The sequence below is a fragment of the Mustela lutreola genome, chromosome 7, assembly GCF_030435805.1.
Source record: "Mustela lutreola isolate mMusLut2 chromosome 7, mMusLut2.pri, whole genome shotgun sequence".
Classification (NCBI taxonomy): domain Eukaryota; kingdom Metazoa; phylum Chordata; class Mammalia; order Carnivora; family Mustelidae; genus Mustela; species Mustela lutreola.
The window spans coordinates 147,202,118-147,346,296 of NC_081296.1; positions in this window are offsets into that span (position 1 = coordinate 147,202,118).

The window sequence follows — 144,179 nt, forward strand, 5'->3', positions numbered from 1 at the left end:
AATCCTTACACACATGTGATCAAAATGGCTCTCCCAAGCCAGGCTGATGGTTGCCCCACTCACCAGGCTCAGTTGCCAACAAGCCTCAACTCTTCTCACCATATTGGCCAGTGCCTGGGCTTTAGGTACCCTTCCTGAGCTCTCCAATTTCCCTAACTCCTTCTGATCTACCAGACCTTCATCAATTGCCTGCTCCTCCAAGAAGCTTTCCTTGCCAACAACATGAGGAAAATATTCACCATAGCAGCTTCAGGACACATCACACTTTCCAGTGTGTGTGTGTGTGTGTGTGTGTGTGTGTGTGTGTGTGTCTTCCCCACGAAACCAGAAGCTCCTTCAGGGCAGGAACAAGGTCTGATTTTATGTTCCAGGGATATGTTAGAATATTAATAGTTACAATCTTGGAACTGAAAAGGAAATCACCATCAAGTATGAGACTCCCATCTAAGCCCCCAGGAGGCAGCTGTGCAGCATGAGTCCTATTGCCTCCCATGATGGGGATCCCACATTTCCCTAGGCAGGTGATTCCATCCTTGAATGACTTTATTAAGAAGGTCTTCCTCATATGGAGCCAGGTTTACCCTTCTTCAGCTTTTGCTCCCTAGTCCTCCCTCTGTCCTTTAGAGCCTGCCATAATAAGCTTCCCTATCTCCCTCATGGCACTCCAGGTATTTGAAGGCAGTGGTCTGGTTCCTCCTAAATTTTCTCAAGGATGGTATCTCAGGTTCTTTGACTCCTTCACATACAACTTCCTTTGGAATTCTTGAACCACTATGACCCCCTTTTACTGAACCTATGTATGCTTCCTTAAAATGTTCTAATAAACATTTTAACCAACCAACCCCAACTCTCCCTTTGTGGTCTCAACAGCACAAAGTAAAATTTTCACCTCCCTCATTCTAGATACCATACTACTGTTGATCCAACCAAAGCATACACCGCTTTGGCAGATGTCTTGGATCAAGTTTCCCAGAAGTGGACCCTGAGGTGAAGATGTACATGCTATGGATTTCTTATAGTTGTTCTCCCAGGGGAAGATAATAAGAGAGTGGAGAAAGAAACCCAGCAAGGCTGTGAAGCAGATCCAGAGGAGCAGATCCAGACTGACACTGCATAGGAGCTCTTGACTCCTTCACCATCAGTCATTGCTTTGGCCAAGAAAACCCCAGGGGTTATAACCTTGCATGGCAGTTCCTTCTCTTTCTGGGATGGCAAGTCAGCCCCCTGCAGCCTGAAGGCAGTCCTCGAAGAGTCCTCGAAGTCCTCAAAGTGCAGGTGCCACAGGTGAGAAGCCAAAGCACATGGAAGCCAAGGGAAGGGGATGGCTGAGGAATGGGGGCAGAGCACACACTAGGTCCATCACAGAGGCCCCGCCCAACTCCGATTCTCCCGGCTGTGCACCCAAATCTTCACAGTCCTCTCGCTGGCTCCTCTATGCTCTACCTCTTGAGTTAGTTCTTGTGCTTTTTTCATTTTAGACACAAGTACAAGACTACATTTTCATCCATGTTTGCACAGCACAGCACTTGGCCTTTCTTTCATTTTAATGTTTTTATTTGGTATGTGTCCCTCCCACTTTCCCACCGAGTCCATGGAAGCATTGCCCTTTGTACTCGTGACCACAGTTGATCCAAAACCCAGGAGAGGAGACAATTCAGGCCCCAGAACATACCACAAAGGAATCTTGGGGAATCAGTAAAGGAGGTATTGACACAGCACTATTTATAAGATAAAGATGCTACTTACTCCATGGTCCTCAGAGGGCACGGGTAGTGGGACCTCCCTCCAAGGTGGAGCGGCCTGAGAAAAGGCATTTCAACAATGAGAAGAGAGGTAGACAAGCTGTCTGCCAACTCCCAACCACAACTTTTCCACCTACAAAGTGAGGGTAATATTAATCATGCCCACTTAGTAGGGTTATCCTGAAGATTAGGTGAGTCAGTTGTTTTAAGATGCGTTGTGTGAGCAGTGGACAATGGTAAGGACGCACCTGACACTTCCTGCGTCTACCCGTGTCACCGGCTCTCCTACTCTGATTTTAAATTCCTTTCTTGATGCCAATTTGAAAAAAATGTCCCTTAATAATTGGGTCAGAATTCAAATAAAAGAAAGGAAATAAGTGGATAAATTTAGACCAAAAAAAAAATAAAAAAAAAGATTAACTCTGGATTACAATCATCGAATTGTCAAACAAATCCCTTACCATAGACTCTGACAGACCCCACATTAATTTTTAAGGTCAATGCTGAAAACAACAACTTTCTAATGAGGTAAAAAAGCATGTAATAATTCTCCAGGCAATTAAATGAATATCATCTGCTTTACCTCACCCTGAATTTGTCGTTTTCAACATTTCTCCTAAAGGGTAGAGGAGCTCGAACGGACCCGATAATGTTTTCCCCTGATTGGATGGTATCTCGAAAGTCACAGGAACTAAAGAGTCTCAGTTCCAGTGAGGAAAGAAGGTGTCATCTAGTGTGAATCTCTCATTTCGAGGTAAAGCATCTCCAGTCGAGGCAACGAGGGGTGGGGACTGCCTGTGGCCAGTCAGTGGCAGAGCCAGGACTAGAACCCACAGACATGCCATCACAGATCTCTGACGACCGGAAAAGGCAGTGACCTAGTTAAGCACAGGGTTTAACACTCCTTCGAGACATTTCAAAAGTTCTCTGGGCAGGGCGCTCGACCCTTTTGTGGGCTTGTGAGTCAAAAGGAAGTGGGTACCAAAACAAGCTCGAGAAAGAATGAAGTGGAGGGATTCACCCTTGCCAACTTCAGAGCTCACTGATCTGCAATCAAGCAGTGTGGGGCTGGAATAAGGACCAAGCGTACATCAGTGGAATCGAACGGAGAATCCTGACATAAACTCTCACATTTATGGTCAGTTGAGCTGACTCTGGGCTAGGTAGGCTGTTAAGACAATGCACTTGAGAAAGAGCCATCTTTCCAGCGAAAAGTGCCAGGACAACAGGGCATCCACATGCAAAAGAGTGAAGCTGGATACCCCTGCTTCACACATACACAAAAATCAATTCAAAAGGGGTGCGTGGGTGGCTCAGTCGGTTAAGCATCGAATGCTTGATCTCAGCTCCTGTCTTGATCTCAGGGTTGGGAGTTGAAGCCCCACGCTGGACTCCACTCTGGGTATGGATCTTACTTAAAAAAAAAAAAAAAATCAACTCAAAATGATCAAGAACCCAAATACAAGGACTTAAATTATAAACCTCTCGGAAGAAAATGTAGGAGTCTTAAGCGCAGTGTTTTCAAAGATATGACAGCAAAAGTACAAGCAACAAAGGAAAAAAAAAAAAGATAAATTGTGCTTTGTCTAAATTTAAAATTTTTATGTTTCATAGGACATCATCAAGAAGTTGAAAAGATGGCCCACGGAATAGGAAAGAAGATTTGTCAATCATATACCCGTAAGAGATTTTTGTCCAGAATATACAACACACTACTCTATAATAAAAATATCCATAATCTAATTTAAAAATGGACACAGGAGCTGAATAGACTTTTCTCCAAAGAAAATACATGAATGACCAATAAGGACAGGAGAAGATACCCAACATCGTTAGTCACCATCAGGAAGATGCATCTCAACATCAGAGTGAGACGCCACTTTACACCCACTAGGATGGCTTGAAACACAAAGGTGGACCATCGCAAGGACGCTGAGACGCAGGGAACTCCCACCGCCCAGTGAGAATGGGCAACGGGGCCGCTGCTGTGGCAAACAGGTCAGCAGTCCCTCAAAATACTCAGCATGGTGTTACAGGATGACCCAGCAATGCCAACCCTATCTGTATGCCCAAGAGAAATAAAAACATGTTCTTACAAAGCTTGTGCACAAATGTTCAAGCAGCACTCTTCACTGTCTGCTTTCCCAAGTAAATGAAGAGTGGAGTAACCCAAATGTCTATTGCTTGGTGAATGGGCAAATAAGATGTGGCCTATCCACGAAATGGAATATTGTCTGGGAACAAAAAAGGAACGGACACAGACACAGACTACAACACAGATGAACCTTGAAAACATGATGCCAAGTGAAGGAAGCCGGGCATGAAAGACCATACATTGTATGAGTCCATTGATTTGAAATGGCCAGAACAGGCAACCACATGTAAACACAAGCAGATTAATAGTTGCATAGGGCTGGAGACAGACAGGGTATGTGGGGAGTGGAGAAAGCTGTTCAAAATGAACACAGGGTTTCTTTGTGGAGTGATGAAAATGTTCTAAAATTAGATTGCAGTGGTTGCACAACTTTGCAAATACACTAAAATCACTGAACTGTATACTTCCAATGGGTGAACTTGATACATGCAAATTACAACTCTGTAAACCTCTATTTTAAAAGGGAAGGGATAGACTTAAACATCCATTTGTTTATCCTTCAACATTCATTGAATGACTACTATGTTCTAGGTTCTGAGATACAGTAACCAGCCCATCATCTCTTTTGTAAATAAAGTTTTATTGATACACAGCTTTGCTCATCCATTTACAAATCGTCTGTGGATGTTTTCCTGCCAGGAGGGCAGGAATAAGTAGTTATACCAGAGCCCACATAGGTATTTACTCTCTGTCCCTTTATAGAAAGTTTGCTAATCCCTGTAGTAGAGGATCAGGTAATGACATGCCACGAGTCCAAGTAGAACGGGTTAAATAACACCAAGTGACAGAAACTACAATTTCAGGTACGTGAAGAGAGAAAGCCTTTCTGAGAAGGGAACATTGGAGACCGTAATGAGACGTCGGAGTGCTCATTTCACCCTCTAGGTCAAAAATGTTCTAAAAAGAGGTAACAGAAAACGAAACCCTGGGAGCCAGCAGGGCAAGACAGTGTCCTGGGCACCAAAGGGGCTGGCTGTGTCACAGCAGGAGCAGTGGTCCCCAGATGGCCAAGGCCACAACACCAATCCAAGCCAGGAGATAACACATAATTTGAGAAACTCCGGGGTGAGCAGACGCCAGAATCCATTTTACTTCGGGAGAGGAGAGATTCTTAACTGAAGGATCACCGAAAGCTGTAGATGAGAAGTCCATTAGCTAAAGCTATGCTTCACAGAAGAAGTGCCAAGGTCATCAGCACTGTTGGGCTGGTGAAGACTGTCACAGGACAGAGAAGGAGTTCTTTGGGGTGAGGGGCCACAACAGCCATGGTTGACCAAGACTGGAAATGTAGCTGGCCCCTTGTAGGGTGTGTGATGCAGCAATGGATTTATTTACATATCCTTTTTGTTTTTTTAACATATGTCCTTACAATAATGACTTATTATCTCATTCTCTCAGGTGAGACAGCTTTGCTCTTTGATATATGAATGGTGGTAGTAGCTACCTCCCCATAAATATACTGCCCACCTTGAGATAGGGCCTGCTGCTTCCTCTGGCTGCAACGTTGAAGCTGAAAGGGACTGATCGCGAGGAGTGGCCAACAGTTTACACTCTTGAAGGTCAGCTCCACATGGAGTGCCCCTAGTCTCTGAGCCCAGCTGACAAATAAACGCCCCAAGTACAGTCACGGGCACACACTCTTCTGCCTAATCCAGAATGAGAAAAACAAATATCACCACTGCACATCTGCAAGCCTCCAAAATATTAAAATAAATTAACACTCTGTAAGACACATGAAAACTGCAATTGCGTCTGTCAGCAAGGTCAGTTTGGACCTTGTCTGGACAATGTCCAGAATGTTTTGCAACTATATCAGGATCCCAGGCTTCTTCCATGCAACGACAGGAGCCCTCTTTTCTGTTCACCTATTCATCTTTCTATATATCTGTTCAATGGTACATAAACTAATGAGCATCATTGTCTTCCAAACAAATTTATTTACAAAAATAAATGATTTTTGTACCCATTTTTCATAGCCACATCATTCGCAACAGCCAAAGGTGGGAACACTTCGAGTGCTCCTAGAAGGATGATGAACAAGATGAGGTATATCCATGCAACGGAGTATTATGCAGCCTTAAAGAGGAAGGACTTTCAGACACATGTAACAGCCTGGATGAACCTTGAGGACATGATGCAGAGTGAGATAAGCTCATCACAGAAGGACGAATACTGTGGGATCCTTCTTATATGAAGTCCCTGGAGTAGTCAGATTCACAGAGACAGAAAGTAGAATTGGAGGCGGGGGACCAGATCTGCAGGTGTAGGAGAGAACCGAGAGTTAGTATTTAAAGGGCACAGAATATCAGTCTTGTGAGATGAAAAGAGTCTCGAGATGGATGGTGCTAATGGCTGAACAGCAGTGTGCCTGAGCTGTACGCCTAAACATGGTTAAAATGTAAATTTTACCTTGTGGGTTTTTTACAATTAAAAAAATAACAAAAAAAAATGGGCCATATTTGCCAATCCCTGTGACTGTTCAAGCTACTTGCCGTAGGACAGGAAGGTGATGAGACGCCAGGTAAGAGGGATCGCAGGGGTCCAGGGTGGGGGTGGCCACTGATCCCTGAAGGGACTGCCGTCCATTGAATTGAGAAGTCAGCTCTGTGTTGGGTAAAGTCAGACCGTAACATGCCATCCACTTTGAGACATGGCCACGGACATGGCCAGATTAAAACTGGCAGTTTCCACAGGGTAGCAGAGGGGTTAGGACTTGGTGTCAGACCAACAAAGGTTTCCAATGGCTGCATGTATCCGGGCAAGGATTTAAGCTCTCTGAGCCTCAGTTTCCTCATCTAGAACATGGTTTTTGTATCACACGATCTCTTCGATTAAATACTAAAACCTGTTAAGCCAGCTTATGCTAACATGTATTTTATAAAAATACCTGCAAATGGGGAAAAAAGAAATGTGAGAACCCTTAGTATGGTAAAAATGCATTCAGTCCTTTCTGTTTTCTGGACCTTACATTAGCAATAACTGAAAATCAAAGGACTCCCTGAAGGAGACAGAAAACCACTTAAAAATAAATAAAAAGGCAGGAGAATTACCAAGGAGTTGCCACAACTGCCAAGACATAGCCTTTTGTGCTCCTAAGGAGCTACGATGAGCCTTGAAGGCCATACACAGACACTGGTTGTTATCAGCAAAGGCACAGCCATGAACCTTTCTCCTTGAGGGGAAAAAAATCCAGCTCAAAGAAGAGGTCGGTCACAGGAGAGAAGTTTCAGCTTAAGAATATGCCTGCTTCCTTTTCGGTGTGGACTCAGCATTTGTGCCTCCCCCCCCCCCCCCAGCATCCTATGTTAAAGCTCGAGTCCCCGGTGTGATGGCATTTGGAGCTGGGGCTGTCAAGACTGGGTTAGTGGCCTTATAAGAAGCAGAAGAGAGAGAGAGCTCTCTCCGCTGCATAAGAGGACAGCAGGAAGTTGGCCCTCCCCAAGCCAGAAAGAGAGATCTTACCAGAACCCGACCATGCTGGCTCCCTGAACTCAGACTTCAGCCTCCAGAACTGTAAAAAAATTAATTTTTGTGATATAAGCCAGACAGCCTGTGGCATTTCCTTATATCAGCCTGAGCACAGAGTTTTTTAAAAGTGTATTTCAATGGCCAGTTCTAGGGTCTCTGAAGTGTACTTCAGTTCCCTTTAGCTCCAGAGACTCAGAGGTAAGGGATGGGCAAACATGGAATCCAGGAGGCATCAGAGCATCTCAGCCATGAGCCAGGATGCCAGAATGGGACCATCTCAGGTCGGGTTGCCCCAGGAGTCCATCTAGTAAGAGAGAGAAGTGAGACAGGGAGGCACAGATACCTGTGAAAAAGTTTGCTTGGGGTCAGTGACAGTGAAAGACAAATGATAAGCAACTCCCCTGGAGAGCTCAGACCCCCCCACCAGCTCTCTCTCCAGAACTGGGGTTTAGATGCACCAATCACGCCGGCATCGGGGAGGCCAGTAGGCTCTGGCGTCTGCCTCCATGACGTAGTGTGTCGCCTCCTCTTTCTTTTTGATACATCACAACAGAGAAGATCTTCTCCTCAAACTTAGGAGACCATACATTCCTAAGGACAAGAAAACACAAAAGGAGTGTAATGATAATGAGTGAGTCAACTATGCATTCACTTCAGTGACTATAACCCAACTATTAATCAAAGACTGGGCTCACCCTGGACCCGTCGGTCAGCTCCAGGAGTCGCGCACCTGAACTCCTTCTTTCCTTTCAGCCGTGCCCTGCTCCCTGTCCATCCTCGTGCTCTTGGCCCATCCTAACCAGTCTCCCTGCCTTCTTCCGCCCCATTTCCACTCTGGGGCCACCAGAGAGATCTTTCAGAATCACGTACATTATCAGTCATCCGTTTGCTTCCCACTTGCTGATGGGTTTGCAGGATGAAGTCCCCCGGACCGCCTCCAGGCTGCCTCTCCGGCTCCTCTCCCCAGCCCACCCAAGCCCACAGACTACGTGCGGCGCCCATCCCTGATTCTTTCACGCCTCCTACTGCTTGCTTGTGCTTTGCCTTCTGTCTGGACTTCCTTCTCTCCTCTTGTCTCCTCTCTTCACTGGTCCCAGGCATTGTCTTCTCCAGAAAGCCCCTCGGCGCTCCCATGGTCTCTGCGCCTCCACAGTGTCTGGGCCTTGTCTAGCCTTTGGGAAACCCCGCTGTGATCACTCTGGAGCGTCTCCTGCTCCTCTCCCTGTTTGCAGGAGCTGAGCCCATCTCCCTTGCCTGAATCCCAGCCTCCAGCCTGAAGTTGGACTCACAGCAGAGGCCTCGTCTCTGGGCCTTTGAAAGAGTCCCTGTCCCTTTATTCTGGCTTCATTGTTTCCCTTTCCTCGCCGAGAGCCTGTCTCTTCCGAGCAGGATCAAAGAAGAGACACATAGTCAATGGGCACCTCTCCGAGGGCTCCTCCGGGGCTTTGGAAGGAAATGACTCTGTCCTTGGCTAAATGCGAGATCAAGAAACTTCACTGACTCCCAGTGACCGTCAGAGCTGAGCTGACCCCACCAGACCCAGCGCTGAGCACATCCAGCCCAGGGCTGGTCTTGTGGGCTCACGGGCCAGCTGTGGGGGCGGCTCAAGCAGGTCTGCACACCACAGAGGCCACCACTGGCTGCAGGGCCTTTGCTGCTTTTGCCTCCCACAGCAGCAAAGCTACAGTGCTCATTCCTGCGTAGACTCGACCAGACAGCAGGCCCCGGCTGTCCACTCCCTGGGGGACGGAGGTGCCAGGGAACAGAGTCTCCCCCCACCTCCTTCTTTTCTTTCCTCCCTCCCTCCATCAATATAAATATTTAGTCAGCCCAACCCCAGTAACCCCTCGGACACCGCCAAATGGGATGATCCCATAAATAATTCCCTCTCACTGTTCCACGGATGACATGAATGAGCCAAGCCCTGTTTCAGGCTCGGGGGGTGGCAGCAAGAAGGGCTGATACTCTCAGCCCTCGTGGAATGTGGGTGACGGACCAAGCCAGACAATAGGCAAATAATGTTGCAAATCCACGGACAGGAACACCTCTGGTGAGAGCCTTAGGTTTACCCCCTTAGATTTACCCCCCCTCCTTGCTGGGGGGGTAAATCTAAGGGAAGGAACAAGAACAGTACTAGTAAGGGTCAGGTGTGCAGCCTCACTGCAGGCTGGGTGTGGTTTCAAGAGCTTTATGTGTATTCCCAAGAACTAAGCCTCATTCACATTTTAGAACAGAAGCACAGACAGAGTTTACCGTCCAGGCTCACCCAGACAAAGCAGTGAGGCAGGGATTCATCAAACCCAGAAAGGCCTACTGAGGATAGAAATTGGAGGAAAGAGCAAGAAGGAAGGGAGATTAACTGGGGAAAAACCAGGGTGGGGATAGGCACCCTGGAAAGGTGGGGGATAGGCACCAGAGGAAAGCATAGGCAAAGGCCCTGTGGCAGGTACCAATGTAGAAAGGAAGTACTATGCTGCTCTCAGAATACTGAGCCAAGTAAACAAAATGACTGGGTTCTTTCCCCTGATCCTGTACCCCCAACAACTAGGGGTCTCTGCTGGTTCTCATGTCCTTGTACCATGAAGTATCTTGAGTTTGCCCATCCATCTCCCCTGCAAAGGCTGAGCTCTTTATTTGTTTTGGGGAGGTGGAGGAGAATAGACAGGACCTTCCATTTTACTTCAGATTGTCAGAGCCGTTATAACACATGCCTGACAAATAGTGCACAAGACAGGCTTATTGGGGAAACGCACGTCTGAGTGAATGGGGCGTGCCTTCCGTCCTCCACAGTGTGGGCAGTGATCACGGGTGAACCAGTTACAGTGGAGCTATCCCCCACCTCCCTCAAGGAGCTCATGCTTGGGGAGAGGGCACAATCTATGAGAATGAAATGCCACATGGTGCCCAGGACAGGATCCCGAAACAGAAAAGGAATGTTGATGGAGAAACTAGAACATCCAGTGCAGGCTGTAGTTTAATTCATGATGCTGCTGGTTTCTTAGCTAGGACAAAGGTACCAGGATGATGCACCATGAGAATGTCACAGCGAACGGAAACGGGGTGAGTAGGTTATTAGATTTTCCATTAATTCAAAAAATAATCCAGTATAAACAGTGTATTTTGTAAAACTATGAGATTATTGGGAAAACTTGAACATGGGACGGTTGATACTATTAAAGATCCCTTGTTACTTTTGCGCCACATTTGATCATTGAATTAAAGTTCTGCTTCTCCTTCTGCTCTTATCTGTTAGGAAGACAGATGGAAGTATTTGCTGGTGAAATTATTTCCCTTCAAATAATCCCAAGGGGGTTGGGGTGGGCTACCCCAACCCAGGGGCTGGCTGTAAGGTAACAATTATTGTAACAGAAATGGGGATGGGGAGATTCATCTGCTTTTGTGTGGGCTTGAAGTTTTAATGTGCACTGTCTTGGATAAAAACCCAGAAGTGAGGTTACTGGGTCACATGGGAGGTCAGGACATCAGAATGTCAAAGAGACACGCACACTCCAATGCGCTCCGCAGTGTTACTCGTGGGATCCAAGACCTGGGAACCACCCAAGTGTCCATCCACAGACCTCAGTAAAGAAGACAGGGAAGAAGACGTGGTATATATAGAACACGGAATATTATTTGGCCCAAAAAACAAAGGCAATCCTGCCTGAGGTAACAACATGGATGAACTTGGAGGACGTGGTTCCAGTTAGACGATGGAACTAGAAGAGTCAAACTCACGCAGGGCCAGCAGAGAACGGTGGTCCCGCAGGGCTGGGCACCGGCAAGCGGGCGTCGTTCAATGGGTGTCGAGTGTCAGTTATTTAAGATGTGTAAGTTCTAGAGAGCGGCTGACAGCATCGTGCCTGCAGACGGCAAGGCCGTATTGTGCACTTGGAGATCTGTAAAGAGGGCCGATCTCATGCTAAGTGTGCTTACCAAATAAAGTAGAACAAAGTAATAAAATGTGAACTCTAGACCCATGCATCGCGGTGCAAAGTCTGATATTTAAACCTTCTGAGGCCTATTTGCCTCTGGTGCAGAACGGAGTCCCTATAATAGTGTCCCATGGGTCACAGTAAGAAGTCAGTCCCGGTCTGGCAGGCACCCAGAGTTCGACAGATATTACTCCCTGTTCCTAAAATGAGCATAGGGACAAGGGGCTGTGCTGTGCCGTGACGCTCACTAGGCTTCTTCAGGAAGCCTCTGTGGAGTTCCTACTCCGGAATAGTAGAGAGTCATGGGGAAGCCCTGGCGGAGGATACCCTCGTGGAAGTAAGTGCTAGAGCACGGTAGGGGGAGGGGGGTCAGGCACTCTGATGGAGCTGGCAGAGGAGACGTGGGGGTGAGACCCCAGGGCTGTAAGCTTGGAGGCCAGATGTCGTCCCAGGACAGAAAAGAGAATTGGAGGAAGAGAACAGAGCAGGGAAAGAGAGAGCAGCAGATAAACATGGGTGGGCTTTGGTCCCCTGCGGGGACGAGAAGAACAGAGGCCAGAGGTCCTGCCAGAGAGGAAAGGCAGAATGGAGAACACTGGACAGGACAAGCCAGCAGCGGTGGACAGGGACGGCCAGGCCTGAGATGCTCCAGAAAGGCCGTGGGGCTGGCAGGCTGAGGAAGGACCTCTGGCCAGAGGAGGTGGGCTGCAGGCTGAGCTCGGAAGGGCCCCTTCCTGGTGATCAGGGAGCCGAGGGTGGGGGACACAGGCAGTGAGCTGGAAGACAGGAACAGACCAGGTGAGCCAGGCCCAAAGAAGGCCTGAAGGTGAGAGCAAGAGGGTGGCCTGGGGCAGATGCCCCCTGGTGAGAGACGGGAGGGGGCGGCGGGAGGACAGTGTCTGTGGGATGGGAGACGCCAGGACCAGGGCCTGCCCTGCTGCACCGGAGCAGGCAAGCCGCTGCGCAAGGGCTGCCCTTTCCTCCTCTGGGCTGGAAATGTTAAAGAAAGCAATCTGCACTTTAAGAAGATGATTTGGGGGCCGCTGTCTTCAGTGTCCTGCATCATTTCAAGCACCAGCTCCTCTGTCGGCCCCTCTCCCACAGGGTCACTAGATGCAGTGGGAAGACAGAGCGACAGACGGATTGTCATCAGCCTTTGGACTTAGAAGCTGGATGGCCTGGTTTCAAATCACCGCTGTGTGACTTGAGACAAATTACTTAACCCCTCTATGCCCACCCATCTGGGTGTGATTTGGTTGCTGTTCTCATGCAGCAGAGGAGACTAACATTTGACATTAAAGATGATATCTGAGGGACAAGGAGACGGGGAAGAACATGCAAGACACAGGGAACCCCAGAGCCGCACAACCCGAGGCATGGGTAAGAACCTGTGTGGCTGGAGCGTGGTGGGTGAGGGCAGGGAATGCTCTCAGAGGATGCTTCGGTCAGCCTCTGCTGCATAACAAACCAGCCTAAAGCTTAGTGGCTTCAAACCACAATGCGCTACTATTTCTCCTGACCCTGTGGGTAGGCTGGGCCGTTCCCATGCTGATGTCACCTGTGGACACACCTGTGGTCACATTCCACTGGAGACGGGTGAGGCTGAGATGGCCAAGGCAGCATCACTCACACATCTGGCCGTCCGCACCGTATTGGCCGGGATGCCCCAGCCTTGGCACACAACCAGCCCCACTCTTCCGCCTGTCACCGGCCCTCCACTCTCCTCTGCATTTGAAGCTCTTTCTAGTGAAACAGATCCTTGAGGGCAGGTTTCAGGAACACTGGGGCAGCCCTTCAAGTGCGGCCCCTCTGACCATTTGCCCATTAGCATAAATCCGTGTGCCAGGATGCAGAGCCTCTCCGAGCTGCCACCACAGCCACGCCATGACCGACTGTGGGCAGGCAAACGGAGACCTCTCTCTGCGGGACAGGACTGGTGTCAGGCAAGAGAAGGTCCCAAAGGCACCACGACAGGCAGCCATCGAGCGTCCTGGCCCTGAGATGATCCCACTGCACAGCAGCTGGGGTGTCCGTGAGCCCAGCCTGCAGTAAGCTGCTTAGAGCAGGACAGTCCAGAGGAAGGAGCACGGGGTGGAGGTAACACTGTTTCAGAAGAAATGCTACAGTGCAAAGGACTTGATGGGCAAGAGCCACGGCACCGCTCTGACCCTCAGGCTTCTCTTCTCTAAGCCGAGAGAACAAACGAAGGAGGTGGTGTGTTTGGGACACCTCCAAGTACCATGCGTGTGTTAAGCATCCTTTGTGCTGAGCCCGTGGAGAGAGGATTATCCTCAGGACGTTGTTGGTGGGGAAGCCTTTGGTCTACCGACATTTGCTAAAGTCAGACCCGTGTCACTGCTGACGAAAGCGTAAGTCCAAGACGCACGAGAAAGAAAAACCACCAGGACCCCGAGCAGCAAGAGACTAGTATCCCATCCCAAGCCCTGGCGTTTGTTTGCGTGTTCAGGGGATGGCGTGGAAGTCTCTCCTTCCGCACGGATGTTAGAAAGCCGGCAGGAAAGTGCCCCGACGGCACCCGGCTCCGGGATTTCACGGAGCTGCTCAACGGAACACTTCAGTTGCAAAGTAACAATTTGTACTGTCCTGAGTTGGCACGACTTCTCTCTTATTGATGTCATGAAGTAGGTATTTATGAGGTGAGGTTATTAAGATCAATAGAATAAATGGAACGCCTGATTCTGCCTTTCTCAGAGCGGCACAAAGCATTCTGCTGGCACCATCCCAACGAATAAAGGGACCGGGGCGCTGTCATTTAGGCCTAATCCCAAAGCAAAGAGCTCACCCTATTAACGGTGACTCACTTTTTACATGCTTCTTTGAGTCCAAAATTCTCTTGGCCCGAGTAGCCTTTATTGAAGAAAAAAAATTTTTTTTTTAAATTAAAAGTACAGATTGGAATTCGTCGTGCGACCGGATTCACCACATTTATAACCAGGTTGGCCGCCCAGCCTTTCATTTCAGCAGGAGCAGAAAAAAAATAAATAAATAAATAACACAGAGAGGAAAGAGCCCTCTGTTTTTAAAGTCATTTGGAAACGTGCAACTGGTTTACCTAATACCCCTTTCAAAGGAAAAATATTCCAGTGCAGGGAACAGTTGGCTCCTGGACGGACACTACTGGCCGAGGGAAGCCAGGGTCTCCTGGGAGGCTGCTCGGCTCCTGAGTGAAGGCATTGTTGATCTATTTTGCACCAGAATGACTGCTTCCAGGGGCAATTATCAAATGCCAGTGTTTAGACGGACCCTGCCCATCCTGATATAACAGCACAGGCGCGTATTTGCCAAGCACGTTTTCCAAGGAAGAAAGCAATCCAGCCACCCGTGCTCAGTATCTTTGCTCAGTTTAAAGTGACCCGTAAATAGGGAGCAGAGTGACCGTGCTTTCTGTGGTGGCTTCTGGAAGCCAGTCTGGCTGTGCCCCAGCTCCCAGGAGGCAGCTCACATCAGGCAGACCTGGGGAGGAGAAGAACAGGGCACCTACCTCCCCCAGACGTGCCCTCCACAGTCTTAGGGGGACTCCACCGGGGCCAGTCCTGTCTTAGTAGCTACAGCCTGGGAGACCCCCCCCCCCATCCTGTGGTCAGGCTTCCTGTCTCAGCCTTCGCTCTTCTCCTGTTCTCCACAGGCACCACATTCAGGTGAAAGCAGTAACTCCGCATTTCTTTTACACCCCTTTGACGGCTGCCCCTGGGCCTTGATTCATAGGGACCCCCTCCAAGTCCCCCTTTCCCTTTCACGCTTGTGCCCCTGCCCCATGCCTGGATTCATCACCATCCCTCATCCGTGAAACAATCAGCATGTGACAACGTCGCGCTCCTGCACAGGTGCACTCCTGGGCATCCCGGCCACGGCAGAGAGAGGGGATGTCCTTCATGAGCCTCAGGACACCAGGTAGAATGCCAAGGGTGGCTTTGTTTTAACAACTCTGCTCACATACTATAAAATCCACTCGTGCACTCATCTCAGTGTATGATCCACTGATACCGAGTAGATTTTCAGAGTTGCGCAACCACCACCATGATCCAAGTCTAGAACATGTGTATCCTCCCCAGAAAGATCTCTTCAGCCCTTTTGTAATCCCTGTTCCCCACCCGCCACCAACAACCACGGATCCACTTCCTCCCTCTGGATTGCCCTCTTCTGCCTGTCTCACGTAAATGGAATCAAAGCATATGTGGCCTTCTTGAGTGGGTTCTCTCACTCAGCATCCTGGGCTTGGAGCTTTTGCTTTCTGTGGCACGTATCACGACTTCGTTCCTTTTTATTGCCAAGTAATAGTGCACCGATGGACATTATGTATGTCATTTGTGATGAATATTTCCCTTGTGCCCACTCTGGAGGTACGGTACTATGGACACTCTCATGCACGTCTTTGTGCAGACATATGTTTTTATTTCTCCTGGACAGATATCTAGTAGTGGAATTGCGGGCTTATATGATATATGTACGTCTCTTGAAGAACTCCACCGTATTTTCCAAAATGGCTACCCCATATTTTGTATATTCCCACCAGCAATGAATGAAGGTTCTGGTTTCTCCACACTTTGACCAACACTTCTTTGTCTGTCTTTTCTATGATAACCACATGATGTGCTTCATGAAAAACTTGTGGAACCTAACAGATACCCAGAGATGGGCTGTCATCACTCCCATTCAACAGATGGGAAAACCGAGGCTCAGGAAGAGTAAAGCAACTTGCCCAATGTCCCAAGGCTGGTCGGGGCAGTGCTAGAGTTTGACCCACGTCTGCCCCTCACTGAGACAGGTCTTCCCTCACCACGGTCCTCACCTGCCCCCTACGGCGTGAGGCACCCCACTGGCCTTTCCACGTCATCTATCTGTTAACCAGTGCCTACCACAAACCAGCACCGGTGGACCCTCAAGAGCTCACACACACATGGGCCTCACCATTAATTTTTAAAAATTTATTTTATTTAAATTCAATTAGTTCTCATATAGTGTATCATTAGTTGCAGATGCAGAGCTCAGTTATTCATTGGTATGTTCATCATACCACGTGCTCTCCTTAATGATGGACATTAGCCCATCCCTCACCCGCCTCTCCTTCACCAACCTCAGCTTCTTCCCTGTAGTTAAGAGTCTCTTATGATCTGGCTCCATCTCTGTTTTCATCTTATTTTATTTTTCCCTTCCTTCTTTTATGATCCTCTGTTTTGTTTCTTAAATTCCACATATGAGTGAAACCGTATGATAATTGTCTTTCTCTGACTGACTTCTGTCACTTAGCTTAATACCCTCTGGTTCCATCCATGTCATTGAAAGTGGTGAGCCTTCGCTCTTTTTGATGGCTGCATAGTATTCCGTTGTATACGTGCACCACACCGTCTTTATCTTTTCATCTGTCGGCGGACATCTGGGCTCTTTCCATGGTTTGGCTATTGCAGATATGGCTGCTATGAACATTGGCTCACCACTAATTTTTCACTGGGCGAACTGAGATTTGGGAGAAGTAACGGTCCACCAGGGAGAGACAAACGTTTTCTGCAAGGGGTGAGAGAGTAAATACTTTAGGCTTTGCAGGCCCAACAGCCTCTGTTCCTAATATTCAACTCTGCCTTTGCAGCGTGCAGATACATGATGCGTATGTGAGTGGGCGTGACCACGTGCCAGCCCGACCTCGTGTATTACAGCTGACAGCCCGTGATGGACCCCTCCTCGCACCACTAGCAAGCAGATGAGTCAAGATTTGAAGCTGGTCAGCCTGACATTTTGGAGTGCGTGCTCTCTCCACTACTTGCCTCCTGGCACACCCCAATCCCCCATTTTGGTTTCAGGTTACTCTTCCAGTTTGGGTGCGTGACCCTTTCCTCTCCTGCCCATCATGAGCAGGAGCCATGAAGTCATATAAAATATAGTTCAACCACTAGTAAGTTCCTCGTACCCCAGGCTCACACAGCATAACAGGAACGCAAGCTCTAGCACAAAACACCTGCTTCAGGTCCTAGCTCCACACAATGGGCCCTCTCTGAGCCTCACTGTTCTTATCTATAAAATGGGGGCAGTCATAGTACCTACTTCATGGCTTCACTGTGGTCATGAAATGAATTACTATAGGAACATTGCTTCCGAACAGGGCCCGGCACGAACCAGGCTCTCAATAACTGAAACCCCCACCCTCAAGGAAAGAGAATTAATTTCATATCTGCACATTATTCAGTATCTCACTGGGGAGAGCAAAAAATGCATTGCAGCTACAAGTTCCTGTATAATTATTGCTGGCTGCACCGGGTGGTGCCAAATAGTTTTGCAGAAAGCAGAACAGCCCTGAGGACAAAACTGTAATATGGTAGTAGTAATAATAATGATGATCATAATAATAATAATAATAATAGTTCCCATTTATTAGGCACTTAGTAAAGCAACATGCTAAGTGCTTTGCAAACACGATCTCATAATAGCTAGCATCTGGACAGCCCTTTTGAGCTGAGAAAGCATTTTCCTGACTTCTATCTCACATGTGCCTCCCATCCATCCACAAGAGGGGCCTCCACAGCCTCTCCAGTTGACAAGGACACCAAGGGGACTCCCTTGAGCAGCCTTCTAGAAAGTGGCCAGGCTGGACCCTTACTGGAACTCTGCATCCCAGAGCCGGCTCTCTTCCCTCAGCCTCAGATGGCACTTCGCCCCTGCCCGGGCCCCAGCCTGGTGCTTCTCTATGCCTCTCCTTACGGCCACGGGAAACACTTACCGGCATCGTTCATACTCACTCTAGAGAGCTTACCTCTCTCACGGAGCCACCTGCTTGAATGGCCCGTGGGGGTGAGGGGGGCAAAGCTAACCCAACGTAGGCTATCCTGTGGCAGGACCACCAGAAAGGTGCCTGCGTACTGACGGACCATCCCCAAGTCTCCGGTGTCCCTCCAGCCTGTGCCTTCAGCTCCGCAGTTCTCCATGCTGGGCAAGTGGAACCCCAGGGCGGCTCTGAAAACATGGTGACACTTGGGGAATGACTCCAGCGCTAGACTATTCTCTCAGGCTGCGTCCTCGGGAAATCCAAGGACAGGGGAGGATTCCTGCCTTCTTGAGCAGCTCCTGCTTGGATTGGAGAAGTCTGTCCTCATGAGGTCTCCTAGACTTGCCAGAATCAGCCTGCTTTCTTCAGGGCCATGACAGCCTCAGGGAGATGATCCCCCCAACCCCACTCTTCCTCTCCAGGATCTCTGCAGCCCCAATTCCCTCAGCTGGGTTTCAACCCTGGTGGCATTTCTAGCATCCTTTAAGGGTAGCCTCCATTTCCCCCAGTCACTCTTTTTGGTGGCTGCTTTTGGAGGACACTAACCAACCTTGGCCACTTGCTGTCCCTGAGGGCTGATTTCCTCACCTATGAAATGGAGATGACAGTACTCACAGTGTGGCTAGGACACTTAGAGGCAGTAGATGCAAAGTCATGTCCAGATAAGGCGTGTGACATGTAGCTTTCTTGGGAAACCTGAAACTGGACCCTGTGACCCATGGCCCTGCTCTCCCCACCACACACCTCGTAGGCACAATCTCAAACATTGGATGACATGAACTTTGATTAAATGAAATCACAGGGGTGTGTTTTTTTAAGATTTTATATATGGGGATGGGGGCAGGGAGGCAGAGGGAGAGGGAGAATCTCAAGCAGATTCCCTGCTAAGCACAGATCCCAATGCCAGACTCCATCTTACAACTGTGAGATCATGACCTGAGCCAAAAATCAAGAGTCGGGCACTTGACCAACAGAGCCACCCAGGTGCCCCCTAAAATCACAGGTTTTGATTTAAAAACACAGCAAGCAATCTTCATGGCAAATACCAGCACCCCCCAAAATTGTGTTTAATCCATCTCTCTGTCCCAGTTCCGGCCATCAGGGTGGGGCAGAAGTGGACCCAATCCCAATGGGGTCAAAGTTTGAGGGGATCCAAGGAGGGAGGTGCCTGACCCCTCCATGGCTTCATGGTTCTGGACAGAACCTTGACCTGCCTTCATGTAGAAGGCTGTCTGTCTGTCTCTCTCTCCTACCCTCATGTCCTAAGGCAGCAATGATCACTTCTTCTCTGGCATTCTCCCTGGCTCTACCAGACAGAGGGACTATCACTGCTTTCTAAGCACATGGTTCAGGGCCCCTGACAACAACGGTCACTCTGCAGTGTAATGCGTAAGTCAGTCCCTCACCATACCCCCCACTGGAATCTTACAATAATGACTGACAGCCCCTGTTAGATGAGCATTTACTGCACGCCAGGTACGGTGCTGGCTGATTGCCAGCCCTCAGCTCCCCCCGTGGCCAGAGCGACCCCTGCATCCCCAGCCGCCAACACAGTGCCTGGCGCCTCCTACAAGTGCTCGTCTGGCACTGGCTGCACCCGGGAGCGAGGGAGGGAGGACGTGACCAAGCCAATGAATGGAATTATCCAGACCTGGATGCATCCCAGCCCCAAGCCCTCCACGACAGGTGCGTGCTTCCGACCCAGAGAGCCACAGCCCTCTCGGGAGGAGAAAAAAAAAGTTATCAGCCATTGTTTGACAGTAATAGGGCCTCCCAGATCCCCCATTTATTGGGGAGACAGATGGCAGCTGGAGCCGCGGCACCTGAGAAGGTGTCCTTCGCCACCCCGGGAAATGGCCTTTCCTCACGTTGCATCACCTCCCCTTCCCCTGGGGGACGTCTTCATCCAATGACCTTGGCGACCTGGGGACTAGGGCCGAAGTCAGCCTCCAGCCTCGGCTCTCCTCTCCCCTGCACACTCGCCCACCTCTGTCCTTCTTTTCTTTTATTTTATTTTCTTCCCCCTTTCCCTCCTGCCCCTTCGCTCCCATCCCGGAAACCCTGTCTCTCTCCGTGACCGGGCTGGCCGTAACCGCCTGGTTCTGGGGTGCATCCTCGCCGCAGGAGAACTGCAACTCACCCCAGCCCTCAGGGTGCCCAGAGTCCGCGGGGTGGCACCTGCCGTGTCTCCTGGGCTGAGACGAGCTGCAGGTGCAGGGAGCAGTTGTGTATCCAGGGCGTGCGGCAGGCGTGAGGGAAGAAGGGTTGGATGGCCCCGGAACTACGGCACGGCAGGAAGGCTTCCTGGAGGAGGATGAGTCTCCAGCTCTTTGTCCCAGTGGCCTGCATTCTCAGGGCCATCCTGAGTGGTCACGGCTCCTGTTCAGAGGTGCACACACCCTTTCCCACGCCTGAATTCCCGTTGGTGGGCAGCGTTCTGTGACGTCCCGACTCAGAAGGACCCCATGCTGTCCCTCTGTGAGCTGGCAAGTACAACCCCATACTGCCTCTCACCTCCTAACATCCATCTCCTAGGACCTTGTCCTTCACGGCACAGCAGCCACTCACAGCCCCAACGCCCCCTGCCCAGCTACCGCCACCGTTCCCCGCCTGCTTCCCACTTCCCACGCCTCACCATCCTGCTGCCTGTCCTCTGTGGCCCACACTGGCTGCCACCTCCACCTTCCCAGGACACCGGGGCTCACAGCAGGCCCGCCCACAGCCTCCATGGACTCCCTTCCTTGGCAGACCTGCATGGGAGCCCCAAGAGTATATGCTGTGTCCTGCATTGAGCCCCCAGTCCCGTCTCCCACCATGTGGGAACCTTCCCTCCCATTCATGCCACCTTCCCTCAGTGAGCTTGGGTGACGGGGCGGCGGGGGGGGGTCCTCCCTTGCACCTGTTCTCCCGCCGCCCACTCCCCAAGCCTGTGCGCTCCTCCAAGGCTTCCCCTGCACAGCTCACATGCAGCCTGTCGTAGCTGTTCAGGAAATCCTATCAAATGGACAAAAAGACAGAAGCGCCCTGGGGCTGCCAGCAAGACACAGAAGCGTCTGATCCCAGGGACTCGGTGTGAGCCCCATGGAATATCCCTTCGGAGCAGAGCCTGGTGCCACAGGAGGATTTAAACAGAGCTGGGCGGAGGACAGCCAGCAGGCAGATATGCGTGCACAGTGGGAAGACCCACAGAGCGTCCCCCAAGCCATTTGGGGGTGCCATGGGAGACGGGACTCAGTCCGTCAGAGGAGGGTTGCAGGGGACCCTGAGTGTTCAAACTCTCCCCTCTTTCCCCAAACTGGAGGTCAGAAGTCAGAGACCACCATCCCACTCTGAGTCGAGCAGCACAGTGCTTCAAAGATATTTTTAAATATGCTATTGATATGTAATCACTGAAAATTATAAATTAAGATTGGGACTTCTGCCTTTTCTTAAAAAAATTTTTTTAAAGTGTGGCCCCATGGAGATCGCTCACTGTCAGCCTGACCAGAGTCAGCGGCAGCCCTGGACTGACTGCCCTTCCCCCAGCCCGCCCCCAGGGCCTGGTTCCTCCAGGTCAGTCACTGCAGTCCCTGGCACTCCCTATTGTCACCCACCAGCACACCCACATGGGGCCTGCCTTCCCCTCGCATCCCGCCTCACTGGGGGTTCCTGCCCAGCCCCAGACATTTGGGGTAATCCAATCACAAACACCACCTGGGTGGGGGCAGCCTTTATCTCCCTCTGCTGGCCTCCTTGCTGGCCCGGAGTCTTGATCTGGAATATTCTACATCTTTTTTTTTTTTATTTATTTAAATTCAATTAATCAACATATAAAGCATCATTTGTTTTCGGGGTACAGGTCTGTGATTCGTCTTCTATAACAGCCAGTGCTCGTTGCGACAAGTGGCCTCCCCAGGGGCGCTCACTCGGACATGCCATCCCAGATTCATCCCGTCCCCTCCAGCAACCCTCGGTTTGTTTCCTGAGATTCAGTCTCTGTGGTTTGCCTCCCTCTGGTTTTGCCCTGTTTCATTTTTCCCTCTCTTCCCCTATGTTCCTCTGCCTTGTTTCTTAAATTCCGCCTATCAGCAAGATCGTGTAAGTTTTCCCTGACTGCCTTATTTTGCTCAGCATGATACCGTCTAGTTCCATCCATGTCACTGCAAATGGCAGGATTTCACTTTTCTGGTGGCCGAGTAATAGTCCCTTCTCTATACACCACAGCGTCGCTCTCCACTCGGTTGTCGAAGGACACCTGGGCTCTTTCCCTAGTTTGGCAATTGTGGATATTGCTGCTATGTATTGGGGTGCAGGTTCCCCTTTGGAACCCTACATTTGTATATTTGGGCTAAGTACCCATGGAATATGGTCCATCTTTATACCTTCTCAAACCCTTTTTCCCCAAACACAACCACACTCACCTTCCCTTGGAGCCAAGGGTCCATACTTGAACCCCGACTTGGATGAAGTCTAAGGCTGCCTCCCCAGACTCTGAGCAGCACCGACCACCCCACTCCGGTGTGACTCTGCCTTGCCAGGAACAGAATGTAACAGCCCCTTCCCGACCAGGTCCCCCGGCAGGACCACAGTCCTCAAAGGACATCCTGCGTTTCCAGCCCCGACCTCTTCCCCGCCTCCGCCCCACCCCGCCGCACCATTTCACTTATTTTTCCCATGAACTCCCAGTCCCAGAAGTATTTGGTTGGGTTGAAACTTGGCATCAGAGTCCTGAGCCTTAAGGCAAACGTTTGTCCTAGAATTGCTAGAAATCTCTTGGCTTCTCTTAGCGGCACAATGGCAAAACCCAAAAGCAACTCCCTTCCCTGCTCCTTGCCACGACCACCTGTCCCCCACCGCGCAAGCAGCTGGGTGGATTAGAGGCTCCTGGGATTTCCCTGGGCAAGACACGAGAACCTCTCCAGACACACACTCCACAAAGTCCTGGAAAGCTCCAGAGTCCGTGAGTCATTGGCCAGGCTTGCAGACGCGTTCGGGCGCCCACCCTTGTCCCTCACAGCCATTGCTGGTCTGGACCTACCTGCAGAAGCCAGGGCTGGGTTTTCACTCACGGGCCATGCTTTGTTCGGCGGGGTGGGGGGGGGGCAGGCCTGGGCCTGAGGAGCTAAGTCATGACACAGGTGTCACTCGCTCACTCGCCGGTTCTCTCCTCCATCCACCGTCTTCTCTCTCCACGTACCGATGCTTCGACGACTTCGGCTCCACTCGGGCGTCGTCTCCGACTTGAACGAGCTCAGAGACAAGCGCGGATACGGGAGAAGTTGCAGGAAGGCAAAGCCCCGTGTAGACTTGCCCACTCACTAACTCCCGCAGCATCCAGACCCCCACTCATCTGTTTCTCCCTTCGTTTCCACGCTGGCCCATGTCAGGAACGTGCCCACGGACACCTTCCTCTGTCCCCTCGCGGACACTCTATCCGCTGGCTCACTCCACTCCTTCAAAATCTCACCCGCTTGCTCACGCAGGAGGAGGAAGCAAGGGATTCACCCCATGGCAGGGAAAGGAGAGGTGAGGTTCTCTGGGGTGGGGGAGGACCGAGCAGACGTCAGGGCATGCAGGGGCAACAAGAGAGCTTCCCCACAGGGGCCGTGTCCAGGGGTGTGTGTGGCGGGGGGGGGACTCACCAAGGCAGAGGTAGGGGGTGGGAGACAGTCACTCAAAGTGGAGAGAGGGCTCCTGGGCCAAGGACAGGAAGTCCCCAGCTCTGCTGGCAGCTGCCCTGTGAACACATAAAAAGGCAGGAGGCTGGGTGGGGCTGGGATGGGGGGTGTCGTCCTGGCTAAGGTCATGGTAGGTCTGGAGCCCCAGGATCCCACACGCAGTTCTGGAACAGCCTCTGAGGTGCTGCAAGGCCAGGGGGACTGACCCAGCCTGCGTGAGCCTCCCAGGCAAGCGGGGTCATGACTCTGACGCAGGGTTACTCTGAGGACTCCGTGGCGGAAATGAAGGACGTCGTGCAGAGACGGGTGTGCGCAGCCCTCGCCCGTGTCCAGGTCGGGGCCCCACTGGACCGGAAGTCCCCTGGGGGGACCAGAACCCTGGGCAGGCCCAGCTCCGGGCCGTCCGTCCGGGAGCTCGAACAGGGCTGGAACAACGCAGGTGCTCAGTAAATATTTGGTGAATGAATGAGCGAGCTGGGAAGGGAACTTAAAGATGATCAAGTCCGGTCATCTTCAAGCTTCGCTGCTGTCAAGGCCCCACCAGGTGTCCCTCAGAAGGCTCAGAGCCCTGTCCCCCTCGAGCCGAGCACCTTTAGCGCTGCCTGTTCACACATTAGGCTTTTCTTTCAAAATTTAATTCGCAAAGTGGGTTCCCCTTGCTCTAAAAAAAAGAGTTTAAGAAAGACGGTCTAATGCTCTCCTTTTAAAGATAGGAAATGGGAGGTCAGGACCAGGAGGCAAGGGCCCAGGATCTCTCACCAAGTCGTGATGGGGCCGGAAGGAGACCCCAGACTCGCGGATCCCCTCGTCCACGGAACCTGCCGTCCCTCCCACGGCCACCTTCCCACAGCCTGCCCTCCATCTCAGGACTGAGCCTGCGGGCTTCCGGGAGCCACCGGCCCTCCAGTCCATCTCCCACAGGACTCCGAGGTTCCAGACGGAAGTGTAAGTCGGCATGGAAAGGAGGTAACTGGGCCAAGTCGGGCGGGGGGGGGGGGGGCAGGTCCGCAGCATCTCCTCGGGTGCAAAACTCAGCTGGAAAGTCCACAGGGGAGCAGCTCACTCCGCGCGGCCAGGGTGCTGGGTTTTGAAACCCTATACATTTTTTTAAATCTATAATTATGTGGCACACACCTAATTAAAATGGACTATAATTGTTGAAATATTTTATTGAAGTCATTTTTTTTTCCCCAACGACAGGTTTAACAGATGATAAAACTTGTCTTGTGGTTTAACGGGAGCTGCCAAGAACCCGGGGCAGAGTACAGGGGTGGGGCTGTCCGACGGCGGACAGTCAAACCCTTCTGAATGCCAGCATTCTTTGCTAAGCACTCCTTCTGAAGGCTTCTCTCGGGCCCCATGCCAAGCGCTCGGGACGGAGACAAATAGCCTGGGTGGGTGTTTTGTGCACAAAGATGACTGAGGTTTGCTTGAGCTGCACGGAGAGCCTTTGAAATTGTGCTCCCGGGGAGTCAGGGCAGCTAAGATCAGAGGGAACTGTTTATTCAAAAGCACAGGGAGAAGAGTGTGATCTTTACCCCACTGGCAGGCAGCACCCTCCTCCAAAAGTCCCGGTGACCCACCCGTAACAGACCTCGGCGACTCAGGACAGCTGGGTCCTCCCTTCCTTCAGGGAAGGGACGGATGCTTCTCCAATAATGCCTCCAACAGCAGCTGCCATTGCTCACTGTCTCCCAGGTGCTCTGTGTTTTATATGCTTTGTTTCTAATGTTTACTGCCCACTTTATAGTCGAGGAAACTGAGTCATAGGCTAACTGTGTGGTTTCAGGGCTCCCGTAGCGTAAGCGTGGCCTGGGTCCTAACCCCAGCTCTGTCTCACCTGGAAGCCAGGGTTCTGACTCAGACCCTGACTCAAAGCAGCATCTTCATTATTAAAAAAGACTGAATCAGTCTGGGGGAGGGAAGGGCCAGAAACCACGCTCCAGGATATGGGGGTTCCTGTCTGCGATCCGCGTGGGGAGCGATTACGCTACAAGACGAGGGCCCCGTCCCCTACCCATGGGACCAGAACAAGGGCCGGGCTGGGGACCAAGGGAAGAAGACTCCCTTCCATGCTCTGGCTAAGAACCCATGCTGTCACCCGGGACCGGTCCCGGTCGGAGACTGAGCAGACGGAAACAAGGCCCACTGGTGAGCCAAACGCTGCTCTCGAGAGTGACAATCTGCTTCTTCCTGTGTTCCTGTCCCAACTCAGCGCCTGTACCCCCAGGTTACAGGTGACCAACGAGTCAAGAGGTGAGTGTGACCAATGGACGCTACTAAAACAAAGCTTCAGAATCACCAGGAGGAAAGAAAAACAAATCTTCCTGGAGTTTCTCCAGGAAAAAATATAAACTGATTCCTTCTTATTCTCCTTATTACCTTTGCTCTATGTGTCTTTGTCTGCGTTCCCTCCGCTTCATCCTTCCTCTTCTTGGAGCTCATTTTTTTGAATAGACCCCGTGCCAGGTGTCCGTCTGTCTTTCCACTCATGCACAGAGGCCAGAGAAGCTGTGGGCTTCTAGAACGTCTCCGCACTTCCTGAGGAAAAAAAAAACCCGCTTAAGGCTGTGGCGTGTACGCAGGGAACGGTGTCCGGCGGGGCCTGGCTCGGGGCCTGAGAGCCATCCATCCGGGCCACCTCGCCCACTGTCGGGGGACGGTACAGGGCTCTCTGTGCAGGCCCCACTCTGACAGCTGTTGGGGAAGGGGGTTGTTTGTACAAAGCAGAATGACTGTGTCTAAATCCCTCCCCGGGGCACTGGTTCCAAATTAAAATGTGGCAGGTTTGATCCCTGCCACCCCACCCTGCCCTGCAGGACTTCCCCTCTCCCCCAGTCCCGGCCTGGTATTACCGCCCCAGGAGCGCTTCCAGCTGCTGCTAACCCGCTGGTTACCCAACCGCCCCTCCCCCTCCTCTCTCCTCCCTCCGCCTCCCGGATTCCTGCCCCACCTGTTGGATCTGTCCATTTCCATTTGGAGCAGGGAGGAGTGGGTGCTGCCCTGCCCTCCAGCCCTCAACCCCGGGAGAGCAGCAAGGGGACCCTTACTTCATGGGATTAAGTCATCCGTCCTGCGCCCCCTGCCCGCTGTCCAGTGCCACCACCTCTTCAGCCCTGAGAGATAGGGGCCTCCTTGTGCCCATTTTAGAGATGAGGACACTGGAGGTCAAGGAGGTCACTGCTCCAGGTGACAAATGGCTCAGCTCGAGGTGGGATGGAATTCACACTTGGAGCCTCTTATCCTAGTTACAGGAAGAACGGCTGCCTCTTGGAATGTGTCTTCTGGCCTCGCTGGACACTCGGCAGGCAAGAGCAACTCCCTAGAAGGACCCACAAGGTAGGCAGCCAAGGACGCTGGGAGGTGGAAGACCTCCCACCGTGGCCTGAGGCCCTGGCAGGCACTCAGCTGTGAGCCGGGATTCCGTGGCTTTGCACCCCTCTCTCTTTGCCCGCCTTGGGACACCCAGGTAAGGAGGAAAGTCTGGTGGCCTGGCGGCAGGGGTCCTCAGCCTGGTGCCGTGGACATTTGGGGTCAGACAGTACATTGTCAGAAGAGGCTGCCCTGTGCCCTGTGGGATGTTTTAAAGCACCCCTGGCCTCCAGCCGCTGCCTCCTGACCAAAAAGTACTGACACCCAAAAATTTCTCTAGACACGGCCAAATGTTTCCCATGGAGCGCAAAATCACCACCCATGCCCCACGCCCGACTGAGAACCACTGCCTTATAGTTTTGTTTTCCTTAAAGGAGGGCTATGCTATTTCTCTCAAGGGCATTTAGAAACTCAGAATAGATAGTGCCCAAAAACTAAGTAGCCCAGAGTGTGGCCCCAGAAACACCAGCCAAGGGGTGCCTGGGTGGCTCAGTGGGTTGAGCCTCTGCCTTCGGCTCAGGTCATGATTTCATGGTCATGGGATTGATCCCCACATCGGGCCCTATGCTCGGCAGGGAGCCTGCTTCTCCCCACCCCGCCTGCCTCTCTGCCTACTTGTGATCTCTCTCTCTATCAAATAAATAAATAAAATCTTTTTTTTATTTATAAATAAACTTATTTGTAAATAAATAAAATCTTTTAAAAAAATCTTTTTAAAAAAAAACAGCCAAATGTGGTGGTGGTATTATTATTGTCACTATTATTATTATTATTATCATTATTATTATCATTCGTCTGTGATTTGTAGGTGAGAATGAATGTCCACTAGCTGGTGATGGAGCCCTGGAGGGTAGGTGACGGGACCTTATAGTCGGAATCCTGCGGCTGACACACCAGACACATAGAACAAGTCTGTTTGCCCTTTGGGAACTCTGTGTTCCCATATCTAAAATGGGAAGTCCGGAAAATATGACTTCTAATACTAAATCTAGTATTTCCAGATTTCCCAGATTCTGCCATTCTGGAACAATGTTGTCACTCAGCCCTGCGGTACAAGGGCTCCGGGCTCTGTCCACCTGGGCTCAGTCCGTGGTCTGAGCCCTTACAATGAGCCCTTACCAGCTGCGTGGCCTCAAGCAGACCACCTACTCTCTCCATGCATCTGTCTCTCAATCTGTAAGACTCAGAGATCATCTCTGCCTCACATGGTTGTCACAGCTTGAGCCGAGGTGAGGCATACACTCCAACAGCGCCTGGCACTGAGCCCCATTAAAATTAGTTATTACCATCAGTATTTAAAAACCTGGCAGTATTTTAAAAACATGACCCTCTGTCCCGAGCCCAGGCCCACTGAACCTGATCTTCACAGTGAAAGTATGTGTGCGTGTCTTCTACGTTCTCTCCCAAATGATTGGGAAGTACTGGGTCATTGGCTGGAATTTAAGAACTACTAAAAGTTGCATGAAATTCTCTGATGTTAGAAATGTTTCATCAATGTTTTGAGTGTCACTGGAGGGGAGGGGGCTGAGTGGTCCAAAGACAAGAAATACACTCTGTCCACAGGGAGCTACCACCTAATCACGCAAGACCAGCTCATACGCCAGATACACAGCTCAAGTGGGCCTCTGTACCGAGGGCCACAAAGAAGTCTGGGATATATGCTCAGACATGGTAGAGGAGAGAGTGTGACCAACAGGATTGTCCATTACAGTCGTGCTGGTTGTTGACTCTACTAAAGTACCCAAGAGAGGTGACTTTATCTAATTCAACAAAAGCTACATAGGACCAGTGGAAGGCCTGGAGGTCATCGTTCACCCAAGCCACCCTGGAGGCTCTGATTCACCCATAAGTATCTGTTTCCCTGCCCCCTTCTCTGGGGAGCTTTTTCCAGGACCCCACAAAAGGAACGGACCCCTGTGCCATGCTCCATTAGAAGCTTGCCTTTCCCACACTCAAATTGCATTTGAGTTCAGGTTAATGCCTCCCCCCAAGAGATTATGAGCCTTTTGAGGGCAGGTACTGGATCTTATTTTATTTTATTATTATTTTTATTTGTCAATTGGTTGGTCAGTGTTTCCAGCCTTGAACACAAAGCCTGATACAGAACAGATGCTAAGCAGATGCTGGTTGAATGAGTGGACGGTTGGACGAATAGATAATTAGATAAAGACATGAATTCCGACTAATTTAGAGGGCCTTAGTGAGCGCTGTGGGAAGGAACTATGGTGCAAATCAAGAGAGCCGGGTGCAATCTGAGGGGCCTTCTTGGAGGAGGGGGAAATGTGCCTTGAAGGATAGACTTGCTTGCGGTGGGCACAGACACAGTGCAGAGGAAGTGACGGGAATGTTCTTCAGCTATCTCATGCACAGAAAGTGAGATGGGAGAGGTAGAAGATGTAGGGGGTTGCTCGTGAAGGGTTCAAGAAAAGCATCGGTTGACGGTTGCCATGGCAACTTATTCTTCATTGGATATGGAAGGATAAAGTCAACACTTTCATGGAGTTTGCAGGAGCCGTGTTGCAGCATCCTGGGGGAAGTCAGTCCTTTGCACTCTGGATTCAGTGATTTCGTCCAGTCTCCCATGAGTGTTGAGCAAAGGGAGAATCATGTGCATAAGATACAGAGGAGTCATGGGTACCGGGACTGGGGGAGGGGGGGCCCAAACTCACTGCTCTGCAGGTGTGTTATGCAAGGGAGGTTCCTTCCCAACCTGACAGACCTGGGCTCTGACTCCTCTGACTGCAAGAACCTGGACAAGCTTGATTCACTTCAGCAAGTCATGGATATAAAATAATGTAATACAATGTAATAATTATAATACAATACAAATTCCCATCCCTCAGCACTCAACAGTCCATTGAAATAAATGCAAAACAACATTGACTTTGAGGGTCATTAATCCATGTTGGGTCTCTTTCCCCAGAACATTCCTTTAATGTCCACTCAGCTGAGATCAGGAACCCATCCCTCTCCAAACCTCAGAGATAACCATGAGTATTTAAACTGATGGAATCTTCTCTGAGCCAGTAATCCTGTCAGGGGAACCTGCCTTTGGATTTGTCCAAAAGGCAAAAGTGTGCCCAGCCATATCCATTGTGGTGCTGTTCTAATGGAAAATGCAAACCATGCAGGCAATTGTGGGACATGTAAGAGGAACACCCCCAATTGAGACTTCTCTGAAGAATGGAAGAGTATGAGGCAAAGGGTTTAAATAAGACTGGGAACGTTTGCTGTGGATTTCACTGGGAAGCTTTAAACAAAATTCATGATCAGTTTCATCTTTGGGTTGTTTTCTTGACTATGCAAAGTTTTGTCTTTTTTGTATCGATAGCCTCAAAGTGGAGCCCTTGGGACAACTTCCTCCCTTAACCCCAAAGCAGACCCAGTTCCCAAGTGCCCTGTACCACAGTTAAGAGCATATTCCCGGCAGGATGCCGCAGGGGTGACAAGTGTGGCCCCTGACTTTGTCACACTGGTGTACTGCATAAGGCCCAGAGCCAGTTCAGTGCCCCCGGCAACGCAAGCGGTGGCTTCACTCCCACCCTCGTGCCCTGGGCTGTGGGGAAGTGGGGACAGCAGGTGTGCCCTGGCCAGGAGCAGCTCCCCCTGCAGTGAGAGAAGAGGGAGAGATGTGGAGAAGCCACCAGATCTTGAGCTTACCCTGCCTGCATCTTGCCTCTCCCTACCTGAGTTCAAGTCCCCTTCCAGAAGCTAGGACGCCAGAGTCAGGCTGCCTAAGAGGGAAACCCCACGCTGCCAGGACCTGCTGGGTGAGCCTGGGCAAGTGCCATGACCTCTCTGTGTCTTCGTGGCCTCATCTGGGGAAGGTGGATGGTGTCGGTATCCTCTTCACAGGCAGGTGGGGTTCCTTGGTCTAGAAAGCTCTTAGAGCATGACCCCTGGCAAGTGCTATAGGAGGGCTTCCTTCTACTGTGGGTTCAGATGCAGCTGAAATAGACTGACTCCAGATCACACAGTCTTCCCCCGCAACCCCGCTGCCTGATGTCCACAAATAACTCTTAACCAAGCCCCTCAAAAGGGCTGCCAGAGAGGGTCAGATAGGACACTATCATGCCTGCCCCGGGGTCGGGGACAACAGGAATGCTGGAGTTTGGGAGCTTTGGGTTCACGTTCCGCCGCTACCTCTCATGATGGTCTAACCCTCCTGGCCAATACGCCTGCACCTCGGCCTCTGTGCCCGAAAGCTAGGGCCAGCTTCCACCCACTCACGGGGACGTTTCCATCAGCAATAAGCATGCATCATGTGAAGTCCAAGAACTGGGTTATTAAACCCACCCCAGACGCCACGGGTGTTGTGGGGACAATAGGGTGAGACATGTGGCAAGTTCATGCCCGTGTGAGGCATCACCCAAAAGACTCAAAGGGGAAAGAACCAAAACAGTTCCCTGGAGAAGCAGGGGTTCTAGCCACATTGCAAGAAAACAAGACGTGGGGCCCCCAGAGACGAGGGGCAGCATCCTTCTGAGCAGAAAGGCAGCTTGGGCAATGAGCAGCCCCACAGGGGATCTTCCAGTGGTCCTGTCACTGACAGAGTATCCCGGCATGTCCAGACAGAGCAGGTGGTGGGAGAGAAGACTGAGGCAGGGAAGAAGGGAGAGGGGCAGAGGGAGAAAGAGGGATGGAGGGAGGGGGCGGGAGGGAGAGGGGAGTCTGGGAAAGGTTTGCATCCAGCCCTTTTCCCAAAGCCCCATCTGTGGCCAGCGCGACGCTGACACGGCCCCCCACCGCCTGACCCCACACAGAAGGCCCCTTGTTCCGCAGCCTGCTACGCGTGCTCTCTGGGGAACATGATTACAAACCTCGACACTCCCGTTTCACCCTTTCAAAGGGCGCTGTTCCCACTCAGGCGTCTGCTTCCCTCCCCTTTGGGACATAATGCATCCCGCTCGCCACTGAGAGATTTAGTGTCCCCCCAGACCCACCCTGGAAAAAAAATGTAGCTTGAGATTTTAATTCCTATTCATGTCATGTCATTTTACAATAGCTTCATTCATTCCTACTGGCTGTATGATTTTTTTTTTCTTTTTAATTTATGGAGTACATTTGTAATGTATGAATTAGGGAAAGGAAATGTTCTTAGAAAGGTCCCAGAGAGTAAGCTGTCTCACGTCTGAGGACTGAAACGTGAGTGTCAAGGAAAGAAGAGTGACATGAGTGCAAGGGAGATGTGTTCTGGCCCAAAGTGGCTTCCAAAGTGCTGTGTGACTTTGAGCAAGGGACTTAACCTCTCTGAGCTATGTGACTGTCTAAGGAGTGGCTTCCCAGTTTCTTTCTTTTTTCTTTCTTTCTTTTTTTCTTTCTTTCTTTCTTTCTTTCTTTCTTTCTTTCTTTCTTTTTTAAGATTTTATTTATTTATTTGACCCACTTTCATTAAATAGTGTCTCTGTCAACCATTACCGCAGCCCTGTGGTTTAGGTGATCACTGGGTCACTGTTGTAATTGATATGGAGAAGCTCCCTTTGGGGAACTGACCCCAGACCCCAGGCCCTCAAGGCTCTCTGAAAAGAGAGCGAGGCAGGGCAGCCCCACCCCGCCCCACCCCACTGTCCAGCTTCAGCTGCCAGCGCTCCTCATGGGCAGAAGCATAAATGAAGAAACCCAGTAAGCCTGGGGAGACCAACATTTTGGCCTCATAAAGCCCTTTTCCTAAACAGCTGGCCACAGCTGTCCAGAGCTAAGACTTACAAAATTGGCCCGCAGCCCTGAAAATTGAGGGGCTGGGGTATGGGGACCCGAGTGGGGAGAGGGAACAAAGGCGTCCCTGGGAGAATGAAGAGAAGCTGCTGAATGAGCCTCCTGCCGCTCATTGGTTGCGAAGCCTTTTCTCTCAAGCCTCGGTTTCTCCAACTATAAAGGACAGATAACCCTTCTCCCGCCATGACACAGTGATAGCGAGGAGGAGAAGGTGGACGTCAGACCTCCCAGGTCAAGGTCTGGCCAGGAGTGTATCCTCAGCGGGCTCCCCTCAAATACCCAGCACAGGCTGGCCCCCCCACTATTGTAAAAATCATCTGCACCCTCCCCACCCAGACCCCAAGGACATGCACACCTGTGTCCCTTCCATTTCCGTCCTCAGAGACACAGTATCGGCTAGTGGTTAGTGGCAGCTCTGTCGATGGCCACCCAGAGTGACCACTTAGATAGGTGGTGCTTTTCCTGCTTTGCTGTAGTGGGTTTTAGCTTGACGTCACTTCCTTAAGTTCCCACCACAGTTCACAGCAGAAGAACAAGAACAGTGTGGCTGGTCTAAACGTGCCCACAGGCAAGTCTTGGGGTGCAGAAGGAACGGATTCAGTCATTCCTGCTGGTGGTAGAAACCCATCCATCTGTAATGACTCAGTGTCCTCTAAATTAAACAGGCACCTTTCGGGAAAAGCCCAGTCTAATCAGGGTTTTCCTGATTCCTTCTGTCCAGGAAAGTTCTGAGGGACTAAGAGGGAGAGGCCACTCTGGCTTCAGAGGAGCCTAGGACCTCGGGGTCCCCATCGGCGTCGGTGAGCTTTTGCGGTTCTCATAGCCAGTTTCTGAAGCCCATGGCTGCCTTGCTCACTTGTTCTTCATCACAAGGTCCTCTTGTCCTGGGTCTGGGCTCCCCTGGGTCCCGCAGCCCTCTGACAGCTGCCCCCCACACCTCAGGGGGCTTGGGTCCTACCGGAAGCTCCCCAGGCAGGTGCCACATGGAGGTGTGTGGGACTGAGGCCAAGAGATCCCTCGCACAGCCTCCCCAAGCTCTGCGCCTGGTGGGGCCTTCTCCTGTCTAGATCATGAGCAGAGAAGCAAGTCATGGGTTCTCTTGGCCGGCCCCGTCCATTTATCTGGAGTTGCTCCCGCAGTTCCTACCCGCAGTTGATTCATCCCCAAAGAGGTGCAGTGTCCTCTGGGTGGACCTGCACCCAAGTGGAAGTCAGGGTCTATAACACTATGAGAGGAGAAAATGTCTACCTATCACAGTGGCCCTATAAAGGAGACATTCTCTTGTAAAGAAGACATCCTCAAGCTGGGCAGCCTCTCTGGAAAACAGCATGGAGTTTCCTCAAAAAGTTGAAAATAGAACTACCCTATGACCCAGCAATTGCACTACTGGGTATTTACCCTAAAGATACAAACGTAGTGATCCGAAGGGGCTCGTGCACCCGAATGTTTGTAGCAGCAACGTCCACAATAGCCAAACTATGGAAAGAACCTAGATGTCCATCAACAGATGAATGGATAAAGAAGATGTGGTGTATATACACAATGGAATACTATGCAGCCACCAAAAGAAATGATATCTTGCCATTTGCGACGACGTGGATGGAACTAGAGGGTATTATGCTGAGTGAAAATGTCAATCAGAGAAAGACAATTTTCATATGATCTCCCTGATATGAGGAATTTGAGAGTCAGGGCAGGGATTGTGGGGGGTGTGGAAGGAAAAAATAAAACAAGACGGGATCAGGAAGGAGAAAAACCCTAAGAGACTCTAAATCTCAGGAAACAAACTGAAGGTTATTGGGGGTTGGGGCTGAGGGACAGGGTGGCTGGGGGTTGGACACTGGGGAGGGCATGTGCTATGGTGAGTGCTGTGAATTGTATACCTGGTGATTCACAGACCTGAACCCCTGGGGCAAATAATACAAATAATACAAAAAAAATTATACAAATACAAAAAAAAACAAATAATACAAAGAAGAAGAAGAAGACATCCTTCTTCACCCAGAAAACATGATAAAGCCCTGCAAGGTGCAACGATTTGTCCTCGTTCACACAGTCAGCAAGTGGGACGGCCAGGACTGGCCTCAAATCCTGTTACTTCCTGTTCCTACCTTACTTCAGTGCGCAGCCACGCCGGTGTCCCCAACACCGCAGTGACACGGCCGCAAACTTCCCTGAGCCCCCCGCCTCCACGGACACAGCCCCCTCCTTCTCCCACACTGCAAACCCCCTGTTAGGTCAAACTTAGCAGAAAGTGACCCGAATGGAACCACACACACCCTATGGGCAGAAAATAAGATGTAAAATTCTATCAGTCCCTCTGACAGTCCAAGTAAAATTTTATGTGAGCAATATCCTCTCGCTCTGATTGCCATGCAGTATCATTTTATTCTGGTTTTTCTGGGCCCACTGAACCCCTGCTCTTTTAAGTGTCCAAATGCTCTGCTTGCCAAGATAAATGATTATAATTGACAGGGCATTGTCAATCTATAGCGAAGCCGATTTCATTAAGCATGCCAAGGGCCGGCTCTGGGGGCAGGTAGCTGAGCGGAGAGGGGTTTTGATCTCACCCTCTCCCTGTAGTACAGTCCACACTGCACCAAAGGCTGGAGGGCAAGAGAACAAAGGGAACGTCATGTCTCTGAATTCAAATCTTTCCCTTTGAAATGAAGCGTCCGGAATGGCCAATAAAACTGTGGAAATGGATTTCTGGCTGCATTTGATGTTAAGCCTTTAGTGTCAAGCGCCAGGTCTATTGGTTGCCTTTCTATTCCCCCTTCCCTTCTCACCTCCTTTGGCTCCTCCTGCATCGCCCCCATCTCTGGATGGCCTTGTGGGGACTTTGTCTTTTCATAAATAGTGTCTTGGAGTTGGTAGAGAGGCAGTGGCATCTCATTTCTGCTTTGACATGAGAAGAGTAAATTAAGTCTTAACAGAATAAAGACCTGCTCTCGTGTCTGTAATAGAATCCATCTCGTCTCGGTTGATGAAGACCCAGACTTCTCCCACTTCAGTCTTAAATATCAAGACATGCCCATGTACAGAGCACCCTCCTTTGCGCCGGAGTCATCAAGTCATCATTTTCCTGCATTCCACCCAACCCTTTCTACCTGAAGAAGGTTGGAGAGAAAATCCAAGGTTCAGAGCCTCCTCCCCAATCACGTGTGACCAGATATCCAGGATAGGGGGATGTGCTTTCCTCTCGAGCAATTCACCTAGTCTGTGATTGGGAGAGAAGGACACGGCCTACCCGTGGCAATGTTCTGGCTGTCATCCCACGTTGTTCTTGAGCTGAGGGGCAGTGTGAAACAGGGCTCTGAGTATCCAGACCTACAAACAGTTTGAGAAACCCGGTGAGGCTAGTGTGCAGCCCCACCCAACCTGGTTATATCCTTGAGCTGGATCAAACAAATCGACGCCATTTACATAGTGCCTTGTGGTTCCTGGTAAAAGAAAGGACCTATGAAGTGAACAGCATATAGGACACGGAATCCAAAAACCAATTTCCAGTCCTGACGCTGTCCCAGCCAGGGGACCTTGGGTTACTTTCTTCACCCTGTAGTTCAGACATCTGTCAATGAAATCAGGGCAATAATTCCTCCCCTGTCCTGAGTTCCAAATGAGACTAACTGTAAGAGCCTTGCTTAAACTCCAAACCATGAAGTTAGCATCACTGCAAGAATATCATATATGTTAGAGTCAACCCACGGGGAAAGGATTTTTTCCTTCTATTCTTGGAGCAAGGAAACTGAGGCAGAGGAGCCCCTTTTAGTAGCCATAGAACCAGGCAACAGCAGAGTTCTGTTTGCAGGAATAGAGCCAGCCATGCAGGCTGAAAACCATGAAAAACTCCAGATACAACATATAAGACATCTTAAATGCTTTAACAGCTGGTAAGACAGTGGGAAGTTAGGTCGAAGTCAAAGTGGGGATGGGAGGAAGAGAAGGATCTCTGCCACCACTTTTGCCCAGAGGACATCTGGTCTACCCACAGAGCTGGATCTTGCATTTTTAGACACTTGGAGGGGACAAGGGACATAAAGCAAAACTCAAAGTTTACTCAAGGTGGGGAGTCCAAGAGAAGACCTTCCTTATGAAAAATCAGAGTTTCAAAGTGGGTTAGGACAAAGTAGATGGAAATACACACATACATAGACACACACACACACACACACACACACACAGAGAGAGAGAGAGAGAGAGAGAAAGAGAGAGAGAGAACAAAGTCCTAATGCTGAACAGAGAAGTCCTTAGATTGTCAACCAGGGACCTGTAATACAGCCCAGCCTCCCTCTCTAACCTCATACCTCTCTACTGTCTGATTCATCATCAGCACCTGAGCTGTTCTGATACACTGCCCCAGCTCAGCCGTCCATTTCATACCTCTCTCCTGCTGCACCTTCCACTGGCTGAACACTCACTGGCTAACAGATACTCCTCTCCACACCCAACCCTCCTTAGCCACACACCCCAGCTTCATTGTACATCAGCCCCTCCCCACATCAGTTCAATTTCTCCTAATCAGACCCTTGAAGGGAAATCAACCTTGCCTGCTTAGGCGTTAGGCTGTCTATCAATAAACCAATCAATCATAGGCATGTCTTTAAGAAATAGTTTGTTCAAGAACTCTAACCATGTCTGGGAGATAGGACAGGTCTTAGGTGTCAGTGGGGAGACATCCTCACCTGGGGACACCAGCCCTTGGCGCCAGCTTCTGTCTGTGCTGGCCCTGGCATGGTGATGGTCCTTTTCTCAGACCCTCTGGTGACTCTTCTCCTTTCAAAGGGAGCTGAGCCCCAGAGGCTGAGAAAGTAAGGGTGGTTGCACCCCCGGATGTTCAGCCTGGCCCAGAGCAGCGGAAGCCAGGCCCTGTGGGGTCTCAGTCTCCCAACATGCAGCCAACACCCCCAACCACGGCACACTCGTCCAGTGAGAGGGCCTGTCCCACTCTGTGTGCTTGTTCGCATGCAGTAGCTTTGTGCTCTAGTGGCAACCCTGGAAGGTAGCAGGGCAACCTTTATTCTGTCCATTTACAGATGAGGAAACAGCCTGACAGGGAAGTCACCCCACCAGTGCAGGAGAGAGCTGGTAAGAGAGCCAAGGCAGATATGACAAGGTATGCTCAGACTCCAGAGAAGGGCAGGTCCCAATAAGTTGGCCTCTATCGGACTTCTGCCAGTGGAGCTCTCCTTCCCACACTTAAGTCCACTCAGTGTCTGTACCAGGTAGACCACAGCTTCTGTAAAGTGAGGTGAGTTGGGTGTCCTCTTCCTGTCGCTGGATGGATGGGGCACTCAATAGGGACAGGAGAGGGATGGAGGCCAGGAGGGAAGAAGTGCCTTATGCTTCAGCCTGGATGAAAAGTTGTTCCTGGAATCTTTAAAATGTCACCTGGAGTTGGGGAGGGGAGAGGGTGTCTGATCTGTTGTTTGTTCTCTAGAAGATTTGAATTTACCCTTGTAGGAAGAAGGTCATACTTTCATAAGATTAAATTAAATTAAAGTAAAGTAAAATAAAATAAAGTAAAAATACCAGATAGGTTCCTCTGGGTCTAACAGAGGCCTGCAGCTGGTATTTGTGAACCACACTATTTTATATTCAATTCAACATGCATTTATTGAGTACCTATTGTGTACCAGACACTATTCCAGGCTCTGGGGTGCAGTATTGGATAAAACACACACAAATCCTTGCCCTCATGGAGAACACAGGTGATAAGTATAGGTAAGTAGGATGTGTGGTACCAACTGGGTATAAAATGGTATGGAGAGAAACAAAACAAGAAAGGAGGTGAGGGAGAGTGAGGAGAGGTGTGAATGCACGTGTGGTGATCAGAGAAGGTCTGTTGACAAGGCACATTTGAATACAGACTTAAAGAAGACAAAGCAGGAGCCCTTCAAATAAGGGGCATTCCAGATATACAGAATGGCAAGTGCAAAGGTCCTGTGGAACAGAGGGCAAGAGAGAACTGGGAGATGAGGTTAAGAAGTGGGGCCTTGAAGAGGTAAGATAACTTCAGAGGAAGGAATCTACATAGTGACGTTCTAGGATGAGGCTCTAATTCCAAGAAAATAAAGTGTGTGCAAACCCGACTACCTCAAGAGGACCTGGCAAGGCAGATTGAGAGTAGATGTTCCATGAGCCTGGCGTTAGCCAAGAATAAATGGTGAAAATACTCCCAGACAAGGACGTATTGATGGGTTTGCCCTCAAAAAGCAGGGAGGCCATTCTGAAGAAGGGTGGAATTTGGGCACCTGGGTGGCTCAGTTGGTTAAGCATCCAACTCTTGGTTTCAGCTAAGGTCATGATCTCAGGGTCATGGGATTGAGCCCCCTACAGGGCTCCACACTCAGTAGGGAGTCTGCTTGAGATTCTGTTTCTGTCTCTTCCTCTGTCTCTACCCTCAGTTGTGCATGCTCAATGTCTCTTAACTCTTCCTAAAATAAATAAATAAATAAATAAATAAATAACTCCTTTGGGGGGAAAAGGATTTTTCTGGAGAGAGTCGACATTTCTACCATCATTTACTTTGACAAGAAGTCTGTTCTAGAAGAAAAAAGGACAGGACAGCCAGACTTGGCCTGGAGAGGAGAGAATGGATTCTTCTCTCTGGGCCCTAAGGAGGTGGAGAGGGGGCATTGGCTGATACCCTGCAGAAACAGAGGAGGACCCTCCCACTGTGGGATCCAAGCTGACCTCAGGACACAGCAGCAGGAGGGAGACTTGTAAGAACCCAAGGATTGTGTCAGCCTACAGATGCCTGTACATTATTCCATAGTTCATCCTTCCCTCTCACCATCCCTGAATTTGAATTAAAGCTTAACCAGCCTCTGTTCTGCCTCTGCTTGCTCAAAGGGATCTGTTCCTGGACAGGACCAGAGGGAGGCTTGCACATACCAACAGATAGATGGAGGGCAGAAGTCTGTGCCACTCTGGCTGAGATGCCCAGAGATCACTGGGACAGATCCATGAAGTATAGAAACCCTTTGAAGAACTTTCAGGGATACTGATAAAAGATAGGAGTCCTTTGGTCAAGCTGAAGAAAGGCAGGTATCACTGTAACCTGAAAAGTAAAAGCATGGCCAGATAAATGCACTATCTCTCCATTCTGAGACTGCTAAAATGAAGGCAAAACACTTTAAAAAAAATACTAAATACTTTAAAAAAAAAAAAAAACAGAGAATTCAACAAATCTCTACAAGATGGAGAGAAAGAGAGAAAGATGTGATGGAAGAAACAGAGCCAAGAAGCCCCATCCAGAACATTCAGAGAGACAGTGGGCCTAGAAAGCCCTGACAGTCTCAGAAAAAGGAATATCAAATACAAGAAGGCAGGAGTGGGATGTAGGGTTGAAAATAACCCTTGGATCCAGACACTTACTTGCCAATCCCACACACACAGAAAAAAGGGGGCCAATATCTACTTCCCTTTAAAAAAAAAAAAGTGGATTGGGGCACCTGGGTGGCTCAGTTAGGTGTCTGACTCTTGATTTCAGCTCAGGTCATGATTTTAGGGTCATGGGATCAAGCCCTGCCTTGGACTCCACCCTCAGTGGGGAATCTGCTTAAGATTCTCTCTCTCTCCCTCCCTCTCCCTCTGCTCCTCTCTGCTTCCCCCAACTCTCATGTGGATAACCTTTCTTTAAAAAAATGAAAGGGGGAAAAACTAGGAACGTTACTATAGCCAACCACATGCCTTTGTACATAGTTGAAGGAATACAAAATGTATAGATATGTGATTGAAATTCATAAAGGCAACTAATAGAGCAACTAAAAGTTCGAGCATGTGCATGTGTGTGTGTGTTTATACCTAAAATGAGGCAGAGGGAGAAGGTGTGGTTGCTGGTCCAGATGAAGAGATTATCTTTTCCAGAAGAGGGCTGATACACGACATCCTAACTTGATCAATCAAAAATAACAGGATCGATGCATTTAGCGTGTGTAGACAGGGAAGTTGTCACCAAGACAAAAGCAATCAAAAAGGGTTAGCAGAATTAAAAAGTGTTTGACTTAGGATTGATGTGAAGGGGTAATGTGACCAAAGACTATTACTTTTCATTAGAAACATGTCTCTAGGGCGCCTGGGTGGCTCGGTGGGTTGAGCCTCTGCCTTCGGCTCAGGTCATGATCTCAGGGTTCTGGGATCGAACCCCGCATTGGGCTCTCAGCTCAGCGGGGAGCCTGCTTCCTCCTCTCTCTCTCTCTGCCTGCCTCTGCCTACTTGTGATCTCTCTCTGTGTCAAATAAATAAATAAAATCTTTAAAAAAAAAAAAACATGTCTCTGCTCTTTAGTTTCATTAATCACACACACGGGTATTTAATACGTACCTTTACATAACATTTTTAAGTAGGTTTGACTTTGTCTTGCAGTCACAGGTGATTTGAGACTGGGATGCGCCAATCATACTTGTGGTTGTTGAGATATTATCAGCTCGTTGCTGCTGCTGGCTTTGTCACTTTTGTGTAGAAAAGATTTTACACCAAAATCTAGATTTCTTTGTCTCACTCTCCTCCCAGATCGCACCCAGAAAGCAATATTTACAAAGAAAAATAACCCAAAAGCAGTTTAAAAACACATTTTGTCGTATGAATACCCCCATAAAAATCCTACCACTTAAGGATTCATTCATCTACCCGTCAGTCTTGGGTTGCCTACGAAGAACAATGATATTTTCGATACAGAATCCATCTCAGTGACACATGGGTTTTTTTCCCAAAGGAAGGACACAAAGGAGAGATGCAAGTCTAGAAACCCTTCCACAGCACACCCTCACTCACACCTTGGTTTTAATCCACTGTCTACAAAGAGAACCGAAACCAAGGTGTTGGGAATTTTAGACCCAGCCGTGTTTCATTTTTGCTAGCAGTTTCCCCTAAGAAAGTCACACCTCTGATCTGGACTTCAGTTCTTTCAAATTCTATTTGAATAACAGGGCTTGGGACAGGAGAGTATACAATATGAGCCCTTGTTACCTTGAGCTAACTGGTCAACCCAGTGTAGGGAAGGGAGAGCTATCTAGCTCTGAAGGCAGAAGAGGCAAACAATGTTATCACAGAGGACACTTGAAGCCTCAAAGGACAACCTACAGGATGCACCAGAGGAGGCAGGCGGCTGCCTGTGAGGCAATCCCATGTGGTGGAAAGATCGCAGGCCTGGGGGTCTAGAGACCCAGAGTTTAGTTCCAGCTCTGCCAAAGCTTCACCGGATGATCCTGAACAAGTCAGTACAGCTCCATGGGCCTCGATGTCCTCACTGGGAGGATTCCAAGGTTCAACTAGACAATGCCCGAAGTCCCTTCCAGCTCTAACATGCTCTCATTCCATGATTGCGTGACCACCAAATAAAATCAAAATCAGAGCTTTTGCATCACCCCGCGTGTTGGCGAAGACAGGGAACACGCCCATGTGTACATGAAAAAGCCTCCGACACTGGGTGGTTCAGCTTCTTGTTGTTGTTGGGTTGCTGGTTTTTTCATCCTTTCCTGAGCTTATCTGCCTGGGATCAAGGGCTCCCTCTCCAATGCAGGTGCTTATCTGCCTGCGGAGGCCAAGGGCGCACCTTAGTAACCCAAAGTTTGTGAGGCAATGCCCGTGCCTCTGCCACTGCTAAGCCACCACCTCTGGCTACAACAAGGCGTCGCCTGATAAACAGATCTGCTGTATACACGTCTGCCTGGGAAGAAATGACACTGCCTGCCAATCTGCTCCTGCCAAGGTCTGCACACAGCCCTCTGCAGGGTGGGTCTGAGTACAGGGAGACACTGGGCCATCCAAGATGCTGCCAGACTTGGGGACAGAATGGGTGGGAGATACAGGTCCTGTGGACAGGGGTTCCTAGGCACTTGGACTGGAGGGCAGGACAGAGACCCACAAGCTGTGAGAGGAGGGGGCCTCCTGGAACACCAAAATTAGGTTTGGTGTCAGTGCATCAGGGGGAAATGGCCTACATATCTGGATATTTCTAAATCCCGGGATGCCTCATTCTTTGGAGGAAATTTTCTTGAGATCTGATAGTCACTAAGCATCGAGGAAACAGGTGAATCCCAATATCTAGGTCCTTCCCATCAAAGAGTCCTCAATATGTATCCTTTGAATAAATATCCAGTAATGCAATTGCTGGGTCATAGGGTGGTTCTATTTTTAACTTTTTGAGGAACTTCCATGCTATTTTTCACAGTGGCTGCACCGGGTTGCATTCCCACATTGTTCATGGGAAAAGGCTGCTCCCCAATGTTCATAATATTGTCCACAACAGCCAAACTATGGAAAGAGCCCAGATGTCCATCAAACAGATGAATGGATAAAGAAGATGTGCTAGATATAGACAATGGAATATTACTCGGACATCAAAAAGAATGACATCTTGCGTTTTGCAACGACGTAGCTGGTACTACAGGGTATTATGCTAAGCAAAATAAGTCAGTCAGGGAAAGACAAATACCATATGATTTCACTCATATGCAGAATTTGAGAAACAAAACGGGATCATAGGGGAAGGAAGGGAAAATTAAAATAAGAAGATGAAATAAGAGGAGACAAACCATAAAAGACTCTTAACTCTAGGAAACAAACAGGGTTGCTGGAGGGGAGGTGGGTGGGGGATGAGCCTTAAGGAGGGCACATGATGGAATGAGCACTGGGTGTTGTATGCAACTGATGCATCACTGAACTATACTTCTGAAATTAATATGTTAATTAACTGAATTTAAATTTTAAAAATGATAATGAAGTTCAGAATAAAACCTTTCTTTTTTAAAGCAAAAAAAAAAAAGAAGAGTCTGCAGTCTACTCATGAGGGGGAATGGACACATAAAGCAAATAATCACAGTCCATTTTATTCTTTCCCTTCTCTGGTAAATATAACATGAATGTCTAGGGAGTGCTGGCACCATTCTCAGTACTAGAGGAATTCAAGGAAATAAGAAAGGAAAGATGTCTGACCTCTCAAGCTCATATGCCTACCTATATTCTGCCCATCTTCCGAGGATAATGACCACAGTTGGTGGCGTGCTTCCTGCGGACGGGGCACTTTGCTGGAATTCTGCGTTTGTTAGCACCGGTCACCCCAGCGGTAGTGATCGCCAGGCAAGATCACAGCTCTTCCTATTTCACGTCCCAGGAAACTGAGGTTTGAAGGGCAGGGGCTTTGCCTGAAATGACTCTGACAGTAGGTGACACCGGACCCAGGTCTGCTGATCTCCACAGCCTGGCTTCCTTTTATCACATTGTTCTGCTACATCTCAGTCTTCCCAGATCCAGAAATGTCCTTCTCCGTGCCTTGTTCTCAGCCTGTTCTTCCCCTCTCACCTCCTGTCCAGGGAATGGCATCACCTTTGGTCAGTATAGCACAGGTTGTGGTGCAGTAACAAATAATCCTAAACACCCATGGCTGAAGGTGACACATATTTACTTCCCACTGACACTCTGATGACATGGTTCACTGGCCACCATTACTTAGGTGTCCAGGTTGATGAAATTTGCATTTCAGTGTGTATCCCTGGTCACCAGAATTTGCATCTCAGTGTGTATCCCTGGACACCATTACTCAGGTGTCCAGGTTGATGAAATTTGAATCTCAGTGTATATCCCTGGTCACTCAGTGTGTATCCCCGGTCACCCCGGAGCTGTGTGGGGCTGGAGGACCTTTCATCAACCGTGAGCTGTAATGTAGGTCAGCTCCACTCCCAGCCCAATGGCCAGAACCAGCCACGTGGACACACCAAAACTCATGCAAGGAGACTGGATGCTGGGAAACAGTAGGGAAGGCCACCAACATCATTATTGATGATCACAGGTTCCCTGAGGGGGAAGCATTAGTCTTCTGGGATTGCTGAATGCTTTTCCTCCCTTAGCCAGGAAGTAAGGGAACATTCCTGACTCTGGAATTCCCTCAGACTTGCAGGACTTGGGGGAGGGGGGTGGTTTACTTAACTTCTGTGAGTCTCTGTCATCTGATCTGAAAAATGGTGGCAGTAATGCCTATCACAAAGTTAAGATGACAATTTACAAGCTGATGTGTATAGACTATGTTTGGTAACTATTTGGGTTCACTGTTTACCTGCCTTACCACTCCTACCACCATCTCCCTCAGAGGTCCCCCATCCTCTGCTCTTGACCCCACGCCTGGCTTCTCTCACTGGAACTCCTGCAACATCCGCTGATCCCTCTGCCTTGAACTGAATTCTGTCCCCCACGCAATGGCTGATCTCCCTGAGCCACAAATCTTGTCTCATTGCTTCCCTGCCCTTAATTCTCTTATGGTCCCTTGCAGCATTCATGATATCGTCATACCGCAATCGATCCTTCCAGGTTTCCAATTTTCCCACATCCTTTCCATCTTTCATACACTGAACCATTCTCATTCTCCAATTCTTCCCTGACTTTTTGTACCTGCCCATCTGTTCAGAGTGACCTTTCCCTACCTCATCTGGAAAACTCCTATTCATACTTCAAAACTCAGCTCACGTGTCACCTCTCATAGGAAGTCTTTCCCAGCTACCTCAGTAGAGTTCATAACCTTTCACCCACTGTTGGTCTCTTACTGTTGCCTGAAATTGCATTATCAGCAGTCCACTCCCTTAAGCTAAAGTTTCTCCACTCAGTTCTCTTTCATAATGGCAGAGAGCAAAGAGCCCAGAAAGATCAGACCAAGGCTTGAGTCTGACCTCAGGGCTCTTCCGAACCCTACTTTGTAATCTTAGAAACGTCATCTCCTGCTTGCTGCTCTCCCAGAGTGCAGTGGCTATGGAAATACCTCGCCCTCTGCGTAACCACCACCTGCCTGGAGCTCTTCCCATCCGAGAATCCATCTGTTCCCAAGGTGACAGACATTAGCAATGACTCCACCCTGCAGGAGAGCGTCCTCCTTACCCACTCCTTGGGATGACCCCCTATTGCAGAGCTAGGATATCCTGAGGTGTTGCAGTGTGCGGAATTCCCACGGCAAAACTTAACACATGTTAATGGAGCAACACAAAGTTGGAAGGGGATGGTTATTTCCTCCCAAACAAGCCCCATGGTGGGAACAGGAGCTTTTGTCCTTATACCCTTAGTTGTAGAGGCAGCCAGAGCTATGGCAGGACTTCCCATCTGTCCACGTAATTCTTTGGCAAGTTGTCTTCACCGAGATAGGGAAACAGAAGCACAGATGTGATGTGGCTCACTCGGGGTCCTCCTGTCATTTCAGGTATGGGCAGAAACAAGCCACAAGAGTCCTTCTGGCTTTCAGGCTTGTTACTGAGAAACCCATGGACAGGCAAGCCAGGCAGCTTGATGATAACCCACAGGGATGCAGGTAGCTAAGAAGTGGCAGGATCGTACAGAGGAATCTGCTCAGACATGGAGGGAAATGAACCGGATCTCGATCCGTCCACACAAAGGGATCTCCAGAAGTAGATCAGTGGGGAAAATAGAGGTCAGTCGCTAACAGTTCTGCACGGTAGGTTGTATTTAATATTGCTTATATAAATACGTAAATGTTTAATCACAAACACATTAATACATATTTTGGGGGAGATGTGCATAGCTTTAAATGGCTTGGAAGGAAGAACATCAAACTCTTAATAATGGCTACTTCTGCGGCAGAGGAAATGGACCAGGATGGGAATAAAGGGGAGGGGGCGCAGCTGTAGATTTATCTGTACGGTCCTTGCAGTCGTTAAAGCATCTGGCGTCCTCATCGATGACTTGCAGAATACTGTTACCATACACACAGAAAAATAACTGAAACGAGTATGGAAAAGGGCAAATTTTTAATTCTGGGTGGTAGAAATATGAGGTGATTTTAATTGTTTTTCTTTTTTTTTTAATTTCAAAAAAAAAAAATACTATGTAAAAAAGCCTGGCTTCAGATCCCATCTGCTAACAAGCTCTGAGACTCTTGGCGACCCGCTATCCCTCTATGCCTCAGTTTCTCCATTGGTGACTGTAGGCATGGGGTCAGGCATACACTCAGGGAGCTCCTTGTTCTCAGCTCTATGAGCTCCGCACATAGGCGGGCCAGATCCCTCTCTAACCAGGTGATGTTTCCAAGTTGGATTGAAAATCAATCAGATGTTTCATGCAGAAAAGGCATGGATTGTGCACAGACCAGCTGCCGAAGGCAAGAAAGACAGGAAGAAGAGAAGGAAGAACAATGTACCTAGTTAAGGTCCATGCTGAGAAGCAGCCATTGAGTCTAGCCAACACAGGACTCAACTCTACCTCTTTTCTGCCTGCATGTGGGCGTGCACATGCACACACTCACACACACTCACACAACCCACAGCAGGGCTGTGGAAGTGATAACTCAGACATCAAACCTATCTCTGATCAATGGACTCCAACGAGTTCCACGATGTCTCGATCCAAGAACCAGGTCAGTCTATCAGGAAATACTGTCCTCTAGGTTCACCCCACCATCTCTAGCTGCTCTTCCCCAGGGCACACATGCAGAGCAGGTCATGTTTCCCCATCTAGTAGAGTCAAGAAAATGGAAGCCATTCCTAGGTCCCTGTCCCCACACCACTACACGATCCTCACACATGCCATCTGGCCATGTAAAATGCTCCAGGACAGTCAGAGTCTGACTTGATCCCAGGGACCATGAGCCAGGGAGGAAGGAAAGAATGTGGCCCCCCTCGTCCCCAGAATAATGGATGTCAGCTCCCTGCCCTGCCTGGCTAGCACTGGGCTGAGCACACCATGTGCTCTTGCTCACTGGTCTTCCCAACACCAGATGTCACACACAGAAATCCAGAGCTCAGGAGCGCTCTGTCCAATCCTATACTCTGCCCAGCCCAGGCTGGAAACCTGACCCCAGTTCCTGGGTTTGCCCTGGACAAAGTAGCCACCTTCAGGCCATTTCCATCCATATCCCATTCTCAACATCCTGAGACAAGAAGCAGCCATCCTTCAACCATGCCCATATTTGCAGGAGAAGAAAGTGCGCTTTGGAGTCATCGAGCCAGCGTTTGCAATGCCCTGCCTTCCAGGTCTGAGAAATGGCATGAGGATCCTCTCACTCAGGCAATGCTCTGGAGGGAAGCAGGCAAGAGAGGGGGTGTGAGCGCTCCCTAGAACGAGAAGATGCTCAGCCAATTCCTCCTGTGTGCGGCAGGCCGAACACGGTCACAGCTGCCCCTGGCCCCTTCTCTCCCAGAGGCTCAGACAGACCTGTAGGTTCCAACGAGAAGCAAACTTAATGTTCTGCCACTGGCTGCCTTGGGTCTGCGGAGTTGCAGGATGTGGTCAGCTAGAACAGCAAGGCACATATAAACGAGCTTCCCAGAGGCCTTTGCAGCAAAGCCACAAGTTGGGGAGATAATTTGTTGCCTTTGCTCTCTTTTCATAATGCACTCTACGGCTACCAAAAGGGGAAAAAAAAAAGGCATTTTCTTCCAAAATACTCTTCCTTCTCATGAAAGGGTAAGCATGGAAATTATTAGGCCTGAGAGGCGATCTGCTGTGCCAGCTTTGAAATCTCACCAGGACATCGGACCGTCTGCATTTAGAAAAGAATCTGAACTCCTTTATGAGAGCACGAGGCAGTCCGCTGGTATTCGTGGAGCGTAAATCATTCAGGCATGGAGAAAAAACAGAAGAGTTTACAGCGGCTGCTCGGACAAAATAGCACTTTGATGAGCTTCACATAAATGAATCCAAACCATTTTTTTCAAAGTCCCTCAAAACATAGGAGGCTTGGAAATTAACACAGGGCTGTCCTTTAAAAAAAGAAAAAAATGTACTTGGGGCTTTCTAAAAACGCCAATGTTTGAAGAACATTTTTAACTCTGGCCTGACAGCCCAGCCATTAACTCTCCAGCTAAAAGTGGACTCTGGGGGCCTGTAGGAGAAGCTCATAAACCCCAGGGATGAAGCCCTCCTGGAGGGGTCCATCCATCTACAGAGACAGCGCTAGGAGGGGACGTGGCTCGGACCCCACCGCTCACACGCATCCTTCCTCCGTGTCAAGCAGGTGGCTCGGGGGAGCAAGCAATTCCTTTGTGGCACAAGGGCAGTTTCCTGCACGTGAACATTAGGGAACCTCTTGCCGGCGGCTCTCCTTCAGCAAGTGCATGCCTCCTCTCCTTCCCCGTTCGTCCAGCAAGACCAGGACTCATCTTGTCGCTGGACCACTGGACAGGAGAGGATGGAGCCCAAGGCTCTTGAAAAGTAGCAGAAGTGAGTGACAGGAGCAGGCCTAGGGAAGGAGGTGACAGGAGGCAGGCACAGAATTCAGCACCCTCCCTCACCCCCCCACAGGGAGTCGGGCAAGTGAAGGGGGGCCCCCGTCAGGGAGCAGAGACCCTGTATTCAAAGACTAATCCAAGAGGAAAGAGAAGGGGATGGGAGCCCCAAACCTGAGAGTGAGCACAGGCCCAGTCCCCTGGGCAGTCGACAGACAGTAAGAGCCTGAGGGTTGTGCATAGACTTGGAGAGGAGTGCTCGGGGAGCACCTGTCAGGAGGGTGGCAGAGGAGTTGAGGAAAGCTGAGCTGTGATCCAGTTGCAAGAGAAGGGGCAGCTGATGCCACCGGAAGCCCCGGGTCTGGGCTGGACCATCGGGAATGTCACATTTGCAGGCGAAGGGGCTGGGCTTCCGTACCTGGCATTCACCAGATGTCTCCCTGGATGAGGACCTGTCACTCTGGGCAAGGAAGCTCTTTTGGGCTGAGATGATGTCCAGCGGTGATCTGACCATCATGCCAGGCACCTGAGCACAGGAGTGTCCCTGCCCTGAAGTGGGCGCTGGAACAGCTCACCGCCCTATCAGCTACGCTTCCCCTCTTGTGCTGCCTGGACCATCTGCTTCAGATGCGCAGCTTGCTTTCCCTGGAATCAGCTATCCCAGGGTCCTGGCTGGTCTCTGTTTCCTGAGAAACTTGTAAGAGGAAGGTTAGTAGGACAAACTATAGCCACCATGGCTGCCCCGGCTTCCTGGCCGCGTGCTGGGTTCATCAGTCTCCCCTCAGCTCCCCATTCTGTACTGCTGTTACTCTTGGCCAGCTCGCTACCAGTCCGGGCGGCTGCCCTGCAATGAAACGCCCCATTTCACCAAGAAAAAAATGTAGCTTAAGGAAGCAAGGGAAGCAAGGTTGGGCAGAGGGAGATACTGAGCTATGATGAGCTCTGCTCCTTCCTAATTAGGGATCAGACCCTGGCATCGCTGACCTGCACACTTTCAGAATTCAATGTCTTCTGTAATATCCTGCTGGTCTTATAATTAAGACTTGGGCCTGGTCCTCAACTTCTGCGCCCTCCAGGAGGATGCATCTCCTTCTATGCTGCCCTCTGGCCCTCACATTTACCCTTTAATTGGTGCTTAATCACCCTTAGCATTGCACTGTTTCTGTAATGCATGGGTTGCCCCCAGCAACAAGCATCCAGTTCCATAATACTTCTAATGACTTCTCCCTCCCTCCTCACCTGAGAAATTCCACCTGCCAGTGCGTCTCCTCCAACATCCCACCCCACATCCCCACCAGGAAGAGATTTAACAGTTATATCGTTACAGCCTTCCAGTGTCCATCCATATGGCACCGACTACCAGTGATGGGGTTTTCATGGCCAGTCGGTCAGCAGGCGATCTGGCTCCCAAATCCTACTGTAGAGCTTGTGTCCTAGGACCTCTCCATCAACACTGGTTGCTTGAAGGATTCCCAGGTAATAGCCTATGGAACGAAATGTACACGTGAGAGGTTTGTTGAGGTGAGCTCGTGGGATCTACACCTGTAAGAGAGCAAGGGGAGAAGGCCTGAGCAGAGGCCAGCCACAAGACTGGCATGGCATCGGCCAATCCCCTGGGGAGCTCCAAATCTGGGATACCTGCTCAGATGCCCTAAGGAGACATGGGGGTGCCAGGCCTTCATATCCTTGTATGCTAGAGTCGCTACATATGGGATACCTCTGGGGAGAAGGAGTTTTCAGATAAGTTGGTTTCCTTCAGCCAAGAGATTCCCAGAAAGAGACACAGCTCTGAACCAGCCCTGGCCAATCGCCCCGGAGCCAGGAAATAAGTTCCTTAGTCCTAAAAGTGTTTATGTGTCATAAACCACAGTGTCCCCTACACCGTCTGTCCTCCCCAGCAGATAAGACAAAGTCCATCACATAGCCACACAAGGAAATGTGTAATTATAAACCCTTTGTGGTGTTATGGTGGCGCTCTGAGGTGCGGATAGGTTCACAGAGCCACAAACCCCCAACAGTGAGTGACTCTTACTTCATCTGGAGGGTCAGAGAAAGTTTCCAACAAACAGAATTCGAGCTGGCCCATCCCCGAGGAATGAGTAGGCAAGACACCAGTGACTAGAGGAGGGGCGGGCCAGGCAGACATGAGCCAAAGTCAAGGCACAGGAAGGAGCACGACATCCTTGAAGAAGAACAAGGAGGCCCCGGTAGCTGGACAGGGAGCAAGGGAAACCCTGGTCTCAGGTGAGGCCGGGCAAAAACGATAGAGAACCACGTCATGCAGACCCAGGGGCATGGTGGTGGGGGTTTCTATCTTTACCTTAAGAGCCACCAGGGATCCGTTTAAGAGGATCACCAGCCTATGGACTTGGCACACGGGTCATTTACTTGGGCTCTCCAGAGGACCTGCCGCTGCTGACTTCAGCACTTGGAAAGGTGGATCGTGCGGTGGTCACCACTCTCTGCTCTAGAAGTGAGCTAAAGTGACCTCAGACAGCCCAGGACATGGTTGGGGGGAGAAGTCAGCAGGAACCCCGTCAAACAGGCACCCTGGAGGAAGACCCACCCGAGTCCTAGAGGAACAGGAGAAGGACAGAGGAGCAATCACCAAGATCAGGCTTGGGTGTGGCTGCTTGTGGGGGGATGAGACCTCAGGGAAAGACACACTGAGGCTCGGGGACCACCATGGCCACGGAGAAATGCACCGGATGACCCGAGGGTGCCGCGGGGACCGCCAAGTCCCAGCAAGCAAGTGGATTCTGTAGAGGAAGAACAAGGCTGGTGGGGACCAGATCCCAGAGCATGCCGCGTGCCGGGCTGAGAAACCTGCCCCTTATCACGTGGGAGATGAGAGCTAAAAGCCCTGCTCATCCTGATGTGGCATGAAAGATGGTAGCCACAGGCATCCCACTGGAGTCCTGCGGTTAGCAGAACAAAGGCCCCTGAAGAGGCCACGCCCTCATCCCAGCACCGGCAAACCTGACACTGTAGATGGCAAAAAGGACTTTACCGATAGCGGTAAGGCCCTTGAGATGCGGAGATCATCCTGGTTTATCCGAGTGGCCCAGGGCAGGGGTCAGATTCCGAAAGAGATTTGAAGATGCTGCCTGTGCTGCTGAGTTTGAAGACAGGAAAGGACACTGGTGGCTTCTAGAGCAGAGAAGTCAAGAAAGGGGACCAAAGCCCACGCCAGAGGCCCAGCAGGACTCTCGGATCCTTCGGGGCGGCATTCACACGGAGAGGAGCAAGAGGCCTCAGAAGGGCCCTCACAGGCGCTCTTCCCCATCTCCTTCGGGACCTCTGAGGGCTGCGGACACAACTAACCTCTGTGGCTCATTCAACACTCTCAGTGTTTCCCTCTACCAGAGCCAGGTGAACGCAGGAGCAAAGAAAGAAAATCACAAGTCCTAACACAAAACTTTACCCACACGATAGAAGAGTACCCTGGCTGAAAAGTCTCGGCCCTTCGGGATGTCAGCAACCTCGTGCCCAGAGCCCAGACTGTCCCATCGGTGAGGGACGGAGGGCGGGCGGGGGGGCCAGCCATAGAGCTCCGTTGCACCTTACAAAGCTTCCCACCATGGCCAGGCTGAGAAGCAAGGAGGCTAAGTGTAGGCCGGTGACCTCACCTCTCAGTGCGGGGTGACCACAGGATGAGGGCCTCTTGCTTCTGCACCTTCTCTGCTCAGGTTGGGTCTCCCTCAGACAAGAGCCGGCGGAGTCGGCTCAGCTGGTGTCGTAGCTCCCTCTTAGCCTGTGCCAAAGTCAGCTTCCCTGGTGATGGGCCTCCCGCTCGCCCTCCTGACTTGGCAGCCCCCAAGCAACACAGGCATCACCATACTACAAAATTCCTTGGTGAGACGTTCCCCCACCTTCCTTCCGTCCTGCCCACCCATGTGGGTGACCAGAGGTCTACCTCTCCGCAACTCTGCTAATTGCCTTCCCATAGCTGTCCTCCATTTTCTCTGGTTTTTGGTGCTCTGGCTCCCCAGTGTGAAGTAGCACAATGCCTCGGGTGTGGGGAAAAGTGCCGAACAGAGCATGCTTCCCTCCCCCTCGATCCAAGGGCTAAACCCCCTGCAACGCAGCCTCAGATCCTATTAGCTTCTCACGAATTGCCATATCATCCTGTTCACCTACATGGAGGAAGACCCCCCGACCGCTGTCCCCCACCACTACGAAGGTGACCTGCCCCACCCTGACCTTGCACGCTGGTTACGTGAAGCGCACTGTACCTACCCAGCCTCTGCAGCATGTAGGGCGCTGTGGGCACAGGTTGTTGCTCTGCTTCCTTGGTAGGCCTGGGTTCCTCCATAGCAGCAGCCCTGTCTGAAATGACAGACTTGCCATTAAAAAAAAAAAATTAGGAGCTTCTTGCTTTCAGCTCAGGTCATGATCTCAGGGTCATGGGATCGAGCCCCTTATTGGGATCTGAACTCAGCACAGTGTCCTGGAGATCTGGAAATTCTCTCCCTCTGCCCTCCACCCCCACCCTCAAATAAATAAATAAAATAAAAAAGCAGATAAATAAATAATCCTTTTTTAAAAAATTAGGGGCTTGATTATAGCCAACGAGGAAGAGGAGAGATGAGAAAGAGGGGACAGGAGGAAGGGCTGCCAGGAAGGGCTGCCAAGGCCGGAGGAGATGGAAAGTTGTGGAAAGAATAGAGGAGGGGCCCAGGGAAGGTGTCACACCTGCACAGGTTCATGATGGGAGGAAGCCCGAGTGACAGGGGACCTGCAGAGACAGGCATGGCTGAGGGCATCAGGTGGGCTCAGGACCATGGGAGTCCAGGCCTGGGTCCGGCGGAAGTGTCCTTTGGAGGGTCTAGACAGCAGAGCGAGAAAGGGGAGAGAGGTACAAAGACCACATGACACAAAGGGGAGCAGTGCTCTGGGCAGCACTTTGGCTCAAGGCAGTGCTGTCTGGTCTGGCCAGTCTCCTGGGAAGACGCCAGGGCTCCTCTCTGATGCAGTGGACATTGGGTCTCTGGGCTGCAAAAGCATAGGTTCGGCCCCAGGAGCCTGGGCTGCTTGCCCTCTCTGCAGGGTCCATGCAAAGAGAAGCTGTAGGGAACCCAGGACCTGAGAAAATGGAGGACAGGGTGTGGCGAAGAGGGGAAGGACCGAGACTAGAGAATCAAGTGAGATGATCTGTGTAAAGCTATCAACATGGCGCCCACCTCTCAGTAAATACTAAATGGTAACAATGGCAGTGGCAGGTAGAAGGAGGGAAATCAGGAAAAAAAGGCAGAAAGAGGGGGCGCCAGGGTGGCTCAGTGGGTTAAAGCCTCTGCCTCCGGCTCAGGTCATGATCTCAGGGTCCTGGGATCGAGTCCCCGAATCCAGCTGTCTGCTCAGCAGGGAGCATGCCTCCCCTTCTCTCTCTGCCTGCCTCTCTGCCTACTTGTGATCTCTGTCTGTCAAATAAATAAATGAAATATTTTTTTTAAAAAGAGGCAGACAGAAATAACTAGGTATCTGCTGAAAGTCTGCCATGCGCCCTGGGCACCTTCCACCTGCCTTCACCTTCTGTATTTACATGAACCCTGCTCAGTGACTTATGGGATGGACAGACTTAACCTCATTTTACTGATGTGGAAACCAAGGCACAAAGGATGAAGACATTGCCCAGCCAAAAATGCGCAGGGCAGAAGCCAAGGTCTCTGATTCTAAAGCTCCTGCCTTCCAGCGAGGAGGAGAGATGCACAAAGTATGGGATGAACAGCTCCGGGGTCCACCAGGCTAGACACAGAAAACCCAAACTTATATTCTGGCCCTGGGGAGCTTCCAAAGTTCCAAGGGGGAGGCAAGAGGTGGTCAGAACAAGAATCCCATCTAATGCGGACCATGTCCCAATAGAGGGTACACGACATCCTGGGACCCCAGAGGGGATGAGGAGGGAGGACTTCCTGGAGGAGGTAACATTTGAACTGAGCCATATGATGAGAGTCCATTTTCCCAGAAGGTGGAGGCTAATTTGGTTTAAGGCAGTATTTGAAAACTGGCAGCTCTCTGACCATGTTTGCTATCCTCCACCCTGCCACTAATTCACCCGCCTCCCACAGCAGAGTCCAAACCAACAGTGGACCCCAGAGGGAGTCCAAAAGTACCCACCTTCCTCGGTCTTTGTTCTTCCTTCTATCCAAGAAACTTTCAGACTCCATTATCTCTACCCGAGGACATTCAGTCTCTGGCTGGAAAAGGAACTGTTTTCGCCAAGCCGTCTACTGGCAAAGGGCCTCCCCCAGAGGACGGAGGGCTTCCTGGGTTTGAGCAAGGGCATGCATCGATCCACAGAGCACAAGAGGAAAAGAATAGTATCTCACCCAAATCAGTTACGTAATTCTTAAAAGGCAGCTCTCAAATAGGAAGAGCATTTATCTATTATGACCATTTTCCATTTTTAGTGGTAATTGAAGTTTTTCATTGGCAGCTCATGCTAAAAGCACCAACACATTGTGATCTTCCCCGCCCGTTCGAATGCAATTAGAGAGTTTAATCAAACTCCACAGCAAATGCAGTGCCAGCCAGGCTATTTTTGAATTTTTCAATCTAGAATCATTTGAGGACTTTTTAATTGTTAGTTGGGTTTATTTATTGAACTCAGGCTTAAAAGAAAAATAAACAGCAAGGAGGCAAGAAGTGGCTGGAAATGCAAGAAAAACCCAATCCGTGCAATTTAATAAAGTCTGTCCTTGTTAGCTCCAGTGGCTGCTAAACTCCAATGAATTCAAATTCTAACCGGGTCTCTAACCATCACATTATTTACATCTTTCATCTATTATGATATTTCAAATAAGATTGTTGTAAAATTGCCCCAACTTTGGGCAACTCTAGATCATAAAATAGGAACATTATTGCATTAAAGGAGAGGAACTGTATCTCATTTAAAACACATAAGCACATAATTTCATGGATGTATATCTGTAGCTGGATATATATCTATGAACAATGAAATTGCCCCAAAATTAAAAGCCTTCTGGCTATATATTTGTAAACACAATCAGATCACAATCCAATAAAGGGGCCCTTTTGAATTAATGTGCATCACATGGTCTTCCCAACATTACATTTATAACTTTCCTTTCGAACAGCTCACTGCCTTCTCTTTGTCTCTATAAAAATGCAGGGGCTTGTGTGTGTGTTTTCTTGTTTTCTTTGGCTAATGCTTTATGTAACCATTCTTGTTTTTAAGGCAAGAAAATCGGATCACAATTATGAAAAATACTGAAAGAAAGAAAGTCACCCTTTTATACCTGCATAGAAGGAGAATCTCCATCTAATTTCTCATAACTTCTGGCATAAAACACTTTGCATTTTAAAAAGAAACTGTCATTTCACTCATTTTTATGATTCTGATAATGAGAATGGGACTTATATTGTTAAGCAGGAAAGTGCAGTGATTTTATATGCACATTAAAAGAGAAAGACCGTTCCCTTAATTTAGATCATTTAAAACAAAACTTTCCGAGTGACAACCTTTTAGCTCTAACTCATTCATCTATTACAGTGCAGTACTCGTGGGAAAGTCATTCCTGAGACACAGGGTTCAAAGTGAACACGTCTTCCTCTTTCACAAACAAAGTCACATCCAGGGGGACTGAAATGCTGTGTGAGTTTATTACAAGGCATCCCAGAGTCTGATGGAAGGAGTCTACACTGAGAGCCAAAAGATCTAGTTACCACCTCTGCTCTGCCTTGTGTGGTGTTTCCAAATACATAAGGGCCACTTCACTTCAAGTGCCCAAAAGCCAACTCAATAAAACAAAAAGAGGACTCATTGTCTCATGTATCGCCAAAGTCTATAGTGAAAAGATTCAGGCATGGCAGGATCCAGGAGCTTCAGCAATGCAATGGAAACCTAGTCCATTTCCAGTTTTCTACTCTTTTTCCCCTGTGTTGGCTTTATTCTTGGGACTCCTGTAGTGGTCCTTAGCAGGTAGAGGCTTCCATCACCCTTGCTGCTCTTATGTTCACAGATAATAGAACCCCTCTTTACTTGTCACACTAGAAAAAGGCCCAGTGTTCACTCCCATGGACCATCAAGAGTCACCACCCATCCCTGAACTAATAATCATGGTGTCCAGGGCAGTGGAATGCACTATGAGCCCATGTCCAGGTCACATGCACAATCTTAGACTAGTGGTATAAAGTAGACACCATCTAAAGGACATGGATGGAGAGAGAGGCTACAACATATCCTCAGATGTGTCAGGTCCTCATAAAATAAAAAACCACTAACTTAGGAAACAAATTCTAAAGTCCATTCCTAATGTCCTGGTTCCCACACATTCATCTACAAATTAGGATCTTGGTTCAGATTTCTGGCTTGAAGGTTAAACTCCTTTGTAAGTCTTTTGAACCTCTGTTTCTTCATCTGTAAAATAGGTGTGACACTACTGCTCCCACAGATTGTTATTGAGATCATGCATGTGAAGATATGAGTTTCAATAAACAATATTCTACCAGACTAAACTTAAACTACACATTATTATTATGGGATACTTTGGGAAATGAATCTGCAGATGACACTGAATCGATGTCTAAATGAGTCACAACAGATGCACTTATTTTAATCGTACCTGCCTCCATGTCTGACAGTTAACCAAGGAAAGGGACATCAGGGTCCATATGGTCATCTCACCACGATTCAATAAATGCATCTTTCATTGTTAAATTACATGGTGTGAGCGTGTCCTTTACTCCTCGGTATGGCTCCATTTCCTTTAGACTTAACCTGAATTGTAAAGCAATTCAAATATTCCTGGGAAAAGATGCTGGGGATAGGTAGAATCAATTAACAGCCGTGATTAGGATCTGAGTCCAGAGAATGGCAGCTGGATAGGCAACTCCCTCTTGGAAAGACAATAAAATAAAATTAGCTTTGCTTTTACTTCCATTATCATAGCTTCATTTTCTTTTTTGGAATATTGACTTTACTTTACTTGTCAATTTATTCACTTAATAAATTTAACATAGGATCATTGTGAAAATACCCAGCATTGCAAAAAAAAAAAAAAAAAAAGAAAGAAAAAGAAAAAGAAAAAAGAAAAAAAAAGAAAAGGTACAAAGAGGCAGTGGGGAAAAATTATTCAAAATTCCACTACTCAGAAACAATGGTCGTCAATATTTGGTAAATATCAACCTAGTCATTATTCTATGTGTAATGATAGATAAAAGGAAAGGGAGATAGAAAAATAAAAGAAAGATAAGGGGATAAGTGGCGGGGGGTGGGAGGTCGGGGTACCAGGTGGTGGGTATTATAGAGGGCACGGATTGCATGGAGCACTGGGTGTGGTGAAAAAATAATGAATACTGTCTTTCTGAAAATAAATAAATTAATTAAAAAAAAAAGAAACGGGAAAAAATAAAAAATAAAAACATAAAAAAAGAAAGATGAGGGGATAAAAATAGGAACATATTATGCTTACTATTTTTAATATTTTTAATTACTAAATTCTCTTTTATTTGAATTTAACGGAAGAAAAAAGAAACTAAAGTAGAATGGGAAGACTTCTTCCAGATCCATTTTCTTCCCTACATAGCCTATGATCCTTCCTAAAAGATCCCTCTAAATTAAGAAAAGAGATTATAGCACCCATTGAGCTAGAGTCATCTTTAAATTACATTTTAATTTTAGACTATTAACTCCCTGCTATGAAGGAGGAGGAAATTAACATCATACACTTCCCCTCTCCCTACCACTCAACTTCCGTTAGCAGTGTACCTGCTGTCTAGCTTCCTGATATTTACATTTTGTTCAGTGAACAAGATTTTAGATGGTCAGCCCCGGTCCTGTATTTAATGACAATGTTCCCCGTGTAAGCACAACATCATCATCATTCCTGAATTCCTTATTTTAGTTCATCTTTATGTCATCTCAATTTAAAGTACAAAATAAATGGGGGGGGGGGGGTTCTACTGGGGAACTGAACTGTGTTTAGTTTCCCCAAAAGATTTGTAAGTATTGCAGTCTGCAAGTTTGTGTGTACTTGTCAATATTTCCAAAACCTTTATATCTGAAAGACAGTATAACTTGGCTTAAAATTCATGGAGTGCACCTTTTATTCCTATCTTCACCACTTTATAGGTATTCAGTTCTGGCACTGACTATAGCTTTGGAACCTTCTAAGGTAACCCTGCCTGTTTTTGTCCTTTATGCCTTAAGATTTGCATTTTCTCCTAGAAGCCAACAGAGATCTTTCCTTACTTATGATATTCAGTATTTTCACAAAGGTATATATTAGTGTTGCTATTCTGTGACACGTTTCCTTGGGACATGATGTACTTTCTAAGCAGCCCATTACTTATTTCAGTAAAGTTTTCTTCAATTGTATCACTTAACATTTTTCTGTGTCACTTGTTCTGTGACTTTGTCATATGTATTTTGTCTGCCTATCTATTATAAAGATATACCATTTTTATAATCATTTAATAACTTTATGCTTTGAAAATGGGGGGGCATTTTAGTTGACACAATAATTGGTGGGTTGTATAACTGGCATTTGGGGGAATGAGTGTTAAAAATCCTAAACATCCTTCAACACACAAAGTCTTCCCCCATGATGACTATCCTGCTCAAAATCCCAATAGGGTCTCTTAGCATTAGTGTCCTTGATGATGTTTCCCATGATGTTCATTCTAATCTTTAAAGATTCTAAGAAGACCTTAATTTGTGTTAGGTTTTTCTTCTGCATATCATTTTTTTCCTTGAGCTCTGCTCACTTTTCATCCTTTTATTGTTTTATAATTTCTCTTTTGTGCTCTACCTTAAAAAAATCATACTTTCTATATATTGTTAATAGTTATATTTATTGATGAGTTGTTATTTTTATTATTAACTTTTACTATTAATTAGTATGTGTCTACATTTTCCCACTACTTTCTTGGGACAATTTATGCTATAGATTCCTTTTATCTGACTATTGATGAGGGATTTCTATTCATCCATTTTATGGTTATTTTATTTTTATAGTATGATAAGGTCAAAGGCTGGTTCATCTATGTACCTTTTTGGATTGAATGGAGCTAGTCGTGTGCTGACCTGGGCAGAGGGGAGAAGGTAATGAACTGGTCATTTCAGAAGCAGACACAGACTGCTGTGTGGAACCCCTCTGTTCTGACATGTGATTTCCTTTACCCTCAAGTATGTCTCTACCCTGTTTGGCTTTCAAAAAGGGCTTAACTTTACTACGGGAGGTCTCTGCATTTGACCTTGTGTTTCCTGCCTTTTTGTTCTCATCCATGTTACTCTATATCCAGCACCTTTTCTTTTTTTTAATTTATTTTTTATTTTCAGCATAACAGTATTCATTATTTTTGCACCACACCCAGTGCTCCATGCTATTCAGCACTTTCCTAACCAAAGAGCTTTGGCCCAGGGCATTAAAAATGCAGGTTGGTTCCTCCTGTATCTCTACCACCCATCACTGCAAGATGTCCACTGAGTCTCCAGCGGGACTTCACCTGCCCATGTCCTAGGTGGTGCTCTTATAACTGTGGGTCATTGACTGACTATCTCTTTGAACACAGGGTCTGGTACTCAGGAAAATGTGTGTCCTACTCAAGGTCCAAGGAGGTGGGTGCCAGCTCTGGACACACTCCTGGTATTCTGTATTTTACAGGTTTTGGAAGCTATGCATTATGTCCTATGGTTTGGGACTGTGACTTCCCCTTGTTTTTAAAAAAGTGGTTTCATTCCACCCTTTGATGTGTGGGATACATTTTGAGGGATAGTCATAGAGAAAAATGTCCTATACCAACTTCATTAAAAGCCTGGTTTGAGTCTTGTGTAGAAAATTTAAAAAATGGTTTCCAGTTACAAAGTGTCTTCATGATCTTAGATGCATTTTCCTAGTTGCATGACCTCAATCCTCAGTTTCTTAACTTTATCTCAGATTTATCTGTAAAATACGGATAATAATCCTTCTGAAACCTCACCAAGTTGTTCTGAGAAGGAAGTAGATGAATTCATGGAAAGAGCTCCGCATAGCCCGTGACAGCCAGCAAGCTCTCAATAATGTCTCCTAATATCATTACTATTATCCTCCCAAGTCCACGAGATTGTTGTCATCGTCCTTCTGTTGCAGATGTAAACGCTGAGACTCAGGTTAAGTGACTGTCCCAAAGTTCCACAGTAAATCAGTGGCAAACTAGTTTTGAAAACCCACACCCATCCTCTACCATGTTGCCAGAGTTGAAAAAATGACCTGGAGAAGACTCTTCACCCAACACTTTCAGATTCGCTAGAACTTTGAATTAAAATGTATCCATTTTGTGGACGAGAGAAACCAAAACTGAGTCATCTAAGTGAGTCACAGAGTCAGGACTGGAACATGGACCTTCAGCAATCCAGTGCACACCACATGGGAAAATGCAAAGGCACTAGTTGACATATGCCCAGAATAGGACCTGCACCTGGACAGAGAGGGAGAGGAGAAAGGAGGTGACAGGAAGGGAAGTGGGTCCTACTCACCGGTGTGACCATAGATGAGTCATTTCACCTCTCCGAGCTCAAATGCCTCAATGCAAAATGGGAATAAGAACTTTGTTGTAAATGTTATATGAAAAATTTTATAAAACAGAATCTACTCTTAGGTACCTGGGCAGCTCAGTCAGTTAAGCATCTGTCTTCAGCTCAGGTCATGATCCCAGGGTACTGGGCTCTGTGCTCAGCGGGGAGCCTGCTTCTCCCTCTCCCTCTGCCTGCAACTCCCCCTGCTTGTTCTCTCTCTCTCTGTCAAATAAATAAATAAATTATTTCCAAAAGAAAACAAAAAAACAAAAAATACCCAGAACCTACTCTCTTATCTCAGTTTTATTTCAAAAAATGTGTATCCAGGGGGGAGGAGTCAAGATGGCGGAGAAGTAGCAAGCTGAGACTGCTTCAGCTAGCCGTAGATCAGCTAGATAGCTTATCTAAAGATTGCAAACACCTGAAAATCCATCGGCAGATCGAAGAGAAGAAGAACAGCAATTCTGGAAACAGAAAAACAACCACTTTCTGAAAGGTAGGACCGGCGGAGAAGTGAATCCAAAGCGACGGGAAGATAGACCCCGGGGGGAGGGGCCGGCTCCCGGCAAGCAGCGGAGCAACCGTGCACAAAATCAGGACTTTTAAAAGTCTGTTCCGCTGAGGGACATCGCTCCAGAGGCTAAACCGGGGCGAAGCCCACGCGGGGTCAGCGTGGCCTCAGGTCCTGCAGGGTCATAGAAGGATCGGGGGTGTCTGAGTGTCGCAGAGCTTGCGGGTATTGGAACGGGAAAGCCGGCTACAGAGACAGAGCCGACAGTAAGCTCGCAGCTCCGTGTTACCTTGAACCGGTCGCAGGCTCGGTGAGCTCGGAGCGCGGCCGGAGGTCAGGCAGACGGGAGTAACTGGGCGCTGTTCTCTGAGGGCGCACTGAGGAGTGGGGCCCTGGGCTCTCGGCTCCTCCGGGCCGGAGACCAGGAGGCCGCCATTTGTATTCCCGTCCTCCGGAACTCTACGGAAAGCGCTCAGGTAACAAAAGCTCCTGAAAGCAAACCCGAGCGGATTACTCACCCCGGCCCCGGGTAAGGGCGGTGTAATTCCGCCTGGGGCAAAGACACTTGAGAATCACTACACCAGGCCCCTCCCCCAGAAGATCAACAAGAAATCCAGCCGAGACCAAGTTCACCTACCAAGGAGTGCAGTTTCAATACCAAGGAAAGCAGCAGAATTCCAGAGGAGGAGAAAGCCAAACACGGAACTCATGGCTTTTTTCCTGGGATTTTTCTTAGTCTTGCAGTTAATTTGACTTTTTCTTTTTCATTTTTTTTTTTTCTCGCCTTCGGGTAAAATTTTTTTTTAACTGTTACCTTTTTCTTTTTTAATGATTTTTTACTAGTTTATCTAATATATATATTTTTTTCTTTTTTACATTTTTCTTAGGTGTTTTCTTTTTTTAAAAATTCTTTTCTTTTCTTTTCTTTTCTTTTTTTCTTTTCTTTTCTTTTTTTTTTTTTCTTTCTTCCTTTTTGAACCTCTTTTTATCCCCTTTCTCCCCACTCACGATTTTGGATCTCTTCTAATTTGGTTAAAGCATATTTTCCTGGGGTTGTTGCCACCCTTTTAGTATTTTACTTGCCCCTTCATTTACTCTTATCTGGACAAAATGACAAGACATAAAAATTCAACACAAAAAAAAGAACAAGAGGCAGTACCGAAGGCTAGGGACCTAATCAATACAGACATCGGTAATATGTCAGATCTAGAGTTCAGAATGACAATTCTCAAGGTTCTAGCCGGGCTCGAAAAAGGCATGGAAGATATTAGAGAAACCCTCTCGAGAGATATAAAAGCCCTTTCTGGAGAAATAAAAGAACTAAAATCTAACCAAGGTGAAATCAAAAAAGCTATTAATGAGGTGCAATCAAAAATGGAGGCTCTAACTGCTAGGATAAATGAGGCAGAAGAAAGAATTAGTGATATAGAAGACCAAATGACAGAGAATAAAGAAGCTGATCAAAAGAGGGACAAACAGCTACTGGACCACGAGGGGAGAATTCGAGAGATAAGTGACACCATAAGACGAAACAACATTAGAATAATTGGGATTCCAGAAGAAGAAGAAAATGAGAGGGGAGCAGAAGGTATACTGGAGAGAATTATTGGGGAGAATTTCCCCAATATGGCAAAGGGAACGAGCATCAAAATTCAGGAGGTTCAGAGAACGCCCCTCAAAATCAATAAGAATAGGCCCACACCCCGTCACCTAATAGTAAAATTTACAAGTCTCAATGACAAAGAGAAAATCCTGAAAGCAGCCCGGGAAAAGAAGTCTGTAACATACAATGGTAAAAATATTAGATTGGCAGCTGACTTATCCACAGAGACCTGGCAGGCCAGAAAGAGCTGGCATGATATTTTCAGAGCACTAAACGAGAAAAACATGCAGCCAAGAATACTATATCCAGCTAGGCTATCATTGAAAATAGAAGGAGAGATTAAAAGCTTCCAGGACAAACAACAACTGAAAGAATTTGCAAATACCAAACCAGCTCTACAGGAAATATTGAAAGGGGTCCTCTAAGCAAAGAGAGAGCCTACAAGTGGTAGATCAGAAAGGAACAGAGACCATATACAGTAACAGTCACCTTACAGGCAATACAATGGCACTAAATTCATATCTCTCAATACTTACCCTGAATGTGAATGGGCTAAATGACCCTGTCAAAAGACACAGGGTATCAGAATGGATAAAAAAACAAAACCCATCTATATGTTGCCTCCAAGAAACACATTTTAAGCCCGAAGACACCTCCAGATTTAAAGTGAGGGGGTGGAAAAGAATTTACCATGCTAATGGACATCAGAAGAAAGCAGGAGTGGCAATCCTTATATCAGATCAATTAGATTTTAAGCCAAAGACTATAATAAGAGATGAGGAAGGACACTATATCATACTCAAAGGGTCTGTCCAACAAGAAGATTTAACAATTTTAAATATCTATGCCCCTAATGTGGGAGCAGCCAACTATATAAACCAATTAATAACAAAATCAAAGAAACACATCAACAATAATACAATAATAGTAGGGGACTTTAACACTCCCCTCACTGAAATAGACAGGTCATCCAAGCAAAAGATCAGCAAGGAAATAAAGGCCTTAAACGACACACTGGACCAGATGGACATCACAGATATATTCAGAACATTTCATCCCAAAGCAACAGAATACACATTCTTCTCTAGTGCACATGGAACATTCTCCAGAATAGATCACATCCTCGGTCCTAAATCAGGACTCAACCGGTATCAAAAGATTGGGATCATTCCCTGCATATTTTCAGACCACAATGCTCTAAAGCTAGAACTCAACCACAAAAGGAAGTTTGGAAAGAACCCAAATACATGGAGACTAAACAGCATCCTTCTAAAGAATGAATGGGTCAACCGGGAAATTAAAGAAGAATTGAAAAAAATCATGGAAACAAATGATAATGAAAATACAACGGTTCAAAATCTGTGGGACACAACAAAGGCAGTCCTGAGAGGAAAATATATAGCGGTACAAGCCTTTCTCAAGAAACAAGAAAGGTCTCAGGTACACAACCTATCCCTACACCTAAAGGAGCTGGAGAAAGAACAAGAAAGAAACCCTAAGCCCAGCAGGAGAAGAGAAATCATAAAGATCAGAGCAGAAATCAATGAAATAGAAACCAAAAAAATAATAGAACAAATCAACGAAACTAGGAGCTGGTTCTTTGAAAGAATTAATAAAATTGATAAACCCCTGGCCCGACTTATCAAAAAGAAAAGAGAAAGGACCCAAATAAATAAAATCATGAATGAAAGAGGAGAGATCACAACTAACACCAAAGAAATACAAACTATTATAAGAACATACTATGAGCAACTCTATGGCAATAAATTTGACAATCTGGAAGAAATGGATGCATTCCTAGAAACATATAAACTACCACAACTGAACCAGGAAGAAATAGAAAGCCTGAACAGACCCATAACCAGTAAGGAGATTGAAACAGTCATTAAAAATCTCCAAACAAACAAAAGCCCAGGGCCAGACGGCTTCCCGGGGGAATTCTACCAAACATTTAAAGAAGAACTAATTCCTATTCTCCTGAAACTGTTCCAAAAAATAGAAATGGAAGGAAAACTTCCAAACTCATTTTATGAAGCCAGCATCACCTTGATCCCAAAACCAGACAAGGATCCCACCAAAAAAGAGAGCTATAGACCGATATCCTTGATGAACACAGATGCGAAAATACTCCACAAAATACTAGCCAATAGGATTCAACAGTACATTAAAAAGATTATTCACCACGACCAAGTGGGATTTATTCCAGGGCTGCAAGGTTGGTTCAACATCCGCAAATCAGTCAATGTGATACAACACATCAATAAAAGAAAGAACAAGAACCATATGATACTCTCAATAGATGCTGAAAAAGCATTTGACAAAGTACAACATCCCTTCCTGATCAAAACTCTTCAAAGTGTAGGGATAGAGGGCACATACCTCAATATCATCAAAGCCATCTATGAAAAACCCACCGCAAATATCATTCTCAATGGAGAAAAACTGAAAGCTTTTCCGCTAAGGTCAGGAACACGGCAGGGATGTCCATTATCACCACTGCTATTCAACATCGTACTAGAGGTCCTAGCCTCAGCAATCAGACAACAAAAGGAAATTAAAGGCATCCAAATCGGCAAAGAAGAAGTCAAATTATCACTTTTCGCAGATGATATGATACTATATGTGGAAAACCCAAAAGACTCCACTCCAAAACTGCTAGAACTTATACAGGAATTCAGTAAAGTGTCAGGATATAAAATCAATGCACAGAAATCAGTTGCATTTCTCTACACCAACAGCAAGACAGAAGAAAGAGATATTAAGGAGTCAATCCCATTTACAATTGCATCCAAAACCATAAGATACCTAGGAATAAACCTAACCAAAGAGACACAGAATCTATACTCAGAAAACTATAAAGTACTCATGAAAGAAATTGAGGAAGACACAAAGAAATGGAAAAATGTTCCATGTTCCTGGATTGGAAGAATAAATATTGTGAAAATGTCTATGCTACCTAAAGCAATCTACACATTTAATGCAATTCCTATCAAAGTACCATCCATCTTTTTCAAAGAAATGGAACAAATAATGCTAAAATTTATATGGAACCAGAAAAGACCTCGAATAGCCAAAGGGATATTGAAAAAGAAAGCCAACGTTGGTGGCATCACAATTCCGGACTTCAAGCTCTATTACAAAGCTGTCATCATCAAGACAGCATGGTACTGGCACAAAAACAGACACATAGATCAATGGAACAGAATAGAGAGCCCAGAAATAGACCCTCAACTCTATGGTCAACTAATCTTCGACAAAGCAGGAAAGAATGTCCAATGGAAAAAAGACAGCCTTTTCAATAAATGGTGCTGGGAAAATTGGACAGCCACATGCAGAAAAATGAAATTGGACCATTTCCTTACACCACACACAAAAATAGACTCAAAATGGATGAAGGACCTCAATGTACGAAAGGAATCCATCAAAATCCTTGAGGAGAACACGGGCAGCAACCTCTTCGACCTCTGCCGCAGCAACATCTTCCTAGGAACAACGCAAAAGGCAAGGGAAGCAAGGGAAAAAATGAACTACTGGGATTTCATCAAGATCAAAAGCTTTTGCACAGCAAAGGAAACAGTTAACAAAATCAAAAGACAACTGACAGAATGGGAGAAGATATTTGCAAACGACATATCAGATAAAGGACTAGTGTCCAGAATCTATAAAGAACTTAGCAAACTCAACACCCAAAGAACAAATAATCCAATCAAGAAATGGGCAGAGGACATGAACAGACATTTCTGCAAAGAAGACATCCAGATGGCCAACAGACACATGAAAAAGTGCTCCATATCACTCGGCATCAGGGAAATACAAATCAAAACCACAATGAGATATCACCTCACACCAGTCAGAATGGCTAAAATCAACAAGTCAGGAAATGACAGATGCTGGCGAGGATGCGGAGAAAGGGGAACCCTCCTACACTGTTGGTGGGAATGCAAGCTGGTGCAGCCACTCTGGAAAACAGCATGGAGGTTCCTCAAAATGTTGAAAATAGAACTGCCCTATGACCCAGCAATTGCACTATTGGGTATTTACCCTAAAGATACAAATGTAGTGATCCAAAGGGGCACGTGCACCCGAATGTTTATAGCAGCAATGTCCACAATAGCCAAACTATGGAAAGAACCTAGATGTCCATCAACAGATGAATGGATCAAGAAGATGTGGTATATATACACAATGGAATACTATGCAGCCATCAAAAGAAATGAAATCTTGCCATTTGCAACAACATGGATGGAACTAGAGCGTATCATGCTTAGCGAAATAAGTCAAGCAGAGAAAGACAACTATCATATGATCTCCCTGATATGAGGAAGTGGTGATACAACATGGAGGCTTAAGTGGGTAGAAGAAGAATAAATGAAACAAGATGGGATTGGGAGGGAGACAAACCATAAGTGACTCTTAATCTCACAAAACAAACTGAGGGTTGCCGGGGGGAGGGGGTTTGGGAGAAGGGGTTGGGATTATGGACATTGGGGAGGGCATGTGATTTGGTGAGTGCTGTGAAGTTTGTAAACCTGGTGATTCACAGACCTGTACCCCTGGGGATAAAAATATATGTTTATAAAAAATTTTAAAAAAAAAAAATTAAAAAATTAAAAAAAAAAAAATGTGTATCCATCAGGATGTGCATCTGTAAGGTCATGTCTCCTTCTCAGATCTATCTACTTACCTGTCTAAACATTGGGAGAACATAAACAAAACATACTTATGTGTGTGTTTCTGGGTGGCAAGGATACAGGTGATTTTAATTTTCTCTACACACTTCAAACTTCCCTGTAAAGAAAAGAACATGTGTTATTTATATTACCAAGGAAAACACAAGTCTTACAAAAATATTGATCTTGCAGGGTTGTTGTAAGATGACTGAGACAATGAGGGGATGGGAAGGTGCCAGGGTCCTGCGCTCTGGCCGGCAAGAATCCATCCCCCTGTCGCCGGCCTGTGACCCGGGCACACACCTGCTATCCATCCGTGAGCTCCGCGTCTCTAGCAAGCTGAGTGGGATGAAGTGGATTCCTGCTCAGCATGAGGACTGAGTGGGATTCCTCGCTTAAACGCCTCACAGGAGGCCAGGCACACAGTAGTCGCTCCCCAAATGTCCGTTCCTTTGCCTTCGCCGAAAATTCCAGCTGGATCGTCTGCAAGCCTTCGAGACGTACGGGCCAAAACTGCAGCCAAGAACTCCTGAACAATACTGTTTATTTATACAGTAGGAAGATTGAAATCGTTATGCTTTGACTGGCAGGAGCTATTTATAGGCCTTGTTCCCAGCGAGCTGTTGGGATCAGGGCACTCCTCAACAAATTTACCAACTCCCCGGCTTGGCCATAAAACTGCGTGGATATCTGTGTGGGCCTCTGCTTCCCAACCGCATGAAAGCAGAATTCCTTCCCTGTTCCATTAAGTGAAGATCGTTGCCTGCAGTAAACAAGGCACGAGAGGGAAGGGGCCGGAGCAAACCCTCCAAAAATGAGGGGTGGGGCTGAGCAGTGGGAGCAAACGCCGACCTCCTCCTGCTCAGCCCCACAGGCGGAGTCCGAAGGGGGGGCCACTGCGGATTTCATCAGAGTCCTGGACGAGCCCAACCTCTCTGTGAGTCCGTCGGCATCTCTCGCAGGTGTTGACGGAGCCCAGATCCGGGCAAAGCCCTGGAGTGAACACTGTGGGTGTGAATGGATAAGACCGGACAGTCAGAGACTGAGAAAGGGCATGCCAGGTAGAGGAGTCCGAGTGGGCACAGCTGCAGAGGCTGCAACAGTGAGCGGGAATAGGATGGACAGACACCTGGACCTTCACGGAAGCCACCAGCAATCCTGGCACAGCACAGACGCTCTGGAGATGTTGGCTGGACGGACGCTGATGTACTTGGGGCCAAATTAGGGCAGAAGGAGGTTTCTGGAGGGGAGGAAGGCCAAGCTTTACTTCTGTCCTCAAACCTTTGGCCTCTCCCGTGTGTTGAGCTGCGCAAAACCACACTAGGTTCAGTCCTCGGGACATCTGGGACCCACAAAGTCCTCCCTGCTTCCAGGACAACTGAAGACATTTTTAGAGAGCCCGGAGGACCCATTTGGAGCTTGTATGCTGCAAATGCCTAAGGCCTATTTTTCGAAGTCAGGGCATTGAAGAAAACCCAAACTGTATCTCTAACACTTTTCTTTCTTTCTTTCTTTCTTTCTTTCTTTCTTTCTTTCTTTCTTTCTTTCTCTTTCTTTCTTTTTCCTTCTTTCTTTTTTTCTTCCTTCTTTTCTTTCTTTCTTTCTTTTTTTCTTTCTTTCTTTCTAACTTTCCTTTAAGTTCAATGTGTGCTTCCATTCAGGGGAAACGCAGACCACATGTTTTTAATCCATCGACCCTTAAATCATCAAAATGTAGGCTGATGGTGTGGAGGCCAACAGGAACAGCAGAGCCTTTTAAAAATGGGGGGAGGGGATTTGGGAGAAGGGGGTGGGATTATGGACATTGGGGAGGGTATGTGCTTTGGCGAGTGCTGTGAAGTGTGTAAACCTGGTGATTCACAGACCTGTACCCCTGGGGATAAAAATATATGTTTATAAAAAATAAAAAATTATAAAAATTTAAAAAAAAGTCCTCTTTCTTGAGCAATCAGGAAGTAGCCTTTTTCCGAGACAAACCAAATTTCAACTCCAAAGGGGCCTCAGACTTCAGCCCCAAGCTCAGTACCCTCCAAAGCCAAGCAGACTCAGAACTTGGCACAAGTGTGATTGTGATTGTGGAGGAGAAGGTGTTTGCATGTGAGGGGCCATGTCTCTTCTCCCGCCCATTCCTCCGAAGATCTGAAGGAGAAAGGGAGGAAAAGGGAGGAGAAGAGCCACTCGTTTGAGGAGACAGGACAAGTGAGTGAGGAACTAGAGAGGGAAAAGCAGATTCTGATTTCCCCTGTGTGACCTGGGGTGGGTCACTCAGTCTCCATGTCATCCTTGGGCAAGTGGAAATTAATACCAGGTCCATGAGGCGGTGGGAAGGAGGAACTGGAGGGGGAGGGGAGGGAATAAAATGAAATAAGATGAAACAAAGCAAACTGCATGTAAATATACATCAGGAAACACACCTGGCCAGACAGAACGTCATTCACTTTCTCCCACACTCAGGACCAAAACTCTGCCTGTGCCCTCCTAGTCACAGGACCTCTAGTCCACGTACCCACCCACCATCTCTCTGTCGCTGTCTGGGACAACATCAGCAGGGATTCCACAGCCAGGCCACAACTGGGCGAACAGATAGAGATCAAAGGCTACTGTGGCCCGAGGACAAGAGTTTACTGTGTAATGAACATAACTACATACACCCGATCCTGGCACCTTACACCAGGGCTCCTCACTAGGTAGTAACAACAGCAACAACAACCGATGATAGTCTGTCCCAACCTCCTCAGGTTTATTTGTGGACCTGGTCCCATGTGCCTCATTCTGTCACTTTCCCAAGGCAGAGTTCTGCGTATGTGCCGTGATGTCAAGTGCGCCCCCTCCCCCACTCCCTGGCCAGAAACAGACGAAACCCAGCTCATGATCTCACTCATGGGCACGTGCTGGAGAGAACCGTGTTCGGTTAGAGGGAGGTCTGGATGGGCAGCATCCCCACGTGCCCTCCAGTCAGCATCCCCCTCTCCCCAGCAGCTACAAAAGTCTGGGAGAGCCTATCCCTATTAAGTAATTTGCAGTCTGAAAAGTAAAACTGGATAATAGCACAGACCCTGGAGTCAGACTATTTAGGTTTGATTCCCGGCTTTCATCTGAGCTGTGTGGACTTGGTCAGGTTATTTGACACCCGTGGGCCTCCAAACTTTCCTCGGAAAAACTGGACACCAAGAGTCCCCACTCGATGACCGCCACGACACTACATTAGTTGGTCCACGCTGTGCACTGAAAGCAATCCTCAGCACATGGTGTTCCCCAAGTGGGTTTGCCAGCAGCAGCAGCAGCAGCATTGGCCCAGAGTGACAAAAATCTGTGGGCACAAAACAAGGGCACGACCAGGAGAGGAAGTTCTCAACAAACACCATTGTCTCCTCCTCCCCACCAGCAGCAACACCAATGGTCCCACGAAGCCTGAGATCATGGACTGTGAATGCTAGGAGCGGGTGAGGTCAGATGTCCAAATACTGCCTTTGGGACATCTCACCTCTTTTTTCCCTTTAGTTCCCATCAACAGTTGAGTCTCCAATGCTTTGAAATCTCCTAAGAAGATTTTCCCACGTATGTCAGCGGCCCATCTCCCCAGAGCTGGAGATGCAGAAAGAACATGTTCTCAACAACCTGGACCACCCACAGCAGCGTCCTTGACCAAGCGGCCCCTCCCATCTGCTAATTGGGGCTTGGAGAGGAGGCCAGAGGAAGGTGGGCGGGGTAGGTGCTCGAGAAAGGGAAGGAGATGGGGAGATAAAAGGGGCGTCGGGCCAGGAGGCGCTGCAAGTCTTCATGTTTTAGTTCTGCTGTCCTGTCCAGAAATGAATCATCACTATCTGGTTAAAAAACGTTTTGAGATCCTAGAAGAAATTTTAAAAAATTAAAAAAAAAAAAACCAGGTCTTACAGCCAGAAGAAAGGATGAGCAACCCCATATCCTGTCCCCTCACATCAGAGTCAGCCAAAGGGCTCTCACAGGAGCCTGCATTTAAAATCTTTTAAAAATTTTTGGAAAGTGTTGCAATGTGCACTGTGTTGGGAGCCGTATGTCACCCTGACAGTCAGTCGGGAACAGCTCTGACCAGAGAAAGAGAAGTGAGGGCAATTAGCACGGATCTCGTCTTTCTTGTTGCGGTGGTGGAGGTGAGCGCAAGTGCCGACGGGCCGGCTAATTTGTATAGAGATGAACAATCGCCTCCTCCTATTGCCTTGTCCTCGTGCAACAGGGCAGGTCTCAACATCAGGGTGAGCCGGGCAGGCCAGGGCTAACCGGGCTGCCCAGGTGATCAGCCAGAAATAGAAGGAACCACCCAAGCAACCCCGATGTCCAAGCTCACACACGCACAGTGTTCCTGGTCCCCTGGAGGAACCAGGACGACATGGGGCACCGGGCACACACTAAGACCAGCAGCAGTCAGAGACGTGTGGGCATCACTGGGTGCTCTGGGTGTCCCGTGGGGGAATGAGGCAGTGTCACATGGGACAGAGTCTACCCCAACCCCAGGCCCAGACCCAAGGCAGGAACCGAAACAAGCCCGCGTCCAGCTGAGTCTGAGCCGTCCCCTCCTCAGCGTCTTGAGCCCTGTTCCCCCGAGTCTGTGCTCTCTGGCGCCTTGGAAGAGCAAGAGGGAAGGGGAGAGAGACCAGCAGAGACAGAGAGATGGGGAGGTGGGGAAGGAAAGAGAAGAGAGGGGACGGGAAAGATGGGGACGGCACAACAAGGGACGGAAGAGGAAGAGGAAGAGGAGGAAAGGGGAGAAGTGGGCAGGGAAGGGCGAAAGGAGGGCATGAGAAGGCTGGCAGAGGGAACAGGAGGGGAAGGGAAAATCGAAGGAAGGTCGGCTCTGTGTGCTCAGACAAGTCGGGAAGCTGGAGGGTCAGACAAAACTCCCTGTACTGTTACGCTGCAGACCTTCTCTGTGCCCTGAGATGCTGGCTGTCCTCATAAATCTCCAAAAGTAGACAGCATCTGCCACGCTCAGCAGAGTACTCCTCCACACGCGTCCTTCCAGGCACACACGGAAAGGCACTGTCACGGCCCCAGGTGCCCCGGTGGACCCCTGCCCACCGACTGGGTAAACCTCAGCGGCAGAGGGACAGGAGAAATCCTCTTCCTATGGCCTGGCAGACCTGACATGCCATCCTGGCTAGGCCACTTTGAGCCAGGTCACCTTGAACATCTGGGCTGGGTCACTGTGGCCAAGACGCCTCGCTTCTCTCTGGGGCCCAGGTTACTCATCAGAAGAGATGGAGTAATAAAATCCTGCCCCACATGAGGCCTAGGAGGGGAAGAACTGAGCTAGTGGACATGAATACAAGTGAGGATCTTGCCCCCTTACGCACAATCATTGCCTCTTAGAGCCTCCCTACCTATATCAGTGGTCTGTGGAAGGGTGCCAGCCCGTGATAAGGAGGAGGACTTCATCAGGACTTTACCTCCTGCTTTCTAGAAAGACCAAGGCACATCTGGACCCGGGAAATCAAAACTGGTCTCTCATGTCCGCTGGAACCTAGCTTTCTCCATCTGTCAAATGGGTCTACAGAGTCCTCCTCCCAAGGCCGTGGAGACGAAGAGGACAGGAAGTGAGAACGCAGTATGTCAGCCACAGATTGTCGCAGTGGCCAGGAAGGAAATGGGCATTTTCTGAGGGGCGGTTCTGGGAAACTTGCAGGACCTTTGTTCAGGGTACCCATGGACCATCAGTGTGGTCATCCTGAGGCCAGGCAGAGGGGACAATTCAAGGACAAAGACCATCACACATGAGGAGACAAATGAGAGGGGAAGGTGGTCTTACAAACACAAACAGGTGACTAATCAACCAACCCAGAAATGAGGCCAGGATTTATGGCAAAATCCTTTCCCCCCTCCCAGAAAATCTTCCATGTTTTATAATCCAGCATGTCCTCAGATTCCTCCAGATGGAACCAGAAACAGATTTGGTTCTGAGCCGCACAGCCCCACAGCTTACACACAGCAGGACACACCTTCTGCTGGGATAGCCATTCTGAGCCCCGCAGGTGATCCAAGGAGGCCCCCAAGGGCAATGGGAAAAGAATTACAACAATAAGTTCAGATCCAAGCTCCACAACTTAGAAGCTAAAGCCTCACTTTGGTCACCATCAAGAAGGTGTTGTCAGCTTGACAGGCGATAAGAACAAGAGTACCCAGCATGGTCGCCTCCCCCAGCTTGGAAGCCAAGGGCTCAAATCCCAGGGCTGAGCCTCCTGGGGAAGCTCGATGGGCCCCATCAAAGGTCTTGGCAAACCACTTAGGCGTTTCCAGGAAAAAAGGGAGCCCAGCTTGAGGCCATGGAAAGCACGGTCCCCAATGTTGAGTCAGCCTTGAGTCATGAGCTAAAAACAAGCTTTTGCCAATTACAGCTCTCGGCAGCCATAATTAATCCAGCGCTGATGAAAACTGTGTTTTTCACTCAACAGAGGAGGGTATTTCAGGTAATTAGGCATCACCTCATGTATTCATAATTTGCTTTTCACATGAGCTCTGGCCGCCATGTCCAGGCACTACCTTCAAAGAAAACTTACACCAACATTAACTGACAAGATGTGTCTGATTTCAAAAGATTATCCTTCGCCCTCAAGTGTGTTGAGTGCAAAATACTAAATACACAAACTTTTAACTGGTTTTTTCCAACCCACCTACGGGAGCCTCTCTCTAAAAGAACCTCCGCACACAGGGTATGAAGTCACCTTGCATTTGCTGATAATTCTGCTCTGATCTGGCCCTGGAGCAACACATCCTGTGGGCTGGAAAATGGCAGAGACGTTGTGTTTTGATCCATCATTCATTCGTTCATTCATTCATATGTTCACCACACTGTTAGAGCGAACCCACTACGCTCTGGGCTCTGGGCTGAATGAGAGACTGGGAAGACAGCTTAAGAAATTGCAACTGGAGTTGGTGGCAGAGATCAAGAGCAATCACTTCCTTTTACAGGTGGGAGCCCTGAGTCCTAGATGTGCCCAAGTTCACCAGGAAGTTGATGGCACAGCGGAAGGAAAGCTAGGTCCATGCCTCCCAGTGAGCTCAGGAGGTCACAGAAGTCCTGGCCATGCCTTCCCCTCTTATGGGAGGCAAAGGCAGCCCCTCCAGCTTCCCCAGGCACACAGAGATCTCCAGGTGTTTCTCAAGGTAGACCAGGTGGCTACTTGCAGAACACGGTCTTCCCTGCCAGGCCCTGCCCAACTGCAGGACACTCCCAAGAGAGGTTCCCCTGGTTCCCATGACTCAGGTGGCTCTCCCAGGACAGCTCCGTTCTTCGCACTCTGCTGATGTTGCAATGCCCAGCCAGATGAGGCAAGAGGGACCTTTAGTGTCTGCTCAACATTTCCTGAGAGCCCAGGGGAAAGTGCCAACAGCCAGAATTCCTAACAGCTGACTCCAAGGTCCCCCAGGTCCCTACCCCTTTCTCCAATATCAACCCCCCCTTCCTGTTATTTTAATTTATTGACCTCTACAGAGAAACACAAATAAACATAACATCTGTGCTGGCTGAGCAACAGCATCTGGGGAATGAGGGATTGGAGACCTTAAGGGATTTCCCAAGTTCACCTGAGGAGTGAGGGCACCCCTGGGTCTGGGCCCAAAGGACGCCCCAGTAATAACAGTAATACTACCACTGACTAACAATGGGCATGTATGTGTGCTGACGCCGTGCTCAGCCCCAATGGGAAAAACTCACTAGATCCTCCCAGACCACACAGAGAGGGGAGTGGTGCTCAAACCCGGGCTCTGACGTACTAGGATGCCTCACTGCTGGGAGGTACCACTGTGTCCAGTCCCAAGCCCGCGTGCAGGGTTGCATGCTGGGTGGGTCACTTCTCCTCTGGGAACTTCACATTTCCACCTGCGAAATGGAGCCAGGATAGCTCCCTCAGGCTACGGGAACTGAAAGCTCCCTGTCAGCATTCTGATGCTTCTCTTTCCATCTCTACCTCCAAAGCCATGGCTTGCTAGTCACACACGTTCCCAGAGCCTGGATTTGTACATCAGTCCCACAGACACAATGAAGAACAGCTCCTCTGTAAAGGCAATCACCATTCTGTGAGCCTGAAGGCAGGTGGGTGAGCCGATGAGCCCCTTCACTGTGCTGGGCCCTTGGCTCTCTCCTGTGATCGAGGACCCTGGGTAAGAGCGATCACTCACATCCCTTCCACTTTAGAACCATAACCACGTTATGGTTCTAAAATTCAAAAGTTTTTTTTTTTTTTTTAAGTTACTTATTTCCTGATTTAATAGGCCAGAGGTAAAAATGTATTCATTTCCCCCTCTCAAAAAAAGACAACAAGAAATCTTTTACTGAGCACCTATGTATGCCTAAAAAAATACTGAGTACATCTTAGATAAATCTATTCATTCACTTCTCTGATTTGTACATTCCCTCACAAATAAGTGAATCTATGGGTGGGTGGATGGAGAGATGGATGGATGGATGGATGGATGGACAGACAGAAGGAAGGAAGGAAGGAAGGAAGGAAGGACAGATGAAGGGACGGATGGATTGGTAGATGGAGGACAAGTGGATGGATACATGGATGGATGGACGGATGGACAGATGGATGGATGGATGGACGAATGGATGGATGGATGGACAGATGGATGGACAGACAAATGGATGGACGGATGGACAGATGGATGGACAGATAGAAGGATGGATGGACGGATGGATGGATGGATGGATGGACAGATGGACGGATGGATGGATGGATGGATGGACAGACAAATGGATGGACGGATGGATGGACGGATGGACAGATGGATGGATGGATGGACGGATGGATGGATGGATGGATGGACGGATGGACAGATGGATGGATGGACAGACAACTGGATGGACGGATGGACGGATGGATGGACGGATGGACAGATGGATGGATGGGTGGACAGATGGACGGATGGACAGATGGATGGATGGATGGACGGATGGATGGACAGATGGAAGGATGGGTGGACAGATGGACGGACAATGGACAGATGGATGGATGGACGGATGGATGGATGGATGGACGGATGGATGGACAGATAGATGGATGGGTGGACAGATGGATGGATGGACAGACAAATGGATGGATGGATGGACAGATGGATGGACGACGGATGAACAGATGGATGGACGAACGGATGGATGGACAGCTGCATGTCCTATATCCATAGCATGGTGTTCTGATGGATGTGCCCCCGGCATTAGGCACTCGCATCCCCAGGTGGCACTTTCACGACCACAAGACACCACCTCGGGCTCTCACCATTGAGCAAGTCCATGAAGGTCTCTGAACCTTCATTCCCTTCTTTATACAATGGAGCCACCGCTGCCTAACCACCCAACCCAGCTGGTTGTGCAGATCCAGAAGGCATGCCTGGCATAGGAACTACCACCGTTATTGCTGATTTTATCATAAATAGCCTTAATTCACAGCAGAGAGTGAGCACGTGTCAAAGGTTAGACAAAGCATGGCAGTGCCCAAAGGAAATGATGTCCACCCCTTCATTTTTGGGAAGTGGGTAGCATTTGAGCACAGTCTGTTTCAGAGGGGACTCGTAGGTATAGATGCAGGAGTAGGGGTCTTTCAGGATGGGGGGAGCAGCAGAAAGGACGAATGGAGGAGGGAAATTGGGAACATGGGCAGCACAGGCAGCCGCGTGTTTGCCTGCATGGCTGAGGGGAGCAGCTGAAGTAGAAGGCGTTTACCCTTTGGTAGAAAGTAGACACCCCAATCATGCAGAGATGTGAATCCCAAGGTAAGAAGCTGGCATTACCTTGTCAGCCGGGGCAGCCATGAAGGATTTTGGCCAGAGAAGTGTACTAGTGAAAACAGGCTTTACAAAGAAACATTTCGTGGTGGTGTGAGCCAAAGATTTGATCCAGGAGGGACCTGGAGAGCAGGAGGGTTTAGGATTACCCTGGTAAGAGAAGAAAAGGGCCCAGACATCATTGGTTGTAGAAGGAACATAGGGATGAAAAAGAGATTGTGGGTGGGAACCCAACAGGCCCACTGGGGGGCGGCGGGCAGACCACCAGGCACTGGCCGAGGCCAGGTCTCAGGCCTGAAAAGGAGCAGCTGGGTGGGAAGGCAGACGCCGAGCTTGGGGTGGGGGCACCTGCTGTGCGCTGCAGGGGGGAACCGCAGGTGCCACATTCTCACCAAGAGTGGAAATGTGGGGCAATGGCCTCAGATGGAGGTCAAGGCTAGAGATGTGGGATGCTTCCCTGTGCCTGCCCAGAGCTGGGAGCTGGCGCCATGAGCATCCCTGGGGCAGGAGTCAAGGCAGCCCAGGCCTGGGAGGAGATGGGCCTCAGGCAAGCAACCAGGCCATGGTCGGTGACACCAGCCTTGACTTGTACACCAATCAGCCTTTCCTTCAACCTCCAAAATAACAATATTTTATTTTACAATAAAAATGTGGTGTGTGCGCACACATGTGTGTGTTATGTACTACTTTTGAGACCCTCTGGATACCTTGTGGTCTGGTTGCAAAAAAAAAAAAAAAGGGACATCAATGCATCCTTCATATCGGGGTTTCTTGGCCTCGGCAATGCTGCCAGTTTGAACCAGATCATTCTTGGGCCGGGGTGGGGGGACATCATCTGCGCTGCAGGGAATTCAACTGCCCCCTACCTCTCTACTGGATGCCAGAGCCCACCCCTTCCCCAAGTGTGACAACTAAGAAAGTCTCTGGACATTGCCAAAGGTTCCTAAGCGGGACAAAATCACCTCCAGTTGAAAACCACTGTCCTCGAGTAAGAGACACTTTCAAATTCAGACCCTCAAGCATCGCATCTAACAGACAATAAGATTTTTAAGAATTAAGAATAACAGGGGCACCTGGGTGGTGCCACGGGTTAAGCTTGGATGCTTGGCTTCGTCTCGGGTCGTGATCTCAAGGTCATGAGATTGAGCCCCACATCCAGGTCTGCATTCAGTGCGGAGTCTGTTTAAGAGTCTCTCTGCCCCTCCTCCCCCCATCCCCGGTGGGCATTCACTCTTTCTCTCAAAATAAATAAATTGAAAGAAAGAGAGGAAGGAAGGAAGGAAGGAAGGAAGGAAGGAAGGAAGGAAGGAAGGAAGGAGGAGGGTGGGAGAGCGGAAGACCGCGACCACAGTGAGGGCTTTGCCTTGATCCCCGGGACAGAGCTGCTCTGTGCTCCCCAGCTGGGAGGCCTCTGGCAGGTGGCGGCAACTTTCCCCTGCCTCGGGGTGTTCATCTGCAGAATGGGAAGGAGGAGAACAGAATGTCCCAGGGGAGGGACTCCCACCCACACAGCCAGTCAGAAAGATACAAGGCCTTCCCCAGGGAGGGTCTGGGTCACGGAGCTGCTACCGTATTCTGGCTGGGGCGCCGGGCGACGAGCTGGCAGGGAGGCCACTGCACACAAAAGCGGGTGGGTCTGGGTGAAGCAAAGCTGAGACCCAAAGGAAACGCAGGTGGTCTGCACCTTGGACTGACAGAGGAGCCTCACTTTCCAGAAATCTGCCTTCCCCGCACAGCTGTTCCTCGTGCGGTAAGGGGGCTCAGGGGCTTCCGTATGCCTGGGTTTCGCGTGTCTGGAGGCAGCCGGCATGGAAGGGCAGGGGGCCAGTGACCTTCTGGGCTACTCCGTGGAGCTCGGCCAGGCCCTGTGAGGCCTCGGGCAGGCGGCAATCCCGGGCCGTCACAGCCCTTCTTAGGAAATTGCTTGGCCAAGTGCACATTGTCCAAGACAGGTATTTTCAGGCGGATGGGAGTGCAGGTTGGCAGGAAGTTGCTGGCCGGCAGGAGAATCACAGCGTTGCAAAACGAGGAGACGCCTGAGCAATCATCCACTTTGCTAGTGGCCAAATCCGGGCCCGGAGACCGTGCGGAATCCTGGTAGCACCCAGAGAGCTCCTGGCATTCTCACTTCTCCTAGGAGGAAGCAGAGACCAGAGAGGCAGAGTCACTCTCCTGAGACCGCAGCTGGCAGGGATGCACTTGGAACGTGCGCCGTGTCTTCCTGACTTCCGAGCTGGTACCAACCGCCTGGCATCTCTTTCCACCCGGCTTTAGGGAGGGATTTGGCTGGAGACATCCCCTGAGCTCTCAGAGTCCCGGGTCAAAGCTTTTTTGACTCAAAGCCCAATCATGTAATCCCAGCTGGCATCTGACCCCCTTCTACTGGGCAATGCGCAAGGGAAAGAGGTACTGGGTAGCGTGGCCAGTGGGTCCCGTCGAGATGCAAGGCACATTAGAGTCATTAAAAATCATTAGGATGGTTGGGCTCTGAGGTCAGAAAAGCAGGATAAACACACTCTGGAGGAACAAGTTCTGCTCTTCCCTGCAGCTGCTCCCACTCGTCCAAGCCCGGCACCCAGACAGCCAGGCTCCCGGGAACCTGCCCCTGGGCTGCGGCTCCGTGCTGCCGCCTCTCCCGGCAACAGCTTCAAAAGCACATTAGAGATCTGTTTGGTTCTTCGTTGTGTTTTTCAAATGGACCACCCATAGGGCCACCCAAAGAAGCGTCCTTGGGTCAGCTTCCTGGGAGGAGCCCCCGGGGCCCACTTCCCATCTCTCGTGCCTGGGTGCAGGAGGGGAGATGCACTGTTCCTCTGGTCTGTGTCAGCTCTTGTCTTGTCACCAGAACACACGGTCAGTCACTCAAGCACGAGAACCACATCTCAGTAGCAGTGGCTGCTCCTGTTCTTTCCGTGCGTCAGTCACCTTAGCATCTTACATGCGGGATCTTTAATGCCCACCCACATTCCCGCAAGGGAAATATGATCCTGATTATGCAAATGGCCTGCCTGGGGACTGCAGGGTGGTGGTGACTTGCCCCAGATGACTGTTAGTCAACCGCAGGGACCCGTGCACCTGAGTTTGCCCCTCTGGCATCTCCAAGCCCCCGCCCTACACCGGCCCTCACACAGAGTCGCCGTTCACTCCTTGGTTGCAAGAGGTAAAGGAGTGAGTAAATGCATCAAATAAATTTGAAAACTTAAATTGCTTTATTTGCATTGGTGGGGCTGTGCGGAAGCAAACAGACTGTTGATGAAATAGTCTCCTGGATTTCTGAACTCCATGAAAACAATCTCGAAATAATTTTGTGACTTTTGGCCCATTCTTAACACAACAAAAACATTTTAATTAAAGTGGATTCCTAAGCCAACTTTTCTGAGAGCTGGGAAGTCGTGTTCACTGAGCATCTACTATGGGGACACACGACACTCTGTACACCAGCACACTGGATCTTCACCGCTACCCCGGCAAATGGGCACTTAGCAGTTTCCAGAGGAGGAGACTGAGGGTCAGAGTGGTTACGTGACTCAAAACTGAGGGTACACAGCAAGGTGAAGCCAGGAAGGTCAAAGGCCAAGACTGTGTGTGAGTCCACACCTGACCCTCAATCCTGCCCACGAGTACCCTCTCATTCCCACGGAGCTTTGTCTCCTAACTTGGCCGTTTGTAAACAGCAGGTTTCCAGCACCGCCCCCCAGCCCGTGGGCCTTCTGCATGTGTGCTCAGGACACCAGAGAAGCAAGGACGCCTGGAATAAATAGAAAGAACCCAAAAGTCTAGAAAGAAGCTATTTAGTTTTCAGCCTTCAGGAACGTTTAGTGTTATAAAAAAGGAAGGAAGGAAGGAGAGAGGAAGAAAGAAAGGGAAAAAACAGTCTGTTGTGGTTTCAGTATTGACTGAACACAGGCGGAGGGCGCGGAGCGCACATCTAAAGCTCTGTGGTATTTAGGGCTGCTAGAGCCAGCCTTGCCCCTCCCAAAGAAGGGGTCTTCCCCCCACAGAGAAGTTTCCAGTGGAGGAAGGGAGCCCCCAACACTCGGCTCTTGTAGGACGGTCTGTCTGTCTGTCCGTCTTGGCTCCAAACACCCAAGCACAACTGCTCCCGTGAACCCAATCCAGGCGACCCCGACCCTGTGCCGCCTGCATTCCTGCACCAGGACCCGCAAAGGCAGGCTTCGGAGCCCGGACGCCGGCCCCGGAGACCAGCCCTGTGGCGTGTCAGGGGAGTCCTCAGCAAGCCGCCGTCCCAGCGACTGCTGGGACCTGGCTACTCCCTCCAGTGCACTTGGAGTCACTGCGCGAGTTCTGGCCCCCGGAGCCGGGCAGACAATCCCCTGTATCTTGCTACAGGCCACTTGTTGTGAGGTCAAAGGGCCACCTGTGGGAAGCGCCCCTCTGCCTGGAGCAGGCCGAGGCCTCGTCCTGCCTCAGTACCTGCCTTCCTGGCTGCCAGACCCCAGGCTTTCCCGCTGGGCCCGGGCCTCCCCACGCCCCCACCTCCTGCTCACATTTCCCTTTCTAACAACGCCTGCCCGCCTTCCGCAGACGCCGTGTTCTCACAGGTCGCCACGCTTCCCCGTCTGCTGTTCCTGTGCGGCGTGCCCTTCCTTGCCTTCTGTGCCCACGTAAGGCTCAGGCAGCATCTCAGGCAGGATTCCACCCCAGTTCCTCAGGGTGGCTCAGGGCTCCGGGAGTGCAAGGCACCTTCCATCTCCACTGCCCTGTGCCCCCGGCCTCACTGGCCAAGGCAGTCCCGGAGGGCAACCCCCCGGCCTGTGCGTAGCTCCCAAGCCCTGGGTAGGCCACCATGCGGTTGACAGCAGGAGACAGAGAGTAGCGCCAGCACGTTCTCCTCCAGACAGACCATGAGTAAAGAGACAGAGAATAGGCACCGCTTGAAAACATCTGGAAACAAATTTGGTTAACCGTGGGCCACCTGGGCGGCTGGGTCATCGAGCAGCTGACTCCTGATTTCGTCTGGGGTCATGATCTTGGGGTCACAGGATCCATCAAGCCCCAGGTGAGGCCCCGCACTCAGAAGGGAGCCTGCCTGTCCCCCTCCCCCTCCCCCACCCGCCCCAGCTCCTGGGGGTCTCAGCCTCTCTCTCTCTTTCTGTTTCTCAGATAAATTTACTTTTTTTTTTTAATTCAGGTGCAACGTTTAAACTGGAACTTCCACCTTGACCCAGACTTGCTCCCGCTCAGTCCAGCCACAGTCTTCCAGGCGAGGACTACGGCCCACCAGGCTGACAGCTGGTGCCCCTCCAGTCCACGCAGAAGACGCGTCATTTGGCAGAACGCCTCTCCGGTCACGTCGCCCACCCCCAGGGAAGACGTGCCAGAACCCCTTCCCCACAGCTTTTGAGGAACACAGAATCTCTACCTTGGCCCCAAAACCTGAAATCCAGCAAGCCTGATCCCCATCTTCTTGGCATCGAAGCATATGGCTTTTCCTGCTGTTCTAGCTTCTTTCTCACTTTCTCTCCTGAGTCACCGATGCCTTCCCATGATCCCGCCCAGCCTCTGGCAGTCACAACAAGCCTGGTCTCAGCCTTTCATAAGTGTCAGGTGGGGAGACAGAGTGGACAGGTGGTGAGAGCGCATTTGGCCTGGGATGACTGGTGGCTGGATAATTTCCTCAGCCCGTCTCACACCAGTCTGGCCCCCACAAACTCTACACCAGCCACGAAGCCCTCCTTCAGTCTCTCCAGCCACAGGCCCTTGGCACGTGCTGTGCTCTCCTCTACGGCTATTCCCACTCAATTTTGTCTTCTTACCTTCAAAGCTTTGCCTCTGTGGCTTTCACAAACAGAAAAGACCTCACAATTACCGGCATCCCCAGCTCTTACGTGCTCTGATAAATGGCTGGTTCTGTCACTGGAATGGAGACTCCATGGGGACAGCACTTGAACTCTGGTGTTAGGCACACAGAGCTGCTTCATGTTTCCACGTGCACGAATTGCTACCCACCTTGCAGACCATCTCTGCGGAGTCAACACTCAGAGATTCTAGATGGCTTTAATGCATTGACCATCCCCATCTTGTCCGTCTCTTTCACTTGTGATCTCCCAGGGATGATCTCCCAGGGGTCGGGAGCGTGACTTGTCCACCTGCTTCCCCGCAGCCTAGAGCACAATGCTTCACCCACTGGAGATGCTCCTTGAGGTTGCTCTTGAACTACTGGAAAAGCAGCGGCTTCTGTGCCAACGGAGTCCTCATGGTCCTGACGCTCCATCCTTGTGTGTTACCCGGAGTCCCCACTCCCCCCTGTCCCCAGCAGACCTGGCCCTGTTGCCTCCTTTCATTTACCGGTTTGGCCCTACCCATGCTCCCCCATCCCAGCCTTTCCTGCCCCAGCTTTTCTGAAAGTGCAAAATCTCAGCTGAGTCGGCAGTGAATTGCAGTAAGTCAGGCCCCGGAGGGATGGAGACCCTCTCTTCTCCTTGGAAAATGTGTGTTTGTCTCTTAGCAGAGATGCAACCCTCCTCAGATTAGTCACCTCCCTTCACCCCGCCCCCCACTGACCCCTGCAAGATGGAGAACGTGGTTTTAAGAATGAAACATCAAACCCCATGTCAAAGGCCGCTTGCTCACAGAAGGGCTTTGGGATCCCCGGAGGAAAGAGCAGATTTCTCTGGGCCCCCCTCCCCTCCGTGTATCATCACCTACTCCTGCCCTATTGTGTTGGACACTGTGCTCTGTCATAGGCCAATGGCCCTGCACCCACACTTGCTCCTTCGGGCAGGGAGTGTGATCTCTTTCTCTTTATGTCCATCTGTTCATTTAACAAAGCCAGCCTCTATTCTGTGCCATGTCCTGGGCTGGAACTGCTGCAGACACAGAGGTGAATAAGACTGGTGTCCTCCAGTAGCTGATGATGAATGAGAAGTGAAGCAACCCCCCTTTTCCACACAGCATGAAACTAGAGAAGCTACTGAGCCAGCCCAGGAGGGACACACAGGTTGGGAAACAATTTTTAGAGGAAGTAACACCTGAGTGGGGTTTTGAAGGATGTGTAGGAGTCTGTGGAGCCATTAAAAAGGGAAAGTGCAACCAAGGTTAGGAAAAGATGCCGAAGAGTTCAGTCTAGCTGACTCTAAGCAGCCTGGGGCCGTCCCACCACATGAGGAGCCCCATAAAGCATGTTAGAAAATTGTTTTTTTTCTTATTTACATTCCCAAGACTCCAAAGTAGATCCGGGCCAATGCCCAAGACACAGAGTGTGTTGAGAAAGTAGACATGTGCTATCCATCTCAGTTGACTCTTCTCCCTACTGTCCCTGTCCCCTACTAGAGCATAAGCTTCTGCTTCCCCAGGTCCATATATGTGTGTATATTTTTACATGTCCCTACAGCAATTTACAGCATGTTTGACACTTAATAGACGCTCGCTCAATATATGCCTTAACCAAGAATTGCATGACACTGGGTTTGGCAATGAACTTGTGATAACGGTGGTAATGGGCAGCTTTCACCTGCCTGGAGTTTAGTAACCTAGCAACATGCCGAGCACACTCCAGATGCTCCTCGCCTGACGCCATCTGATGTAACCACAGGTGACCTGGGCATTGCCATCTCTATTTTGCAGATGAAGAACCCAGGGGTCAGGACAACTTGCATGTCTCTCGGACATGTGACATTACCTTTCTACATCGGTTCCCATATCACGGTTTGGGCAAGCTGAGGTCACGTGCCACCCCCAGTAGAGAGCAATTAATTCAGAAAAATCCCCAAGGCATGAAGACCGGATTTACTTGGCAGTGTTTCCAGCTGAAGAGGGCCATCTCAAAGGTTATGCCCTCTAGGAACTGCCCCTTGGTCACTTATGAGCACTTTTTATTTTTTTAAGGCTTATATTTATTTATTTGACACATAGGGAGAGAGAGAGAGACCACAGGCAGGGGGAGTGGCAGACAGAGGGAGAGGGAGCCTGATGCAGGATTTGAACCCAAGACCCTGAGATCATGACCTGAGCTGAAGGCAGCCCCTTAACTGGCTGAGCCACGCAGGCACCCACTTAGGAGCACTTGGTACAAGTAAGAGCCGGTCCCGTTGTCAGTCTCAGAGAGTCACACTGTGTCGCTGTGGCTCGCCTTCCATCTGCCCCTCCCAATCCACCTCAGGCTGCTCCCGTGAGTGAGGGAGGCTGATCTGCGGTGAAGGACAGGCCCCTGGCCCCCCAGATCCCTCCCTGGGATTCACTGCACCCCTCCCCTCCCCCACGCTCAGATCTCCTCCTCCCCTCCTGCCTCGGCACACAGCTGGGTGCTGTGCTTTGCCTTTGACTTTCCCTCTGCCCTGTTCACCCCTTTGCAAGATGCTACATCGGTTAAATCCCCTCCAATGACCCAGTTTGAGGGTGCCCTCTTTCCTTCCAGGGCCTAACCAATACACATCCTGTAGCAAAACAACCGTGTTAAAAAGGCCTTGTCAAATAGGCCATCTAAAATGTCCTACCTCTCTCGGGTGGCTGGTGCCATTTCTCCATCCACCTCCTGGGGCACCACCTCCCTAGAGAAATAAGTTCCTAGCCCCCCCGAGAAATCCAGGTGTGACCTCAGCTTCTGGGGAAGCCAGAAGCCTCCCCTTGTCTGGAAGCAGGAAAGCAAGGTCGACCACATACTCCCGGGGACATGAGCTGGTACCCAAGGAAGGACAGGGACGTGTGAGGGTCCCTAACGCAATGCCAACCCCTGAGAGACACTTCTGCAGCCCCCTCGAATGGTGAAGAAGGAGACCACAGGGGAGGTAGACGAGTAAAAGGGCAGAGGTAAGAATGTCCCTGACATGTCCGCAGGCCCCTGTGGGCAGACAGACAGCGGAGGGCCCCGACCGGCCCCCAGCCGCCTCCTCACCCAGCGCCTCAAGGAGCCGCGGGAAATGTGAATGTTTCCTAACTCCCCAAGCGGTTCCAATAAGCATCCAGGCTGAGTGAGCAAGTGACTTGAGATTCCTATCAACTCAGAGCACGCAGGCCTATGATCTAACAATAATCAGGTTCAAAGAGGACTCCAAGTTCGGATTCCACGCTGGTCCTTGGAACAGCCCAGAGGAATTCGACAGGAGCATGTCATAACCACCTAAAACCTTCTCCTTGGGTTTCCCAGCCACTCTGCGCTCAGAAGATGTTTGCCCCAAACTCAGACTTCATAAAGATCAAAAGATCCCTGCGTTCAGGTTCCAAAGAGGCACAGACCTCATTGCAACACCTGACCCATCTGGGACATAAATTCTATTTAAGTTCCACGAAGCAATAAATACATGTTTGAATTTATACCAATATTTATTGGGGTTTAGCAAGAATCTACACTGGTGTATATCTCTGAGTACTATCTACATGTCCCTTACAGAGTTATTAAAACACCAAAATACAGTTTTAATAATCAGTGTGATTTTAATTAACGCACAATAATGATTCCCATTCAATTGGACTCCTTACATTCAGAAAGTAATTACTCATTCACAACACTTAATTTGAAGTGTTACCACAGATTTGTATCTCCTGAAGCCACAAGAAGTTAGATCATAACATTTCTTGTTAGAACTTATAGAGCAAGTTCACTTCAGAGAGAGAATGAAGACCAGGTTCCAAGGAGGAAGGAAAAATTGGAAAGAGCCGGGAACCCGTTGGGTGGCCTCAGAAGACGAGTGTGGTCTCGGGAGTGAGAACAGCGCCCAGCTTTCACCAGCACATCGGATCTCGGCAGCGTGGCCCAGCTCGCTCCCCTGCACCAGGCCCGGGGTCCCTAGTGTTGAACACTTTCAGTGATGGAGAGCTCATTGCCATAGAAAGAAAGGTATCCTGTATGACCTTGGAAAATCCCTTCTCCTCTCCAAACCTCCCACCTGCCAGATGGAAGGAAGAGAGTCTGGTCAGCCTGCTTGCTTGTTGCCACAAGTCCCAGTGAGCAGCTGGCTGGAACCATGTCTCCACAGACACAGGTCTCTTCAGACACCTGAGGTGTTGAAAATTCACCTCGGAAACATCCTAGTGCCACAATTCCCAAGGACAATGGTAGAGGATCCCCCCGGGGCACGAGATCCATGGAAAGAGGCAGACACTCCGAGGACTGGGGCACCTTTGGAGGTCAGGCCATGGGCAAGATTGTCTCCAGGATCCCTGGGCTTCCTCCACCCTGCCGACCACCTCCCGCTGTCTCTGTACAGCGCGCCTCCCAACCACAGCCCAGTGTCAGGAAATGTGGTGGCTCCAGGTGCAGAAGGAACAGACGCTGAGTCTCTGGCCTTTTCAAGGTGAAGTCACACCAGAGCTAAAGGAGAAAGTCCACTTCCCAGGAAGCCCTTAGAAACGTGAGCATGTGTGCAAAGGAGAGCTGGACAGGGGATGGCCACTTCAGGAGGGCTCGGGACAGAGAGCAGACACTCAGGTCAACCACACCTCCGGTAGTCAGCGAATAGCCTCACTTTATTTTTTTTTTAATTTTTTATTTTTTATAAACATATATTTTTATCCCCAGGGGTACAGGTCTGTGAATCACCAGGTTTACACACTTCAAAGCACATACCCTCCGCAATGTCCATAATCCCACCCCTTTCTCCCAAACCCCCTCCCCCCAGCAACCCTCAGTTTGTTTTGTGAGATTAAGAGTCACTTATGGTTTGTCTCCCTCCCAATCCCATCTTGTTTCATTGATTCTTCTCGTACCCACTTAAGCCCCCATGTTGCATCACCACTTCCTCATATCAGGGAGATCATATGATAGTTGTCTTTCTCTGCTTGACTTATTTCGCTAAGCATGATACGCTCTAGTTCCATCCATGTTGTCGCAAATGGCAAGATTTCATTTCTTTTGATGGCTGCATAGTATTCCATTGTGTATATATACCACATCTTCTTGATCCATTCATCTGTTGATGGACATCTAGGTTCTTTCCATAGTTTGGCTATTGTGGACATTGCTGCTATAAACATTCGGGTGCATGTGCCCCTTTGGATCACTACGTTTGTATCTTTAGGGTAAATACCCAATAGTGCAATTGCTGGGTCATAGGGCAGTTCTATTTTCAACATTTTGAGGAACCTCCATGCTGTTTTCCAGAGTGGCTGCACCAGCTTGCATTCCCACCAACAGTGTAGGAGGGTTCCCCTTTCTCCGCATCCTCGCCAGCATCTGTCATTTCCTGACTTGTTTATTTTAGCCATTCTGACTGGTGTGAGGTGGTATCTCATTGTGGTTTTGATTTGTATTTCCCTGATGCCGAGTGATATGGAGCACTTTTTCATGTGTCTGTTGGTCATCTGGATGTCTTCTTTGCAGAAATGTCTGTTCATGTCCTCTGCCCATTTCTTGATTGGATTATTTGTTCTTTGGGTGTTGAGTTTGCTAAGTTCTTTATAGATTCTGGACACTAGTCCTTTATCTGATATGTCGTTTGCAAATATCTTCTCCCATTCTGTCAGTTGTCTTTTGATTTTGTTAACTGTTTCCTTTGCTGTGCAAAAGCTTTTGATCTTGATAGCCTCACTTTAAATATGCGACCTCCATCTTCAGGGAAGACAAATATTTTATTTTTTTAAGATTTACTTTTTTATTTGAGAGGACAGGGTGGAGGGCAGAAGGAGAAAGAAAGGGAGACTCCCAAGTAGATTCCCCAGTGAGTATGGAACCCAGTGCAGAGCTTGATCCCAGGACCACGAGATCATGACCTGAGCTGAGATCAAGAGTCGGCCGCTTAACCGGCTGAGCCACCCAGGCACCCCAGAAGATGAATATTTTAAATAAGGTATAGATCTCTCCACTATATCTTTTTCACTTATACAAAAAGTATCCCCACAGTGACCACTTGGGGCCAAGGTCGAGAAGGGCGCCTTACTTGTTTCTGAGCAGTGGGTCTCAACCTGGGAATGATTTTGATCCCCAAGACACATTTGGCTCATGTCGGGACATTTTGCGGAACCCCTCAGGGGTGCCCCTGGCATCTACTGGCAAAGGCAGAAACACTGCTAAATGCTGCACAGAACAGCTTCTCGTCCCCAACAAATACTTGGCCCACTAAAACATCAGGGGTGTTGAGATAAAGAAGCCCTGGTCTGGACCCATACCTGGCCCCCATTTCATTAGTGAATAGAACAGGGATGGCAGACATTGTTTGTCTGGGGTCTAATTTGATTTTATCCCATTAGTATCCTTATAGTTGACAAGGCTGAGGCCCCGACAGTTAATTATTTGTGGGCAGTTGCACAGATAGAGGCAGAGCTAGACCCTGCTCTGGTTGCCTCCTGAGACGTTCAGAAGACACAATGCACTCCCCAGGCCTGGATGCAGAAAGCGTCAGGAACTCCAGGGTTGTCCCTCAGAGCTAGAATCTCTAACCCAGCGTGTACTTTAAGCCAAGCAAATCCAGGCAATTTCTTGGATGACTTCAGGTTTCACCATAAACACAAACCTCAGCCCACTGTGGGGTGAGCATTTTCTTGAGATTTGCCCTGCTGAACCCATTTGCAATGGAACCTGGTTTCCCCTAGTTGTGACCCCCTCAGAGAGGACAAATCCTGTACATTCAGCCAACTGTCCTCGTTGAGAAATTCACACGGAACACACATGAGAAGTCCAGCTCCTACGAGGCTCTCAGGAACTGGGCAATCCTTGTGGATTCCAGCAGGTGGATATGGCTACGAGGCACGAGAAGATTCCATACTGTTTACTTTCAAGGGCCAGTCCAATACAGGTCTCGGGGCATATGTTTTTCTTATATTCTTCACAGTTCTGAAGAGCCCAAGGAAAGAAAGTAAACATACTCATTAAGAACTGATTATCATTTCACTGACTGAAGGAGTTGTCCTCCAACACACCGTTGGGTCCCATGGAAGGGGTGGAGCTTTAGAGTATTGTTGGTGAGAAGACTGAGGCACAGAGAGAAAGGATTGGCTCCAGGGGCTCAGTGGGCCACAGCAGACTCCCGATTCCAAGGACATTCTGGAGCAAGGCTACTCTGATACAAGGTGCAGCCTAACATTCTCCTACAGGAATTTTTTCTAGGCCAAAGCACTAAATAATATCATGACCGGTAGTGCCTCCACCTGAGGAGAGTGAAGGAAGTGGAGACAAGTATGGACAAGTATTCCATTTTCGCAGCTAATTCAAGGATACTTTCCAGACTAATGGTACTAAAATGGCCTCAAAGGGTATCCACTCCAATTCCCATCCAACTCTGCACACCTTGCAGCTGGGAAGAAGGCAGATCAAGAACTAACGTTTGGGGGTGCCTAAGTGGCTCAGTCTGTTAAGCACCCAAACCATGATTTCAACTCACATCAAGATCTCAGGGCCCCGGGATCGAGCCCCACGTCAGGCTCTGTGCTCAGCAGGGAGTCTACTTGAGATTTTCTCTCTCCCTCTCCCTCTGCCTCTGCCCCTACCTTCTCTCACTTTCTCTCTCTCAAAAATAAATAATTAAAAAAAAAAAAGAGTAGTCAAGTTTTTTGAGCAAATATATGGTCATGCTCAAATGCCAGGTGCCCCCAAAAGGAAATATTCACGTAGGTAAACACAAGAGAAGTGATAGAGAAAGGGAAGAACAGAACTGATAGAACAGAAAACCACATCAGTGAAATAGAGTCTTGGCTGGGGGACATCCCCCCATCGCCCAGTAAAAGGATCCATAGACAAATATGATGAGCCAGATGATAGAAACCAAGAAAACTGTCGTGGTGACTCAGTATCTGTGCAACAGGAATCCCAGACAGCCCAGGTCAGACAGAAGGCCAGCACTGACTTGAGGACTAAGAGAAAAACATTTTTCCTAAGATGAATATCTCTCTTTGTGTTGAGTTTTTGTATTGTAAGTACTAGACAAAGTTAAAGAGCCCAATGCCTTTGTGATTTCTTCTCTAATCTAAAAGATGAAAACAAACCAAAAAATTTAGTAGCATCCTCACTAAGGAAACAATGATTTGGCACCAGAACTTTCCTCCGCATTCCCAAATAACAGAACATGTGAGAGCATTCTCCATAAACTGAGAAAAACAGTCAGTGACCCAAGAATCTATCCTGCCAAGAAACTGCTCATTGATGAAGTGAGGAAAAGGGATTTCCAAAAAAGCAAGGAAGTTGAAGGTTTATCCTTCACGTGCCTTTGGTGAAGGAAAAAATGACCCTGAGAGAAATTCTGTAGATAGCTAAAAACTCTATCAGAATGAACAAAAGCCATGAATACCAGTGATGTTAAAGACATATATATTTAATCTCACTGATAAACAGTGAAGTGCAAATTAAAATAAATGGGCATCATGTTTGCCTAGCAAGTTGCTGTAAACAGTTTACTATGGATTCAAAGTTACTGATCAGACACCTCTGAGAAGATATGTTTCCAAATTTAGAAATGTTCAGATCCTAGAAAGGAACTTTGTTACATGTGGGACACATCAGCAACCTTCTTGCTACAGTGTGTTAAGTTTGTACCCACAAAGCTACAAGGCCCTTTTACCCTGTGAGGGTACCATGAGAAGTCTGCATCCCAGAACCTCATCTAACCATGCAGGGACCCTGACCTCAGACTTCTGTCCCCCGCTGCTGGGAAAAATAAAGGTTTATCGCTTATACATCAGCCAGTCTGTGGTATTTGTTACAGAAGCCTGAATGGACTGAGACACTCAAACCACCCCCCTACAACACACACACACACACACACACACACACACACACACACGTCTAGAGCAACACTTCAAAATCCAATACCATCTCTAGGGGGAGAAAGGAGGAGCAACGTGGCTCAGAGGAGGTGCCTGGGACTGAACCGTGAGCCAACCTGACTTCAAAGACTCTTCCCATGGCCCAGGCTTTGACTGTGTGTGTTCTTTGTGGGTTCTGCCTGTGAAGTTCTACCTTTGAGAAATCAGGTGGGCTGAAATGTGAATGCCAGGACTGCTCAAATAAGTAAAATCACCATCAGAGGGGGAATGACCAGAAAGAATAAGGCCCATTTGCCTCACTTCATTCTGCTGACCAGATGACATATGTAAGGCCTTGGGACTTCAGCTGAGCTGAGGGGATGCTGCCGTCCCCCGCTGGAGGACAAGAGAAAGGTCAACTGTGAGGAAACCAACCCCGGCACCGAGTGCTAAGAGGACAGAAAGTTCTATCCCATTGTCTGCAAATCTCCTTCTCTCTATAGAATACGAAAATGGACTTGGCTTTGATGCTACATAGAAACCCCAAAGTTTCCACTGAGGCATGAAAGATATTAATTTTCTGGTCGCAGAAGTATTTATTCATCACCACTGGGTCAATGAGGGGCTGTGTTCTCAAGGTAAAAGAAAAATCTTCTCTCCTCCTTGATCAAGTGAATCTTGCTAGCAATAAATCACCATTCCTCACACACTGTCTTTCGGTTTACTCCTCAGTCCGGCTTCCAGGACGGGACATCAGCACATTGGCTCCTGTCTCAGTGGACTGCTGAGTACTGGACAGATTCCTCTATGCTCTTGTAAATATTCCACATAAAAGAAATAATTTTAAATCCTGCCCCCTACATACACACCCATTCCCTTAGAGCCTTGGGGAGCAGTGGAAAGGGAATTGTTTGCAGATTTGTGGAGACTGTCCTTCAAGGAGTGAAGGCGAAATAATGCCTTTCAGACGCACAAAAGCTCAAAGAATTCAGTACCAGCAGACCTGCACTCTAAGAACTGTTCAAAGAAGTTGTTCGTGCACAAGGAAAATGATACTAAATGAATATTGAGATCCGCACAAAGGAATGAAGAGGGCCAGAAATGGTAACTCCATGGATAAATATAAAGATGCCTTTCTTATTCAAAACTCTTTCAAAGATAATCGACTGCTTAAAGGAAAAATAAAAACGTATTGTGGGATTTATAGCATAAGTAGAGGTACCCTGTGTGACAATAATAGCACAAAGGGAGGAGAGAGGAAATAGAAGTACACGGTTGTGAGTTCCGTACACCATTACATGAAGGGGAGTAATGTCACTTCAAGGGCATGATAAATTAAAAATGCATATTAAAAACCCTAAAGCAACTACTAAAACAATTCAACAAAAAGTTAAGGCTAATACACCAATAGAGGAGACAAAATAGAATCATAATCAAAATATTCTGTCCAAAGGAGGCCAGAAAAGAAGGGGTTGGGGGGGTGACAAAGAACGAATGAGACCAACAGAAAACCAGTAGCAAGATGGTAGATTTAAACCTCACCATATCAAGAGTGGCATTAAAATTAATGATCTAACACAACAATTAAAAGTCAGAATTTGTCAGATTGAATTAAAAACAAGACAAAACAGAACAACTCTGAAATCTCTTGCTGGCTAAAAAAAACAAAACAAAACAAAACAAAACTTTAAATATGAAGGCAAACGCTAAAAGTAAAACCATGGGGGAAAATATACCATATTAGCACTAAACACAAGAAAGTGGGTGTGGCTATATTAACAGCAGGCAAAGCAGATTTCAGAACAAGAATAACAAAGGGAAAACAAAAGTAATCTTATAATGAAAGGGGTTAATTCATCAAAAGTACATTGTAATCCTAAATGATTATGCATTTAGCAACAAAATTTCAAAGTACAGGGAACACACTGTTAAAACTGCTTGGAGAAATGGACAAATCCACAATTTTATTTGAAGATCTCAATATCCCCTTTTCAATAATTGACAGACCAAGTAGACAGAAAATCATTAATCATACTTGAACACTACCAACCAACTTGACCAAATTGATGCTTGCAGAGCACTTAACCCTTCAGTACCCAGCAGGATGCACATTCTAGGGCAAATCAAACAGACCCCCAGATAGAACATATTCTGAGCCATTGAACAAGTCTCAATAACTCGGGTCTGACAAAGTATGAACACTGACCACAACAGAATCAAACTAAAAATCAATAGCACAAAGATAGGCAGAGAATCTACAAGAATTTAGAAACTAAACAACACTCGTCTAGTAACTCCTGGCTCAAAGGAGAAACCAGAAGGAAAATTAGAAAGTAGTATACTACATCAAAAACTAACGAAGTAGAGTGTGGTGACTAATATAACATAATAAAAAAAAAAAAGAAAGAAAGAAAGAAAGAGAAATATAGGGGCACCTGTGTGGCTCAGTGGGTTAAGCCTCTGCCTTTGGCTCAGGTCATAATCTCAGGGTCCTGGGATCAAGCCCCGCATCGGGCTCTCTGCTCAGCAGGGGAGCCTGTCTCCCCCTCTCTCTCTGCCTGCCTCTCTGCCTACTTGTGATCTCTCTCTGTCAAATAAATTAAAAAATATATTTTTTAAAAAAAGAAATATATTTTTCCTAAAAAAAAAAATAGTACAAACTGAATGAAAATGAAAGCAATCAAAATTTGTAGGACACTGCTACAAGGCAGTCAGTGTGAAATGCACAGCTTTAAGTGCCTACATTTGAAAAGAAGAAAGAAACTTCTCAACTCAATAATCTCAGCTTCTGCCTTTAAAAAAAAAAAAAAAAAAAGAAATACCTGAAGAAGAACATATAAACCTAAATTAAGCAGACAAAAATGAAATAAAAACAATCAGAGAAGAAATTAAAGGAATAGCAAAACAACAAGAAAAAATTGATAAAACCAAAAACTGGTTCTTTGGAAACATCAACAAAATTGATGAAACTCTAGCCAGACCGACTAGGAAACATAAAAGAAGCAAATCACCAATACCAGAAATAAGAGTGGTAACATCACTACAAATTCTACAGATATTAAAAGGATAATTAGGAAACATTATTAAAAATGTTATTGATGTGATAAAGATATTCTGGTGTGCACATAACTATTTTGTTTTTCAAAATTTGTATAGAACTATACACCTATGAAAGGTAAAATTTAGTGCATGTGCCTCATGACTTAAAAAAAATAAAAAGCATTGTACTGAGTAAAAAGGCTAGATACAAAAGACTGAATATTATATGATTCCATTATGTGATATTCTAGAAAAGTCAAACCACAGGTGCAGACAGATCAGTGGTTGTCAGAAGTCTGGTGTAAGAAGAAGATTAGCTGCAAAGAACCTTGAAAGAACTTTTGTGGTTATGAATTTACCTTTATTTTGTTTGTATATTTTGGTTCTGTATTTTGGTAGAGGTTACACGATTTTACACACTTTTTAAGACACATTAACTGGACACTTAATAAAGCTGAATTTTCATTATGCAAATTATACCTCTAAATGAATGAAAGAAATGAGAAAAATTTTATGCTAATAGAATCAACAACCTAGATGAAATGGGCAAACTGCCAACTTACTCAAGAAGAAATAAGTTACCCAAAAACACTTTAACTTTTAAGGATATTGAAATTCTACTCAAAACCTTTATCAATAGAAATTGCCAGGCCCAGATGTCTTGACTGGTGAATCCTACTTGAACATTACAGAAAGTGGCGATACCAAAGTCTTTTGGAAAATAGAACAATTAAAAAATATAAGAGGAAGGAACATTGCTCAGTTCATTCTATGAATCCCTGATACCAAAACAAGATTAAGAAATTACAAGAGAAGAAAACTAGAGGCACTCACGGGGACTCAGGCTCTAGGTTCTTGAGTTTCCTATGCCTCAAAGTGTATGTGAGATTCTCCGTTCACCATCTTCCTGGTTCCATTTTTGTCTGACATCATTTCACGCTAGAAATATTGTATCTGCATCGTGGCTTCATAGTGCAGAGCTTTTAACTCTCACTAACAGGGCCAGGGCAAGAGAGTAGTCAGCTGTGGGCCTTTTTCCACTTTGTGAGGGAGATGAGCGGTTCCGCACCCGAGGGAAGGCTCGTCGGCGTCCCCTCGTCCCGTGGGAGCTGCACGGGAAGGAATTTAGCATCTATCCTCACCACTTGGGCCTAAAACTAAACCACATTTTCCAGCCTCCTCTGAAGTTGGTTGAAGCCATATGTCTGAGTTATGGCCAGTAGAATGTGAGAAGAAATGAGATTCTCTGCCATTTGAACTCCCATTGCTCCTTCAAGACCAATCTCAAGAATACCATTTCCTGGAGGGAGGAGTCAAGATGGCGGAGAAGTAGCAAGCTGAGACTGCTTCAGCTAGCCGGAGATCAGCTAGATAGCTTATCTAAAGATTGCAAACACCTGAAAATCCATCGGCAGATCGAAGAGAAGAAGAACAGCAATTCTGGAAACAGAAAAACAACCACTTTCTGAAAGGTAGGACCGGCGGAGAAGTGAATCCAAAGCGACGGGAAGATAGACCCCGGGGGGAGGGGCCGGCTCCCGGCAAGCGGCGGAGCAACCGCGCACAAAATCAGGACTTTTAAAAGTCTGTTCCGCTGAGGGACATCGCTCCAGAGGCTAAACCGGGGCGAAGCCCACGCGGGGTCAGCGTGGCCTCAGGTCCCGCAGGGTCACAGAAGGATCGGGGGTGTCTGAGTGTCGCAGAGCTTGCGGGTATTGGAACGGGAAAGCCGGCTACAGAGACAGAGCCGACAGTAAGCTCGCAGCTCCGTGTTACCTTGAACCGGTCGCAGGCTCGGTGAGCTCGGAGCGCGGCCGGAGGTCAGGCAGACGGGAGTAACTGGGCGCTGTTCTCTGAGGGCGCACTGAGGAGTGGGGCCCTGGGCTCTCGGCTCCTCCGGGCCGGAGACCAGGAGGCCGCCATTTGTATTCCCGTCCTCTGGAACTCTACGGAAAGCGCTCAGGGAACAAAAGCTCCTGAAAGCAAACCCGAGCGGATTACTCACCCCGGCCCCGGGTAAGGGCGGTGTAATTCCGCCTGGGGCAAAGACACTTGAGAATCACTACAACAGGCCCCTCCCCCAGAAGATCAACAAGAAATCCAGCCGAGACCAAGTTCACCTACCAAGGAGTGCGGTTTCAATACCAAGGAGAGCAGCAGAATTCCAGAGGAGGAGAAAGCCAAGCACGGAACTCATGGCTTTTTTCCTGTGATTTTTTTTTAGTCTTGCAGTTAATTTAATTTTTTCTTTTTCATTTTTTTTTTTTCTCGCCTTCGGGTAAAATTTTTTTTTTTTTAACTGTTACCTTTTTCTTTTTTAACGATTTTTTACTAGTTTATCTAATATATATATATATTTTTTTACATTTTTCTTAGGTGTTTTCTTTTTAAAAAAAAAAATTCTTTTCTTTTCTTTTCTTTTTTCTTTTTTTTTTTTTTTTCTTTTTTCTTTCTTCCTTTTTGAACCTCTTTTTATCCCCTTTCTCCCCACTCACGATTTTGGATCTCTTCTAATTTGGCTAAAGCATATTTTCCTGGGGTTGTTGCCACCCTTTTAGTATTTTACTTGCCCCTTCATTTACTCTTATCTGGACAAAATGACAAGACGTAAAAATTCACCACAAAAAAAAGAACAAGAGGCAGTACCGAAGGCTAGGGACCTAATCAATACAGACATCGGTAATATGTCAGATCTAGAGTTCAGAATGACAATTCTCAAGGTTCTAGCCGGGCTCGAAAAAGGCATGGAAGATATTAGAGAAACCCTCTCGAGAGATATAAAAGCCCTTTCTGGAGAAATAAAAGAACTAAAATCTAACCAAGTTGAAATCAAAAAAGCTATTAATGAGGTGCAATCAAAAATGGAGGCTCTCACTGCTAGGATAAATGAGGCAGAAGAAAGAATTAGTGATATAGAAGACCAAATGACAGAGAATAAAGAAGCTGATCAAAAGAGGGACAAACAGCTACTGGACCACGAGGGGAGAATTCGAGAAATAAGTGACACCATAAGACGAAACAACATTAGAATAATTGGGATTCCAGAAGAAGAAGAAAGTGAGAGGGGAGCAGAAGGTATACTGGAGAGAATTATTGGGGAGAATTTCCCCAATATGGCAAAGGGAACAAGCATCAAAATTCAGGAGGTTCAGAGAATGCCCCTCAAAATCAATAAGAATAGGCCCACACCCCGTCACATAATAGTAAAATTTACAAGTCTCAATGACAAAGAGAAAATCCTGAAAGCAGCCCGGGAAAAGAAGTCTGTAACATACAATGGTAAAAATATTAGATTGGCAGCTGACTTATCCACAGAGACCTGGCAGGCCAGAAAGAGCTGGCATGATATTTTCAGAGCACTAAACGAGAAAAACATGCAGCCAAGAATACTATATCCAGCTAGGCTATCATTGAAAATAGAAGGAGAGATTAAAAGCTTCCAGGACAAACAACAACTGAAAGAATTTGCAAATACCAAACCAGCTCTACAGGAAATATTGAAAGGGGTCCTCTAAGCAAAGAGAGAGCCTACAAGTGGTAGATCAGAAAGGAACAGAGACCATATACAGTAACAGTTACCTTACAGGCAATACAATGGCACTAAATTCATATCTCTCAATAGTTACCCTGAATGTGAATGGGCTAAATGCCCCTGTCAAAAGACACAGGGTATCAGAATGGATAAAAAAACAAAACCCATCTATATGTTGCCTCCAAGAAACACATTTTAAGCCCGAAGACACCTCCAGATTTAAAGTGAGGGGGTGGAAAAGAATTTACCATGCTAATGGACATCAGAAGAAAGCAGGAGTGGCAATCCTTATATCAGATCAATTAGATTTTAAGCCAAAGACTGTAATAAGAGATGAGGAAGGACACTATATCATACTCAAAGGGTCTGTCCAACAAGAAGATTTAACAATTTTAAATATCTATGCCCCCAACGTGGGAGCAGCCAACTATATAAACCAATTAATAACAAAATCAAAGAAACACATAAACAACAATACAATAATAGTAGGGGACTTTAACATTCCCCTCACTGAAATGGACAGGTCATCCAAGCAAAAGATCAGCAAGGAAATAAAGGCCTTAAATGACACACTGGACCAGATGGACATCACAGATATATTCAGAATATTTCATCCCAAAGCAACAGAATACACATTCTTCTCTAGTGCACATGGAACATTCTCCAGAATAGATCACATCCTCGGTCCTAAATCAGGATTCAACAGGTATCAAAAGATTGGGATCATTCCCTGCATATTTTCAGACCACAATGCTCTAAAGCTAGAACTCAACCACAAAAGGAAGTTTGGAAAGAACCCAAATACATGGAGACTAAACAGTATTCTTCTAAAGAATGAATGGGTCAACCGGGAAATTAAAGAAGAATTTAAAAAAAATCATGGAAACAAATGATAATGAAAATACAACGGTTCAAAATCTGTGGGACACAACAAAGGCAGTCCTGAGAGGAAAATATATAGCGGTACAAGCCTTTCTCAAGAAACAAGAAAGGTCTCAGGTACACAACCTAACCCTACACCTAAAGGAGCTGGAGAAAGAACAAGAAAGAAACCCTAAGCCCAGCAGGAGAAGAGAAATCATAAAGATCAGAGCAGAAATCAATGAAATAGAAACCAAAAAAACAATAGAACAAATCAACGAAACTAGGAGCTGGTTCTTTGAAAGAATTAATAAAATTGATAAACCCCTGGCCCGACTTATCAAAAAGAAAAGAGAAAAGACCCAAATAAATAAAATCATGAATGAAAGAGGAGAGATCACAACTAACACCAAGGAAATACAAACTATTATAAGAACATACTATGAGCAACTCTACGGCAATAAATTTGACAATCTGGAAGAAATGGATGCATTCCTAGAAACATATAAACTACCACAACTGAACCATGAAGAAATAGAAAGCCTGAACAGACCCATAACCAGTAAGGAGATTGAAACAGTCATTAAAAATCTCCAAACAAACAAAAGCCCAGGGCCAGACGGCTTCCCGGGGGAATTCTACCAAACATTTAAAGAAGAACTAATTCCTATTCTCCTGAAACTGTTCCAAAAAATAGAAATGGAAGGAAAACTTCCAAACTCATTTTATGAGGCCAGCATCACCTTGATCCCAAAACCAGACAAGGATCCCACCAAAAAAGAGAGCTATAGACCGATATCCTTGATGAACACAGATGCGAAAATACTCCACAAAATACTAGCCAATAGGATTCAACAGTACATTAAAAAGATTATTCACCACGACCAAGTGGGATTTATTCCAGGGCTGCAAGGTTGGTTCAACATCCGCAAATCAGTCAATGTGATACAACACATCAATAAAAGAAAGAACAAGAACCATATGATACTCTCAATAGATGCTGAAAAAGCATTTGACAAAGTACAACATCCCTTCCTGATCAAAACTCTTCAAAGTGTAGGGATAGAGGGCACATACCTCAATATCATCAAAGCCATCTATGAAAAACCCACCGCAAATATCATTCTCAATGGAGAAAAACTGAAAGCTTTTCCGCTAAGGTCAGGAACACGGCAGGGATGTCCATTATCACCACTGCTATTCAACATCGTACTAGAGGTCCTAGCCTCAGCAATCAGACAACAAAAGGAAATTAAAGGCATCCAAATCGGCAAAGAAGAAGTCAAATTATCACTCTTCGCAGATGATATGATACTATATGTGGAAAACCCAAAAGACTCCACTCCAAAACTGCTAGAACTTATACAGGAATTCAGTAAAGTGTCAGGATATAAAATCAATGCACAGAAATCAGTTGCATTTCTCTACACCAACAGCAAGACAGAAGAAAGAGATATTAAGGAGTCAATCCCATTTACAATTGCATCCAAAACCATAAGATACCTAGGAATAAACCTAACCAAAGAGACACAGAATCTATACTCAGAAAACTATAAAGTACTCATGAAAGAAATTGAGGAAGACACAAAGAAATGGAAAAATGTTCCATGCTCCTGGATTGGAAGAATAAATATTGTGAAAATGTCTATGCTACCTAAAGCAATCTACACATTTAATGCAATTCCTATCAAAGTACCATCCATCTTTTTCAAAGAAATGGAACAAATAATTCTAAAATTTATATGGAACCAGAAAAGACCTCGAATAGCCAAAGGGATATTGAAAAAGAAAGCCAACGTTGGTGGCATCACAATTCCGGACTTCAAGCTCTATTACAAAGCTGTCATCATCAAGACAGCATGGTACTGGCACAAAAACAGACACATAGATCAATGGAACAGAATAGAGAGCCCAGAAATAGACCCTCAACTCTATGGTCAACTAATCTTCGACAAAGCAGGAAAGAATGTCCAATGGAAAAAAGACAGCCTTTTCAATAAATGGTGCTGGGAAAATTGGACAGCCACATGCAGAAAAATGAAATTGGACCATTTCCTTACACCACACACAAAAATAGACTCAAAATGGATGAAGGACCTCAATGTACGAAAGGAATCCATCAAAATCCTTGAGGAGAACACAGGCAGCAACCTCTTTGACCTCAGCCGCAGCAACATCTTCCTAGGAACAACGCAAAAGGCAAGGGAAGCAAGGGAAAAAATGAACTACTGGGATTTCATCAAGATCAAAAGCTTTTGCACAGCAAAGGAAACAGTTAACAAAATCAAAAGACAACTGACAGAATGGGAGAAGATATTTGCAAACGACATATCAGATAAAGGACTAGTGTCCAGAATCTATAAAGAACTTAGCAAACTCAACACCCAAAGAACAAATAATCCAATCAAGAAATGGGCAGAAGACATGAACAGACATTTCTGCAAAGAAGACATCCAGATGGCGAACAGACACATGAAAAAGTGCTCCATATCACTCGGCATCAGGGAAATACAAATCAAAACCACAATGAGATATCACCTCACACCAGTCAGAATGGCTAAAATCAACAAGTCAGGAAATGACAGATGCTGGCGAGGATGCGGAGAAAGGGGAACCCTCCTACACTGTTGGTGGGAATGCAAGCTGGTGCAGCCACTCTGGAAAACAGCATGGAGGTTCCTCAAAATGTTGAAAATAGAACTGCCCTATGACCCAGCAATTGCACTATTGGGTATTTACCCTAAAGATACAATTGTAGTGATCCAAAGGGACACATGCACCCGAATGTTTATAGCAGCAATGTCCACAATAGCCAAACTATGGAAAGAACCTAGATGTCCATCAACAGATGAATGGATCAAGAAGATGTGGTATATATACACAATGGAATACTATGCAGCCATCAAAAGAAATGAAATCTTGCCATTTGCAACAACATGGATGGAACTAGAGCGTATCATGCTTAGCGAAATAAGTCAAGCAGAGAAAGACAACTATCATATGATCTCCCTGATATGAGGAAGTGGTGATGCAACATGGAGGCTTAAGTGGGTAGAAGAAGAATAAATGAAACAAGATGGGATTGGGAGGGAGACAAACCATAAGTGACTCTTAATCTCACAAAACAATCTGAGGGTTGCCGGGGGGAGGGGGCTTGGGAGAAGGGGGTGGGATTATGGACATTGGGGAGGGTATGTGATTTGGTGAGTGCTGTGAAGTGTGTAAACCTGGTGATTCACAGACCTGGGGATAAAAATATATGTATATAAAAAATATATGTTTATAAAAAATAAAAAATTAAAAAAAAAAAAAGAGAGAAGAAAACTATATAGTACAATATCCCATATGAAAACAAATGCAAAACGTCTTTTTAAAAATGTAGCAAACTGAATCCAATAACATCACGGCCAAGTGGGTTTTCTCCTGGGAAATAAAGGACTGGTTTAATTTCTGAAAATTAATCAATATCATCATCAGAGTAACAGACCAAAAAATGGAAAAATAATAGGATCATCATCATAGATACATTTAAAAAGCATTTGACCAAAGCAAGCATTTATTTCTATTTTTTTTTTCAAATTCTCCACAAACTAGAAATAGAAGGGAAGTTCCTCAGTCTAATAAAGGGCACATTTCAAAAACATGCGCTAGCATAATATTGAATGGTGAAAGACTGAATTCTTTCAGCCCAAGATCAGGAACATGTTTGCTCTCACTTCTATTCACTATTAGTGAATAGTGAATTCACGAGAAGTTCTGAGGTGTGTAATAAGGCAAGAAAAAGAAAAACAAGGAATCCAAATGAAAAAGAAGATGTAAGACTGTTTTTATTCACAGACATGCTAGTCTATAAAGAAAATCCTATGCGATATACCATAAAAGGTGACTATAACTATTAAGCGAGTGTAGTAAGGTTTCTAGATAGAAGATTAACATTAAAAATCAAATATATTTCTATATGCTGTCAACAATCAGAAATGGAGATTTAAAAAAATCATTTTTAATAGCATTAAGAAATAAGAACCACTGAAGGAAAAGTACAGCAAAAGATGTATAAGGCCCAAGCACAGGAAGCTACTAAACACTGCTGATAAAAAATTCTAAATAAACGAAGTAATTTATTATATTCTTGAACCAAAAAATTCACTCCAGCTAAGATATCAATTCCCCCTTAATTGATCCATAGATTCAATAGAATCCCAACCAAAATCCAGCAAAGCTTTCTTACAGAAATTGGCAGACTGACTCTAAGACTTACAGAAATGCAAAGGCCCCAGAATGGGGAAAAAAAAAAATTTTTAATTTTGTTTTTTTTTTTTTTTAGAGAGAGAGAGGAGGGGTGGGAGCAGGAGCAGAGGGAGAGAGAAAATGTCAAGCAGACTCCCTGCTGAGTGCAGAGCCCGACACGGGGGTCAGTCTCAGAACCCTGAGATCAGGACCTGAGCTGAAATCAAGAGTCCGATGCTCAACCCACTGAGCCACCCAGGTGCTCCCCCCAAAAAAACAAGGACATAACTGAAATATCAACACTAGCTGACTTCAAGACTTACGAAGCTACTGTAACTGATAAGAGTGTGGCACTGGTCTCAAGACAGACAAGCAGATTAGACTCCAAAAATAAATCCTCATAAATATGGTCAGTTGGTTTTCAATGAAGATGTAAAAGTAATTCAGTGGGAAAAAAGACAGTCTTTTCAACAAGTGCTATTAGTCATGTACAAAAAAAATTTAATTAATTAATTAATTAATTTTTAAAACCCACCTTAATCCATTCCTCACCTCACATAGAAAAATTGATTCAAAATAAATGTTAAACCTAAAAATAAAGGCTCAAACTGAGAAACTTCTGGAAGACAACATATAAGAAAATCTTTGCAACCTTTGATCAAACAATGATCTTAGATACAACAGCAAAAGCACAATTCTCTAAAGGTTAAAAACAAAAAGATAATTAACCTCAGCAAAATTAGGAACTTCTGCTCTTCAAAATACAGGTAAGAAATTGAAAAGACAAGCCAACCGAATGGGAGAAAATATTTGCACACCATATATCTGATAAAGAACGATCACCCAAATATATAAAGAACTGTTGAAACTAAGTAGTAGTAATAAAGACCCTAATTTAAAAATGGGCAAAAGTCATCAAGGAAACACAAATCAAAACCACAGTGAGATACCATTTTACACCAGTTAACTGGCAAAAATTAACAAAACAGGAAATACAAATGTTGGCGAGGATGTGGAGAAAGGGGAACCCTCTTGCACTGTTGGTGGGAATGCAAGCTGGTGCAGCCACTCTGGAAAACAGTATGGAGGTTCCTCAAGGAGATGAGATGCCCTTCAACAGATGAATGGATAAAGATGTGGTATATATACAAAATGGAATATTACTCAGCCATCAGAAAGGATACCAACTATTTTGCATTAACATGGATGGGACCGGAGGGGATTATGTTAAGTGAAGAAAGTCAAACAGATAAAGATAATTATCATATGGATCTCACTCAGATGTGGAACACAAGCAATAGCACGGAGGACCATAGAGGAGGGGAGGGAAATCCAAAGGGGGAGAAATCAGAGAGGGAGATGAACCATGAGAGACTATGAACCCGGAGAAACAATCTGGGGGCTTCAGAGAGAAGGAGAGTGGGGGGAGGGGTGACAGGATGATGGGTATTGAGGAGGGCACGTGCTGTGATTGAGCACTGGGTGTCATACTTAACTAACGAATCATGAAGACTGCATCAAGGACTAATTCTGTTCCATACAGTGGCTAACTGAACAAATTTTTAAAAATGGGCAAAAGATTTAATAGACTCTTTACTAAAGCAAATAAAAGGATGGCAAATAGATATATAAAAAGATACTCAACATCATTTGATATTAAGACAGTGTAAGCTGAAAACTGCAAAGAGCTATGGAGCTATTGGATACAATGTTGAAAAGTAAAAAGACGTATCATACTAAATGTTGGTGAGGATATGGAGCCTTAGAACTCTCACACATCGCTGGTAGGAATGTAAAATGGTCTGGCAGTTTGGAAAATGGTCTGGCAGGTTCCAAAATGTTAAACATACCCTCCCATGTGATCCAGCCATTCCACTCCCAAGTATTTACCCAAAAGAGAAGAAAATATCTGTCCACACAAAGACTCGTACATAAACCATCACAACAACTGGATTTGTTAGAAGCCATAACTGGAAACAATCCTAATGTCCATACCAGGTGACCTGATTAACAAATTGTAACAAAGTCATCTGATGGGCGATAGGAGCTGTTCCTGCTAGAAACTGCATCAGTGAATCTCAAAGTAATTATGCTGAGTGAAAGAAGCCAGACGTAGAAGACTACAGATGGTACCAATGCATTTAAATAAAACTCTGGAAAATGCGACCCAATCTCTGCAGCAGAGCAGTGGTTGCCTGAGGATGGAGGGGCAGGGGTGCAGTGAGCAAGAAGGAAGAGATTGCAGAGGGGCGTGAAGAAATGTTTGGGGGTGATGGATATGTTAGCTGCCTGGTTTGTGGTGATGGTTTTCACTCGTATGTCAAGACAGCCAAATGTGCACTCTAAACCTATGTGGTTTATTGCTTGTCAATTAAACCTCAATAAAGCTGCCAAGGATTATGATGCACATGAGCTTTCTGGACCCACAGCCCCTGCCCTTTCACCTGAATTACTAACCTGGGTCTTGCACCAGTGGGAAGTTTCTAATGAATGAACCTCTCCGTGTTTCTGCCAGTCACTCTGCAGCAGTAGTTGAAAAGAGACCCTCCTAACAGTCAGGGATCCTTGTAGCTGTCTCTGACATTTCCCCTACGGTCCTGGGTTTATATCTGGACTGTCTGCCCAAACAGCTCTAGAATCTCCCTCAGAACCTGGGACTCAGACACAATTGCAGCCCCAGGCTTGCACGCAGCATGTGCACTGAGGTTTGGTAAGCTCACAAAGAACAGTGCCCCTTCCTCGACCCAAGGTCAGATTTCCAGCCCTGTCAATGGACAGGATCTGTGCAAAGCTGGTGCCAAAATGCAGGCATGAACACTCATACATTTGTCCCCATAAGAGCCCTCCATTTCTTTCTTCAAGTCTTGGTTCAGGCTCTGTCTAAATAATCTTGCTGACTTAACTTGTGGTTCATGCATTAGACCTAAGGCAATGTCTTATATATGTTTGGGTTTTTTTTCCAACCCACAGTAGATTCTGTGGTGGGGGAGAGTTCCTGAGAGAAATACCAGTCAGCTAGGAGGGTTGTAGCATCACTGAGCTACAGGGGATCTAGAAATGATGATTGGGGCCAGTCCACACATTTTCTAGGTGAGGCGCCCAGAACCAGGTGCACCATCTCCCCAGATCACACAGTAAATTAGTGGCCAAGATGGGACTTGAATTCCAAATCTTGCAAGTCTCCCATCAGGCTCATACAGGTATGCTACAGTTTGAGAAATAGAATAACTGCAAAAAGCAAAGAGAAAACATGTTAAAGAACAGAAATCTGGGGCCATTTAGTTGTCAACAAAGAACAGTAGTCCATTTCAAAACCACAGCAAAGCCAGCCAGACGGAGAGAGATGAAGAAGTTTCTGTTGTTTTTTGAGGTATTCAGAATCTTCAAGATAACAAGTCGGTTTTCATAGCACACACAGAGGAGGTGTGATATCAAAGTTTGAGTTGAGTATAGTGCTCAGCAATGCTGACAAACTGCCTGCTAGCAGGGACATGAAGTTGTATTTGTGAATCAGCATCAACAGGAAGGAAGGACGGACGGAAGGAAGGAAGGAAGGAAGGAAGGAAAGAGGGAAACAGATACTGCAAAAAGCCATCAGCATTTTGACAAATTAACAGGAGAGGTGTGACTTTTTACCCTTGTCCACCTTGAAGACCAAATGGAAAGGACTATGGTGATACCAAATAAGATAAATATGGATTCTGAGAACATGGTGGCTTCACTGTGTGGGTGCAAAACAGCACAATGTCTTCAGAGTCAGGCAGATCCAGATTGAGTGACAACCTGGCTCTGAGGCTCACTGGGCTGAGGGATTAGGGCAGAACCTCTGGGTTCCAGCTCTGGGTTGGTCCACTCAGGCTGCCCCTTGGCACCACCTGCTATCCCCCCCCCCCAACAGAGTTCACCACCATTGGTGGCTTATGGGTTTGATTATTCGTTAAACTCAATCTCCTTTCCTAGTCCAGAAGCTAAAGGAGGGGCAGGGCTGGTTACAGCTATATCCCCAGAGCCTGGCACATGGTTACAGGGCTCAAGAAAGATCTGGACCAGATGACTCTCTAAGCAGAGGCTGCAGTCATCCAGGATAATGGATGAGGAGGAGGTGGAGGAGGAGGAGGACGATGATGACAATGAAGGTATTTTATTGCATCTACTCTACATCAAATACTCTTGTAGATACTTCAGCTGCTGTGTTTCAAAGTAAGGATTGATTGCCCCACTCTATAGGAGGAAGAGGAAGCCCAGAGTGGTGGAGTGACTTTCCCATGGTCTTACAGAAAACTAATAACAGAGCCAGGGCTGAAACCCAGTTCACTCCCCTGTCCCCGGCTGTCTTGAATGGGTCCTGTGCAGACCAGGTGATCAGGGACACAGCCACCGAGGAGGGTGCATTCTTGCAGACTCAGCACTTCACTACCCAAGTCAGCGGGTTCCCCGGACCTGGTGTAGCCACAGCTGCAGATACCACCACCCCCCCAACCAGCCAATCAGCCTGCAGCAGGAAGCTCCTTCTGCTACTTCTCTGCCCTTATCTTCTGGCAGGGCTGCTCTGCAAGGTCATGATGGGAGCGCTTTATCATAGCATCTTCACCTCCTGGGGACACAGCCCAGCCAGTTCAGAATAGCAATTTCCTTTAGCCCTTCCCCCAGAAGCCCCCATCACAGGCATCACAAATCAAAAACAGAAAGCCCAAACTGAAACTTGAGGGAGCTTTCCCATCTAGGGCCTGGCCTGGAGCAGAGACCATAGAGAAATATCTGTAGTGGAACTTTTCTTTCTCCCCCATCTGGTGGGCTCTTGACCACCCTACAGAACCCCGGCTCAAATAGCCTTCCCCCTGGAAGATTTACAAATACCTCCCAGCCCCCAGCTATCGGAGTCAGTGCTCAGACAGTACCATGCCCACTTGTCTCCCTGGATTGTAATTATTTGTTTTGCGTCTGTCTTGCCCACCAGACTACAACCTGGAGGGTATAAACTTCCTCCTGATGCAAATATAGGTTAACCACTCAGAATGAATGTAAGATTTAATCACAGTTGATCAAGTTACTAGCTCTGTGACCTTGGTCAAGGTTGCCTTTCTGAACCAGTTAGTTCATCTGTACAATGGCGATAAAGTAGGTTTCTCTGTCACTGTGGGAATTAATAATTTCAAGGGCTAGATATACAGCAGCCAATTAACAAACATTACCACTGCCCTGCCCCTTCCCAATTTCCCATGCCAGCACAATACCTAGCACATTGAGATTCTCACTAAGGTCTGTTAAAAGAAATCTCTACAAGGATAGAATTAAATGAAATGCTGAGGTTTTACATAATACACAATCCTTAGAAGAACAAGAAGTCCAACTCAAAGGAAGAGCCTCCAGTGCCCTGCCAAAGAAATGTGTTTCCTACCACTCCTGTTTCCTCTTCTTGGACTCACAGAAAGACTACATGTCCCAGCATCCCTTGCAATTATGATAGGGTAGGGCCATGTGACTAGGTTCTGGGCAATGGATGTGGGACAGCTCAATGGGCACCTTTCTATGCTCTAAATCACTCCACATGGTCCTCCATGGTGGCTCTCCATCCCTTTCACCTCTATGCTTATGGCTGGAGGTAAAGGATTCTGAAATAGTGGAGCCACAAAAAGGAAGGAGCCCAGTTTCATGAGCCCATGCTAGATGGAGCCAGCAACCCTCAGTGGAGGCTACAAGCAAAAAATAAACGTTTATGATGTCAGCCATTGAAATGCCCAGTTGTTTGTTATAGCAACCAGCGTTACCTATCCTGACTGTTAGAGACATAGAGGACAAATGGGGTTGAAGGTCTTTAAAAATTCTAAAAAAGATGGCATCCGCTCATCGGTCACAAATGAAGAAACAAATATATCAGAATGGTTAGATGGACATCTATGTTATTCAGGGCAAGTATTTTCTAAGACTGTTGTCTGTGATGATTTGGAGGGCAGAGCCTGAACTTATAGCTCTAGGGAAGAAGCCTGAAAACAGAACGCTAATAATCTGCGTGTATCAGATTACAGTTGGGTACAACTGGGAAAATATTATAAAGGGGTAAAGTCAGAAAAGAATGGTCCATTGACAAGCTGACTAGAAGAGGAATGGAAAGTCCAGAAATGTGGGGCTCTACCAAGTTGAAAAAAGAAAAAAAAAGAAAGAAAAAAGAGCCAATGGAATTTTAAAATCAGAGGGACAACGGCCCAGCAAATCCTCTGCACTAGATAAAGTGACTTAAAGCAAAGATCGGATTGAGGGTGTGGTGTTCTGCTCGAGCTGGGGAGGGACCTTGGGTGTGGTTACAGGTACACAGAACTTGAGCAAAGCAAGTTGTGCGGAAGCTTCTAGCTTCTTGAGGGCCAGGCATTGCCAAAGAAACCAAAAGTGAATGTTAAAAGCCTTTCACTCCTCAAGACTTACAAAACATTTTGTCTTAGAAAAAAAAAAAAAAAGAAGAAGAAAGAAAGAAAACAAACATAGGGGAAAGTCTTCGTGACCTTGGGCTAGGTAATGATGTCTTAGAAGCAGTACCAAAAGTGCAATCCTAAAAGAAAAACTTCACAGACTTCCTCAAAACCATAAACTCTGCTTTTCAAGACACTGGTAAGAAACTTAACCCACAAGCTAAGGACCAGGAAAAACATATCTGCAAATTATACCATCTGATAAAGAATGCCTACAACTTGAAATAAGGAAACAACTCAACAACCCAATGGACCAAAGATCTCAAGCGCATCACGGGAGAAGAGACGTGGATGGCCAAGAGACACATGGAAAGATGTTCAACATCATCCATTGTTAGGGAGATGTGAACTATACTCCTGATTGGAATGGCTAAAATCAAAAAGAGTAAACACTTAAGTGCTGACCCCCCCAAAAAAAAGAAGAAGAAGAAGACCCCTGATACCCCTGCACATTGCTGGTGGGGTACAAAATAGCATGGCTGCTTTGCAAAACAGTTTGTCAGCCCTTAGCATCTGACACAGTAATTCCACTCCTATGTATTTACCCAAATGGATAAATTCTTAGGTTCACATAAAAACCTACATGCAAATGATTATAGTAGCTTTATTCCTCTTTCCAGCCCAAAACCAGAATCAATGTGAAATCCTTCAGTGTGACATCCATACAATGGAATACTACTTGGCAATAAAAAAAGAAAGAACTCTTGATCACACAACAACGTGGAAGCATCTCAGGGCATTGTGCTGGGCACATGATGCTTGACTCAAAAGCTACATACTGTGTGACTCCAAAGCAGATCACGGGTTTCCTGGGGGTTAGCCAGAGAGGCTGACTACAGAGAATGAGGGGAGTTTGGGGGTGATGGAGCTATTCTAAATCTCAATGGTGAGAGTTGTTACATGAATATATGTTTACCAAAACTAATAGAATAGCTGTCCGCTAAGAGGTGAATTGTACCATACTTAAATTTTACTTTAATTTTAAAAATACTTTTTAAAAAGCTCATGATGGGTAATGGATAAATTGTTTAGCATTAAACACACCCATACGCACGCACACGCACACACATTTAAGCCCCCAACATTTCCTTGAGCAGAAGGTGGGTTTTAAGGCTGCACAGTCCCGAATGAGGGCATTATCACCCAATAGCCACTTCAGATGTGGCCAAGGAGAGGGATGGACAAGGGAGGGCCCCTAGAACAGGGAGCCAGGAGCCACAGAGATCCCCAGTCTTGGAAGTCAACCCTGAAGACCAGCATTGAGCCCTCAGCAAGGACAGTCTGCAGTCTCCAGTGTAAGGAACATTCACACTGTCCACAAGACATGAAGATTTCAGACTTGCTCCAAGTCAGGAATGCTACTATCTCTCCATCACCCATTTTCCTACAGAAATGTTTGCAAACATGAAATCCCTGTCCCAGCACTGTATGTTGGACACAAGGAGGAGACGTAGCCTGTCTTTTTAGTTCATAGCTCACACCTGGAGAGGACCTGTCCAGGAGAAGCTTCCCACTCTCATCAGATGATGACATGAGCAAGAGATCAATTTTCATTTTCTTAAACTCCTGGGGGCTGCTGTAGGGGTTGTCCCAGCAACCAGTGCTGCTATTTCTACTGACTGATACACATGGTCATATTTAAGGAAGTATGTGGTGAGCTGGGGTGAGTGCATCCAACATCTGAGCCAAATCAGAAGGCTGGATGACATCCAAGGAGCTTGTGTAACTTCTGCAGGAGCACAGGTGGTGTGGAAATGGCCAGAGCTCAACATGAGTGTGGTCAATCAGAACTCCTGTGTGCAGAGGTCACCTTGCTCCAGCAGTGACAGTCGGAACAGATAGGTGGATCCCAGAACAACCCATTCCATAAAATACTGGTCCCACTGCAGAAGAGCAGGCATGTGGGAGCCCAGGGACCAGGGTCCAGGAACAGGTGGGCAACTTCTGGCTGGATTGTTATTTATTGATTGATCAGAGCCAAGATCCAATTTCTGGGGGAAGTTGCTACCAGTACAAGGCAGGGCACAGCCTAAAGGGACTGGAATGACCTGAGTCTCCAGGAAGCACTTGTGCTAGAGAAACCTGATTCACCAACCTTGGAGTCACTGAGGAAACCAGAACCTAGGACAAGGCCAAAACCCAGAGTCCAAATGACTCACAAGGCCAGGAGTGGATTGACCCCACAGAGAGGCAATGCTGAGCGAAAAAGTGGAATGCGTCTTGCTCCCTGCCCCCACCAGCCAGGTGACACTGATTCTAGAGGCCAGCATTGGGATCAAGTAGGAGAATAGGGGTGAAGTGATCTCAGCTGGAAGGAGAGGAGCTCAGGAGACACAGAAGTCCAGCAGGACCTGCTATTTAAAGTTTTTTTTGTCAAAGCTCTACCCTGCAAAGTAAAGCTCCCTAATTCGTAGCAAGGGGTGTGAGTGCCTTGGTGGGAGCTCTTTGGTGAGCAGGAAATCTAAAAATGAAAACAGGTCAAGGGAAATACTGCTTTCAAGAAGAGCCTACCGTCTAGACTGAGCTGTAAATAGTTACCTATGACAGGATCGGAACTAGATGATGAGTGCCGTGAAAATGAGGCCACGAGTCTTTCTGTCCATCCGTCTTGCTCACTGCTTAGCTCCTGGGGTGCATGCACAGGCAAGTGTTTACTGTGGAAGCAGAAGTTACAGAGAACACATTTTATTCTTTGAATGATTGAATAACTCTTCATGTCCCTACAGAAAGGTAAATTTTCTAAGGTGCATTCATGACTACTGCCTCATAGGGTCCTCCCAAAGCCCTTAGAAGAGGCCCCCTCTGTCTGGGTGGTTGACGCAGAGAGGGAGGCTCAGCGTGCTGGGCTGAGCAGAAAGCGAGCATCTTGGGGCAGGGTTTCTCCGCTCCTCACTGCTGACATCTGGGACCAGGTAATTCCCCGCCACGGAGGATGGCCCCTGTGTTATAGGATGTTTAGCAGGATCTCTGGCCTCCCCCTCATAGATGCCATGATGACCCTCTACAAGTTGTGATTATCCAGAATGTCTCCTTAGATTGGCAGATATGTCCTGAAGGGAGGGGTGGGGTTCAAACCCTCTGATGGAGGTGTATTAACTCACATCCTTGAGGAAGGTGCTCGGCCACAGTCCATCTCAAACCCCTGGGGCCTGACACAGTTTAAAATCCAGAAGAGTCTGGATTTTAGAAAGATAAAGACATACTATCCCAGTGGATACTGGGGCAGCCTCCCAACATCCCAGACGTTACTATTTCTACAGCAAAATGAATGAATATCCACATTAAATAGGATAAATGAAGATTACAAAGTCTCACATCCATTCGGGTCAGGTTTTGCCACCAAAACGAGTTTGCTATAAACCTGTGAAAGAACTGAATATCGGAGCTGTTTGGATTTCAGAACTGGAGTACAGTCCAGGAGCAGCGGCCACTCAGGGGTCAAGTGAGCGGCGGGGGTCCCATGACTGTTACCATGGACAGCGATTTTCTCCTGACTGGGGTTTGCCCCACCGCCACCGCGGCTCTGCCGGTAAGCACACAGGCTCCACACTGGTGCAAGCAGGTCCTTGGCCCTTGGTTATGTCCCACCTGCTCCCTTCACATCCAACATTCTTGAGGACCCTGCCTTGATTTCACTGGCCATGGTCTTATTCTAGTTCAGGTGGCCTCGGCCTTCGATCAAGCTTTCCACAAGATGTAAGATTACAGAACCAAAGATTGAGGAAATTGGGGGGGGGGGGGGAGCAAAAAAGGCAAAGAGGGAGACGTCTTGTAGCCAGAGTCCAGCTGGAAACGAGCTTTGGGAGCTTTCCACACAGGTCTGACGCTGCTCTTGGACAGGGAGCTATGTGATGGCCCCTGCACCAGCCCATGCTACCCTCACTCTGTCCTGCTGGTGAGACCCTCTTCTAAAACAAGGCTTACAAGGTCAGGTCTGTTTACTCAAATATTTGTCCCCCAAAACCGAGCTGTGAAAACCGTCAACCTCACCCAAGGCTAGGGACACGGACTTGCCTCCAGCTGGAGAAGGGAGTCCTCTGCCTTTGCCACAGGGACCAATCAGAGGACGAGCTGGTCCATGGGGTGCGGGCATCCATAGTATCTGGCCATCTGGGGGCCCCCGCTTCACTCGGCCGGCTGTGGAGGCAAGGGGGATTTTTTTTCCAGAGCTTGGTGGAGCTCCATATGGTCGAGATCAAAGGTGTTGCTTAGTGCATGGTTCTGCTTTATTTCCAAGCACTGCTGTTAATTAGAAAACAAGATCAGAGGCAGTATTAAAATCCAATTAAATTGATATGAACAGATTGCCAAGTGATGTTCACTAATGTATAATTGAGCACCATGCAAATTTCGGTGGCTGGCTTTTGTGTTTTTCCCCCACACTCTGGAATGAATGATGAGGCTATGAAGTTTCCCTTCATTGTAAAAAACAAACAAGTTAATGCATTGATCTAGGGGGTATTGCCCTGGTGATTGATGGAAATGAGAGAAGAATAGTAAAGTGTGACTTTTTGAAGGGAGGGGCAGGCTTTCTTTGATTCTCTCTCTTTTTCCTGCCTTTGGTGCCACATCCATTTCCTATGCTGGGGGTCAGGCCTGCTTTCCACTGGCATCCCATCTTCAACAACCCAGAGAAAGTTCCTCTGGATTTCAAAGATGAATGGGAAACAAATTTTGGAAGTTTGAAGGCCCGACACCACAGATTTTAAAAACGATCTGTGTGCAGATTTTCTCTTAGTATGAACTGTTTGTTGGTGCCTTTGTGTATTAAAAAGAGGGAAGTTGTCCTGATTTGGGCTCATGAGCAAAAAAAATATAAAATCCCAGAATATAAAATCCGGGAGATATAGAGGCAAGACCAGTTTTACCAACAGAGGGGAGAGGACTACCTTCTGAAAAGAAGCCCTTAGCAGAACATGCATCAGGAATTGCCTGTTACTGTTGCAAATTGTTTGCTCACTGTGGATACAGCAGGTTTGCGAGCATGCTGTCAGTGCTAATGTTAAAAAAAAAAAAAAAAAAAAAAAAAAAAAAAAAAAAAAAAGTACCACCAAGGAATGGAAAAAACACAACTGTGGATGGCAGTGTCTACATATTCATGATATGCTTGTAGCATTTGGGGTTTTGTTTTAACTCCCTAAAAAGAAAGGAAAATCTAAACAGCTCATTCCCAGAATGGCAGCTGATGAGTGAGGCAAAGAGGAAAGCTCGAAGATAAGCAAGAGCCTGGCCTTGACCAACTTCAGGCATCCAGAAGGGGGCAGGAAGCATGAGACAGAGAGAGAAGGTGAGGCCATTTCTTGGCGCCCTTCCCCCGAGACCTGAGCTTGTTCAGGGACCACCTGGCCACCCTACTGGTGAGCCGAGTATAGACATTTCATTGTTCCCAAACAGTGGAAACACTGCAGAAGACCAGCTCAGCATGTCTCGGTTTCACTTCTCAAAGCTTGCACGCTCTACCGAAGCAGCCGGCAGCTTGCACAGCACACTTACCTTAGACTCGCTTCAACAACTCCCTGAACTTCCAAGCGTGGATCTGACATTCTGTGCTCATGGGGCACTGTGGGGCACCATGAAGGATAGCTGTGAATACAGCAGGGGATGGACAGGTGTGTAGATCTCTGCTCACAGACCTGCTTCATTGTCTCACTGGATGCCCCTTACAAGTTCAAAGATAAAGTTATTGTCAGTTTCAGAACAGCCAGAGCAGAGCATTAAACCAAGTGTTGGGCTCCCTTAAGCATGAGCCCTACGTACCTGCCTGTGTCACATGCCCGTGAAGCTGGCCCTGGACTTGGTGCTCCTGTCTCAGCCGCTTCTCTCCTCCAAGCCATCCAACCTAAAGCCTGGAACCCCAGACACCCCAAACAGGTCCATCTCTCCAATGCCAGCAAAGCCCCATGGCTCAAGCTGCTCTCTAGTCAATGCCAAACAACTTTATTTTAAAGATCCATATTTCTTCCAGATGTTTGATCATTTCAAACACTAGGGCTAAACTATTTTGCACCCAACCTTATTCCAAACATGTTCTAAACTGACTCACCAAAATATGTTTAGGAAGATAAAAATAGATTAAAAAATTAACTGAGGAGACATGAAAGGACTTGACCATTATCAATACCATGGCCTTTATCTGCTACCAGATAAGATGTTGTCTGAAGCAATTTTATTTTCAACAGAACAGATAGCACTGCATTGAAAACAGCTGGTGCCTAATAATTGTAGAATGACTAAATGAACTGTGCATTTGACTAAAGAACGCATCTTTCAATGGACAACTCGTTTTGGATAAATGACGGGTTCTTGAGAAAATTTATGTTTCTTTCAAGCTACAAGGCTTTTTCATGTGCTTATCTCATGTGAGGCTCAAAGTAAGTTTTCAGTGTAAGTTATTTGAGCCCCCTTAGCCTAGGCAAGCCTGGAAAGAGGAACGACTTGCCCCTCATACTGTGTAAGAGACACAACAGGTTTCAAACCCAGTTCTTTTTAGCTCCAGGATTTTCCATGACATCAGCCCTTGAGGTTATGAAGTAATCAATAACTTCAGGCCAGTGGAATTTTTAAAAAGGAAGAAAACTATCTGTGATTCCTCAGAGTATAAATCAGTGAGTCCTTCTGGCCAGAGCTCCATGAAGAACTGGAGGGTCTGACGGGCCAGCAGGGAACAGTATTGTCAGGCAGCCCCACCCAGATCCTGAATCAGGACAACAGTGCTGCCCCATAAAGTGGACCCATATTTTAATTACAGTGAGGTGCACTTGCCACATGCAGAAAGGAAAACATATTTGCAATAAACCAGGCTTCCAGACAAACCATTTAAAAAACGCAAGCTTCCTGCTTTCTCAATGCCAGGCAACAAAGATGGAGGGGAAATCTGACCTGGGTTGCTTTGCTGGAATTGGCATCCACCAAGGCCTGGAGATGCCATTGGAGCTGGTGGCCTTTGCCATCCGGGGTCATGTGTGTTGAATGACAAAAGCCTGGGCAGTTCAGACAAGGAGAGTCATGGCTGGGCTCTCCTAGACCCTTCCCTGCAGGTCACAGAGACTCAGACTTCAGAAGGAGGCCAGTGGCTTCTTCCCACTGGAGAGGCCCCAAGTTAAATTTTTGGAGCCGGGTTGCACCCATAGAATATCTCCTTACCTTCCACTGATAGTCACCGGTCATGACAGGTGAGCCCTTGGTGTCCTTGTCTACAGAGGTCTTACCACGTGTCCCAATGGGACTCTCATGGGAGTGACACATGCTCAAAGGCAAGAATGGGGTCAAGCCAGAGAGCTCAAGGTTCTCCTCCCAACCACCATCCTGGGAAACCTGGTATCTGCTTTCTTTTCTCCTCCAGCTCTTCCTTCTTTCCACAAACATCCATTAATTAATAACATACAAAGTATTTGGCCAAGTTCTGGGGCACAAAACTGTCTCCAGGAGCTCAGGGCCCCATGGGTTCAATCAGGAGAAGAAGATCACATGGGGCAAACATGTATGTAGACAGAGGGTTAGCAGATGCTTCAGATCTCAGGGCTCAGTGCATTCCTGAAGGACTGTGGGTCTCTGCCCTACCTTCATCAGCCCTGCGCACACCGTGTCCCGCACTCCTGTCTCTCAGGGAGGCCTGGGTCTTGTAAAGAGTGTGCAGGGCACTTGAGAGGAGCCTAGAACAACCTCAAAGGGCTGGGGGCAAATCCCAAGGTCTCCTTCTGATGAATCATGAAGTCCTTGGGCTCCTTGCTCAAACCTGAGATCAGCATGGAACCCATACATCCAACATTCAATTTGTGATACCCAAACACCCCTCCTGAGTCTAGGGTGCGGCCAGCTGAAACCTGTGGAGAAAATGGTCTTAGCTCATCAGCTTGTCCTCTCCTAGTGGGGATAGGAGAAGCTGTTGTCCATTTGTCCCTCTCTGTGGAACTCTGGCTGTCATGCTTCTGGAGTGAGCAACATCTTTGTATCAGAAGCTGCCCACAGAAAGTGCACGTGTCGGACCTAAGACTCACTGGGCCATTTGTGTGGCTCCCTCTGAGCCTCAGTTCTTAAAGCCATAAATTGGGAATGCCAACTTGGCTATTCCGGGGTATGATGGCTACAAGGAACAGATCCCTACTGGACTAACTCCAACCAACAGGGGCAAAGGGGTGAAGGCATGATTGGAGGAAGGGGTTACCATGAAGCTACAAAAGGAGATTTTAGGACAGAAAGAAAACAAATTGTAGTTGAAAATCTCGGGGTCTGTTCTCTGTCTCCCTAGCTTTGGCTCCCCCTTCCCAACACACACCCACAGGCTCCTTCCCCTCCTTCCCCGGGGCCTTCTGGTGTCCCATCTCTCTTCTTCCCGCCCCCTTCCCTCTAGAGATTGGCTTTATCTGCTGGTCCATGAGCCACCAAGGCACCTCTCAATGCCTCACAGGCCAAATTCATGGAAATACCAAATTCAGCCGCTTTGTGTTTTGAATTCAAAAGTAATTTCTAAGAAGAAAACCAAAACAAATCCTGCAGTCAGATGAGGTGTCCACCCAGGCCTGGCAGCTGTGGCCAGAGGAGAACGGCCACGTGCCCAGAGGCCGCTCCTTTGGCTCTACGAGCAAGTTGACAGGGACACAAGTTTGGTGCACAACAGGTCCTTCATCCACCATTACCACAATTCCCATGGCAACAGAGATCTGTTATTGGGAACCCTTCTGAGCTGGCTCCTGCGGACATCAGTTCTCTCCTCCTCATTCTGGACCTGCTTGTATGCAGGCTTTCGCCTCAAAATCTGCCACCACTTGCCTGGCGCTGCTCTCTGGTTTCCTGGCTTGGGTTCTGGCTCCCTCATGGGATGGCTGACTCCTCCACTTGTGGCTCCGGGCTCCAATTCTTGTTTTGCCCTCTACATGGGCAGCGGTCCTGCATACAGATGTGAGCCGAGGGCAAGAATAAGGAGAGCAACAGGGCCTCACACTGCGGAGGCTGCCCCCCCCCCACCGCCTGGCCCTTGAGCTCCCTCCTCCCCCCTTCACAGCTGAGGAAACTGAGGCCAGAGCAGCCAGCTGACCCGCCCGAGGTCCCCGAGCTTAGAACATTTCCCAGCACATCACCATCTCCTCTGAGCTATGACATGACACATTTTATAGCCCTTTCTTATTAGCAGACAGAGCACCTTTCATATCCACTACGTCGCTGGAGGCCCATGACCTTGTGAGTCAGCATGCAGCAGCGCCAGCTCACAGATGAGCAGACCGTGCCCCGGTGAGGCACATTGGCTTGCCCAAGCTCACACGGCGAGGAAGAGGTAGCACCAGGCTTCAGACCATGACTGTCTGGCTCCAAAGGCCCTGTTTTCCGTCGACACCACACCACCTCCACCAAGACACCGTGGAACCACGAAGCTGCGGAGTCTTTCCGTGGGCTGGGAAATGAATGACCGACCTTCCAAGGATCCATTTAACACCACACACCTGAAGACCCTAGCGGTATTTAAGGTAAGATTAATTGCTCATGTGCATGGTGCTTTGCAGGTTGTAGAGTGCCGGTCTGTCAGACCACACCCACTCGTTCCAGCGACTTGATATGCAATGATATGCAAGTGCCCCCGATTCGTGGGGGGAGGCGCTCTCATGGTTGTTAGAAGAGTGCGGGGATTCCCTCCCCAGCCCTGCGCCAGGCACTGTTCCTGTAGAGCCGCAGCTCATCCTCCCCAAACCCCTGAGGTCTGTGCCCTTAGCTTCATTGCACGGTTGAAGCACTGAGGATCAGGACGGGGCTCAGGGCCCCTGGGAGAGGCCACTGATGCAAAAGGCTGCGGGGAGGGCGGGGAGGATGCTCAGAGCGCCTGGAAACTTCTCAGTTACTGTCTGCTGACATGGGTCAACGTGTGTTCACCTGCCTCCCCTTTTTTGGCAAGCTGAAAATGTCCCTGGGAGCCAGGACGAAAAGGTCCCCAACACCCCCCCAAAAATCATACACTACCACATTGAAAAGGCTGCGCTTGCCCCTGGGGTGGAGGTTTTGCCCTTTATTTACTCCAGATCTGGAGACGGTAGCATAAGGGCTGGGGAGTAAGATAAAGCAGGGAAGGTGGCCCCCAGCTGGGATCCTGACTGCACCGCAGGCTCAAGTAGCTGAAGCTTCAGGGAAGACATAAGCTGAAAGGAGAGAGCCATGCGGCTGGCGGCTCAGCTCCAACACCAGTACACTAGAGGGACAGGCCACCACGTTGTCATCACCCTTCTCCACCCCCGCTCCTCTTCCCAGCCCTGTGCCCACTATGGGACTAACGGCAGAGTTCAGCTTTCAGATGTTGCCAGTTTGGTGGCATTTGGCTCCATCCTTACAAATGCAACGTTATTGGATCCTTAGAACATTTCAGCACGCACTGGCAAGACAGGGGAAAGCAGAGGGCAAGCGGGTCTATACAGGCAGGGCCCAGCAGGGAAGGGCTCAGGACGGGGAGAGGGGTGCTGGGCATGAAGCTCGGGGCCTGAAGCCCGGGTCCCCCCACCCCCGGAGTTCCAGCAAGTCAGAAATAAAATCAAGACGCGTGGCATGGTTCTGGCTTGAAAGAAGGGGGCAGGGAAAGTGTGATTCCTCTGGAAGGAGAGTCCCCAGCTCTCAGGGAGGGCCGTTTACCCCAGACAGGCTGCAGGGCATCTGCAAGCACCAAGGTGGCACAAGCATTTTGTTTGGAGGGTGAGGAGCAGCACAAACAAATCTGCACTGCCAAGTGGAATTCGGGACTACAATTACCTAAAACAATACATGGTCTGCTCCAGGGTCCACATCACAGACCAAGGTGTCACCCGGTGTGATCCTCATAACGAGAGAGGTAAGCAGCGGGTTGCACAAAGTAAGACATGTTTCTCTGCTGCAGGACTTCTCAGGGAATTTCTATTGTGACTCTCCATTGTGAATTTCCATTGTGACTTTCCAAGGAAAGACACAAAATACAGGGAGTCCCAGATTTATTCTTCTCTCCTGTTCTCCTTTGGGAAAGACCATGAGTGAAGGGTGTAGAGGCCTGAGCTCCCACAAGATGGATGGCATGGCGGCCTCAGCAGGGCACCCGGGGACTTCTACTTCCAAGACAGCTCCTGCTCAGGTGTGGCTAAGACATCTTGTCCTTGGTGGGTGTTGGGAGAAAGCATGGCCCAAAGGCCCCACGGTCTGATGCAGGCACACACTCTGCAGCCTCAGACCCTCACACCCCTGCAGCCGTCATGCAGATGGAGCATGCGCCAACCCACACACACTCGGACAACATTTGGGGAAGAAAAACAGTTGCAGGATATGAATGAGCAACTACCTAAGAGGAAAAAATAAGCAAATTCTAAGGTTATACAGAACTGTCTAGCTTCTTCATCAGCCAAATAAATACAAAGTAGAACAATGTTGGCTGGTTTGTTTTTCTTATCAACTTAGTGAAGCTTTTTGTTTTTGTTTTGTTTTAAGATGACTGCTTTGGTCATGGAGCAGCAAAACAAGGTTCTCAAAAACTGTTCCTGAAAGCCCAATTTGATCTGTGCCTTCTGGAAGCCTATTTAACAACATGATCAGCAGGCCACACAGGTACATGCCCCTCTCAAGAAATGTATGCTAGGGAACTGGCAAAATGGGAAAAGATCCATCTGTAAGAATGTTCATTGCAATATTATTAATTATAGCAACACACTAAAATCATCAAAAGATCAAATAACTGGAAATTAGATGTAAGTAGTATGTACTATATTCATAAAAAAGGACATTCTGGAAAAGGTGTGAAAGACTCATGATCTGAAGCATATTTGCAATTTGTTCATTAGAGGGGTGGGCAAATAAACAGTTGTTACAGAGGGACCCACTTAAAAAAAAAAAAAAGCAAATACCACATCGCTTCACTGAAAACCTGTGCTGCAGTCTGCGAGCTGTGTCCCACCAAGAGGGACCCAGTGTGGGATTTTCTGTTATTGCTCCCATCCCATCTCCCTCCAGCATTGAAGAGGATTCAAGTTCACAACACAAGTTAGAATCTGATGTCTGCCTCTGTTCTCCCCATCTGTAACCCCTGGGACCCTACCAAAAGGCTCTCTGTCATGCCATCTGGACCCATCCCCCCTCCTCTCTCATCTGCTCCAAGCCCAGCCCTGCATGAAGTGTTCCCAGCATGCCACACCATTCTTACCAAGGGTACAGGTCTCCTGCTCAGACTTCCCTCCTCCCTGAGGCCTCCACAAAAGCACCAGTTCAGGGGTCTCCCTCCAAGATCCAAGGATGACCTTCACCACTAAATCTGACATGCAATACTTAGTTTCACTTTCTATTCACCAGCTAGCTCATCTGCAAAACGAGAACAACACAATCTGCCCCATGGGAGACTTTCTGAGACCTGTGACAGCACCTGGATCATGGTCATCACCGATGTGTATTTGTTCCCTCCCTCTGGTCCCCTCTTGGTCAGTGTCCACACCTTTAGAATGAAGACTCAAACTAAACCACTCAGAAAGCATAAACAATGGATGGAGTATCCTCTGAATTAGATGCTTTGAGGATCCAGAGGAGGTTACGCATCACAGCTGGAGCTCCAGGTCAGTCACATTCCTAGATGGTCTCAGACCGGGTTGTGGGGGGCGGGGGGACTCAGAATGACATGGTTCACCTCCCCCACACCTGATGGCCTAACATCCAACAATGGCCTCACCCCCGTGCAAGTGACTTACCTGCTCTGTGATGTTGTCCTGGTCCACAAAGCAGGGATGGAAAGAGCACACACAGGACTGTGGCCTTGAGGACCCAACTGAACTATATCAGTAAGGATTTAAAGTCACCCCAAGATACCACCACACAGCCTTAAAATTGGTTAAGACTAATAATGTCAAAGGTTGGCATGGCTGCAGAAGGAAGACATCTTTCAGGTATGGCTGGTGGGGATGCCAAATGGTACAACTACTTGGGAAAATAGTTTAGCATTTTCTTATTAAGATAAATATACACTATCATATGACCCAACAATTCCGCTCCTTGGTATTTACCCAAAAGATTTGTACACATGTTTATAAGAGTAATTTATATATAAATACATGTTTATAATAGCAATTTATGTATATAGTTTATACATAGTTATCTATTTTTATAGTTATATCTATTTTATAGTTATATATTTTTATTTTTGTTTTATTTTATTGTTTACTATTATTTAGTAAATATATATTATTTGTATATATATAAACAATTCAAATATTCATCAATGTGAGAATAAATAAAGAAGAGGGGGATTCAGTCACTCACAGGATGGATTAATTCACACGATGGAACACTGTCCAACCATACAAAGGAATGGATCATAGATGCATATAACAATGTGGTGAAACTCCCAGGCACGTACTAAGTGAAAGAAATTAAATGCACAAGAAGGCAGACCGTATGAGTCTGTCTATTGGAAGTTCTAGAAGAAAAACTAATCTATGATGAAAGAAAACAGAATAGGGGTTGCCTGTGGCTCTAGGCAGGAGGGCGGGGAGAGATCAATAAGAAACCAGCAGAGACTTTGTGGGGCGTGGCAACGCTCTCTATCTTTATGGGATTGTTTCAGGAACATACACATTTGTCAAAACTCACCACCTGTGCTCTTAAGATCTTAAGGATCTTAAATGCCCAATTATACCTCAATAAAAAAATAACAGCGGCCCTGGTACACAGCAAGGAGTCCATAACTACATTATTGTCATTAACGACTACTGCTCTAACTCCACCAACTCACAGGACATCAGCATTTGCAGGACCCTAGGAAATCCCTAGCCAGGTGTCGTGCCATGGGCCTTCGGACAGGTGCATGATGCCAAGAGCCCTTTCTCAGCATAGAGTTTTGCCTGCATGAAATAAAAATACATATAATGACAAAGGAAACCAATTATTTTGAAAGTTATCAAATATTAAAAACGGATTTGTGATCTAGAAGTGCCTGTGCCTCTTTTATTAATGCATTAAATAACAAGACCTACCAGAGGGTCTAATAACTACCATAATTTCAAAGTAGCGAGGAGTGTAAAACGGCACTTTGAAATTTCCTCCGACTGCAATGGAAAATGAAAGTATCTGGGATTCCTTTCAGTAACAAAGTCACAGGCACTGTGACTCCTGGGCCTCTGCTACTGAGAAACGGACTCCATTTCAGTTAGAGGCAGTGAGAACAGAGGCGCAATGCTATTTTCTCAGCTGGGTTCAGAGACCTGGCCACACACCCTTGCCTCCCAGGTGAGACCCTGCCCTAGTCCCTCGTTCTGTGCCCAGGGGATGAGGGCCATATGGGGCGTCATTGTCCCCACACGACACAAGGTCTGCTCTCAGAATCGGGAGTCCTGCTTCCTGATTTCCAGGACAGCCCTCCGTCCTACAGACATAAACTGTATAAAGATACACCCCAGAAGTCGCAATGTCTCCGCATTAAAGACAAGGATGGTATGATTGGTTGATGCCGGGCCGGCAGGGGCAGAGGCGTGCAAACATTCACACGCAAGCAAACACACAGACACTTGTTCTCCCTCAGTGCTTTCTGGCCCTGCCGGATTCAGCAGTGCAGGGCTCAGTCCAGGGAGCTCCCCCGGACCACAGTCCCTGCCAGGCCCTGGCCCAGAACACGGGCGACCCCCACTGCAGCAGCGGCCAGCAGGCCCCCTCCACCCCAGACTGGCAGGCTGGCAGTCAGCAGGCGCCCACCGAGCGTGGGGCCTCTGCCCGCATTAACTCCCTGCTGGGATAATTCTTCTCCAGCCTTTTTTTTCCCTGGCCACCAAGTGGGCCTGCCACCGCACGGCTGTTTTTCATCTTGTTAATTGAGTCATTTATTTCGTTAAAAGGTGAAACTTTATCAGGGTTTATGTGCCAAGTGTGAGAAGGTGTATTTAATGATACATCAAATGGCCGCAGCCTCAGGTGCCTCTGTATTTAGAGACGGTACAGCAAGGGGGCGGGGGCGGGGAGGGCAGAGACAGTGCAGCAAGGGGGGAGGGGTGGGGGAGGGCAGAGATGGTGCAGCAAGGGGGGAGGGGTGGCGGAACCAGGATGCAGCTGGTCCTCTACAATTCTGTTATGCTGATTTTCATAACAGCCACAAGTTGGACAGGCAACCCTGGCTTCAACGCGCTCTCAGAAATGCACACAATAGCCAGGAGCTTGAGAGTTGCCCCCAAAGCATCCCTGTGGCTCTGTCCTTCTCTCCTGGGCACTGTGGCCTGAGCCTAGGACACCTCCCTTTGCACCTGACTCCCCGCACCACAGCGCCCGGTGTCCAGCACCACACTGGTGAGAGATCAGGGGTCCTCCCCTGTCCCGCTGCACTCTGGTCCTGACACCGTCCCCTCCCCAGCCGCCCACCACCCTCACCTCTCCTAACAGCCAGCACCCACCGTGCACCAGAGGCCCCACGGAAGAGCTCAGCTGGCCCTTCCCCCGCCAAGAGCTTTGGTGTCCTTCTTCCCCCAACACCTTTGGGTAGAGGTAGAGCCCCCAGAGCCAGTGTCCTAAGCCTTCTTGATCCAGCCATGACTATCCAGCCCCAACCTCCACCAGCCCCACCCCCTCCGCCTGCAGCCCAGCCAGGCTCTGCGCTGCCCGCTGCCCGAGAACTCCCGCCTCCCCAACCTCCTCATCTTAAGGTAGTGCTTCTCAACCCTCTAGAGTCACCCAGGAAATTTTTCAAAATACAAATGCCTCAGTCCCACCCAAGCCCAACTGAATCAGGCTCTCAGGGCTCTGGGTCCCCAGATGACGCTATGTGCACCCGGGAGTAAGAACCATCACTTCCATTTTCCAACAATGATGGGCCACCGAGGACAGCTCCTATCAAAGACGCCAGGTCAGGGAGACCAGACTTCCGACCTCCCCTGGCAACTCTAGCCAGTCTGCTGGACGGGAGGAGGGGACAGGATGAACAACAGTAGGAGGGCTAGGAGCAGCCAGCCAGCCCCGGGAACGGGGAAGTATCTTGTAAATTGACAGGAAAGTGCAAGATGAGGTTGAAAGAGCCAAGACCCAAGGGTTTCACCCAGCCCTGCCGCATCCCAGAGGGATGAACTTGACTGGCTCATTCAACTTCTCTGGGCCTATGCCTCACCTGTAGAGTGGGAATAGTAGTAGGTCCCTAGCCCCAGAGGACGGGCACAAGACTCTGCAGCAGGATCTATGTGACATGCAGGCACAAAGCTGGGCAGCTTGCAGCTTTATAGATGATAATGTCTCTGTGATCCCAGCCTTGCTCTCACAGGCCCTGCTCCTTCTTTCTTCTTTAGGTCACCTTACAGAGGCTCAGGCCGCCAGCGGGCTGCAGGGGGGCAGCAGCCCACAAGAGACATCGGCCACTTTGTTGTTATGAATGTCCAAATGATTGATAAGCTTCCTTGTCCTTTGGCCCTGAAGTTTTTCTCTAGAAAGCACAATGCAACTCCTGGGCTGTAGGCCATCCCTTCTGATCCACAGTTTCTCCATAACTCCATTCCAACACACATTGATTAAGCACCAGCTGTGTGCCAGAGCCCACGCGAAGGGGCCAGGAGGCTACGAGGAGTGCATACCTTTTCGGGCTGGTTGTTGGCAGTCTGTCTCCTGAATGGGAAGCCTGGGCAGGCCCGCATTCTCTCTGGACCCAGAGCACCTGCACACAGTGAACACCCAGTCACCAGGCTCACAACACAGCAGAGGAGCATGTAGGCCAAATGTACAAACCACATCGTCCACAGGCAAAGTCTTCCCTCCGCATGAAAACCTGAAAGCCAAACACACGCTGGCAGTGACTTTGATGAGAGCTCTACCTTCTCCACACGCCAGCCATCTGGATCGTGGGAGTCTGCAAAGGACATGTCCACACTCCCCTGTATCCTGTGTGTGTGTCTTGCCGATTTCCGAAATGTCCACCAACAGTGTGGGCTTTACTTCCAAAGGGACCCCTGGAATGACTCCCAGTGAAGGCTTCAGTGCAGGACTGCCATTGGGAGACGTTAGCTGGAGGGTCCCCTTTACCCTCACATCTCCTCCCTACCCCTGCTTCCCCTTCAGAGCCATCAGCAGGATTTCATTGTCCTGCTGATCTTACCCTGGAGGCACTTGTAGAAGAACAGAGGCAAGAGGGCCGCAAGGCGGGTACCTCTTCCTCCCACAACTGCCCTGCAGGGTCGCCACCAGTACGCTGCACCCTCTCCAGGAATGGCCACGGATTCTCCTCCCACCGCTCCTCTGCCAGGCTGAGGGGTGGCCCCCTGTGACCTTCAGACCCTGGGGCTAATGGCTTCCTGATGATGCTAGCTCCGGGACACTGGCCCATCCTTGCAAACAGTTCAGGAGCCCTTTGTCAAACTCTGTGGCCACCAGCTCCAATGAGCTACTTGCTTCCTGCCACAGGATTCGGCTACCCACCTTCCCGGCCATCCTCCCATGGGCAAGAGTCCCTGCTGGGTACCAGGACTGACCTCTGTCGGCCCGCAATCCTACTCTCTGCGCCATCAGAGAGATTAAGAAAATCATCACCAGGTTTTTCCCCACTCCTTGCCCGCACAACACACACACACACACACACACACACACACACATGCTCGCTCGCTCACTCGCACTTGTACACCCAGCAGAAGTCTGCCAATGGAGCCCCATCTCTCTGCACACCCAGCCCTGTCTTCCCCACACAGCCTTGTCTCCCAGATGGTGAGACCCTCTGTAGGGAGGGACACATCTGGCAGAGGGGGCGGTGAGTCCTGCCCTTACCCACTATGGACTTGATGGTTAATTTTCTGGGTTGACTTGGTTGGGCCACAGGATACCCAGATTGCTGGTAAAACATTGTTTCTAGGTGTGTCTGTGAGGTTGTTTCTGGAGGAGATCAGCACTGGAATCCCTAGAGAGTAAGGAAGATGGACCTCCTCAATGCAGGGGTGCATCATCTAATCTGCTGAGGCCTGCATAGAACAAAAAGGTGGAGGAAGGACAAATTTGTTCTCTCTGCTTGAGCTGGGACATCATCGTCTCCTGCCATTGGACCCCTACACTCCTGGTTCTCGGGCCATCAGACTCAAACGGACACGCAGCACTGACTTTCCTGGTCCTACAGCTTGCAGACAGCACATCGCCGGACCTCTCGGCCTCCATAACCGATGGACCAATTCCTACAATAAATTTCCTCTCATCTATATATCTGTATTTAGATAAAAAATATATGCTATTGGTTCTGCTTCTCTGGGGAAGCCTGGCTGATACATTCACCGTGTGACCCAGGGCAAACCTTATTCACACTGACCTCTCTTTGCCTCAATCTCTGCATGCAAACACGGGATTTCCGGTTCACCGAGATATGCTGAGGATCAACACCAGTAACAGACATACAACCCATGATATGAGGCCTGGTATATGGTGCACAGTTACGATGTGAGCCGCTTAAATGTTCCTAGCTCTTTCTCATCCTTCTGACACTTGGAGTTTGCTGAGCACCAAATGGGCCCATTCAGAAAAGGCCTCTCAATTATCAGACAAGTTCTCTATCTGCTTAAAATATCTTTCCTCTTTCTTTCCCTCACAACACCTATGCAGTCTCTTCTTGGGGTCCCCTCCTCCAAGAAGCCTTCCCAGGATGCCACGTGGCTGAGGCTGTGGCGTCTGAGCTTACGTCAGCCTGGCACTGTGATGGGCTCCTGGCTGGCTGTCTTCTAAACCAGACTTGGATTACTTAAGAGCAGGAATGGTCTCCTCTCTCTCTCCCTGTCTCCTCCATACCTGGTCCAGTACTTGGGCAAACAGACCCTCGACACACATCTGCTAAAGAAAGAGGGGAGGGAGGAAGGAACCCATCACCCTTTGAACCAGGCACCTCATGCTCCCAAAATGTCAAACTACTTCGTGAACGGAGCCCTTCCCAGCTATCCGTCGCACTTGCTGATGCCCTCTGGACACATGACAGGTTCTCTCCTCCCTCTTGATGTAACCTGCAACCCCAGAACACTCGGGGATTCGCATCAGCCTGGAGGAGCCCATCCAGGATCACTTAGGTGGTTTTTGTACTCCCTTCTAGAACTCAAGTAAAGGTCAGTAGGCAGCATCAGCCCCGGAAGGGATGCCAAGGCCAGACATGTGGTAAGGTCCAGCCACGGGGGGACCTCAGGCTCCCTGGCCAACACTTCCCAGGCAGAGAGGTTGGGCTCCCTGATGTTCTGGGTCTCAGGGTGTGGGTCGAGGAGTCCTGCAAGGCTGGACCTGCACACGACAGCACTGCAACACCTGAACCCAAGCGTCTCTGTTCTCAGGAGTAGTATCAGTGATCACAACTCCTTGTGATCACAGCAGGAGCTCTCATCCTAATACCTGACCACGGGGATCCTCGTTACCCCCATGTCTCAGAGAAGGAAACCCAGATGACAAAAGGGAATCTGGTGGGTTTTCAGCCACCATGTCTTAGTGCTTCCTGCCCAGCACAGAAGTGACACACACCCGACCTGCAATGCCTTCTCTAATCCCCACGCTGGTTCTGCCAGGGAAGGATGTTAACCACCCCACAGATGAGGAAGGGATCATCCTGTCTCACACAGCCATAAAGGGACAGCCTTGAAACTCAAACCCAGGTCTGCTGAACTCTCCAGAAAGCCCTCACCACTGGTGCTCACATGGGACACCTGCTTGTGGATAGCGAGGGAAGGGAGGCAGATGGAAGGAGTGCGTGTCTTTATCCCAGGCTCAGACCACCGCTCACTGCCCCACTGCCTTTCTCGGGCAGAGCCTCCCTCCGGTCCTAGCTTTGAGCTTCAGGTTCCTTCGAGCCTGGACTGCTTGTGAACACCATTCACGGCACTCTTGCATTCCCCATGACCACATGGAGGCGAGACACAAACCTCACGACCATCATGACGACTGTATGAGTTTCCTGTCGCTGTGTGGCAAATGACAAATGCCGTGATGAGCTTGATGGCTTCAAACAATAGAAATGTATTATCCTGGAGTCAAGAAGTGAAACATCAAGGTGTCAGCTGGGCTGTGCTCCAGCCAAGGGATCCAGGGCGGAATCTTTCCTGGCCTCTTCCAGCTTCTGGCGGCCCCTGGCACTGACTGGCCTCTGGATGCTTTGCTCCAATCTCTGCCTCTGGGTCCACCTTTTCTATGTCTGTCTGTCTTCTGTTTTCTGTCTCTTTTAAGAAAGCCCAGCATTGAATTTAGGATGTACCTTAATCCAGGATGATCCCATCTTGAAATCCTTATCTTAATTACATCTGTCTGGGCCAATATTGCAAATATGCTCACATTCTAAGTTTCCAAGCAGGCATATCTTTTGAACAGTGTTGGCCGCTTGACTTGCTACAATGATCTTAATTCATCTTCTCCCCTTTCCCAGCTGGGAAGCTCCACAGGGCTCCTCACCACCCACCCTCCCATGTAGGAGGGGGGTTGTTAGTGGGAAAAGCATGGGTTCTGTGTCCACTCAAACTCACTTTGAATCTTGGCTCTGCCACTGGCCAGCTGCAGGACCCAGCGGCCACCTGACCTCTCCACACACCCCTATCTTCACCTCTCAAATGAGCAAACTCTACCTCCTCAATTTAGGGGAATTATACAGTCCAGTAAATGTAACCTGGTTGGTTCTTAACAGAGGACACCCCTCATGCCCCTTACTTTTGTAAATACTCAGGAGATCAGACTGGCCTGGGGATTCTCTGAGAGGGTCACACAGCCAGCCAAGATCTATGAGGACTGGGATTTCATAAGCAGCTGCAATATTCATCTTCCGAAGACTCTGTTGACCACCACTAACTAGTATGAGAACAAAGATTACACCAATATATGAACTCATTCACATGTTGGAAACCTACATGCCTGGAGGGAAACTGAGGTGAGGTGACTTGCCCAATATTACAGTGGGATTTGAAGCCATGACTTTAGAAAATATCTCTTCCAGTGTTTCCCAACACACCTTAGACCTTGATGGTGATACAAAAAGCCTATCTGTCCACAACATTCCATCCACCTAGGTCTGGCAGATCTTCAGAATGCCCTTTCTCACCTGACACTCATATTTATCCTTAAAGATCAATGCAGAGTTCCCCTCCATTGGCCTTCTATGGGCTCCCACACCATCCAGCCTACTTGCCCCACTAGGCCTTATTCTTCAAGTTGAGTGTAGCTGCCTGTATGTTTGCTCTGCTCAGAACACTGTGGGTTTTTTGTGGGTGTGGACCCATGAGTGATCCACCCCTGCATCTCTGTCATCTAACTCGAGCATGACACCTAGTAGGACCTTGTTATACCCTAAGGCCACAACAACAAACGCAAGACCTAAGTTTCTTTGTCATTTGCAACATGATAGTTGTTCATAGGAGAAGGAAAAATAAAAGGGGACATTTGTGGTCAAATTGGTGGGAACCACTGAATTACTTGAAACCCTTCATTTTCCATAGAAGAAACCAGAGGCCCTGATGGGAAGTATCTTGCCCAAGTTCATAAAAGAAGGTGGTGACATTATGAGAAATGTGATCCAGAAATATGATTCATAGTCCCCACTCCACTCCCTTGCTTGAGAGTAGGGAGAGTAGGGAGAAGAGGGAAGGTAGATACAAAAAGGGCAGATGACTCTTTCTGGGAACATATGTTCTTTAATTCGCTGGGGGTCCTGGGACCAAACTTCATGCTGGCTTCAATCCCATATTTAAATTTTCCACCAGTTTTTAAGTAAAAGAACTTTCTCAGAAGTACCTGGGCCAGCTTCTGCTGAGAACTGAGTTGCCTATACCTGCATGGACATAAAAGCTTTCACTACATACTGGCTGTTTGGTAGGCTGCACCTGCATAAAGGCCTAGGAGAATTCAAGAGTCGTTGAGGGGTTACCTGTAGAAGGGAGGTACCAATTAGGCCAAGAGGGTTGAATTTAAAGTCAGTTGAGTTCATTAAAAATAAGTAAGGAAGGGAAGATTATGAAGGAAGTGGAAAAAGAAAGCAAGGGGTAGGAATGGCAGATAGCAAGATGAGGGAGGCAGGCTCTGGGTCACAGTCTTACAGAGTTTGCTCTTAACTCCATCACTAAGTCACCAAAGAGTCAACGGGGAAAGAGCATATCGAGTTTCTTTTTTTTTTTTTTTTTTCCTTTTTTCAAGGTCAAGCAGGTTGCACTGAAAAGCATTTCAGAGCTAGAGGGAAGAGTCCACAGGACTGCTCTCACTTCCAGTTAAGTTTATGACCTCCAAGCCCATCAATAATATACTAAAAAGATTCACAGGACCTGATGGAAACTATGAAACTCATGGTTATGGTTTATTACAGCTAATGGATGAAGATTAAAGTCAGCCAAAAGAAGTGTGGAGGCTAGAATCCCGAAATGTTCCAAATGCAGAGATTCTAGTTGTCCTCTCCCTGAGTCATGAACAGCAAAGCTTTCCCAGTGTCAGCCCACACAAGCCTTGATAGTCAGTCTTTACTCAAGCTCATTCTCAAAAAACTGGTTGACTGCCAACATGATTGACCTGTCCCTGTTCCCTCTAGAGGTCAGGCTGATGCCTTGTGACCCAACTTTCCCACCTCAAATCACATTGTTGGTGCAACCCAAGGCCCCCAGGGAAACAAAGAAGGAGTAACATTCCAAGAGCTAAAACATTTCCTCCAAAGAACTAAGGACAAAGGCCAGGCCTCTTTTTGAGCAAGGCCAAATGCTCTACTACATAGGAATGGATTGGAGAGAGGTTGAGGTAGAGATCGAAAGACCCTGTAGAAATGATTGCAGAGTCCAAGTAAACTATGGTGGTGGAAGGGTAATGGTGGAGAAGAAGACATACACAAGTGAGCTCTGATCAGTTTCATTAGAGACTTAAGAAATTCTGAGACTTTCCACTCCAACAAAGATGAGAGAGCAGGAACTGGATTTACTATGCTGAGTGAAACAACAAAAATAACTTGGGGGGAGGGGTGTGGGTTGGATATATTTTATATATTTTAAAGAGGGAGAAAGGGGTGGGAGGTGCAGAGGGAGAGGGAGACAGAATTCCAAGCAGGCTCCATGCCCAGCATGAAGCCCAACACAGGGCTCAGTCTCCCAACTGTGAGATCATGACCTGAGCCAAAATCAAGAGTTAGACACTGACTGACTGATCCACCCAAGTGCCCCTATGTACATATTAAAATAAGACATGTCTTGATAGATAGATATATACATATACATATACATATACATATACATATACATATACATATACATCAAGAGTTTACAGGACCATGGAGACAATGCACAGCAATGATCCCACTGAGAAAAGGAACAAATTGAGTGAGGTGTCACAATGGTCCCAGTATATTGCCTTGAGAGTTTTCAGGAAAAGCTGAAGATGTGGAGCTGAGAACAAGAGATAATAAAGTGGACAGAGTTTGTAGAATAAAGCACTAAAAAGAAGACAGCTGCAGAGAGGGAGAGAGAGAGAGAGAGAGAGAGAGAGAGAGAACTCCAGAGATCTGTGGAGTGTTCCCAGAGCATCCAGCTGAGTTCAGACCATAGTATATGTGTGAAGAAGCTATGCAAGGCTAGTGAAGGAACCGTCCAATGGTCCCACCCAAAAAAACAGTGCTGGGGCTCACATAGAACCAGGAGGAGTCCCTGTTGCTACCCACCAAACTGGAGACCCTCATGATTCATGGAGTATTGGGTAGAGCAGTCAGAATAGTTTGAGTTTAATAAAGGAAAATAATAAGGCTTAGACTGAATACTTCTTTTATTCTGCCTAATAAAATTTAAAAGCAAATCTGAAAAGAGGCACTTATTTTCAAGTATATTAATTACCCCACATAAAAAAAATCTCAAAAATATAAAAACACAAAAATATTCAATATCTAACAAGGTAAAACTCACAATGTGTGGCATTCAACTAAAAATTAATAGGCATTCAGAAAAGCAGAAAAAAGTATGATCAATAAAAAGACCAAAATAAAACTTCTAGAGATGAAAACTATAATGCCAGAGATAGGAAACTCACTACATGGGACTAATAGCAGATTAGACCTTGAAGAAGAAAAATATTAACAGTTTGAAGACATAAAATAGAAACTATCTAAAATGAAACAGAAACAGAAAAAAAAAAGCCATTTAATGAACAGAACATTAAATGCACCAATGAACTGTGTGACAACTTCAAGTGACCTAAAATACATGAAATTATGTCTCAGAAGATGAGGAGAGGTTAAGACCAAAAACTTTTTAAAAATAATGGCTAAAATGTTTTTCCAGATTGAATGAACATTTTATTTTACAGATCCAAGGGGCTCGATGAACCCCAGGAACAAGAAACATGAGTAAAACTATACCAAAGCAGGTCTTTAAATTGTTGAAAACCAGTAGTAAAGAGAAAATCTTAAAAAAGGTAAGAGGAAGAAGAGTCACAACACACAAAGGAATAAATGTAAGAATTACAACACATTTCTTTTCAGAATGATGGGCTGGAAAATGATGGGGCAGCTTCCTTAAATGACTGGACAGAAAAACAAACCGCCAACCTCAAGTTCTATAACCATCAAAAATTTCTCCCAAGACAAAGGGGAAACCAAGACTTGGGAAAACATGCAAGCCAGAAGAATTATCTTTATTAGACAGAAGGAAAAATATTCCAGATGGAAATATTTCAAACAAAGAAGAAAGAGCTCCTGAATGGCAAACATATGGGCAAACACATTAGATGTTTTTCTGACTATGCAAATCTCTTTAAAATAATAACAATGTAGCGTGGGGTTTATAAGATGCAGAAAGTAAAATACAGGGCAACAATAACACAAAGGGCAGGAAGGAAGAAATGAGAGTATACTATTACAAAGTTCTTATGCTGTGCTTGAAGGAAGAAAACATCACTTCAAGTTAAACTGGTAAGTTAAAGCAACCACTAGAGTTATGAAACCAACGGTTATGGCTAATAATCCAATGAAAGAGATACACTGTAGTCATAAAAATACTCAAATGATGAGCATTATGGAGGCACTTGTAAAGAGCATTGGGCGTTATATGGAATTGATGAATCACTAAATTCTACACCTGAAATTAATAATATGCCATATGTTAACTAACTTGAATTTAAATAAAACTAAAAAAAAAAAAAACCCAAATACTTCAAAATTAGGAAGAACAAAAGGAAAAGAAGGACAACAGATTGGACAAATAGAAAAATAAAATGTCAAGACAATAGATTTAAATCTAATTACATCAATAATCATATTAAATATAAATGATCTAAACATCACCAACTGGGTGATTTTCTTAAAAGCACAATACAATAAATGATGCTAGAATAATTGGATATCTACATGGGAAAAAAACGACTTCAATCCATACCCTACACCATATACAAAAACTAACTCAAAATGGATTATGGATCTAAATTGTAAAATCTAAAACTACAAATCTTCTGGAAGAAAACATAAAAATCAGTCTTCAGAACCTCGCTTTTCTTCCACTGGACATTTTGCTCAGGCCGTCCTCTCTAGCGGGAATAGCCTTTCCTTCACCTCTGTGTATCCAATGTTATGCGAACAACTGTTCTTTCAAATCTATACTTTTTTCAGGATGCACATGAAATATGATCTCTCGTGTTTTGTAATTTTCCATCCCATTCTAGTTTTTTCAATATTTCTCTCTATCTAGAATTCTTGAGATATATAGATATTCTAATTTTCTTATAACATAGGAAGCTCCTTGAAGGCAGAGATTGGATCTGATTTATATTCTAATTTCTCCCAGTGCTTAGCAAGGTACTTGGCACAGAGCAGGTATTACCAGCATTTACCAAGACCCTGCCATATGCCAGGGGTGTGATGGAGATGGCAGCTCAGAGCCGGCCTCTGTGCTCTGCTGCTGGGATTCTAAGAGATGGAAGCAAACCTGTTAATTGGGCCTCTTCATTGCGATCATGATCATGGCAAACATCAAATGTTAGATGCATCATTATACTGTAAGTATCAAACAGTATAAATTTGGGTGGTTCAATGTCTTTACCCAACATGTCCAGTTCAGAGTGAACATGTTCAGTCCATATGTGAAACAGAATCTCTTGATCATTCAAGAATTGTGTGGGTCATTTTCAATAATAATCTCTTGTTTTTTCAATGCTATTTTTTAAGAGAGAGACAGAGACAGAGAGAGCACACAGGCAGAGGGAGAAAGAGAGAGAGAGAACCTTAAGCAGGCTCCTTGCTCAGTGTGGAACCTAACACAGAACTTGACCTCACAACCCTGAGATCATGACCTGAACATTCAAAAGTCAGACACTTAACTGCCTGAGCCACCCATTATATCACAGAAACAGGGACTTGGCCTCGATTCTAGCATTGCTGGGGGTGGGGGGGTGGGGGAATGTAGATTTTATTATAAATTTACATCCAAAGAGCTGGGTTTGTAGGACCAGGGAGGATTTTTCTGGATAAGCGTATCCCCAGGGAGGTTGGATCCTTTCTCAACCAGATCTGGGAAATTAGCAGGAAGAAACTGGCATCTGTGACCTTGCTCATTAAATGAAGAGTCGAATGTGCTGGCATCTATCTGCAAAGGGTGCCAAAAATGCTGACCCAAACCCTACCTCAAGACAACCTCAGGGCAGTGAATGTACAGAAGCCATGGTAATCCCAGAGACTCTAAACACACGGAGAAAGGGCACTTAGCTCAGACCTGAGGGAAAAAGGGGGAGCTTCCTGGAAGAGGAGCCATCAATACAGACTAAAGGAAGCCTACAATCTAACCAGAAACAGGTTGACACATGCAGAGTTTTCTGGGCAACGCCCAGAAGCCAGAGAGCAGAAGGTCACTCTGGGCCCTTGAGAGAACATTTGGTGAAGCCAAGGGGTGAGGGTTTAGAGGTAGGGACGGGCTGGAGCAGGAGGCAGAGCCAGATCATGAAGGACAAAGGGCCCAGAGTACAAAGCTGGGTATTTGGAATTTACTTCGAAGGCAATGGGGATTGATGAGAAGTTCAAATACATAGGAGAGGGCATGTGATTGGCTGCCCTAGTTGGGGGAGCTTGAAGGACCCCAGAGAGACTGGTGCAGCCTGCTTCAGGAGAGGAGAGACCATTTTGAATGGGTGATGAACGCAGAAGTGCACAGACAATAATCAAATCCTTGGAGAAATGAATGTTAAGTCACAAACTGAGTTTGTTAGTCACAAACCAGGAAGCCTAGTCACAGAGTGCCATGAGGGCCTCCCGAGGTCAAGAAAGTCCCTCCAAAGAAGTGACATTTAGGCAGAGACCGAAGAGATGAGAACAGTAGATGAGACATGATAAAGCCTTTCTGGCCTGGGGACACAGCATGTGCTAAGGTCCTGAGGCAGGCAGAGCAGCTCTGGCCCCTTCCAGGCTCTCCACACCCATCTTCCATGAACCCCCACTCCAGTGATCCTGGCCATATCTGGCGCTTTCTCATCTCCCTTCTGTGTTTTCCCTGCAGACCCCTGGGGCCAGTGCCAGGGGCACCTCCTCTGTGAAGTCCTCAGTAGCTTACCTGGCACTTGGCCACTTATCACAACACCATATAAGCATTTCCTCTCTGACTTTATCATTTCTGAAAACATTGACACATTTGGTTTTCCCACTAAATTGCAAGTAGGTTCATAGATCGTGTTTTACTTCGTTTTGTTTTCATCTCCGGAGCATCATCCGGTGCACGGTCTGGCACACAGAAGGCCCCAGTGAGTGGGGATTTTACATTAAGGAGTTCATCCAGGTTTCTTAACCCCAGCACTGTTGACATTTGGAAACGATACCTCTTTGCTGTGGGGGCTGTTCTGTATGCAGTGTGATGTTCTGCCCATTAGATGCTAGCAACACCCTCCACTCCAAACTGTGACCACCCAAAATGTCCCCAGATATTGCCAAACGTCCCCTGGGCAGAGAAGTCGCTTCCGGTTGAGAACCACTGGATTAGTCCAGTGCAGACTCTCACTTTACAGGGCAATGGGACAGACAGTGTCCGCCAGCCAGGCTTCTCTCCCAGGGGACTTCCCCTCGACAAGCGCACCCGGAAGGAAGGAACTGAAAGTAAGGCAAAGGAGAAAAAACCTGGCTCCAAACACACAGATTCACTTAATCCTAACTCTTCTGCCAACATCGACTATTGGACCATGGAGCAGATCCCCATCTTATAAACAAGAAGAGAAGCAGCTAGAAAGACAACACCCTCCCTCGCAGGCCCTGGGAAGGTCTGGCCCACCTCCAGACCCTGTGGGAGGTGGCCACTCAGAGTCTCCAGAGGACACGCGGCCCTGCCACGCGACTGCTGCCGGGGAGGACAACTGACATCCAGCCCAGAAGCCTCTTCTGGGGCTGTAAAGGGACAGGCAGACGGAGCGGGGAGCACATGCGACAAGCAGCCGGACGGGAGTGAGCACAGGAACGCCACGCAGAGGTGCGGCTGTTCTCACAGTAGGGATTTCCCAACCAGGACCGGAGTTGGCGTCAAGGTTGAGTGCCGATGCAGGGGCCTGCTCCCGTAGGCTTGGATTCTGGCTCTGCCACCTACTGGAAGCATAACATGGGCTAAATTATGCATCTTCCTCACCTGGAAAATGGGCATAGTCATCACACGCCCCGTAAGTCAATTGTGGAGCGTCCTTAGCACAGTGAGAACATAACACGCACAGCCTGAGCACATGGGTGTGTCCCCTGCTACTACCATTGTCAGGGCACACACACCAGGTCCAGGGATTAGGTTCTCCCTGAGAGATTTTAAATGTTTTAAGAATAGTAAGGAGGCTCTGTGACGTCAGACATAGGGTGACAGAAGAGAAGAAGCCCAGATGTGCCATGTAACCGATCTTCTCATTTTGATATCTTCACTGACAGAAAAGAAGACAGTGAAACCTCTTCTACTTGCTTGTCAAAGCCATAGCCAGGGTCAAATCAGATCTCACCATTTTCCTAATATTTTTGACTGTGGCCCACAGTAAGAAATACACAGTAAAATATAGAACACACACACACACACATACACACACACAGCTGAAATAAAAGTTTCAATGAACGATGATCTCCCTCCCTGTGTATAACACACTCTAACAAATTCTATCCTGTTTGATTTAAATTTTTGCAATCCCCTCAAGTGATTTCATGACCCTCCCTTAGAAAAGCAAGAAGCTTTACAAAAATGGAAGAGTCGTTGATAAAGCTGGGGAGTGATGGTCAACCCCAAGTTGGCAGATTAGCGTTTTGGGTGGGGTTCCAGTTACATATTGCTGCATAAGAAACAACCCTACAACATAGTGGTTTACACCAATAATGTATTATTAATTTTCACAGCTGGGAGGATTACACAAGCTCTCGTGCATCCAGCTGGGACTGTGGTCATCGGACAGCTCAGCTGGGCTGGATATCCAAGATGGTGCCCTCCGAGGGCTGAAAAAGTGGATGCTGGCGGTCAGCTAGGTGGTCACCTGAGGCTGTCACCCAGAACACTTGCAGTGGCGTCTCCAGGTGATGTGGATTTCTCACATTATGACAGCTGAGTTCAGAGAGAAAGTAAAGGTTCCAAGAAGCCAGAACCAAAAGCCTCCAGGCCATTAAAGCCTACGCCTGAAAGTGGACAAAGCTGTCACAGCATCATCCCAGATTCAAAAGGGAAGAAACAGACTTCACCCCTGCAAGGAAGGATAGAAAGACCGCGTCGCAGAAGAGCTTGTGGGATGGGAGATATGGCCGCTTCCACCTGTGGGAAATACAGCCCTGCGGCATTCGCTAATCAGAGACTTTCTTCCGCAGCTCACTCTGGGATAGTGGATAGACCGCCTCATCTGCTCTGGGCTCGATTTCTCATCAATAGAAAAAAAAAAAAAAAAAAAAGGAATTGATTAAATATGTCAAAACATTTTCTAAAACTCCAAACGTCTGTGTTCAGGATAAAGTTGGGGAATATATACACCACCTTACATTTGTATTTGACGTAGCGGAAAGTCATCCAACTCACCTTGATTCTTGCTTTGTATTTGCCAAGCCCTGAAATGTCCCTACAGGTTTTCATATCAGAAAAAAAACAAAAAACAAAAAAACAAAAAAAAACACCTCTTTCGCTCCCACCAGCCTGGCAAAGTCATGCTGACAAGATCCTCACAGGCTACCCTTGGTTTTCACTCCTCAAAGCCATCAGGACATGAACGAGGTTCTCCAAAGTACCCATTTGGTGAAAACCGATCAGAGGTACAGTGAGTATTTGCAGGGGGCAGGGAACCGTGTTCTCTCATTCGTCCAGCACAATCCACATAGGAAAGAAACAAAAACCGCTAGGATTTTATGAAGCATCACCTTGTCAGGCCCAGAGAAGGTAGAAAAGAAATGCACAACCAGAACTACAAAAAGAACATCCTTCCAGACTTCAAGATCAATTCCAGTATAAACTGAAATGACTGCTTTTCAGAGGGAATCGTATTTCTTGTCCACTGCATCAAGAAGCTATAGGCACTTCAAGTATTCGAATCTGTTCTCCTTCTCTTTGGATACAATCACTAATCTTTCTTCCTTGCTTTTTTTCTTTCCTTTTTTTTTTTTTTTTTCCTAGGGATGCAACCTATTCACCTAGCACATAAAATACTCATATTATGACACCCAGGCTTTAGAGCTTTACATGAGAATCAGCAAACCTTATTTTAGCCCAATCCAGAGAACATGTGAAGCACGGAGGGAACTCTGGGCTTATTCCCCAGATAAGTCATTTATTTCTTTCCTCAAAGAAAAATCCAATATCCTGAGATCAGATGCATATTGAAGCTTTGGTGGAAAAGAGCCAGACAGGGCTGGATTAACATGTTCACATTGGCCTCTCCCTGTAGAGTGATCTGTGAGGATGCGGGGAGGCTCCGTGGAGGAATGTCCCACCCCAGGCGGGGGCAGGGCCTCTGACCGGGTCATCAGCCACACCGTCCGTCCTAGAGTGGGGTGGAATCCACCTCACCTGAGCGATCCTGGAAGCACTTTCTGATTTACCGACTCCGGAGAAAAGCATGCATTTCCTTCATGCTTCGAGACACTATTTAACAGCAAGCAGAAGACAGCAAGCCCGGACTTCCTACCTCTTCAGGACCCTCCATCCCCATCCATGGTCCTGCACACCCAGCTACACCATGCAAGTCAAGCTGTTGCAGGTGTCGGGGCTCCCTCTGCCTGTGACACCCTTCCCACCCCACCCCTACTTAGAAGCACCTACTCATTGGAGGGTCCCGAGCCCAGGGCCCCCCACAGTCGACCCTCTGCGGAGTTGGGCTCTCCCTCCCTGGCCCACACTGCCCAGACCTCCCTGAACTGACCTTGTCGTGTGCTTTCACACGCTACAACCTCCCTCAGCAGCATACGCGTTTCTTAAAGACGGGACTCCGATCTTTGTGTAGCTGGAACCCCAAAGAGCACCTCACACACAGAAGCGCTGGTGCATTTTAATCGAATAACCAGAGAGACAGCGGGAAGAATGACCAATCAGCCACCAACTAGGCTGCAGCCTTTGTATCCCAAACGTCATCTTCCAGGCTGATTCTTTGGAACCGGCCTCCAAAGTGGCACCACTCTCTATCATAGATTCTCACAGCAGAAACCCAAGAGTCCTTCCTCCCCTCCCCAAGTCCTGCCCACATCACCTCCAAAACAGGTCTTAAAAGCCCACCCCCCCTCTCTCCTGACTCAAGGCTCCACCATTGCTCACCCAGATCCCCTTGAACAAAGGATGTGTTGCCCCAGCCAGGAGCCCCCAGCCAGCCACCCCCTTCAGAGCCTCATCCAAGAACATGTGCTTCCCAGAGCAGCCCCCCACCAGAGACTGACAGACGGGAGTCTGAAGACCCTGTCATTTCACCCAGCACGGCTATCGACACTCACCTTTGGGGACATGGAGGTGCCGTCAGCCTGCATCCCAGCTGGACTTCCTCCTTTGCACAGTCCTGTTGCCCCCCTGCCCTTGCATGGAAATTCATCCCTCATAAACTCCCTGCCCACCCCATTCCTGTCTGCTTCCTGAGATATGCACCTGCCATGCATGGGGGGGGGGGGGGGGGGTGTAGGAGTCCACCTGGGGAGCTGCCCTTCTAGTGTACATATTGGGGTGCTAGGGTGCCTGGGAGGCTCGGATGGTTGAATATCTGCCTATAGCTCAGGTCATGATCTCCAGGTCAGGCTCTCTGCTCAGTGGGGAGTCTGCTTCTCCCTCTCCCTCTGCATCTCCCCCTGCTTTTGCTCACTGTCTCTCTCAAGTCAATAAATAAAAAAGTTTAAAAAAAATACAAAATGGGATTGGGAGGGAGATAAACCATAAGAGACTCTTAATCTCACAAAACAAACTGGAGATTGCTGGGGGGAGGGGTGGTGTGGAGAGGGTGATGGGGTTATGAACATTGGGGAGGGTGTGTGCTATGGTGAGTGCTGTGAAATGTGTAAGCCTGATCATTCACAGACCTGTACCCCTGGGGCAAATAATACATTATATGTTAGTAAAAATAATTAATTAAAAAATCTTTTTTAAAAAAAATACAAAAGAGATATTGGGGCATGGCACAGTCCATTCGGGCTGCTATCACCAAACTCCACAGACCAGGAAGCTTCAATAGCAAAGGTTTATTTTGTACTGTTCTGGAAGTCCAAGGTCAAGGTACCGGCAGATTCAGTGTCTGGTGAGAACCTGCCTCCTGGCTCCTAGGCAGCACCTTTTCGCTGGGCCCTCCTCACCTTGCAGAAAGCATGAGGAAGCATGCTGGGGTCTCTTTTATAAGGACACTAATCCCAAAGACCCTACTTCCCAGGATTTAGGATCAGGACTTCACCTTATGAATTTGGAAGACACAAACATACAGTCCACTGCACGAGCCAATGTCAAACTGCATTCTTAAAGGGTGTGTACTGCTGAAAATCAGAAAACTATGCAAGCTTTTACACCGCACAGCACTTCCTCCTCAATGCGGTCGTCCCAAAGATAGCTGACCGAAAAGCAGGAAGAAAGACTAGGAGGAAAGAAAGAGGGAACAGAAGGAGGAGGACTTCTGGGGCTTTCAACACAGCACAGGACCTTGTGCAATGTTCTTCCTCCTCTCTGCCCCTCCTCCCACCTGTCTGTCTGTCTGTCTCTCTCTCTCTCTCACACACACACTCACTCACTCAGACACAGTTTCTGCATTCAGCTCATCTCCCCACTAGACCTTTGAGGCCAGAAGAGAGCCCGCCCTTCTGCACAGAACCCACACAAGTCCCAGACCAGGCAATGATGGGCCGTAAGCTTGCGAGTGGTTTGCGCTCACTCTTTTTTTTTTTTTTTTTTTTTTTTTTTTAATTTTTTATTTTTTATAAACATATATTTTTTATATACATATATTTTTATCCCCAGGTCTGTGAATCACCAGGTTTACACACTTCACAGCACTCACCAAATCACATACCCTCCCCAATGTCCATAATCCCACCCCCTTCTCCCAAGCCCCCTCCCCCCGGCAACCCTCAG